A 123,783-nucleotide genomic window follows, 5' to 3' on the forward strand; every position below is an offset into this window, starting at 1 on the left:
ATTTATAGTGGTTAGGCCATTGAAATTACTCTGATAGATGTTGGACCACTAACAAACATGTGTTTGCTTTAAAAGTGCATCAATAAATTCCATTTATGTTCACAAAACAAATATAAAATACTAAATCCATTATTCTTCAAGATTATTTTCACAACAGTTTTTCAAACATTGTTGACAAACCATCAAAATAATTGAACCCAAAAAAAGAAAATAGAGCCAACGGAAAGTCTTGGAGAAAATAATTCATGTTTAAACTATTGTGTGCGATGATGCAGGAACAATGGTAGAGAATATAGCACTTTTCAAATGATAGAAGGTCTACCTTGAAGCTTCCGACAAAAAAGAAACAAGATTCTATTTAAACTCCTTTTAGCCACGCAAAATAATAGAAATTTTCGCACTTTTTAACCTAGGATAAAGAAAAATCATAGAGTACATGAAATGAAATGGGTCTAAAAATATGACTACAAGTTTAGGATCAATATACATCAACGTACGAATGATGTTACTTTTTCATTTGGAATAGATCTTGCATGAAGGGTACACAGGAAATTAGTGAGAGATGACTGGAGCAGTACTTTTAAAGAACCATAAATAAATGTTCCATAAAAATTATTATTCACCCATTGGAAACATAAATAAATATATGTAACCAAAGTAAGTTAAATTTAGTCCATACAAAAAAGAAAAAAGAATGGCCTGCATGCAAGTTCGAAGAAGAAAAGTCATAGAAGATGGAAGGTACTTAAATGTTTGACTTGTGATTAGCTACAACGTTGTTGTCGTGTGTTGTTACCATAAAGGATTTTTACCATAAAAAAACATGATTAATCCACTCTAGCAATCAAATCAAAACAGCTCCATAACTAAAATTATACATAGTGTTGCTGACCATGCTCTCTGATCATGCATCCACCATGGGCAATTAGACGATGACACGTGTCATCCAACCCTCTGATGTGTTAACCGACGTGGCACTGCGCGGGGTTAATCCGGAAATATGAAGCTGTGGTGAGGGCAAAAGTAGAATAATGGAAAAACAGGAAGCGGCAGAGAAGGGCACACAAATTTATAATTACGTAAAATGATTTATCCAAAAACAGAAAAACGCCAAAAGCGTTTAATTACAAGTGCTGCTGGTATAGGAGAAAGAAAGAGAAAATGGCAGAGAAGGTAAATAAGGGAAGAATAAGGGGTGGTTGTGTTGAAGCGATGGCACAATAAAACTCCCCAACTCACACATCACTCACATGTCTCTACTACTACTAGTACTTACTCTACTTCTTAATTCTACTAACCCCTGTTTTGTTTTGCTTCTTTCCTCTGCCCCCAAAATTTTCTTATTCATTTCATTTCTCCTCGTAGTTCCCTTCCTCTGGAAACAGGGGAAGAGACGCAAACACGAGGTGTGAGCTCGCAGAGGCTTCAATGAGAGCCACGGAGAAGAAATCTGGGATAATGGGAGGGGGTTCTGAGGGTAGCGCCGACGTTTTGCCGTGGCTGAAATCGATGCCGGTAGCACCGGAGTACCGGCCGACTGCGGCAGAGTTCCAAGATCCAATCGGCTACATATTCAAGATCGAGAAGGAAGCGTCCAAGTACGGCATCTGCAAAATCATCCCTCCCTTCCCTCCTTCTCCAAAGAAAACCGCCATAGCCAACCTCAACCGCTCACTTGCCGTTTCAGGTTCCACATTCACCACCCGCCAGCAGCAGATCGGCTTCTGCCCCCGCCGGCCCCGCCCTGTGCAGCGCCCCGTCTGGCAGAGCGGTGACCACTATACCTTCACGGAGTTCGAGTTCAAAGCCAAGTCCTTCGAGAAAGCGTACCTCAAACGCCACACCAGAAAAGGCCCGAGCCCAGGCCCAGGTCTGACCCCACTTGAGACCGAAACGCTCTTCTGGAAGGCCACGCTGGACAAACCCTTCTCCGTAGAATACGCGAACGACATGCCGGGTTCCGCGTTCTCCCCCAAATGCCGGCACACAGGGGATCCCACCTCCCTTGCGGACACTCCTTGGAACATGCGAGTTGTTTCCCGGGCCACGGGCTCACTCTTGCGCTTCATGAAGGAGGAGATTCCCGGCGTTACTTCTCCCATGGTCTATGTTGCCATGCTCTTCAGCTGGTTTGCGTGGCATGTCGAGGACCACGACTTGCATAGCCTGAACTACCTCCACATGGGTGCCGGCAAGACCTGGTACGGCATCCCTCGAGATGCTGCTGTCGCGTTTGAGGAGGTTGTTAGGGTTCACGGCTACGGTGGAGAAATTAATCCTCTCGGTGAGTAGATGGTGTGTTTGGTTTGTGTATCCCTGCGGTTGTCTTTGTTTTTTTTTTTCTTTCGGACATTGCTGAATTTACTGCTGAGTTCATGCATTTGCTTTGAATTTCTGAAATGTTGACTTTGTAAATGGGAAGTTAGTTGATTGCTAGTGATAGTCTGTTCCGTGCGTGTTTACATTCTCTGCTGCTTCTCCAGTGTGAAGTTTGCCTGAGGTTCGGTATTTAGTTGGGAGCTAGATGAACTGCTCTGAACTTTACAGAGGATAACAGAGCAAATTTATTTAACAGTATCTTTTATGTGGATTTTGACCTGGTTTCCGTTAGGATAAGCTGCTGAAATAAACAGTTAACCTTTTCCAAGGCTATGTTCAGATAACTTGTGCAAATCACTTAACTTCAGCCAAAGCTCTGTTCGGATAGCTCGGGAGAAAACACGTAACTTTTTCGAAGTTTAAAATTAGCTTGCGTGAGTTAAATTAGCTTTTGAAGAAATTAAATAAGTGAGGTATACATTAATTTATACATACATATATTCAGGAGAAGCTTGCTCATTTTATCCTGTTGCTTTCTTCTCCCGAAAGTGCTGATTGTGAAGTTTATCCCAAACTGGGATTAAAATTGCAGTAGTGTGTTTAATGGGCCCAAACACTGGACTAGGGGAGTGTGTAAAAGCGTGTTGTTTGGATCCCATTCTGGAGGGAAAAAGTTGTTTGGTGGATCATTTAGTCCTCGTTCTGTTGCAGAATGTCCTGCTTTTTGATGTTCCCAGGGAGATATTCTTGATCATGGGAACTTTTAACATAAGCGCTTGTAATCTCTTTTACCTAGTAAATTGCCATATAGTTTGTTTCGTTATTTTTCTGCATGAGGTGCATTTTTGCGTATAAATTGAAGGATGTGTGCTTGTATTGTGTCCGGCTCTCACAATCATTAGCTTTAGTTCAAAGCATTACTATTGAAAACAAGATTTGCTACTGAAACCTTAGGAGTTTATGATTTAAGTTATAGTCCTCTGCTTTCATCCCTAGCCAGTTTAAAGTGGGTGGAATTCTGACTGTAACAGTGAAAGATAACCAAATTAAGGATTACATAGTTGGTTTTAGGATGCCTATTCATTGCTTTAGGAGGCTCTGAAAGCATCTGGTGATTGAACAACATTTTAATACAAGGATCTCATTTGGATTTAAAAATCTACCCAATTTGAGTAGGCACAACTATCTCTTTCTTTTCACTTACTCTGCCGACATGTCTCCTTGACACAAGCGTTGTCTTTGTAGATTTCTTCTTTTGTATGGGGAATCTTTGCTGTTTTCTATTTTATCATCTTCACTCCTTTCACTTTTGATATATCGTGTTTTGCTTTTCAATTTATGAGGAATGAAAATATTGATTGGTCTCATATGGGATAAATGAGGAATAACTGTGGTTTCTACATGTAAAGAGAATGATACTTGATTTTTGTGTTTATATATCCATATATTACAAACTTAGACGCTTCTGTTTCCTTTCTACAGTTACATTTGCTATTCTTGGTGAAAAAACCACGGTGATGTCGCCTGAAGTATTTCTTAGTGCAGGTGTTCCATGCTGCAGGTACTTATGCATACTACATATTTTGGGATGATCTTATTTGGTATATCCTCAGATTAATCACGAAAACTAATTACTTGTAATTCCAGTTTTGCTGTGCCCTGTAGGTGATACTATTTACTCTAAATTACTGCTTGAACTTTAAAGCTGTTGAAATTAAATTGCAATTTCAGATAGCACATTGCAGGAAATGTATGCCTTGTCAAAACACTTATTTTTTCTGTTTTTTTACTGCTATTTGGAATAATCTTTTTCTATTTCTCCACTTTTGTGTGGCTATTTAATTTTGAAATCATCAGGTGTATGAGTACCGAGTTCTTTTTTCATTTGGATCTTAGAAGCAGTTATGGATGGTTAGTTTTGAAGGTTTTGATAGAAAAATGGAAACTTCTTAGGTGTTACAGTATTTAGCTTATTAAGTTGTGCGGTGTGTATGGCTGGACTGAAATGCCCTCATCTTTTAGGGCTTCTCTTTTCTCTATATTTGATTTGACGTAGGATTGTTTTCATGCCTTCTCTCTGGTGCTCTTTAATGGTTTGTTTCAGGGGAGTACCCATTTCTGTTATGCATAGACAGGAAAGCCTGGCTGCATGCTTGGTTCCCATTTTTGCTTTTTCTACTTAAAGGAATATCATATCCTCTCCCTAGTAATCATGATTACAATTATTAGATGTTATTTTCATTTTTGGCGAGTGCACCTGTGACTTTAAATTTCAATTTTGTGGAATCAGGTTAGTACAAAATGCTGGGGAATTTGTTGTGACGTTTCCAAGAGCCTATCACACAGGGTTTAGTCATGGTAAGAGTGGCTATCACAGGCTCAAAGATTCTCTTTTTCTTTTCTTTTTTAGTAGGTGGTGGTGATAGATGTTATTCTTTCAGTAAATAGTAGAATATTTCTAATGATTTTAAGTGTATACTGTGTAGGTTTTAATTGTGGAGAGGCAGCGAACATTGCTACACCTGAGTGGTTGAGGGTTGCTAAAGATGCTGCCATTCGGAGGGCTTCACTAAATTATCCTCCCATGGTTTCACATTTCCAGTTACTTTATGACCTTGCCTTAGCTTTGTGTTCTAGGTTTGTCTTTTTCTATTTTAACTTCTTATAATTTGGTTACAAGAGCGTACTGCCAACACCTTACTAGAGTTATCTTTTGTTTTCTTTTTGTTAGTAGGTTTGATGCAATTATTAATAATACCTTATTGACTTAAGGGAGTTTGAAGATACACATGTATTCTCTCCAATTTTAAAATATGTGGATGAATCATTCTGGTTCAAGATATATATTTTCTTTTTTAGGTTTCCTTTATTCATAATTCATGTACTATGTGATCATCTCACCAAGACAATGATTCTGATGACCATGTTATCTGTTATAAATTATACTTCCTGTAAATATCCTTTGTTTTCTCCATACAGAATTCCTGCAAGCATCAGTGCTGAACCTCGTAGTTCTCGTCTTAAAGATAAGAAGAAGGGTGAAGGAGAAACTGTAATTAAAGAACTATTTGTCCAAGATGTGTTACAGAACAATGACCTGCTTCATATACTGGGGAAAGGATCTGCTGTAGTACTTCTACCTCGTAGCTCAGTTGACATTTCTGTTTGCGCAAAATTACGTGTTGGATCCCAGCAATCCATCAATGTAAGCAATTCTGAGGGAATGCATTCCTCAAAAGATTTTGTTTCTGATGATCTGGTATTCAACAGGAGTCATGGAATCAAGCAAGAAAAAACTTTCTATTCTGTGAAAGACAAGTTTAGTATGATATATGAAAGGAATAGGGTTTCCTCTTTTGATGTAAATGGTAGCTTAAGCACTTCAAGTTCTAAGCCACTTCAAAGGGACACTGAGGGAGAAACTAGTAAAGAAGATGGATTGTCAGATCAGAGACTGTTTTCATGTGTCACTTGTGGAATATTAAGCTTTTCCTGTGTTGCTATTGTACAGCCTAGAGATCCGGCAGCTAGATATCTCATGTCAGCTGATTGCAGCTTCTTTAATGATTGGGTTGTTGGTTCTGGAGTATCTAACAGTAAACTTACTACTGCCCCTGAAGAAGCAACTATTCCTGTGCCAAATATGTATACAGGCAGGTTTATATTTGTAGCATTTCATACTGTTTCATATTGTCATAAAATATAGTTTCTTTTTCTTTAAATATTATCAATAATGACGTCACATCCTAGGTATTTTCTGGACCTCTCTCTTAGGCTCATCGGGAAACATGTATAATGACCACACTATCATGATAATTTCCTGCAAAAGGGCAGACCCAAAAAATTTGTGCCTTTACGTTATAACTGTCTCTTCATTGTATGGACTGGGGCTATCTTCCTTTTTCCTATATAATGATCACACTATCATGTCTATTTTCTTAGGGCAGTCTGAGCTTAACATACTTGTTTATCTATCTTCTGTTCTAAGTTTCTCTTATGGTCCTATTGGTGTTTATTGGGGTCCAAAAGGTTGGTTTGGATTCTGTAGAAGGGTAGTATATTAGGTAAATGATTAAGTTGCTTTAGTTGTATCCATTGTGATGGTTGAAGAAACTGACTTGTCCTGCCACGAGTGCCATGAACTTGTCTTTAGTTACATAGTAATAGCGAACCTCCTTTTTTTAGCTTTTAGTTGGGGGATAATAGAAGAGCAGAAACATACTCTAGTTCCCTTCAAATCTTTTATGAGGTGCATTTGGAAGCACGTCTTAGGTATTTAAGGAGCTAAATCTTTTTATATCTTCTTTTTCCATATGTAATTTCATGGTTTCAATCTTCTTGGCTAGGAGTTAGGTAAAGCTTAAAAGTACTGATCCTTTGTTCTGTCATGCAGGATGGATGAAAAAAGATGTCCAAGATGGTATGCAAGATGTTTCTGTTCAATCTTCTCGGTATGCTTTAAGTATTGAAAGTGAAAAGGGCAATACAGCTCTTGCACTATTGGCTTCAGCGTATGGAAATTCTTCTGACTCTGAGGAAGATCAGATTTCAGTTGATGATCATGAAACAAATGTGCTGATCTCAGCTTCAGAAAGTTTACTTTCTCATACTCAAGATTCCCATGCTAGTCCCGTGTCTGCACTTGATAGCGGAGATAATATTACTTTGATGAGTGCCAGTTGTGAGGGTTTAATGCATCGCAGATTTGAGGGTAATTTAAGTCATCAATCTTTAGACCACTCTTTAAAGAAACAGGATTATAATATCACATCAGGGGTTACATTTGAAAATATGAAGACAGTGCCTACTTCCACCTCCAATTGTTCCCAAGATGCCAATGATGCTGAAAGGTCATTGTGTAAAATGTCTATGGTTCCCTTTGATAATAAAAATGCTTCCATGGTGTTACAGTCTGATGAAGATTCATCCAGAATGCATGTGTTCTGCCTGGAGCATGCTGCAGAAGCAGAGAAGCAACTTCGCCCAATAGGTGGAGCCCACATATTTCTCCTATGTCATCCAGGTTTGTGGGTTGATTGAGCAACTATTCATTTTATGCAGTATTCTTGTCTCATGCCCTAGTTCTAACAAATAATAATCAAGTTTTCTATTCACAGCTCTTGTTCTTTGAGAATAAAATGAACACTTAATGGGTAGACATATTAAACTGGTTAAGAAACAAGGGGACTGTGGCTATGAAAAATGAGAGTGTAGTCATGGAAGTTATTTCAGTTTATGTGCAATGCAAGGAAAGTTCATCCCCTAATGCAAAGGTCAAGTTCAGTAAGAGTTTGAACTAGATTCAATTTCAGTATGAAACTTTTTACACTTTCTGCAAAAAAGAAGATACGAAAACAGTGAAGTAGCCATTGCTTTTCACTTTTAGTGAAAGCTTTTGCTTATTTTCTTTGATAGGTGGCACCACATGTTACAAAGTGGTTTAGGTTTAATTCAATCCTACAAAATCGACTTGTAAGGTGAGGATTGTCTCTACTTATATACTATATTTTGATACTATCTCTAATCCATGTGGGATTTGGCTTTTTCCAATACACCCTCTCATACTATTGGACTTGGTATGTGTATAATATGGTGAGTGACCTTTATACCGGATTTAGGGTAGATTTTGATACCATCTTACACAAGTGGTTGAAACCTAACAAAACCGTACAAACTTGATTTGTAATGTATGGATTGCCTCCATTTATGTATATTGTATTTTGACACTATCTCTAATTGATATTGGACCTGAGATTTATCCAATACTACACAATTATTTGCTGGTGTATATGTATATATTTATACACACACACACATATACAAACATATACATACACACACACACACACACACACACACACACACACACACACATATATATATATATATATATATATATTTTCATTATAGTTGAATAAAATTAAATATTATAATATTAAAATCATGGATGAGTTTTTTTCTCTGTTGATTTTTAATTTTTGAAGTCATGAATTGGCTATATTTTTGTCATCGATGGGCTAGGGTTGTCCATTGATGATGAGTTATGCCAATATTCATTCAGAAGCAGAGATATCTAAAAGAGACATGTCTTTCTGATTTGAAGAAGTAATTTTCATATGGTTGTCATGGATCAATTATAGTTAGTGTCTGTTGCCGCATATTGAAAAATATTCTGTTACTGTTATTAGTTTTCTTCTTTGTAAATCACTCACTGTTTATTTTACACATTTCTACAGACTACCCCAAGATAGAGGCTGAAGCAAAACTGGTGGCAGAAGATTTGGGGATTGATTACACATGGAAGAGTATTGCATACAGGCATGCTTCCAAGGAGGATGAGGAGAGGATCCAGTCGGCTCTGGATAGCGAGGAAGCCATTCCTGGGAATGGTGACTGGGCTGTAAAACTAGGAATCAATCTCTTTTATAGTGCACATCTTAGTCGCTCTCCTCTTTATAGTAAGCAGATGCCTTACAATTCTGTTATATATTGTGCATTTGGTTGTAGCTCTCCAGCTAGCTCACCCGAAGAGCCAAAGGTCTATCAAAGAAGGGTCAACAGGCAGAAAAAGGTTGTTGCTGGGAAATGGTGTGGTAAAGTTTGGATGTCCAACCAGGTCCATCCCCTTTTAGCGAAAAGAGATTCTGAAGATGCTGAGGATGAGAAAATCTTACTTGGGTGGATATTACCTGAGGAGAGAATTGAGAGATCAGAAAGTACCCCTAAAGGTGAAACAACTAGCAGAAAGTCAGGCAAGAAAAGGAAATCGACAGCAGAGAATGGACGAACCAGGAAAGGAAGTTATGCTAAGAAAAATGTAGTTTCATATAATTCCACTGAAGATAAACCCAACTCACAGCCAAGAAGTGTTCATAGAAGTAAGAAAGCCAGGAATGTTGGGAGAGATCGTGCTGCTTTGAAAGGGGATACTTCTGCATATAATCATAGAAAACCTATAAGCAAACAAACAAACTTTACTGAAAGTGATGCGGTTTCTGATGATTCACTTGATGATGAAGATGATCACATGCAGCATGGGAGGAATTTTGACATTGACAATGATGTGGTTTCAGATGATACAGGGGACTGTGATTCTGATTGGCAGCAGAGGGAAGAACATAGCAGCAAGGACGATGAAGATATGGAGAGAGATGCAATTTCAGAGGATTCTGAAGGCAAGCATGACAAATTCATCAGTGAAGAAGATATGATTTCTGATGACCAAATGGAGAGTTGTTTTCAAAAGCGGCAAAGGAGAACTCCTAAAAGCAGGCAAGCTAAGTATCTGACTGGAAAAAGTATAATATCCGACGACCAGCTAGAGCTGAAAATGCAGAAGCAGCAACGGAGGAATCCTAAAAGCAGGCAAGCCAAATACCTCAACGAAGAGGATATTGCGTCAGATGACCAATTGGAGGGCCATTATCGTAGGTATCAAAGAAGGAATCCTAAAGGCAGGCAGGCCAAATGTGTAGCAGAGGAAGATGAAATGTCTGGTGACCAATTGGAGGATCATTGTCAGAAGCTGCAAACAAGTTTCTCTAGGAAAAAGCAAAACAAAGGCATTAATAGAGAAGATAAATATGTAATGTCTGATGACCAATTGGAGGATCATTTTCCAAAGCAGCAAAGAAGAATTCCGAAGAGCAGGCAAAACAAATACCTTGATAAAGAAGTTATGGATGACTCGGCTGAAAACAATTCTCGTCTGCTGCATAGAACTCCTAAAAGAAAGCAAGCTAAATGCATGGAAGAAGATGATTTGAATTCAGATGATGAAATGGAAGATGATCAGAAGCTGAGGAGAACTCTTAGAAGTAAACAATCTAAACCAAAAACACTTCAACAGATGAAACAAGCCAATTCCGTCCATGCAAAAAACCAGGCATCTCGGTCCATAAAACGGGGATCTCGGGTTCTTGTGAAATCAAAGACACCTCAGCAAATAAAACCGCGGAATAAGCAATCCACTAACTCCCGAGAGTTTAGTTTACTAATGGAAGACGAGGAAGAAGGTGGACCTAGCACCCGCCTTAGGAAGAGAGCCACAAAAGCTCAGGGGACTGAAGGAAAATTGAAAGAGAAGCAAACAAAAAGGAAGAAGGTGAAGAATGATTCAACAGGAAAGGTTTCAGTTGGTCATGTCAAAGGAAAGGAAGAGGAAGCAGATTATCAGTGTGATATTGATGGGTGCAGTATGAGCTTTGGGTCAAAACAGGAGCTGCTGCATCACAAGAAAAATATCTGCCCTGTAAAAGGGTGTGGGAAGAAGTTTTTCTCACACAAGTATCTGGTGCAACACCGAAGAGTTCATGAGGATGAGAGACCCTTGAAGTGCCCTTGGAAGGGATGCAAGATGACTTTCAAGTGGGCATGGGCTCGTACTGAGCACATTCGAGTCCACACTGGTGCACGCCCTTATGTGTGTGCAGAGCCAGGTTGTGGACAAACTTTCAGATTTGTGTCTGATTTCAGTCGTCATAAGCGAAAGACTGGCCATTCGGCGAAGAAGAGTCGTCAATAGAAAGTGGAATAGAAGCTTAATTGTTATTTAACATGACTATTTATGAATTTCTTAATCCATTGCTCAATTGACCCGGCTAGGACTAGGGTTTAGTGACAGTGTAGGATATCCCTGCAATTGCCATTTGTAGTAACTATTAATTCTGTTTGCTTTTTTGGGTCTTCAACCCATTTGTTCATTACAATTAAAGCAATTGCTTGGATCTAGAAACATGATGCTAATGTTCTTCCAACCTTCGTGATTAATTTATTGCAATTAGAAATGCAATTTCCCCAATCCTTCATCTCAATCTCCTGGTACTTCCTGCGGAAATTATGCACAAGAAATTAATATACTTTGAGGAGGTTGATAAAATGGAAAAAGAATTATTGTATGCTATCTAAACGTACAGTTACAAATGAAGTTATTTTGAATTTTGAAAGCATACAAAATAGCTTACTACTATGAAGAAAATAAAAATTATAGTTTAATGTTATTCTCAGTGATGGTGTGCTAAGTCTAATGATCATGTATGAGCACAACTTAAGTCAGTAGAAAACCGTGGGATATAAATTCTATACGATATGCAAATGAAAATTTGAGTAATTAAAAATTACAGCAAGTAATATAGTTATCATTCTATATAGAAATAGAAAATTAAAAAATTTAAATTACTGGATAAGGAAATTTTCAATTTTCAATTTTCAATGAATTTAGATACATTAAATTTGAATTCATTTTTATTTTACATTATTTAAGTTTTCCAACATTTTTCTTTTCAAGATAAGTCGAGTTCATTAATTTTAATTATTTTTATTTGGACAAAATATTTTAACTTATACCAAATATAAAAATGATCACTTTAATCCAAGACTAAAAATAATCCTTACAAACTTCAATAAGAAAAATTAGTTGACAACAATTACAAAATAGTTCCCTTTTCACTCGTAGAGAAAACTATGAGAATTATTAATTGAATGATAGCAAAATGCTTTTGTCAGAATTGACAAATAAATAATTTTAATAATGTTAATTAGAAAATAATTCATTTCAATATTGGTTCAAAATTTGTAATTTACATCAGTCGAAAAATAGTTTCATACGTGTCAATTGAAAATCTTACTTGACAAAAATTCTTGATTAACAGTGGTTGAGAAGTAACTAATCTACGTCTTAATTGATGTTGGTAAAAAATAATTCTATAGAACATTAACCGAAAATAATATTTGTTGATGCAAAAAAAATATAATGGATACAAGTGAAAAAAATTATTGATGTTGAAAAAAACACTTGATTATGGTTAACTTTAACTAAAATGAAACAATTGTTAAGAACAGTAGAAAAAACAAAAACACAAAAACGAAAAACAATGTCAAGCCAATGAGATATACTTCTCAACTAAAGTCAAATGGACAATATCTCAACTCAAATCGAATCGAGAGAAATTTTGAAGATAAGAGACGTGAATTTGAGAAAAGAAAGAAAATAAAAAAAAATTAAATTCTAAGTTTTAGGTTAAATTTGGAATTATTTCGTTTTAAGTAATCAAATTATTTTTTTAAATTTTTAAAAAAAATTGTATTCAAACCACATATTTTATCATAAAGCATTTACCTACTTATTTTACACAGATCGAACTATCTCTAATCGATTGTCCGAATTGGAAGGAAACTAACTAGTAAATTAGCTAATCTGTCAACTAAACTAAATAAGTCAATAATTAGGTTAATAAAATTGGATTGTGATTAAGTCAATCTTAATAAGAAACTCATGAGAAAATCTATAAATACAACTTAAAGGTATGGTTTTTGGAATTTTTACGATGCATTTATTACAACATTAATTGTTTAACCGATTCAATTCGAACAAACTTAACTCGACCGATCGAAGCATCCAAACAGAAAGGAAGGAAGTTGAAGAGTGAGGAAGACTATTTAGAGTGTACACTCGGCATTATACACCCAAAACATTATAGCGCCTATCATGGGGCTGAACAATCACTCCTTCAAAACTCACATTATGACCACATGGAACATAACAAACAACATTGAGCTAGAGGAAGCTTTATGAGAAGAGTGCAAAAGCAAATAGATGATACAAAGAGAAAGGTATGAAGAGGAGTTAAGGGTGTTGGGAGCTGGTAACACCACCTTTAGGTAAGAGACAAGTGACAAAGACCCAATGTCATTCACCCTAACCCTCCTAAGACCAATAAAGCAACCCCAAGAACAACCTAGGAAGAACTGACTCAAATAATTCAAGAAAATAGTAGGGCTAGAAAAAAAGGTGCCCTGTCTGTCGCCACGGTATTACCTAATCATTAAAAGATACCGACCTTTGAAGAGTACGACAGTTCCTTCGACTCTAACAAACACATGTAGATGTATGTGAACCAAATGTTTTTCTACACTATGAATTAATGCATTTGGTGTAGGGATTTCTTAACCTCATTGAAAGGAGAAACTTCCATGTGGTTTATGAAGTACCTGAAAAACACTAGAAGGGAGGGGGGTTGAATAGTGTTAATGAAAAACTTTTCGCAACCCTTCCGATATAACACGTTATCGAGCTCTTGAAATTTTCTTTTAAAAGCTTAGACGTTCGAGTTGATAAATATGAATAAACGATAATGGTTTTTGACGTGCTATTTAGAATATATCCTACAATGTTTTGTATGAACTTCCTTTATCAAAAATGAACTTTTAGCTTGAAGATTCTTGTGTTTAGAGGTAAAGCGCAACCGTAGGTTTTTGTAAGAGGATCGTTTAGATAAGAGAAGAGATAATTACACAAGTATTTTTATATTGGTTTGCTCCAACTGAGCTATGTCCAGTCACATTTATAGAGAGTTTCACTATAATCTTCACACGATTACAAATGAGTATTACCACCACTCGGTCTCTGAGTATTAGCACCACTCCTGGTACTCAGTAATCCTAGCCGAAAATTCCTTTGAGTAAACGTACCACTCTTGGTACTCAACAACCCTAGCCGAGATTTCCTTTGAGTGTTCACATCACTCCTAGTACTCAACAAGCTATTCATGACACTATTCATGGTGGTTTTAAAGGTGGTTTTCGGTGGTTTTCAGTGGTTTTGCATAACCAACATGCCAAATACCTCTAATTCTCCCAATTTTGACTCGTACAAACAAAACACACAACACAAAAACTAAACACACACACAACTCCAAACAAAACACACACAAAATAGAACACACACTAACACACAAAACCTAAGACAATCGTTGGTCCCTAGCAACGATGCCAAATTTGATCGTCGATGTCGTGCTCGACTCAAATTAATATTGCATATTTAATGCAGTAACTAGGGAATGACTCCTAGGTTGTTTCTCAAGGACAAATTTTTGGTTATGTCATAAGATCAAATACGTAGTGGGAAGAGGGGGGTTGAGTAGTTTCACGAATTGAATTAAACACAACAAACACCTTAAATTAAACAATGATTAAAAGCGATTGGTCACTAATTCAATTGCAATGTTTCCTATCCTTGATTAACAACAAATTACAAACTCATCTCACCCTAATCCAACACGAATTAACCAACTACGCGAAGGTTAATCCGATCTTCAAAATTGAGAATTAAGCAAACACAATGCATATATCTAATCATTTATGCACCACAAAGGTTAATCAACTAAGCAGAGATTAAACACCAATTACACCACTAAGCGTGTCCTAATTGCAAGTACAAAATAGATTAAACATTATGCAAAGTATGAAAAAGCAGAATTACAATGACAGTGCAGTAATCTCAAGGACGCAATTGCAATCTCCCTAATTACCAACCAAGAAAATTAAGCTTCCATTAAAATGAGTTTTAACACACAAAAACTAATTAGAAACATCGAACAGTAGAGGCAAACAAAATGCAGAACGTCAAACTAGAAAACGATATTAAAACTGGAATGAAAATGAGCATGAAACTTGTAAAGCGAAATGAGAAAATGAAAACAAAACTGGAATATGAAATTGGGAATGGAAATTGCAGCAAAACAAAGGCAAACGAAAACGAAAATACAATTGGAAAATGAAAATGAAGCAAGAACAGAAAACAAAATTGGAAATTAAAACGAAAATGATTCAGTATATGAAAGGAAAAGAAAACGAAAATGAAACCTAAGGGGGAGTCATTGTTCCTACGTTCTACAGCACTAAAACGAATGGAATGAGAATGAGAGTCAAGTTTGCATGGGCACTTCACCCTAGGTCAGCCAAGTCTGCCCCCACATTTGGGCTTCTTCCTAATTGTCTAAAATGGGTCCAAAGTTCAAAAGTCTGACCCAACAACTCAAAAACGAAATTACAAGTTAAACAAAAATAAAATGCTGAGGTGGAAAATGGTAGACGACGTGACAACTCTCTTTATGTCCCAAAATATAATTCCAAAATTTCCCTGAAATTAATAGTGAGAATAATTAGGCTCAAATAATTCAAATTAATTAAAATATGAATTATTGGTCAAATTAAGCCTAAATAACAAAACTAAGAAAATAATGGAAAGTTAAGCACGATTCACTAATTAAATCTAGTACAAAAAGCTCAGTGAATAGGATAAAATAATGATTAATCACAACATTATAGGTGATATTATAAAGTATGTGTCTACTAAAAGACAATTGAATCAATTATGCATGAATGTGGCCTTTGTATCCAAAATTGAACCGAAGAATGTTAATGATGCTTTGAAAGATAAAATTTGGTTCTTGGCAATGCAAGAAAAGTTGAACCAATTCAAAAGGAAAAATGTGTGGGAGCTCATTCAAAGGAAAAATGCTCAACAAGTGATAGAAACAAAGTGGGTCTTTAGAAACAAAATGGATGATTCTGGAGCTATCATCAAGAACAAAGGAAGACTTGTAACAAAAGGATATAGCCAAGAAGAAGGCATCAATTATGATGAGACTTATGCACCTGTGGCCAGACATGAAGCAATAAGAATCCTACTTGCCGTTGCATCAATGCTGAACTTCAAGCTTTATTAAATGGATGTGAAGAGTGCATTTCTAACAGTTACATCAAGGAAGAAATATTAGTTGAACAATCGCCTAACTTACAAGACTTTGAATTTTTGGATCATATCTTTAAGTTGAAGAAAACTCTTTATGGCCTTAAGCAAGCTCCACGCTCCTAGTATGAAAGGTTAAGTGAATTCCTACTTAAAAAGGAATTCTAAAGGGGTAAAGTTGATTCAACTCTATTTATTAAGAAATCTGTAAGAGATTTATTATTTGTGCAAATATATGTTGATGATATAGTATTTGGATCTACTAACCCTTTATTATGCAAAGAATTTTCTAAGAATATGCAAGAGGAGTTTGAAATGTTAACGATGGGGAACTCAACTACTTTCTTAGACTGTAAGTAAAGCAAGGGGATGCATGAATATTCATCCACCAATCCAAATATCATGTTGACCTATTAAAGAAGTTTAAAATAGATGAATGCAAAAAAGCTGCAACTTTAATGGCCACTAACTGCTATCTTGATAAAGATAAAAAAGGTAAGGACATTGACCAAAAAATGTATTAAAATATGATTGGTTTCTTACTTTATTTGACTGTTAGCCGTCCAGACATCATGCATAGTGTATGCTTATGTGCTAGATTTCGATCTTGTCCAAAAGAATCACACTTAACTGCTGTAAAAATAATTATGAAGTATCTTAAAGGAACTAAAACTATTGGATTATGGTACCCTAGAGGTGCAAACATATCCTTAGAGGGTTATAGTGATTTTGATTTTGGTGGGTGAAAGTTTGACAAAAAAAAGCACTAGTGGTACTTGTTATTTACTAGGATGCTTACTAACTACATGGTATTCGAAGAAACAAGCTTGTGCCGCATTATCTATCATAAAAGCCGAGTATATTGCAGCTAGAAGCTGCTGTACTCAATCTCTTTGGATCAAAAGTCAGTTGGAGGATTATGGCATTTACTTAGATTAGATACCCTTAAAATGTGATAATACCAATGTTATCAACTTAACCAAAAATCCTATTATGGATTAGAAAACAAAGCATATAGAAATAATACATCATGTCATTAGAGATCATGTCTCAAAGGGTGAAGTTAAAATTGAATTTGTGGATACTTTACACCAATGGGCTAACATCTTTACAAAACCATTGTCAAAGGAAAGATTTTATACAATAAAAAATGAACTAGGCATTCTAGATCAAAGTTGTACTCAATGAGTCTGAAAAGCATTCCGTTATCACTCAATTGTTCATATCATTCGTTGATCATGAATTTTAATATACAACTGATGCTCAAATCATGTTTATTATAATACTAACATGATACAATGTTGAGAAAGTTGTCTTTGTAGGTTGTAAAGTGATCATAACAGGTTGAATGATCATATACTATGTTTATGATCATATCTACGAACTTTAACAAATTAAACAATTGTATAATCTGTTAAATAATATGGATTACAGTTTTATAATCTGTCACATTAGTAATGTAATCGATTAGGTCATCAAATCTAGTTTTATATGCTTATCATATGTTTGGTATGAAACACATATGATATGTTGCATATATCTCAAAACTCGTTTGGAAATCCATCATATATGCATCACTATGAGTTTCATTACTTTACTGCAAATTTGTTAACACTTGTATGATATATTTTGCTGTATAATAGTTGATACCTTAGTGTCATTTGTGCAATAATACTCTTTGATATATCTACATTGCATACATTACATGAGTATTGGAACATGCACTTGATATCATATGATATATTCATGTGAATTTAGTATATTTACTTTAAAATTTGTCAAATACATCTGATATACTATTTCGAATTTGTACACTGAGCTTTGATACACATTGTGATATCAATCATACACTGCTCACATACTATCATTGTGCTATATCTCTTTTTCATAGGGGGGGAACATCATATTCTCAAATGGTCTGTATGTAACCTTTGATGTTTCTTTTGGCACATACATAATATAAAACAAAGTCTGGTTTCCCTTACCTTAGAAAGAACTCCTACGACTCTAAGAACTCCCAACCATTGCTTTCATTGCAAGGAACTTTAGAAAAGCCTACAACTCACCAATTGGTGATCAGAATCAAACCTTAAAACCTCAAATTGACCAAGAGTCAAGGAAGAAGAACTTTTGATACATGCAAAACATATTTCTCTACATGATCATAGACCAAATATAAAAGGAAAAATAGGTAGAAATTTATTTGCTCTAAACAAAAAACTGATAGGGTAGAAGTGGAGATTACTTCGTCGTGATCTTCTAAGTACCTCCTGATCATTAAAGAAATGGTCGAGGAGTTAGAACTCTTAGATAGATGGTAGAGAATTCAAGAGAATAATATTTAAAGAGAAGGTGAGTTAAGATGATGAGACAAGTTTAAGAAATTTTATTTATTTAATCAACTTATTTTTAAATTTTATAATATTTAGTCTTACTGTTTTAAAACACTTATCATCTCTAATACTCTGTTTTCTAGGTTCTTATACCTAATTATAATTAAAGTCGTATAAGATATGAACAACTTTTGCTTCAATTAAAAATAAATGTTGAAATCGTGTAACTTTAGCTTCAATTAGACAAATGCTGAAATCGTGTAAAGGAGTGATGACCTTCTCGAGAAGTCACTAACATTAAAGTAATATAGTGCTGATAATTTCTTCATTTTTATATATTTTTTTAATGTTTTGTATAGAAGTTTTATTCTTTTTGCCCGACTTCACTTACCCAAATTTGTTTTTTAACTTTTTTATTTTTTAAAATTTTAATATGCATAATTTTTATTTTAAATTATTTTTTAAAAATTTGATTAATTGAATTTAAAAATTTCAAACATTTTTAAACTTTTTATATTCTCATATATTTTCTAATTTTAATATATTTCTTTTAATAATTTAAAAATTTTGATAACATTTTATATCGATTTTTTTTATAATAATATGATTAAAATTTTTGAAATTTTTATTTTAATTTGTGAATGGAGTTATAAAAACTGTCTACACCAAAATTAATTTTTTTATCGTATTATTATAAAACATTTAAGATATAAATTATTATAAAAAAATTTAAATTATTAAAAGAAATATCATAAAATTAGAAAATATATGATTGTATAAATTTTTTAAAATGTTATATTTTAAAATCAATTAATCAAATTATTAAAAAATAATTTATAATAAAAAAATATGCACATCAAAATTTTAGAAAATACAAAAAGTTAAAAAAAATAAAAATAGCAAAAGAGAATTGATGCATAAATAGCATGACTTTTATAAAAGAAAACATAAAATAATATGAAAATGAAGAAATCATCAACAGTAGTTGGAAGAAATGGTCACTCTTCTGAATAACTGCAGTGATTGTCTAATTGGAGCAGATAGAGCAGAAGTCGCCGCTTCTTGTTGGACTTTAATTAAATGTATGATTAAGTATAATTAATCTTAATTGAAGTTGTATTTGACCCTGATAACTTAAGATAGTACTAGATAGGCACAATTTATTCTTGAACATAATTTTTTAAAAATGTAATCAAGATATACGCTTTCAAAATCAAATTAACCCAAATATGTAAAAATAAAATCCATACATACTATGAATACATGATCAAATCAATTAAAATTTAAGGATACATCAAATTAATTATATTTTTTATTTTTTATTTTATCTTACACGTGTATTCAAACACAAAAGAATTCTTGCATTCTAAAGTTATGATATTATATTATTTTACATATATTTTTTAAATTATTTAATTATTATTATTTTAAAACACAATATTATATTAGTGAAGGTAATTACAACCGGTTTTCATTATCCGAAAATTCAATTTGATAACTCAAAATATAACTATAGTATTGAAATTAAGAAAAAAAATATGAAGTGATACAATTTTCCTTTTTTTATTCATTAAAAATACACTAATTCAATGATAACTTAAATTATTTTTCTTAAAGAGAAATGTGTATTCCTATGTAATTATTTAAGGCATGTTACAACTATAAAAGTAACACCAATTATAAAATATTTAATATCATGGTTTAATTGACATTTGAATTAATTTGCAAATAGATTTTCATTTTAAAATAGAAATAAAATATGAAATCCATTTTATTTTTATAATTTGAAAAGTGAATAATGTATTCAAGTGAAAGAAATATTAGCTATTAATGTTAAGAAAATGAGTAATTATGATAAATTGGTGTCATTCTCTCTCTCTCACACACACACACCCCGTTATCACCTAATACTTGTATCTTAAAATATTATTAAATAGTTTCTAAAAATTATATTTCATATACAAGAGCTTCTCATACTCTTATTTTGTTTCCGAATTACTTGTTTATCTATTTTATTTGGTCTGTAAAATCCGTCCAAAATCATACTTATCATAGTTTTTTTCTTAATTACCATATAAAATCTTCTATATATAACAATACATAAAAAGGTATTAGATTAATATTTTGATTTATAAAAATAAGAGAAAAACAGGAAAATAGTGTTATGTATGAGTTGACATCTGAAGGAAATATGTCATGGCAGTTGAATGAACTGTATTGAAATACGTAGTAAGGTACATGCACCCAGACATAGGAAAATACAAGAAGACAGAGAGTCCTAAGTAGCATGTACTAAACACACAGCATTCCCATTTGCTCACCCACAGCAAGAAAGTAAACCCCTTTTCGTTTCACACTTTCTTCATTCTTCGTCTTATGGTTTTTCCACATAAATAAATTCTATTCCTTCTCTTACACTCTAGTTTTTCTTAGCTATCTATAATTTTCTCCATTATTAGGGTTCTTCATTTGAAATGTGGGGGTACATCAATGGAGTCTTCTGAATCCGAATCAGTTAGTTCTCCCACCAAGAACTCTTGCTAATGGGTAAACGTTTGTCCCGAACACTCGATCACGATCCTCAACAGTCAGATCTCAATCATGTTGCCCAAGATGATGATGCACTTAACAGGGAGCTTCAGGACAAGTTGGATTTGAAGGATGTGAGTGAGAGTGAGGATAAAGGTTCGAACTTGGAAGATGAGGGTGGCAAGTTGAGTGATGAAGGTGCTGCACCTGAAGGTGCTGCACCTGAAGGTGCTGCACCTGAAGGTGGTAAGGGTGAAGGGAGTGAGGATGGTGGCGGTGGTGGTGGTGATGATGTTGGTGTTGTTGATGATGATTGCAATGGAGGGGACGGATGGTGTAATTGGATTGAGTATGTGAATGAGAGTGAAAGTGATAAGGTGGGTGGAGATGTGGAGGGAGTAGATAGCAGGGATGAGAGGAGCAGTGGGAGAGATCAACAGTACCCGTTGAGGCCAGAGGCTGAAAACTGTGCATATTATCTCAAAACCGGAAGTTGCAAATTTGGATTCAATTGCAAGTTCAATCATCCACTTAAGAGGAAAAACCAGGTCTCTCTCGTTGGTTTTCGCTCTCTATCGCACTATTACTAATTAAATATTGGTATAGTAGCATGAAGTGTGAAATAGTTAAGTTAAGCATCAATAATTAGGTGTTAGTGTGATTGCATTAGGTGCTAAGTTGTTAAGCAGATGAACATCAGTTAAGTATTATATGCTAAATAATTGAAGACAGGGAGTTTAATTTACATGCTATAAGTTGTGAAGGATTTGCTAGGCAAAAAAAATAAAAAACTGGAAGTATTATTTAAAGGGTTACATTTGTTGAACAATTTATGAATGAGAATATCTTATACATGTTCACTTATTGAGTTTTAAATGTATTAACACCACATGAAGGCTAAGAAAGAGAATGCGGGAGAAAAAGAAGAACAGGCAGAAAGATCAGGGCAGACGGAATGCAAGGTATTTTCAGAATACTGTAACTTTTGTTTTATTTTATTTTTTTTGGTTTTTTCATGTATTTTGCATAAGAAGCATTGTTATCTGAGACATGATTTGAAGGTATGAACAACTCTAGTATGTTTGTCAGTGTCTGTGGATTAGCCCCTCCCACTAGACTCAAATCCCATGTTGGTTTGCAAATGCTAGATTGTATTATCTGAATTTTGGACATAGGCATGTAGGTTTATATTAAAATCTAGAAAATGTAGATATCATTATAATGTATGCATATGAGACACTGACAACAAAGGTGGAAGAGGTAGTTCTCTGTAAATAAATACAACCAAATAGGAATAAGACTGATAGATTTGCCAAAAGGGCCATATTATCAGCTACAGGACACTCTCTCTATCGAACCTCCCAATATTCTCTCATAAGTTGCCTACCTGTAACAGATTCCGCACAATTCTACCCAAAGACTCCATACAGTTATTTGTTATTTACCCTTCCATTCTGATTCTCAATATATTTCCCAATGCTTCTCTACTCAGAATTTGCTAACTGTCTCTGTGTAACAGACTTCCCTTCTGGATATTTCTTTCCATTTTCCCCAAGTCACCCATCCTTTATGTTGTGCCCATTCTTTCCCATTCCATGTATGTTTGTCTTGTATACTTGGGCCAAGGGTGTATCACATCTATTTATTAAAATGTAATTTCGGTCTGTGGAAGATTGTCTAAGGTTAACTTGAGGAGGTTTAAGCATGCATTACCTTTAGGTTTTATCTTATCTGCTAATGTTATTAGTTTATAGTTCATGGCAAATAACTACGGCTTTTTATCGGAATGTCATGTTTAAAGTAGATACTTTTTTTTTATTATTTGTATGCCATACAATGCTTTTAGTTTTTGGGACTTTCATATTATTTTTTATTTAATCCCTTTGCCATTAAGGGATGCTTTACTAGATAATGTAAAAATGATATACCCGAGTTTGATTTGGTGAGTGGTAGAACCATATAAGGAATAATATTCTCTATTAGAATTTTGTGATCATTATGCAGAATTCAGTAGTTGTCAAATGATACCCGTTTTTGATACACTTTCTGATTAGGTATTGGTATGTCTTTCTATATGTTGTGCATTTGCCATGAACAAAGATTCTGTCATGGTGGATCATGGCATATTAGTTTGGCTGATTTCTTTCTCTGATGCTATACTCCTATATGTTTGGTGATTACGAAGTTCTCTGTTTTGCTTTTTTTTGGCATTGTGAATCATGTTGGCCTAGCCTTGCTATGTTGAAAAATGTTGGATCCCTATAACAATTTTTGGATGAAACATGCTTGTATATGTATGTTTAATCTCTTTATTGTGTCGTGTTTTCAAAATGTCGTACTATTTATTACAGGTTCATAACAGAATTTTCTTTTCCTGATGTTGTGGCAGTATTATTTAAGATCTGGTGGGTGTAAGTTTGGGAAGGCTTGTAAGTTTAATCACAAAAGGGAAAAGTGTTCATCCGCATCCCCAATTGCAGAGCTTAACTTCCTTGGCTTGCCTATTCGAGTGGTATAACCTTGATTCCTCATTGCATGTTATGCTGAAAATTACTTTGTTCCCGCTATCTTTTGTTTCTGTTTAATACTTATACCTAAAACTTGATGAAGTTGTTTTTCATGACAGGGAGAGAAAGAGTGTCACTATTTCATGCGTACTGGCTCTTGTAAGTTTGGATTAAACTGCAAGTTTAATCATCCTGATCCTACGGCTGGAGGAGGTGATTCTCCTTCTAGATTTGGTAATGGAAGTTCTGTTTCATTACAAGGTGTATCGCAGTCATCTATATCCTCATGGTCTTCTACTAGACCATTAAATGAATCCACTCCTTTTGTGCCAATGATACTTTCAGCTAATCCAGGGGTTTCTCCTCAGAGTTCTGAATGGGACGGATATCAGGTAAATCAATAGATTTCAATAACTATCTTGGTAGGGACATTGTATTCTATTATTAGTATATGATGGCAAACTAGTCTGCCAATTTTCTATCATACAAGATCTATTCAATTTAAAGCAAGAAATCTAATGTTCTTTTTATCATTTCACTTTCTGAGTTAAATATTCTGCATATTAACCCTTATAATTGATTGTTTTCCCTGCTATTTATTCAACTTGGGTTTTCTACAGGCACCTGTCTATCTACCTGAGAGGAATATGCATCTACCTTCAACATATGTCATGAACAACCCAGTTATGGAAACAAATGTTTATATGCATCATCAACAACAAGTGCAGGTTGAAGAGTTTCCAGAAAGGCCTGGTGAACCTGAATGCAGCTATTTTTTAAAAACTGGGGATTGCAAGTTTAAATCTAATTGTAGGTTTCACCATCCAAAGAATCGGATTGCAAGATTACCTCCATGCAGCTTTAGTAACAAGGGTCTACCTTTGAGACCGGTAAGTTATTTTGTTCTATTGTTTTTTGCATTCATGGAGACTCTAAAATTTACAAGATTCCTGCCACATTTGTTCCACAGTTTCTGTTTAGTTTTATCTTAACACATTCAAGACAAATTATTTGATGAGAAATGTAGAACAAAGAAGCTGTTGGTTCTGAAAAAAATGCTAGTTCACATCATGAAAGTTCTGAACAAGAAAATGTTGTGGTAATATGGGTTCTTTTAGATAAAATTAAAACAGTTATGTATTGCTTTTCTGATTCGGAAAAGACAATATCTTGTATTCTTTGATTGGTGATGACACAAAAGGTTAGGCTTGCTGGTTTACCTGATCTATGTGGAATGTCTTATGAAAATTCAGGACCAGAATGTTTGCACATATTACAGCCGTTATGGAATTTGCAAATTTGGACCAGCTTGTAAGTTCGATCACCCACCACCCTCAACTATGAGTGGACTTGATCAACAATCCTCGTACTCAAATTCTGCTAGTGTTGGTGTGGCTGAAAATGTAGGTGTCAGTGATGGGAAACAATAGTCTCTATAAACATTTTCTGGTTTTGAATATGGATATCAACTAAAAGTTGTAATTTTTATTTTAAAAAACATGATAAATTTATTTAATTTCTCTAGTTATGCCTAATGTGGCGCAAGCCTTTCAGAATAGCAATATGTATGTTTAACAGAAGTTTTATTACCAGTAGTAATATGTATATTATTTTTTTCTTGAGTTTTTTTTCTCTCTCATTTGGATCATCGTTAGATTATTGGCGTGAATGTGAATTTGTGTTTATGTATAAAGAGTGTTCAATTTAATTATGAACTTGGGTAGTATCAGAATAACTGTTGGATTATTATTTTGTTAAAATCGTGAATGAAGCAGTATGATTGTAGATCATATGTAAAATACACTTTGTTGAGGTAAGAGAACCCATGTTTATTTTGTGCAAGAACTACTCTCTTTAACAAGTTCATTAACACGTTATCAGAAAATAGATTTTTATCCCATATTGGTGATCATAATATCTCAATTTAAGTTTGTTTTATTCCTTTAATTTCTTCATTTTAGGTTTTTTTTTTCTTTTTTATTCCTATGTAATATTATAGACAAGTAAGTATGCTTGTATTTTAGGAAAAAATGGGAGTTGTCATATATGTTTGATCTTAGTAGAATCTTAAGTTTAATAACATTGACTAAAGTAAATGATGGGAAAAGTACAGTAAGCATCGATAAAGGAAGAAAAAGATGGAATATTTTAATTATTTGTTTGGAAGGGCACGGAATAGAAAGGAAAGGGAAAACGTGTGGATCTCATTTAAATATATATTTATTTTTCATTCAAAAAGTAAATTAGACAAAATTCTGTGTAGAAATATAAAAAGTACACATGTTTAAATTTTATAATTTAATAATAAAATCTAAATTATATAGCAAGAATACATTTTTTTAACTTTTAATTACATTTTTAAATTATAACATTTAGAATGCAATCTTTTTTTTCTAAAACATTCCATCTATTTTTTTTTGTTGCCGCTATTTTTAATCTCCTTTACAATAATTATATAACCAAATAACAATTTAATCTCCGTTACTTTTTTATAATTGCTTCCTTTTTGAGGAGTGATAGAGATAAATGTAAAAGTTATAAGATTTCATAATTATTTTGATATGTAAGGTTGAGGTTGTATATTACATCCTATGTTTCAAACCTCTACGAGAGACATTTTTATATTGGGATTTAACTAACAACATGACAATATAATGTTATCAAAACTTCAGTTTAGCAGAGTCTTCATGTGGTTGATTATGTGTTTAACATCACATCGTATAACAAATTGCAAGGTTTTATATAAAAATATGGATTGCAACATATTGCGAGAGAATGTTGGAAAAAATTATGTCCGGTTTCATGAAGTGCATTATAGTTGTACACTCAAGTCTACACATTATCTTCCCTGTGTTGGAAGCATACAAAACATCTTTCAAATTGGTTATTTTGGAAAGATATTTCAGAATGCTCAATTCAAAACATGTTTCCAAATTGGCGATTCCAGAATGCCCAATACAGAAAACTGCAAATCACTACACCTTCCTTCAATTTTTTACGAAATGACCAATCAGAAAGGTTTCCAGAATAACAAATCTTAAAAGTTAAAAAGAAATGATACTGATGCAGCAGTGCAATTCTTTGCCAACACCAACGAGAGGTGTAGTAATAGCTGATGTGTCTTGCGACAACAATGAAAATTTAAAAGCTGCAGTAACACTTTCAGCGGTGACGAAAATGTAGAGCACAGTTTATGGCAGCAAAAGAGAATGGAGAAGAACTAGGTAAGAGGTAAAACATGACCAAAGAGTATTTTTTTCACTTTCTTTTTTCATTGAGGTGCAGGAAGCAAAAACCATATTTAAGTCTAGACGGAGCCTGAGTTATACGTTGTTGGCGTCACCTATTATTTTACTTTTTAAGTTTGCATTATCGCATATAAAATAATGTGAGCAATACTAAATATATCCATTGTGATATATAACCTTTGATTTACAATATTACTCTTATAATTTTAAATTATTTTATTATTTATCAATATATTATCATCTTGGTTTAAATTAATCAGTAGTTTACAAATAATGGATATAACTTATAGAGTAAATATGATCATAATATTACTTCATCATTGTTATTTAAAAGTATAACTTGTAATAATATTTATGGATTTAAGGCTATTTTTTCAACACTAAACAACTTTACAACAATAACAAATTCATGATAAATCACAAACACCATATATCTAAGTGCAGTAACCTAGTAACAGAAGTCAAAAAAAGGAAGTGGTAAAACTAATAGAAAAGAATAATATATAAATAAATTAAAATTAACTGGATGAAAATGTTTAAGTTCAAGGAAAAAATATCCAGGACAAAAAGTGTGAAGGAAAAGTGAAAACATGGACAATGTTGTGGATGGAGATAATTGAATGTTTGAAATATAAACTGATTTTATAAGCCAGAAAATGCAAAAGACAAACTGTTCACTTTGTTCATGCCATCTAACGAACGTTATGCTCGTTTTAATATCTTGACCACAAGATATTGCACTATATGTTTAAAACAAGCCAATAGATATCTTTTAATAAAAACTGGACGCGTAATATGGAACTGCATCCGATGTAAGTCCACAGGGAAACTAAAACTACACGAGAGAATGGGTGTTTCATCTGTTTGCCCCCGTTGCTGGTGTGCTTCTAAGCGAACCGGACAAAATGTATAATGGTGGAAACTGAACTTATGAACAAGACAAACTAAGAGATCCATTAAAAACCATCTTTCATTTTTTTTAGACTAAATGTACAAAAACTCAACACTGAACTACAAAATAATATACATCTAAAATATACAAGCCCCGCATGTATACAATGTAAGATGGAAAGTCCTAAGCCTCAACATTGGCTTTATTTCCAGCAAGGATGAGAGAGATTTCAAGACCACGACTGAAGGCTTGATTGAACAGAAGGCGAGATTGGAAAGTGGAAATGAAAGGAAACCATGATAAAAATGCTATTGGTGCAAAGATGATCATACCCATTCCAGCATCATACATTCTAGCGAACTCACGGACAGAATCCCACAATCCGAGACTCCAAACTATCTTCCTCCATGCAATTGCTACCTGAAAAGTGTACAAAATTTAACAAACGTTAGAAGCTGTAACTTGCTTCAAATGGATCCGTTGGCTCCTCCTCCTAGAAGATTTAATCGTAGTGTGATTCACCGAAAAAAAAAACAGATTTTTAGAATGACTGACAATCTGAGGCACCAAAGAAGAGTGATCAATGAGTTTTACAGTACTACTTAGGTGAATTGTTGAGACAATAATACCACAACTACAATCATATAATATTGTATTCCTGTTGAGAACTTTTAGGGAAAACCCTTGCAATAATACCATCCATCACACTTAATTATAAAGATTGGGATTTTTATGGAACGCCGTTATTGGTTCTTGAAAACATCAACAACCGTTTTCATTTGAAAGTATTATGGCATATGGATGCATCTGAGACAAATCTCAATGCAAAATTCAATAATGATGTAGGGGCAACAAAATACGGGCCTTTTCTAGTTACTAATAGCTAATTCCGATAGCTGCAATTAAGGTAGCTTTCCAACACAGACATCCATTGTCAAAATAAAATTCATATAGAAATAAATCAGAACTTACCGACAATATTCCCCATCCAGTAGGGATAAATGCAAGGATGCTTGCGAAAAGGTCAGCTATTGACAGTCTAGTAAAGGCAACAACAAGACACACCGCTGTAACAAGGCCTATAGATACGACTCCCTGGGAAAATCTCAACACTAGCTGAAAATCGGCCGACTTTTTTGGGCTATAGGTAAAGATCTGCAAAGCAAGGAAATATTAGAATACTAAAATAAGGTGTTTAAAAAACATAAAGGAAAAGATAAATATGCTGCCCACAAAAACAGAAATTGTGAAAAAGATCATATTATTAGGAAAAGTCCAAACCTTAAATATCAAGACAATTCCAACCAAGACAGCCCACGAGAATCCATATATCTATAAAATATATCAAAGACAATATATAAGCTCTCATTAACAAAATACTAGAAGCCATAACCCTCTTCACAAATGAGTAGAACATATATTTAGTACAAAGATGAAAGAAGAAATTTATATTATGCTTTATACAAGGACTAAATACATGACAAATATTTATTCAATAGACGAAAATGTTTACCGCAAGCGATGTATCTTTTCCAGTAAGATGCAGCTTATACACAATACCATATTGAAAGAAGAAGAACCTTGCACTTAAAATTGTCTCCAAAATGCGACCCCTCAAAGTTTGGATATGCATCTGCATAAAATGTGAGCACTATTAGTTGTTAAATTAATAGATCCGGCATCCGCATGAAGGTTATTCTAGCATGTTGTACATGAAAAATATCAGAGATTGTATATACGTGTATATGGTTGAAAAAGCGTTGTTCCATTTAGAATAACTAAACCCTCAATCAACTTGTGTATTGCTCCATTTTGACCCCAAACTTATTACAATCAAGTGAAAGAATAAATGTTAACCTGTTCTTCGTCCCACCAAGACTCCCAACTATTTTCTCCTTTTACCCCTACGCCTCCTTTGTAAAGAAGCCAACTTGTCCAATCATCAAAATCTTCCACAGTCCTGTTTACCACCAAATCAGAATAGGATGATCAATAAATTTTCCCACAGTAGTATGATTTCAGCACCTTTCCAAAAACATAAGGACCCATTTAAAAATCTAGCTGCAATCAACTAAAAAATCAAGAACACTCATTTGTCAATACTTTCATATCAAATTAGTCATCAAATGCCACTTTTAATTGGTCCACCAGAAGGATTGGTTTGACATCCAAAATAAATTTGAAAGAACATTTTAATATATTAATAACATTTATACTATTTTGGAGGGCCAAATTAGGTATTTACCATCAAGAAAATATAACATTAAAACCAATGAAGGAATCAAGTAGCAGGTGACTTACTTTTGCCACTCGAAACCAGAGGGATTGAAAATGTAAGGTGCAAAAAGCCAAGAAATGACAAGGAACCAACTGCTAAGAGTTACCAAAACATAGGTAACAGCACCTCCCTCTGCATACGCATATGCTATATAAACTATAAGAAGCAGTGCCACTTCAAGCCTGTTGCATTGCAAATAATTAACAATCAATGAAAATACAGTTTCCTTCAACCTCAACCAAAGGAAGAAATTATAAATCAAGAAAAAATTTCTCACGCTTTGACAAAGTGACTCCTAGAATATAGTCTGTAATTTTCAGCAAACTTTATGTGACGGACAACAAAGCCTCTACCAGTAGCTCGATACTGTGGTAAAAAATTCCAAGAAAAATCTAAGTCACTCAAAATAACTATAAATGTGAGCTTTCCAAAAAGTCAACACAAAAAAAAAAAAAAACTTACTTTTGCACCTCCATGGAGAATTGTACGTCCAAAATAGTGAGTTCTAGTTCCCAATGAGAACGTGAAGAAGACAGAACACAACTGTAGTTGCATTGTGATGAAACTGAAAATAGCCTGCAAACATTTTCACAAGACAGACCATGTAAGAATAGAGTATATAGAATCATATTTTTATAAAGGCCTCACAACCATGTAGAATTATAGCAGCAAGATTAGGGAAAAAGAAAATGAGAAGAACAAGTTCTATAAATAAAACTGAAACATATTTGATAAATGTAATAACAGAAAATATAGTAGTCACCACACCAAAACAATCAATTCTACCAGGAACCCTTCACCAAAACTGGCATTACGAATAAATATTGCAAACCAGTTCGATTACAGCCCTCAAGACAAGTTTTAGAAATAACCAGTTCAAAACTGGGCAATACTAGCCATACCTTTTATTTGGATCAGTTTTGATGTAAGTAAGGAATTATTAGGACAAAATTATCCTTAGAATCTACACATTCATTCCAATAGTCATTCCAATAGATTTTGTTTCCTCTTTTATGACAACGTGATTGTTAAAAACTGAGGAGTTGAAAATGTAATTGATGAAATATTTCTTTATTGTCTCACTATTCAAGTTGGTATTAGAGCTACCAATCTCGAGATTTCTATTTCCTCTGCACCATCCACCAGCTACTGCCATTGCCTTCCCTGAATATAATGGTGGGACAGAAAGATGCACCTCATCCCAGCAATCACAACAGCAGAAGGTAGGTAACCCTCCAAAAATGACATTTTGAGTAGATCTGAGTTTTTTTTTTTTTAGTTTAGTATTTTACTAGTGGGGAGAGTTGAACTTATGACTAGAACAGTCAATTTGGCCCCCTAAAATGGTTTGGCCCTGACCCACGTGGGTTGAGACAAGAAAAAGTCACAGGTCAAAATATCTACAAAAGCCTTGTGAGCTAGGGCCAACCCATGAGTCTTTTTTTTAAAAGCAATGTTCATTTTAAATACAAGAAAAAATGTAATTAATCCTAATTTGTTGCAAATCTAAGTGTTATAATTTCTAAATATGATCAAATTATATTTCATAAGCCAAAGTTATTGTCAGAAACATCTATACAAGTTTTCTAAAAATAAAAAAGTAACAGTATTTTTATAAAAATACTTAATTACTTAATTCATTGTCACATAAAATAGTTTAGCAATAAACTTTCTGAAACTTTATTTCAATTTAAGAAAGTTGGATCCTACCTTCTTCAATTTTTATTTATTTTCTAAATGTTCAAAAACCATTTTTGAAAAATATTGTTTACTGAAAATGTTATTTATTTATTAAATTCATATTAGAAAAAGTAACAATAACTTCGACCCTCTTTAAAAAAATAATAATAACAGTGATCAATAAATAATTAAGAAAATAATCAAATTATTGTTATAAATACTGCACCGAAAAATTAATAACAGTGAACAATAAATAATTAAGAAAATAATCAAATTCATAATTTTCTGAAATTGAATTTTTAACATGAAAAATAATCTCATTTTTTTCTTAAACTAAAAAATATATAAAGAATTTGAGTCTTGAATAACTAAATTATGAATTTGTGAAAAGTAAATAGGTTTGAAAATTAAAGTAGACATAAGTTTATTTAGTGGGGCTAAACCCACCTTAACCCTAACCCCAATCTACTTGAGAGGGGGCTTTGGGGGTTGGGGCTTTTTTTTGGCCCCTACTTGAGGAGCTTCCTAAAATGGAGCTTTTGAAAGAATGGATTAGGGCTAACCCATGGGTCATGGGTCAAGTTGACACCTCTACCCACGACCTCTCCCACCTTTCCTTCCTTCCAAATCTGTTAGTTGTGAAGGATCTGGGTCAAATGAACCTATATTGGGATTTGGGATGGAGATTCACTGACATTACCTCAATGTGGCTTTCCCCTGCTAGAGAAATTTGGAATTACATAAATAGCACCTTTTCTTAGAAAAAAGATTTTGTTACTTGTTATGACATTGAAAGCAGGTTGTTTAATACCAAATTGGATTATCTCTACATCAAAAAATCATGAAATTTTGACTTCATTGTGAACTAGATCAATATCAACATCAATATCTGAAGAGATTGGAAAGTCTACCATGCTTAATGGAGGAACCTGCAACACAAGCTTTGCAATGACGACATGAAAAGGGGCTTTCATGCAATCAAATATTTGAGGAAAGCCCATGGTAAAAGGAAACCATGGAGAACATTGCTCATACAGTACAATATCTTGCCATACTATGGAAACATGATTCAAACTCCATTTTACCATATTAGGGAGATTAGAGGGAGCCCACACATCACTACAAACAAGGGAAAAGAGCTTATTCTATTGTTAACAAAGAAAGGTGCACACTTGTGTTTAGCAACCTAACACACCTCACAATTAAACTTATTTTCTAAAAAAGAGAGGTGTCCTAGGTGACAATGGAATGATTAAGCTTTTTCTTTGTTCGTCATGGGAGACTCAAATAAAGGGGGTGACTTCCAATAAGAAAATTGTTATCCTCAATGTAGTAAAGGTCGTTCACTCTCAAGCATTTACATGAGGGACCCTCTGCAATTTTTTTTATAGAAACTAAATTGTTGGACAATCTACAGACTCGAAAGACATTTTTCAGTGTTATGGACAAACTTATTTGCTACCAATAGATACACATGATATGGGAGACTCTAAACCAGTCTATTAACAAGACCAATGTCAGCAAAACCATCAGCGTATTTGTTACCCTAACGAAAGATATGGGAGACTCTAAACTCCATATCTTTGTAAATGTTAAGAACCTTCTGCCAACTAGCTTTCAACCTCCACAAGAAACCAGTGCAAACTAAAGAGGAGCACATTCAAGTTAGAAGCATTTCTAGATTTTAGCTTTAGAGATCCCTTTTGCAAGGATGACAGCCATCAACTCATCACTTGATTTCTAGCTTTCCATCTAATCCAAACAACGAAGGTTATGTTAAGCCTAATGTCACAAATTATAGGGCTAGCTCTTTTAGAGAGAAAAGGCAGGAGAAAATAGGAAAAACAAAATTTAACCAGGACCAAAGATTCTTAGTAAAAACACACTCAGAAAAAATGACTCAAACTTTCCTCGTGAAGATTGCTGTACCAGTTGGGACCGGACGCCAGATAGGCCGGGCGTCTACATTAGACCAAACGCGCTATTCTGGTTCATCATCGAAGGATCGATGCAACAAACCGAACGCCCACATGTCCGAGATCACGCGACTTTACCTCATCATCCGACTACACTACAAAGGCCGGCCGGACATGCCGTGTGTTACACAGGGCGCCCATAGGGGCCGACCGTGATTTTACCACATCATCCGGCTACACTATGAAGGCCGGCCGGATACGCCGTTTGTTACACATGACGCCCATAAGGGCCGGCCGTGATTTTATCTCATCATCCGGCTACACTATGAAGGCCGGCCGGACACGCCGTTTGTTATACATGTCGCCCATAAGGGCCGGCCGATCCAAGGGCCGAACTTAGGAGACCAGCCGGCCATACTGCTAATTCGTCTGGTTTAAGGTAAGTGGAGGTTAAAAGCTATTGGGCTGAATTTGGGCCGTGATTAACTTTTCACTAATCCCAAGCCCATAGCGAAAACTATAAATACAGATCCAGGGTGAGTGGTAGATAGGTTGCATTTACTGCACATTTATTACTAATCGATAGAAAAACGTCATTGCTCCTTATAGTAATAGCTATGAAATTGATGTTACCAATATTCTCAAAATTGCTTAAAGAAGTTGGGATGTGCCAACCAATGCCATTCTTGGCATCTCAAACCTTAGATCCAAAGTGACACAAGATGAGCCAAGATGCTGAGACATAGAACTATTAAAAAGCCAAGCATCATTCTAGAAATTAACAGATTTGATAGAGGGCTACCTCCTCAAACATATATGAGAAGAACTTGAGGAAGAACAATTGCAATTCAAAGGATCTATGATAAGGTCCAAGATCAAAACACGTATCCTTCAATCTTATAATGTTCCACGAACGGATTTAAAGAACATGAAGGATTTCTTAAATATATACATGTTGGGCAACCTAATTTGTGTTTGCTGGACGACCACGCCTTGCCAGGCAAAAATTTTGCATCTGTAATTTTCATTTTCTGTCATTTTTATGTGTTTTGGGCTTTGGGCTTTATTTTAGGGTTTGAAGGATTTCTTAAACTTATGTACCTATATATAGAGGTATCAAACGTTAATGTAAACACTTTTAAGTCATATTATATGCATTTACATTCTTGAGAGACGATTCTCTTAGTTCTTGGAACTCTGATTCTTATCAAAGATTAATATCTTTGTGGCGAATCTTCACTAGACTTATCAATCTTCTAGATTGTAGCGTCTCTATCTCTATCTTATTCTGTATTCTTTTCTGATTTATTTTTATTGTGCCTTCTGAGGATTCAGATTCAGAAAAGATTTCCTTGACAGGATCGTATCAAGATTGATCATCACCAATGATCTATTTAGAATTTCGGAGAGAAAAAATCATTCCAATCACTAATACTAGGCCAAATAGATGACGGCTAATATAAAAATACAGAATACAAAGACAGCAAGGCTAATATAAAACTTCCTAAATGCATCAGGAACAATCACAGTTTTAACATTCTTAACAAGTAAACTAACCTTCAGCAGTCCTAATTCAAGTATAAAACCCATTATCATTGGTACTGCAGTAAAAACGCCAATCTGAACCAAAAATTGAGCATTCAAAGCTGCATCAAGTGCTGTGTTACCCGCCAATTTTGCCTTGTCTGAGACAGCTTCGTCAAGACCAGAAAATGCCTGAAAGAGGAAGCATCATCAAGGAAGAAAATCAGTTTTTAAGTAAAAGCGAAATTAGAAAAATTGTGGAGTTTAGATAAATTTCAGCAAATTATTCACAATTGTGGATATAACACGCAAACCAGATGAAAATGAAATCTTTACCTAACTATTAATTTCACAACGCTAAAAGGTGACTAAATAATTAAACTTGCAAATTGTTGCATTAGGACTAAATTGCCGATATACAAGTCAGTGCAAAGATAAAAAAGTAAGCATATCTGCTACTAAATTGCCGATATACAAGTCAGTGCAAGAGTGATTTTAGTACTACAGAATAAAGCGTGAAGCCAAATTAACAGGTAACCTAGCATTGAATTTTATGAAAGTCTCCATCCAAATGAATTCCAATTTATCTTGCTCAAGTTCATGAATCCAATGCAATCCACAACGACTTTTACCATAATTGTAGCTCCATATATGAAGTATATGTCACGTAATCATCAACATAGAACTAATGGTTGTTATTCCTCAGCAATAACGTATTGTATTACACTAGTCAAATGATCACCCAAGTTCTGAAATCTAATAACTGAAAATAATTATATTGAATGCCAGGAATAATTTCACGAATAATTACAGTAACAGTTTTATTAATTGATCACAAAAAACAAAAAAATAACATGGTATGCAACTAACATCATATATAATTATGCATCTAAAAAATACACCCGTTTTGGGAACAATAGTTGATGTTCGAGAATCATTTAGTTAATGTAACTTAACTAAATGATTACAAAAATGAGATCCTAAGGGAGGGAAACACACTCTCAAATTTATTTTAATATTCTTGTGTATCTTTCTCAAGCCTAACAAGTTACAAAGAAAGAAAAGATCATATCAGAAAATTTACATAGAAATAAAAGCATCAACTTATTTATGTAAAAAGCAAGCCAATAATTTTATCGGTGTAGAAAAGGAAAATTGATAGAGGGAAAGATAGATATCAAATAATCAGGAGGATATTATTTAAATCCTTCTACAGTACGGTAATACAAGAATGCAAAGCAAAAGGAGTCCAAAAAGTGGTGCAAAACAGAAAGATAACTGAACAAGTCCTGTTGAATTACCAGGTATGCTCTTCCATATAAGAATACATATACGGTAAGAACTGTCATCTGCAAGAATAAAAATAAAATTTATTAGGCAACCAAGACAAATCAATGTTACTCATTTTCAACCAAAAATTTCAGAGCCTAAGAACTATACCATGGTGCAGACATAATAACCCACAGTTGTGAAGAAGAAAGAAAGCATTCTGAAGAAATCAAAAAGTTGTCCAAGCCTGTAAATGTCCCTGCTAAGAACTTGCTCTCCATTACCACCAGCCACTTTTCCCTCAAAGAGTGCAATCTGATTTAACCCAACATCCCTTCCTTTTCCAACCTACAGAAGATATCGGTTAGAATAAGAGAAAGAAGAGTAACACTGAACCAAATGCAGAAAGCATCCAATAGCTACGTATATTTTCAACCTGAATGTATTCATGGTGTGTAATATTTCCAAGCCGCAATGTGGAGTTGAAGCCTGTAGTATACCAAGACTTGAATCCATAAGCTTAATTACACAAAAAGTAGGACAACATAAAACTAAAAAGGCACTAGGAAGGTAAAAGAGTTCAAAGTAGAATATCATAACCATTGTGCCTAACAAAAGGTAATAAGAGACAAGCTCCAATCCTATGCATTTTATAATATATTTTAAAAGTATATCATGAATTTGATAGCAATTACTTATTGACTACCTTTGTTCATGCTATTTTTTTATTTTATTTCATCAAAATTAAAAACTAAAGTGAGAGGTTTAGTGGCAAAGTCTATGTTAGAAGATATAAAGGAAGCAGGTAGTCATAACCTCCTGCAGTTGTGTTGTATAACAGACTATTATATATGATCTATTTTGGGTTTTTGTATGTAGTTTTGGAGTGTTTTGTAAAGGGGAAGAGTTAGGAGAGACAGGTCCTCTCAAAAGACCTTGAGTGTTGTACGTGGTTGTTCCTATTCTTACCACATTGGTAAGAATTCAATGTTTCTAGTAAAACATCCAAGAATCTGACTTGGAATTCTCTAGAAATTCTGGATACCTATCACAAAGCCTTTAAGTTCAACGAAAGATTAAATTCTATTTTTAAGCCTGATAGGATTTAATATGATAGGTTATAATGGGTATTAGGTGTGCAGGAGAGAGAAAACAGTTGAAGAATTAATTGTTCAGTTTAGGAATTAATTGTTGTTGGGTAGTTAGAAGTGGGCTGCCTTTATAAGAAGGCAAGGGAGGGTCTGGTAGAGGAGGAGTTTTTGGATATCAATTGTATAGACAGGAACCTTGATCCTGTGGAGGGGGATTATGCTCCCAGTTACTGGTTGTACATGACATTGGTTGATGTGAATACATATTTTCATTCTTTTCTTACCATTTGGGTGCTATTGAGTGAGTGTGTACTGTGAGACAGTTAGGTTTCATACCCAGAAACCTAACAATTTGGTCCGACCTGCCGGATCAAAGTGGGGGTAAAGGATCAAGAAGCTGCTCCGCTTAGGAGGGGACTGCCGAATCAAGAAGGGATCAAGAAGTGATCAAGAAAGGGTGGAAGCATGGAAGGAAGAGACAATACCTTGGAGAGAAGGGTCAGTGAACAGAAAATGGGGATGGCAGAATGGAGGAGAGATATCCAAGAAATAAAAGAAATGTTACAGGAAATCAAGATTCACATAATGGGCTCAGAAAGAAGTGAGACAGCTATCATGAGAGGAAAGAAAGATGGTTCAGAGGAAGAGCTGGAGGAAGACAGGGGCAAAGGGCAACAGAATTGGAGGCAGCGGGTAGAATTGCCCAGGTTTGAGGGGTTGGACCCGTTGGGATGGATCTCTCAAGTTGAGAAGTTTTTTGACACCCAAAATATCACAGAGAAGGAGAGGCTCAGGTTGGCTTACAGCTGCATGGAGGGAGGCACAATTTATTGGTTCAGGGCCTGGAAAAAATAAAACCAAGAACCTTTCTTGGAAAAGGCTGAAAGAGGCATTGATAATGGGGTTCAGAAAAAGAGATAGAGGTTTTGTTTTTGAAAAGTTAGGCCAAACTGCAAAAATCACAGAAGCTGCTGATGAGAAAGTTGTTGGTGCTGCTGCCCAGGAAGTGGCAAAAGCTGCTCTTTCTGGGAAGGAAAGAGAAAGAGATATCAGTGCAGAAGACAAAAACTGTGATGGAGGCATTGTTTGTGTTGCTGCCCAGGAAGTGGCAGAAGCTGCCGTTTCTAGGAGAGATAGTGGGGTAGGTTGTGATGTGTATGATAAAACAGTGAAGAAGGGTGAAGACAGAGGAAAGAAAGCAGAATATGGTGGGAACAGGGTGAGTATGATGGCTGGAAATAAAGTAGAAGATGCAGCTGTCTTGAGTGGGGAAAAAATATGGTTGTCACAAACATATTGTTAGATATAAAACACTAGAAGACCAATGGCAGAGATATTTCTTTGCAGGGCTGCAATTTAACATTCAGAGGAAACAATTAGCTCAACATGATGATGATGAAGGAATTGGATGGTCAGATCAACAAGTTCTTTCCTTTTTAGCTTCTAGGATGAACAAATTTGGGCAAGGAGAGGGCTTCGCCAGTACTGCTCCTATAAAAATACAAAAAAGGTTTTGGGGGTGGAAGAAGAGAAAAGAATTCTTGATCATTCATCAGAAAAGAGTTAAAATCCAGGCCCATGTAAGTGGTCACCAGGTCAGAAGGCAATATAGAAGAATCATAGGGTCCATGGGAATTTTGGAAAAAAAGAAACTCTTAAAGGAGTCAACAATTCTTTCATATAGACCACCTCCCAAGCCTCCAGACCTGAATTGGAGGCAACAGCCAGTGGGTTCCCTTCCTATGATGAAGATGAGCCATGGGAACAAGCATTACTGTACCAACCTTGAGGACAAGGTTGTTTTGCAGCAGGGTGTAATGATAGGATTTAATATGATAGGTTATAATGGGTATTAGGTGTGCAGGAGAGAGAAAACAGTTGAAGAATTAATTGTTCAGTTTAGGAATTAATTGTTGTTGGGTAGTTAGAAGTGGACTGCCTTTATAAGAAGGCAAGGGAGGGTCTGGTAGAGGAGGAGTTTTTGGATATCAATTGTATAGACAGGAACCTTGATCCTGTGGAGGGGGATTATGCTCCCAGTTACTGGTTGTACATGACATTGGTTGATGTGAATACATATTTTCATTCTTTTCTTACCATTTGGGTGCTATTGAGTGAGTGTGTACTGTGAGACAGTTAGGTTTCATACCCAGAAACCTAACAAAGCCAGTTTTTATATGTAATTGTTTCCCAAGAGTTTTCATGTTCTTCCTGTAGTTTGTGATTACTGGATTGGCATCCTCATGATCAACTTACTTTTTGGGACTCTATTGGTGTTTTCCTCAAATGACAAACACATCTTAAGTAGATTCTCTCATGTTTTCCTTAATAGGTACACTTTAAATTTCTATCTGTTCCTGATCTTATCTTTTTTACCTTGATTGCCACTCATTCAAAATAGCATTGATCATTGGGAAATACAGTTTCCTTTTGAAAACATGATTTTCATAAAAAATATGGCAGGTATCATTGTAATAGGTTAGTTCTTAACTAGATATGAACTTAACTGACCCGATAATACCCTGTTATGTATGAAAAATATTATATCCTAATATTCCATCAGATTTAAAAGAACACAACATGTCTTAAGATGAAAAATTCAGGGTGACCTAAAACGAAAATAGATCACAACATAATTCTTACCAGCATATATATCTTCACTAATATTAATAACACGGGATGCCTTACTAATCCCTCCTCGAGTTATGTGAAATATTCTGTCAAATACATCTGGGTGTCCATAGTGCATACGAACTCTGAAATATTTTTATTCCCAATTAAGAAAAAGGATGAATTGATTCAAAAGATCTACAAAAATGCATTGCTTCATACAATATAAAATTGAAAATGAAGATATCGCCATATCTTCTACTGGAATATCTTCTACTAAATCAATGCATAACACCATTGCTGATTTCACGGTGTTAAAATATTTTGGTGATTAATACTTGGCCTAGAAAGCTTCTTTTTTAATAGGTACCAACTTCATCTGTACAGGGGTGTTTAGCTTCTTTTGAAGCTTGTCGTGTATGATCACATAAATATAGTTTAAAGCAAAATAATATTCAGCCATGTACTTTAGGTAATTGGATTGTAATTTCACCAAATTAATGCATGAATAAATGGCATCGTTACAATGTTATGCTTGTATAAATCCATAGGCATTGTTGGTTATAAATGTCAAGATATATTATGCTATGAATTGGCCAGTTTTAAATAATGAGAAAATTTTGCTTTTCCATTGATAATCAACCGCAAACTAAACTTACTTGAGAGGATTGGCTAAAACTCGTTGTGCCAAGGTTACAAAACTAGTTTCTTGATTTGACATGAACCAAGCCAACGATGAAACACTGCAGCAGGTATGAAGCAAGCAATATATAATAAGAAAGATAAAGACAGTGAAACCTCAATAGTGCCAACTTGTTTATCAATACATAAATGTCAATGCCAAACCTTCCTGTAAAAACATGTTCCCTTACTCCAAGTATGCTTGGAGGGCGAAGGCCATGATTCGCATGAAACTCCTCCAGAAGATTTCTCATTTTCATTGCTTCCTCAAGATAATTGTCCTTCAAAAATTCAAATTATCAGATTAAATTACATAAACTTAATTTCCTCAATATGAAGTTCATTTACAACAGTCTGGTTAATGACATATTTTGCCAAATCAAACAAATACAGAGAACGTACTGTACTTTATAATATGTTCAAGTCTTTAAGAGAAACATATGATTAAGAAAACACTTTTTGTATGGAATTAAGTGACAGAAATGCTAATTTAAAATATGAATACAAGTAATTTAAATATTCAATAATTGAACAGTGCAATCAAATAAGAAAACTTTAACCAGATTTTATATAGCTAATTACGCCTTTTGAAATTTATAGTGGAAAAACAAAAATATGAAAATTTAGATGAAAAGAAAAGTCTATAATTAAGACATATTTCCAACATGACAAAACATAGAGCTAAAAAGGGCTTTGCCTTATGTCCTTTTCATCTATCCTTGTACAAAAATTTAAAACATCTTGCAATAAAAAAATGTATAAAAGATGGCAAAGAGAACACAAAAACAAATGATCATATGAGAAATGTCTTCACCTGATTCATGTCAATAGTTTGAACAGCTTCACCACGAGTGAAAATTATCGCGTGGTTTTGATTTTCAGGTTTTCCTTCTCCAAGCTTTGGATCTCCAGGAAGTTTAATAGAATATATTTCCTATGTACAAGGTGAAAATAAAGAACATGTTATAGAAATGAAAACCAAGACAACAAGACAGTAAAAAATAAAATATATAAAACAAAACTTGAATTTTCTTCAATTAGAATGGAATAATAACTACTAATTGACAAAGCAAGAATATGATATCTCAGACTAGTATATATAGTTTTTCTCTACCTGATCTTTTCCATTTATATCAGCTTTGACAAGCTTTGAATAAAACACTTTTGAACTATTTGCATCAGATGGTTCGTCAGAATGAATAAAAGCAACTCGAAGTGCCTCATTCCTGATAATGAATAAAAAATCTTAATGTTACATAATATATAGCACCAAAAAGTATTGAAAAAAAATGAAAAACTGAAATTGTAATAAAGAAACAGCTTATTCTTGAAAAAGAAAACAAGAGTTCCATTCTATTCCTTTAAATATAAGGATTGGTCAATTGTCCTCACTTTACAAAATCTTTAGTTTAGACCCTAATCTTGCAAAATTCATTTATTAGAAACAGAGAGTGATAATGCATTACTTGAGAAAATAAAAATTACAGAAGAAAATAAAAATTACAGAAAGCTGAGTTATCTTATTGATGGAACATAGTTCTCTTTAAGCCTAACTCAACGTTACAAAATTAGTTTGTAAGGTGAAATTTACAAGTACTGATATGCTATAACTTTGTGTTACGATCTAAGGTAGGGGTAATAATAAGGGTTGGAAAGTATATAAGCAGAGATAATATTTAGTATAAGTTAATTAGAGTAAATAAATATAGAATAAGTTAATTAGAGTAAATAAATATATATTTAGGGAAATATTCAATATAAGATATTTATAATTAAGGGTATATGCTAGGATAATATACGGAGAGATATTTATATTAAATATAGGGATATTTATATTAAATATTAAATATAAGGATATTTATATTAAATGCAGATATATTCTAGAGAAATATTTAATAAGAGATGGGCGGGAAATAATTAATATAAATAAAGTTAGAGTCTAGAGTTAAGGACAGGTTTTTGATTATTGAGTTTTGTGACAGACATTATTGTCTTGTGAGGGAGGTTATGCTCCCAAAGTAATTGAAGGAGGTTATGCTCCCAATTATTGTTTACCCTTGTTTATTCAGATATTACCATCAATAAAAGAGATCCATTCATCTATTGTTATTCGTTTATTGTTCTATTACGTATGAGAGAGTGTGAAAGGTTGTATTTGGCTAGTTTACGTACTCAGGTACGTAACACTTTGTCTTATCCTTAGTCAATGTGAGATCTCCAACACATCACCCGCACACCAAGGGCATTTACATATAGAAAGAGAAACTAGATATTAATGGGTTGTCTAATAGTTGATGAGACGATGGACTCAACAAGCAACAATCTCAATAGGATAGGTTTCAGATGGCTTGATACCATTTTAAGAAGAAAACCTTAAGCCCAACTCAACCTTATAAAACTGATTTGTAAGATGAGGTTTACACCCACTACTACACAGTAAATTCACCTTATTTCTAGATGATGTGGGATATCTAATAGAAATAAAGATGGAATGCACTACAAGGTTACATGGAGAAGGTTCATCTCTTTTCCTCTTGTGTGGCTTGAGCATGGATGCAAAAGTGTTCCTTTTCAAAAGATATAATAAAACCAAAAAAACATAAAAGACCAAATGCTCCATAGAACATGATCATGTTGTGTCACTCATATCTGCTGCAATAGCAACTTCACTTTAAAGTGCAACACTATCCTCTACAAGCACTATTGACTACTATAGAGAAGTTAATCTCACACATTTTTTATTATCTCTAACAGTTAAGCTACGCAATGCTATAGTACTGCTATACAAGATGAAAACACTAACCTACTGCTGGACAAGATCAAGAAAATGTATAGCATTCATTCTCTATTGTTCTGTGAACAAATTATGTTCTTATTATGCAGATCAAAGACTACAATGGAGTGTTTATAGAGTCAGAGGCTACAACTATCAATGCTAATATCTCAAGGGCAAGAACAAATAAAATTTCAGTGATAGTGATTCCACATAAAGTTCATACCACTTAGATAAAATATGAACCCTATGAGATGACCTTTCAATAATATCCTTCCAAATTAGAACAACTTCCACTATAAAATAATAAAATTCTTAAGCAGCCAAATTAAGAAGTTCAGTGGTCCAATGCTTCCTCAAAACACATGAAGAGGTAAACAGCATGCAATCCCGTAAATAACATACATTCATATTCTTAGAGAATTTACTTGATTAGCACTTGGAAAAAATGAGCACAAAAATTTATACCTCTGTAACAATAAAGCAATATCTGTAGCCTCTGGTGCCTTCCGCTGCTTTTGTAGACCATAAATTTGGCATGATACAACATAAGTAAACTTCAAATCTGCTTGTGCCCGTGATTCACGAGATAATTCAAAATCTTGACTTGTAATGAAGTTGTTTTGAGGATAATTGTCCACTGTTGATACAATAGATTCCCAGAAAAATATCTATGTCAAACTTCATCAGAACCAAAATCAGAATAACATACTGCAGTCCAGAAAATCCATATTCAAATACCTCCTAGTGATCTGCTCTCCAGAAAACTCTGCAGCATTAAAGCCCTCCTATAGTACATCATACCACGCACTGGAAATACAGTAATCATGCCTCAACTTATGTCTTACGAAAACAGAAAAGAAAACAAATAAGAGATTCTAGGATTTTGTGACCTGTCCTAGCAAGAGTCTGCCCTCGATAAGAAGCCCAAAAACGAAGTTCCAAGGCATCACTGGAACTTTCTTGAAGTTCTGCATCCCCAGTGGATGCTCCTCGACCAATTCGTTCAAGAAAGTTTTCCCATTCATCTAAAATACAAAATTATTCAAACTCAATCCCATAATAACATGATTCGAGATGAAGAAATAATGAATGTATAATCATGATAACTAGGGCCTAACAAGTGTCCTGAACTTTGACATGTGTTTATTCTTTGTGAGGAGAGAGGATACAAGGACAAGACACATTACCTGGAAATATCTTTTGAAGATAGAAAAGAGTAGATATTCCATCTTCGTTCTCCTTTTGCAATTCGGAAGTACCGTAAAGCACAGTTTCGCTATAGTATGGAGTGAAAACACTATACAAAATAAAAAACAAAAGGAAAAGGTGAATATGGAGGACAAGAAAGAAGTAAAAGAAAATTCACTGCAAACCTTATAGATGCACATGCGTATACCTGAACGGCAACATTTCACTAACAGGTTTTGCTGAAGGCATATCCATAAATAATGAATTTGTGAAAAACTCTAATCTTCTCCTGGCTTCAAGATTTTTTGGAATATTTGCAGCTGAATCCTTTACTGTAAGAAGAAGATGCAACCGCTTCACAAGCTCTTTCTACAACCAGAAAAATTACTTTAATGTATTTAAATTTATAAAAAAAATGAATTGAATGCAAATTGAATGAACTTACAATTTCAGGATCATTAGGCCAAATTATCCTAGAAAAAAGTCGTCCCTCGTCCCTAGCTCTGGCTAAAAGGTTCCATGTATCAAGATTCTCCCTGGAAAATTAAGAAGTTCACAAGTTCAGAAATAAGGGACAGAATTAGTATTCTCATCATCTAAGTTAAAGGTTGGTTTCAATTTCATCAGCTAACTTTTTCATATCATTTCTGTCCCTCTATCGTTGTGTTTCACACATTAGTTTGCAAGAACCTCTTTGGAAATTGTGTTTTTGGTAACAGCAAACTGGGTCATATTCACACATCTGATACTCGAACAGTAAGCCATAACTTTAACGTAAAGGTTGTATACTAGACAAGAGGAAGCACCAGCTAATTCGATCAATTATTTTCAGAATGTAAGGGTATATTATTCAAAGCAAAATGGCAGAAAAAGCAAGGTTTCAATAAACAATCCAATTCATTTTTTTACTTTTCTAAATGAATCAGTTACAACATGTTGACATGTTTGATTGCAAGCCAGTCTCTAGAGCAAAGCACAATCAATCCGAATAATTATTAAGTCAAAATAAGGGACATGAACCTCTGGTTTTAGATGATGAAGTTACATAAAAAAAAGGTGTTTTCAAAATTTGGCTTTTGCCAACTTTAACCTCCATCCTCATGTTTTGATGAACTAACCTAGTTTTTAGTGAGAGAAAGAAGAGGACTTTCGACTTAACAATAAGATCTAACATTGTTATAGTAGAAGGACAAATGCCGTAAGAAAGTATGGTAGAAGACTGAATTGAATAAAACAAGTATAGTACAAAATCAAAACAAGTAAAAGAATTGCTAATTTCCCCCCAAAAGGATACTAGTCTAAGCAGAGCATGCATATCATACTTATGCAAGCATATACCTTAAATCTGAGGAAACCAGTTCGTGAGTTACAACTTCGTACAGGTCATGTACAGCTTTTGCAGCACCTTTAGCAAGTTCAGGATCATTTCGAATCTGAAATAAATATACGAATTATGCATCATCATCAAATAAATATATATTAAGAATGCATCCATATCAAACACAGCTAAATGATAGGATAGTCTATATGGTTCTATGATTTCGTTGATAAAATATTTTACCATAATAAAAGCATACACAATAATCTATTAAAGAGCAAACAGACACCTTACATACCACTAAATTTGATTTTTTCAGACTTTTAGAGATTTTCTCTTTTGTTTTTTAATAACAGTTGTATAAGTTTCTGTAATAGAGAATTACAACTCTTTTTCTGTTGTAAACATTCTGTTCGCTATAAGTTTTTTCATTCAATACACACGTGAATGAGGTTGTTCAACTAGTAATCAAACTCACGGGTTACATTTCTTGGCCAAGAAACCAGTTAAAATCTTCACAACAAATAATGACAGATTTAGTCAAACTCTCACAAAAAAGCAACGAAAAAAATGGTTGACCAACTTAAATTCAGAGAAACATGAGTTAGAAATTTAATTCAATATATTCAGAGACAAAAATGTTCAAAATCAAAGTAATAAAAATAGTACTAAACAGGCAAATTACCAGGAGTCCAGACAATGCCGTAAGTCTTGATAAAACAACTGGAAGCTTCTTTAGAGACAAGGTTAAAACAAGTGAACCCTCTACAATACTGTTATTGATCTCACGAAAAATTCTTTCCACCCTGTCAAAATATTGGTAATCTTTCATGAAACATATAATGTAGGCAAAGCAGAAAGTAATGCACAGATAAAGAGAGAAGAAAATATGGAGGTTGACTTTCAGAAATATTACCGAAACAGAAAACCCTAATCATAAAATTTGATGCCTGAATCCCATCTTCTATTGCAAATTAAGGTAACCTAACATAGTGTTAGATCAGATAGATGAATTATATTACTAAGGTAATTAATTAATCCATAATGCCGTGGAATTTAAGTCTAAAAAGTTAACGTTTTTTGTCAGTATTGCAGACCACAAAATAAATAAAAAAAAAAAGTCTTTAAGTCTTAGTAGACTTCGTTACCAACTTCAATTTCAATCTTTTTATAGGTTTCTTTAGTTTTTGTTGATGCGTTTGTTTTTGGCCCTGCGTAATGTATATGTTTTACTTTCTCTTTTGATAAAATCTAAGTACGCTGCAGATAATTAATGCTATATCGATGTCAATTTAGTTGGGATTGCAGATAGCGTAGTGATGCTATTGCATAGTTGCTTTAAGAAAACAGAACATCCAATAAATTTTATTTTTGTTTGTTTATGGACAGAAAAGGAAAATTCATTAAGACAGAAGAAAAAATAACAATTTGGAGGATAAAAAATCCTCCTAATGTTTGCATGGACTGCATCTAAACCTCCTCTTTCACAACAGGACAAAGTTCATTAATGTTGTAAGAATAGTCCAAATGGAATAAGGTTCCCCATTTGATGATCAAAAGATTTAAATATTTCAAACAGAATAGTGAAAATTTCTGAGAATGAGTAATGAAATTCATACCAAAGTCTTCCTTCATTGTCGTTGCCAACTAATGAATATAATATTTTTTCAACACTGTAATAGCATTCCTTCACTGCATAGGCCATGTATTCATCCCTACTTATCCTGTTCCACAAATCTGCCTGAGTATCTTTGCAGTCTAAAGCCAAGTCAATCGCCAACAAGATCTGAAGATGAAGATATTAACTCAGATTAATACATGGAATCCTGGTAAACTATACAAGTTGTCATTATCCATTCCAAGTAATTCATATTCCATAAGAAGTTCTACCTTACTGCTAAGAAGAAACAGAGGCCATTGAACTAATCTCAGACTTCCTGCATTACTAGGTATAGAAAGCAGGTCCATTTCTCTGTAAAAGTAAAAAATAAACAAATAAGCCACCTATAACTGGCTAGACAAGATTTTGGAACCCAAAGAGACGGCAAGCCTGCTTATATCACAATTTTTAACAAACGAAAGGTATTTTATCAGAAATAAAAAAAAGAAACAATACGAGCCCATAAAGTCATTGAAAAAACAATGATCACTTGGACTCCATTGCATGTAATTGAACAGAAAAAAGAGCAAAGGATTTTAGTACAAGGGTGCACACTTCTACACATTTTCTAATTCTGAATTAAATCCTTCCACTATAATTCCCTGTTACTTATCTAACTAACTGATTCTATTAACTTCAGTATGCAGTTTATCTTCATAAAACTGTCAAGCATCAAGTTTCCTTTTCACCAACCTATTACTAATAAAATCTTCCTCACGCAGACTTTTTATTATCTCATTCCAAAATGGAGCAAACATGGCAGCATATGCTTTGTTCAAATCTTGAGAATCCTGCACCAAATCAACCACATTCATTAGCCATACTGAATGTCAAAAATTCCAAGAGATAGAAATACATAGAAAATAAAACAAAATTAAGTAAAATATTCAAACAATATTATTTAGATAGCTCAATATTCCTCTAAGTTCCCATATTTATATTATAGTAGTTGTTCTCAGATACAATGAGAAAGAACAGTAAAAACAAATAAAGTCGTACCTAGAGTCCTAGGTACACACAAAACAAAATTTTAATAAAGCTTATGTAAGGCTTATTCGAACACTCCCTCTCAAGTTAGAGCATACAAATTGTATGCACCTAACTTGAAAAAAATAAATTCAATCCAATGTCCTATCAATGAATTTGTTAACATATCTCCAAGTTCATCACTGAATCCAACAAAGTCAATATAAATTTCCTTGCTTTCTCGAATGAAATGACAACCGATAACTATATGTTTGGTCCTCTCATGGAACATGGGATTGGAAACAATGTAGAGAACAACTTGGTTATGACAATACATCTTCTTTGTTGAATCTCATACGGAATTGTACTACCCACACAGGTTCATAAGTGAGAGACACCCTTAACCTATAACAAGCTTCAATAGTTAATTGGGCAACTATAGTTTGTTCCTTACTTTCTCAAGAAAATTTTTTTTCACCAACAAAAATAGAATATCCTATAGTAGAGTGTCTCTCCATTGGAAAAACTACCCAATGAGCATCATAATACCAGAAGATTTGAGTATTTTCTTTCGCTTCATATAACAAACCTTTTCTTGGAGCCTTTTTGATTTATCTTAATATGGGGGTGATACCATTCCAATGATCAATCAAGAACTGAAGAACAAAACCAACTGCAAAATAAATTTTCCAACCAGTCTTGTGTATCTTTCCTTTTTCAACTATTAATTTCTTGTTTAGCTCAACAAGACTATCCACTACTCTAATCTGAATCATATCTATCTCTTTTAGGATACCTATTTGACCTTACTATTTTAATACTCAACAAATATTTGAGACTTCCAAATTCTTTGGTTTGAAAATGATAACACAAGTGCTCATTTGGTTGAGATATTATAGCAGTATCATTCTCTTTAATGACTATATCAACATACACAGCTAAGTAAACACATTTTCAAGGGGGAGATATGACAGTAAAAAAATCAAGATTTGCCACAAGGTTGTTAAATTCCACTAGGATGCAGATGATAAGTAGAATGAGTACCTTTTCTAAAGCCAATTGGTCAATTTGATGAAGCAAACCAAATGGAGAGGACTCACCTTGGAGGATGACCCAAGCCACACACCTCTTATATTTTAATCTTGAATGGAGTAAAGTTACTATACTAGTTTTGTGAGAGGAAGAGTTCTCTTCTTAATGGGTCATATCTTGAGTTGTGCATATTCTCCAAGTGGCTTCTTCTATTGCTTTCCACTCAATCTTTTTTCTCTAACTCATTCCATCTCTTTGTTAGATATATTATATCTTTTATCTTTTAGTTAGTTTGTTATTATTTCTCATTTGTATTTTGGGCTTAGCCCATATTTCTTCTATTATAAATAGAGAACCCCATGTGTGTATTTTACACAAGGGAGATTAATTCAAATATAGTTTTTCACTATATTCAACATGGTATCAGAGCAGGTTCTCTGATCTTCTTCCGGGGTCTCCGCTGTCTCCCGGCAGCCCCTAAAATTTCAGCCGGCAGCCTTTAAAATTTCAGTGGGCAGTCCATTCTCTTCTTAAATCTGTGCCACAGTCAGCACCAGTGCAGCCAGTCGCCTCTGCCGTCAACCATCGCCAGCCACTGTCCGCCGCCAACCTCTGTCCGCGGCCGGCCACCGTCGTTGCCGCTGTCGTCGCCGTTGCCACCGCCGGCCACCGTCACAGTTTCGACGGGTGACCTGCGGATCTGGACCGTCTCTTCGAGCGACGGCCAACCACGCCGGTTTCGAGAGCCACTTCTCAGTCACGCGCCTCCACGCAGCGCTTCTTTCTGGCCAGTCCGCCATCGCCGCCGCCGCCGAACGTCGCTTGCTCCGGCGAAGTCAAGGGTTAGGTGCGCCTTGAGATCCGCAACCCAACACTAGTGGTCCCGTCCTCCGACGCCTCCACACCAGCTGTCACGCGCCGCTTCTTCTCGGCCACTCTCGGCAAGTCTCGGTCGCGTGTTCTGCACGCGCCACCTTCCATGTGTCGGAGTTCACCGCGTCCCTGCAGATCGTCTCGCCGGAGCTTCTTGAGTGTGTTTTGGTTGTTGTTTCTCCGTTTTGTTGGCTTGGGCTCATACCTAGGGTTTTTTCCCTCACGTTTTCGGAACCCTAAGTCCCTTTTCTTCTCTAAGTTTAAAATGGCTTCTTCTACTGGAAATTTGTTTCACGGCTAAGGATGTTGATTCTAGCAGTAAGTGCTACAGAGAAAGATTTGGCTAGAGATGAAAAGTCTAGGTTTGAGAATGGGATCTTGAGCAAGATCGACTCAAAATTTGTTGTTCAGGCGCCGTTTGCCGCTGTTCAGGCGCCGTTTGCCGTTGTTCAAGCGCCATTTGCCGTTGTTCAGGCACCGTATGCTTCCAACCACTGTAGGCCCCATCACCTCGTCAGTTAGTGATGGCAGTCCCTGTAGTTTTGTCGCTTCCAGCCACTACAGGCCCCATCAGTCAGTGATGGCAATTTAGTCCCTACAGTTTTATAGCAGTCAACAGCCGCTGCAATCACTACCGCCTCAGACAGACGCAACTGCGTCAGTTCTTCTTGGGCTAGAGTTTAGCCCGATCTTCTTGTGATACACTGCTAAGTATCACCACTTGGGAGTTGTCCAGCAAAGAATTTTGGACCTCCAGCATGTCTTTGGATCTTTGATGCCTTTTTTTCAGCATTGTAGCTTAATATTTTGTTTTGTTTTAGTGGTCCAGCAACTGTGATATTCCACATTTCCGCCGTTCACACTAAGGGGGAGTACGTTTCCAAGACACTGCAAGTCACATATATATATATATATATATATATATATATATATATATATATATATATATATATGGGTGTAGTCCCTGCAGTTTTGTAGATTTCAGCTACTACTGTTGATCCCGTCACCCAGCCATCATTGATGAGGATTTAGTGTAGTCCCTGTAGTTTTGTAGCTCTTAGCTTTCAGCTACCACTGTTGATCCCGTCACTCATCCATCATTGATTGGGAATCAGTCCTTGCAGTTTGTCATTGTCCACCACTGCTTTCTTTCATTCACTTTCGAAGTTGAAGTTTCACAAGCTGTTGTTAGTCCATCTATGTTTGCCTCACACTCTTGAAGACAAATCATCTAGTTCAACACTGAGTTCATCTATTCCAAGCTTAGTTCATACAATTTGTATGCTCCAGCTTGAGGGGGAGTGTTAGATACATTATATCTTTTATCTTTTAGTTAGTTTGTTATTATTTCTCATTTGTATTTTGGGCTTAGCCCATATTTCTTCTATTATAAATAGAGAACCCTATGTGTGTGTATTTTACACAAGGGAGATTAATTCAAATACAGTTTTTCACTATATTCAACACTCTTCATTGTTAAGTTCTTCACTATCTACTTTCAATTCCACCACTAATTCCATTCCTCTTTATGTGTTAATTTTCTTCTACATTCCTTTCTCTCTCATGTTCATCTATGGCTTCTTCCGCTGTTGTGTCTTCTAATCTATCTTCTGCCATCAGTGCGTGTGACTCATCCATATATACTATGTCAATGTGCACATGTCTATTCATAAGTTAGACGACACTAATTATGCAAGTTGGGCATCAAACATTAAACTTTGGTTTAAGAGTCAAGAGTATGTTGATCATATTACTCAAAAAGTGATTGATATTGCTTTTGCTCAAGTTCCTTGTTTGAAGCAAATTGATACTCAATTATGCATCATTCTATTTAAAACTCAAATTAGAGAAGATTTATTTGAGTGCTTGATGCACCTCCAAATTTCATCTTACATTTATAGGAAGTTGAAAGCAACCAACCACACTTTAGACAGCTAAACTTGGTTGGAACACACTCACCGAGAATTAATTATATTTGTAAGAAGCTTCATATGTACGATTTGTATGCACCAGCTTGAGAGGAATTGTTAGATATATTAGATATTTTAGATAGATATCTTATTTTTATCTTTTATCTTCAATTACTTTGTTATGATTCTTCATTTGTATTTTGTTCTTAACCCATATTCCCTTTATTATAAATACAGTCCCTTATGTCAATTTCTACATAAGGGAGATTAACCCCATACAGTTTTTACTATATTCAATACACCTTATCTTGAATTCCAACTAATCTCATAAAGTGAGACTATAAAGAAATTGTATGTTTCATTTGTATTTGCATTTGAACCTGTATCACAAGTGGTTAGATTTCAATCAACTATTCTTGATATTCTTCATTATAGAATTTGGGTTAAGAAAGACATTGGTTCTAGTGTCTAGAAAACCAAGCAAAGAGAAGCAGTTTTCTTAGGTATGAATCATTATCTTACAATCGTGCATTGAGGATGTCCCTTACCATCAAGTTCTCCTTTAGTATTACATCCTACTCTTCAACACAAAGATACAGTTACAGAAGATTCAACATGCTCTTAAACATTCTAGCTTTGAAAAGTTGCAACTCGAAGGAGTCTTGTTGTCAACCTTTTGCATGGAAAAAACTTGGTGACCTATTAAAGGATGATCTCTAACATGATCAAACTTTGGATTCATGGGACAAAGGATCATAACAATGTAAAATATGTCAAGCTTCTTCTTAATCTCATCTAATCATAATGGAGAATCACATATTTTCCCTTCAACCAAGCTGGAAAAGTAGAATCTTAGGACTAAACAAGGACTAGGAAGTTCAACAATTCCAATGGAGAAGGCACAATGCCACTCTAGTCCTCTCTTTAGAGGAGGCATAACATCGCTCCCATGAGAAGGCAACACATGGATGTCAAGCGTCTAGCAACTTAGACGGCAATTATGTGTGACTGCATGCGACACAGATTTAACCTTCAGGACCACTAGGGTTGGTAGTTGCTCAAAGAAGCACCCTAGATCTACAGGTTGTCAGATAAATTATGAAATGGCCAACCCAAATAGCACCAAACAAAGGTTAGATGATGCATACAAACTTCAGATTAATTAAAAATAGACAACGTTATTTAATAAAACCATAATACCTGGGTTGATTGTCCGCTCAAGGGAATCCTGAAAAAATAACATACACAAGCAAGGAATAAGACATCCTATGTCAGAAATAGTTGTAATAATTAATGTCAGAAATAGTTGTATCATCCAAAAGAATAGAAAGAAAACAGTTTAGTTTTGCGTTTTACTCTTGTACAACTAAAACATATTTATTATTTTATTTATATAATTTTCAGGTGTGCTAAGTGCTCTCCCTCAAACAATTTAAAGTAATGCCACTTTCTAGTTTGTACGCTTTCAAATCTCCCCTTGCAGAGACCAACAAAAGGAGGTGGCATTGTCCTTGAATAAAAAATATATAGCCCCAAACAATAGTAAAATACCAAAGAAGCTCTTACTAGAAATACCTAGCACCTGAACAGTGTTCAAATAAGAAAGACAAATCAGATTCCCTAACAACTAAATTATACAACCCACGAGATCCATATCACCAAGCCAACAAGTAGATTAAGAATAGATACAGAACTAAGATAATCGTAACTACTAGCTTACATAGAAAACCCACCTTTTTATTTGTGGTGACACCAAATTTTTTACAAAGGCCCCAGGGAAACTTTCAAAACGCTTATGCACCATTTCAATTGAACGAATCTGCAATAAGTCATTAATAATAAATGTTTTTAGTAAGAACAGAAAATCCATGAATAAAACAATAAATATGTAGACTTCAATATTCATACGAAATTTAATTTCCTAAAAGAATAAAAATAAAGAAGAAAATAGCTCCTTACAAAAGATGTAGACTATAACATATCCTTAAAGGAAAAGCAAAAGATAACACAGGTCATCCAAAATTTTCATCTAGTCAAAGTTTCACCTATTAACTGAGTACACATGTTGTTATCGAAAGGAACACGTGTATAATATGGACCAAACAAAAAAATGGATACACAAACAGACACAAAGTAATGATTAAGATCAAGATAGAAAAACCAATAACCTTTTTAAGGATGATGATATCCCATGAAGACACATTTAAACAATCGAGGAGAAAGTATATCTGAACCATGTGTGAGGTTATGCACAAACAAGTTGTACCAAACTGCATAGAGGGGAATCAGGAAAAAGACCAAAGTAGGGTACTAGTCATGAAACATGGCAACTAATTAATGAGATAACATGTCGAAAGGATAGCATCCCCAAAAAGTGGTGAGGAAGATGATTTATGAAGAAGTGTCTGAGAAGTTTCAAGAGACTTGTTCAACTACATTTTGTTGAGAATTATGAAGACGTGATGTTTGATGAAGACTAACATTGGATGTCATAAATTGTTGGTATTGTTTAGATATCAAAGGATATCGTCACTACAAAAAGTGCATAAAGATATACCAAGTACATGTAGAATAATCATCATTAAAAGTAATATATTACTAAAACCAGAAAGAGAGAGTATGAGCAGCACCCCAGAAAGAGTGAACTACAGAAAAATTGAGACAAAACTTGTTTGTTAAGACTATCAATCCTTTCTGACTAACATGACTTTAATTCAAACAACATACATGTTTCAAACTTAGCCCCATCTTTTGCAATTTTGTCAACCTTAAATGTTGTAATTGTTCATGAATCATCATTAGATAGACTATTGAGTGCAACATAGATGGCGATGGAGAGAGATTAGGCAAATTGGGACAAAAGAATTAGGGACAGATATTTGGCAAATAGACAGCAAATTGAACCAGATATTAGGCAATTAGGGACAAAAGAAAAAAGCCAGCCGTCAGAGACAAGAGGGGTTTGACAGTTCTACAGGCACAAATTTGTATTTGTGAACCATTAGCAACATTGACCAAGGGGAAATTGGTAGTGGTAGTATGGAGCGGGTAAGAGAAATATTATCAGTTGCACCAAAGTCAATGACCCAAGGACAAAGGAGATTGAGATACACAAGCCAAAAGATGGCTAAATAATAGATGTCTACGAAATAATGGGTGATCAAAGGAGGTTTTCCATGCAGCTTCAAATACCTATTAATGATGTGTCCAATGTGTTGAGAATGCTTGCATTCTGAAGGGATTGTAAAATTACATGTGTGAAAGAATCCAAAGTTACTACTTTGTGATAGAAAGGCAAACTTAATGTCACAATGTAGTTGCAAGGGGTTATCCACCTTAACTTTAAGGTCATCCAAAACTATTTTCATCCAGAATTTGACAGGACTCTTAATAAGGATCATGGGAAGTGCACATGGGCTTGTTACTCAGCAAGGAAAAATTATAGAAGGAATAGATAGGCCCAAAATATGGAATGTGTATGTAAGAAGAAAGAAAGTGGGGTTAGGAAAAGAAATAGGGAGAAGTTAGTTAGGATGGGGAATGACGTGTCAAGAACCCAAGGATGGGGGAATTCTATTATAAGAGAGAGTAGGGAGAGTGTGGGGGTACTGGAGTAGGAGGTGGTGAGTTGGTTAGAAGGAGAATAATCCTCTGGAGGAGTCTACGACTATGGGGTTTTCCTTGTGGCTATAGAGCTTTCAGCTCAATCATCTTTTTACTGCATAATACTCTAAATAATACAACTTTGATATTCAGTAATTGTTTGGTTTCTATCATTGGTCCGACGTGTCGGATACCGAGAAGAGCTAGCATTACTGTCCATGCCACCCAAAATGTCCGACCGAGTTGAAGCATTGGAGGAAAGATTGTTAGCAATGGAAGTGTCAGTACATGAGACGTTGGGGGAATTTCACCAATTAATGTTGGAAGAGTTTACTAAGTTGCGTAACGAGCAAGTAGGAGATCGTCGAGAATCTCCATTTTCAGATATGGATTCAGGTGCAGAGTATAGGATGGCAGCTAAGAAGGTGGAATTGCCATCATTTGATGGTATTGACCCTGTAGGATGGATTACGAGGGCAGAGACATTTTGAAGTGCAAGGCTATACAGAAGAGGTGAAGGTCAGATTGGCCAAGTTGAGTGTGGAAGGTGCAACTATTCATTGGTTCAATCTTCTACAAGAAGCAGAGTGGGGTTGTCGTGGACCAAGTTAAAAAGGGAGTTGATCGGTCATTATGGTGGTCGTACTAGCGATAATCCTTTTGAGGAGTTGAAAGACTTGTCGCAGACGGGTAGCGTAGATGAGTACCTGGCGGAGTTTGAGTATATATCGTCTCAAGTATCTCGTTTACCAGAGGAGCAATATCTGGGCTATTTTATTGGAGGATTGCGATCGGAGATTCGGTGAAGGGTTCGCACCTTCAACCCTGTGAATCGTCTCCAAGCCATGCGCCTAGCTCGAGATGTGGAAGCAAAATTGCTAGGACAGGAATTTCAGCGTGGAGGAGGAGTACGGGGTTGGAAAAGCAATCGAGATTGGGGTACGGGTCTAGGAGAGATGTTTGGATTCGGGTCGGGTCAAGGCCCAAATTTAGGGAGATTAGGAGTGGGTTTAGGCCCAACCCAGGGCACACAAACTAAACCCTTATCGGTAGGGAGTTCAAGCCCTCACGAGTCACGTTCGGTGACACAAGAAAGCAGTCGCGTTTCCGGTGATAGTTCTCCGACTGCCGATCGGAATCGCAGCATGAAGCATTTGCCTTATTCTGTATTGATGAACAGGAAAGCTCAGGGGCTTTGTTTTAGATGCGGTCAAAAATACCACCCCTTGCATCGATGTACGGAGCGACAACTGAGAATGGTGGTGTTAGCTGACGACGAAACAGTAAACGAAGCGGGGGAGGTGATCGAGAGGGTGATGCGAGAAGAGGAAGATGACCGTACCTTGGAGTGTGGTTCTATGGAGCTGTTTGCAGAGGTTGAAGTGTCGTGGGATGGTCGGAATCGCCCTTCAACTCTGCGCATAAAAGGTCGTCTCAATGGAGTAACCTTGGGAGTGCTGATTGATAGTGGGGCTAGTCACAATTTCATCTTTCCTCATGTAGTGGCTGCTCTGGAGTTGAAAGTGGACAAAAGAAAAATGATTGGGGTGCGTCTAAGATATCAGCACAGGGTCTCTACTACAGGAAAATGTGAGAAGTTGGACGTTCAACTAGGAGAATTCTCTACTACGGTGGAGCCATATGTGTTGGAGTTGGAAGACATAGACATGATTTTGGGAGTTTCTTGGTTGCGAAGATTTGGGAAGGTTACTTTTGATTGGGAAGAGATGACTCTAAGTTTCCTTTGGCAAGACAAATATCTAGAACTACGAGTTCAGAAACTAAAAAAATATGAAGCAATGTCTCCAACAAGATTACTTCAGCCCTTGCCTATTCCAGATAGAATTTGGGAAGATATTTCTTTAGACTTCATTACAGGTTTACCAAAATCGAAAGGGTTTCAAGCTATACTTGTAGTGGTGGTGGTGGATCGGTTGTCTAAATATGGCCACTTTATTTTGCTGAAACATCCTTACACTACAAGGAAAATTGCTAAATTGCTTGCTAAGGAAATTGAATTATTTCGATTACAGGGAACAACTCTGAAAATGAGTTCTTGTTATCATCCTGAGACCGATGGTCAAACAGAAGTGGTAAGCCAATGTTTAGAAGCTTATTTACAATGTTTTGTGTCGAAACAACCCAAGAATTGGTCATATTGGGTACCTTGGGCAGAAATTGGAGAAATGTTTTATAAGGTGCAGTTGCCAGAATCAGCCAAAGTACATCCAGAGTTGACTCTTGAGGATGAAGATAAAGAAGAGCCGGAGGCAGCGCTAGCAACCAAGGAGATTTCGAAGGGCGGTAACATCATCAAACAATGGTTGGGGGAATGGAAGGGAAGAACAGAGAAGGAGACAACTTGGGAAGGTGCGGTGCTACTGCAGAGTCAATTTCCTTCTTTCAGCCTTACGGACAAGGCTGTTGTTGAAGAAGGGAGTAATGATAGGACTCCTAATAAGGATCGTGGGAAGTGCACATAGGCTTGTTACTCAGCAAGGAAAAATTATAGAAGGAATAGATAGGCCCAAAATATGGAATGTGTATGTAAGAAGAAAGAAAGTGGGGTTAGGAAAAGAAATAGGGAGAAGTTAGTTAGGATGGGGAATGACGTGTCAAGAATCCAAGGATGGGGGAATTCTATTATAAGAGAGAGTAGGGAGAGTGTGGGGGTACTGGAGTAGGAGGTGGTGAGTTGGTTAGGAGGAGAATAATCCTCTGGAGGAGTCTAGGACTTTGGGTTTGGGGTTTTCCTTGTGGCTGTAGACCTTTGAGCTCAATCATCTTTTTACTGCATAATACTCTAAATAATACAACTTTGATATTCAGTAATTGTTTGGTTTCTATCAGAATCCTTCACACATTGGAGAACTTTATCAACTGCTTGCATACATTGGCTCACTATAATAACTACATAAGCAATGCTTGGTCTTATGTGTGATAGATAAATCAATTTTCCTACCAATCTCTGATATTGGGCCTTCTCTACAAGAGCACTTTCCTCACTTCCAATTCTATGATTATGTTCTATAGGAACTGTTGAGGTTCTACATCCCAGCTTTCCTGTTTATTTGAGGAGATCAAGTACATATTTATTTTGGGACATGAAAAATTCCGTTCTTGGAGTAAGCAACCTCTACTCAAAGAAAATATTTGAGTTTTCCCAGGTTTTCCATTTCAAATTGGGCTACCAATTTTTCTTTTAATACCAATTTTTCTATTTCATCATCTCCTGCAATAATCATATCATCCACATAGACAAGCAATAGAGTGAGTTTACTGGCAAAAGAGTGTTTTATGAATAGAGTATGATCTCCTTGCCTTTGTGTATATCCCAAGGAAACCATTGCTTTTGTAAATCTTCCAAACCATGCTATAGGGGATTGTTTAAGACCATACAATGCTTTCTTCAGGAGGCATACCTTGTTTCTTTCATTTTTCACTTCAGAACCTAGGGCAATCCCAAGTACACTTCCTCTTCTAGATTTCCATTAGGAAAGACATTCTTCCATCCAAAATGAGCAGCCAAAGCGAGAACAACTCGAACTGTATTCATCTTTGTCACTAGGGCAAACATCTCCTCATAGTCAATCCCATAGGTTTAGTTATATCCTTTTGCCACCAATCTAGCTTTATATCTTTCTATTGTCCCATTTGCCTTATCTTTCACTGTGAATATCCATCTACACCCTACTACCTTCTAGTCTCTTGACTTATCAACAATTTCCCAAGTTGAATTTCTTTCTAATGCATTCATCTGTTCTTTCATGGCTTGATTCCAATGTTCAAGTTTCATGGCCTCCTGGATTGAGGTAGGAATTTATGTGGCGTCAATGGCAGCAATAAAGCTTTTGTGCTTATAAGAGAGATTACTAGTGCAAACAAACTGAGAAATAGGATATTTGGTACATGATTTTCTTTCCTCAGTAATACTTACCTCCTCACTGATATCTTTAGGGATCACCTCCGGATTAGACAATTTTTCTTGCTCTAGAGTCGAATTGGGTTGTTTTCTTCTTTTATACTTTTTGCCAAAAGATTTGTCTTCTTCCTCACTGTGGACTATGGTGGCTTTATTGCTTAGATCTTGGGCATCTTGCAAGGACAAACATGATAATTTATCTCTTCCTAAGATTTGTACTCAGATTGGGTTATACTCATGATTCAAGCCATGGAGAAATTTAAAAATTCTTCCTCTTTCCACGACTTCAGCAAGTGTGGAAGCATCTATTTTACATAATTTTCAATCCAAATTCCCTTCAGGATTCCGTGATATTCTGATACAAAAAAGAAGTCTTGTTTTGTATTAAATATCCTCCTTTCAAGGTCATAGCATGCAGCAAAATACTTTTTTAATGAAAAAGTACTCTATATTGGAAAATGAGTATCGTCTGGCCCTACCCCTCCTCCATCTGTGATCCAATCTTGAACGTCCCTTGAGAATCCTTCGAATGTACTCATCAAAACGATAGGCACCCACCATATTTGGAAGATCATTAGGACCCAAAGAATTAATTTTTACTTCAGACATCACGTAAAACGCAATCAGGTGTCTCCAGTGACCTTATCCGAGACAACGACAATGTGTGGTTACACCGAGAAAAGTTGTAGAATTTAAAACCTAGATCTATACAAATCTAGGCCAAATGAGATGTCACCGACCCGTGGCTCTTGCCTGAACTAAGCGCATGGCCTACACAAGTTGGCGACGATGGCAACATCTTTCCCATAGCGATTTCCAGTGTTGTGTTCGCCGGAGTTGGGCACACCTTTCTGCCCCATCAACGAACCCAATCGGCTACAGTGACAGTCACGGTGGTCGGACAGTGGCGTCGGTGGCTACTCTTCAAGCGAAAACAGAGCTTCCAACTCAACCCCACAAAAATCAATTTCTAATGTAAGGTTTTCACCCACTTATATACTATAGTTTTGCTTTATCTCTAGTCGATGTGTGACTTCCAACCCCATAATCAATGGAGCAAACTTCAGTTGACAGGATGATCCGAACCCTGTGTGTTGGAGCAAACTTCAGTTGACAGGATGATCCCAACCTTAAGCAAACCTGACATAATTAGGCCTAAACCAACTTTCTAAGAATATGGCTTGAGTGCATAGTATACAAAAAATATAGTTAAAGATCCAAAGCTACATGTTTCAAATTGTTAATCAATAAGTTTGTTGGAAGTCCCATATCGACTAGAGATAAGGTCAATTTATAATATATAAGTGGATGCAAACCTCATCCTATAAACCGATTTTGTGAGGTTGAGTTAGGATTGAAGTCCACTTCTTAACATCGTATCAGAGTCATGTTAGAGTCTATCCTAGCGATATTTGTTGTTTGTTGGGCATATTGTTCCACAACTTAATGTCTAATCTCACACTCGATATGTCTATACCTTAGCGTGAGGAGGATGTGTTGGAAGTCTCACATCTACTGGTCCATTTATAATATATAACCGGTTTTGTGAAGTTGAATTAGGCTTAAAGTCTACTTCTTAACAAATTTCTAAGAAAATTTCACAAACCAAAATCTTATTTTAAGCTTAACCAATTCAACCCCTTTCTTGGTAAGCAACTTTTGTAGCACTCTTCCCTTACATCCCACACTTTTTACCATGTACCCGAGTTAGATATAAAGCCCAAACACCTCTTCTACCTTTACTTATATTTCCCACAAGGCATAGAACTGCACCTAAGTAAAACATAAAAATGAAATGATCCAAAAGTAAATATTTCTTTTCACAAGAAATTGGATACCTCTTGTAAAAGTTTTCAAGCAAAGGAGCATACCAGGATCATTAGAGTCCATTAAGATCAATGTAATTGAAGATTATGAAAGAAAATGTAAGAAAATATGAAAAATTAAAGGAGGGAGATTTTAAGAGACTTTCAACGGAGAATTTACATTTCAATACATCAAATGAGTTAAGTGACCTTTTTCAGGCTTGTTCGAAACACATTGAAAGAATGAAATTAAACAAGCTAAATCCAGAAAATGATGTCAATTTGGAACTCAAATACCTCGCCTAGCCGAGCCCGTGCACCAATCACACCACCAACAATTGCAGACATTACAGTGTAAAAAATCAGAATATCCATGAGATAAATCTGTAGAATGAGAGTGCATTAGCAAGGTCGTAGACATATATGCATGAAAACAGAAAATAAACAATTATATGAAAATCATAGCTATTAGCTCTTAAGATCACGATCGTCAGAGGAAATAATTTAGAAAACATAGCATCAAGTATTAAGGCTACTTGGAAAAATAAACACTAGAGAAACTTTTATCTCCTAAGAAATTCCAATTTCCAACATGTTATTATAAGATATGTTGAATATAGAGAAAAACTATGTGGCAACCAAACATAAATATGGTTAAATAGAAGATATTGTTACAAAAAATATCAACAATATCAAATGTCTATGTTTCCCTAGATAACAATAGAAGCTATGTTTCCCTAATTAACATAAAATGCAATATATTTAACACTCCTTCTCAAGTTGGTGCATATAAATCATATGTATCAAACTTCATACAAATAAAATCAATTTTTGGTCCTCTTAACGGCTTAGTGAAAATATCTTCTAACTGATCATTTAAGTTAACGAACTCAGTTTTAAAGTCTCAAGATACAATCTTCTCTCGAATGAAATGATAGTCAATTTCAATGTATTTGGACCTCTCATCAAACACAAGATTAAAATTAACATGAAGAGCTGCCTAATTGTCACATATAAGTATCATTAAAGAAACATCTCCAAATTGTACTCTCTAAGCAATTGCTTAAGCCAAACAAGTTCATAAGTGGTTGAGGCCATAGCTCTATATTTTGTTTTTGCACTTTGATCTTGCCACAAAACATTGTTTCTTACTCTTCCAAGAAATCAAGTTACACAATACCCAAAGGTAGATCTTCTTTAAAAATGACATCTTTCCCAATCCGCATCGAAATAAAAACAACTTTTGTATGGTTATTGGAACCATATAAAAAAAAATTTCCAAGAGATCTTTTAATGTACTTCAATATATAGATGACTACATTCCAATGATCTTCACATGGGGAATTGAGAAATTGACTCACCACACTGACTACAAAGAATATGTCAGGACGAGTAATTGTAAGTTAATTTATTTCCCAGCCACATTCTATATTTCTCAAGATCTAAAATAGGCTCCCCCTGATTTGGTAGAAGTTTGGTATTAGGATCCATGGGTGTGTAAACAGATTTTGAATTCATCAACCCAGTTTCCTCTAAAATATCTAATGTATACTTCCTTTGAGATATAAGAATATCATCCTTAGATTGTGCTACCACGATACCCAAGAAATATATAAGTTTGCCAAGATCTTTGGTCTGAAATGATGGAAAAGGTGTTGTTTCATGTGGGAGATGTCACGGTGGTCACTACATGTAAGAACAATGTAATCAACCTATAATATCAAATAGACACATCCAACATTTGAGTGATTGTAAAAGAGTTGATCTGGCTTACCTTGAGTCATGCCAAATTATTGAACAACGCTGTTAAAAATTCTAAACCTAGCCCTAAGAGATTGTTTTAGGCCATATAAAGATTATCGAACTTCAAAAGGCTGCTCGATACAAATTTCTTCTTGCAAATATGCATTGAAGAAATCATTTTCGACATCCAATTGACAAAGAGGTTATTGTTGAAGAACAGTCATGGCTAGAAATAAACGAACAAAAATCATCTTTGTAACTAGAGAAAAAGTATCACTATAATCCAATCCATAAATTTGTTTAAAAGAATTTGAAAGATATTCATGGTCATTATCACTTTGCAAAGTTTGAATAAATACATCAAACTGAGTTTTAATTTAATTATAAGAAGTTTTAAAGATATAATATAAACCAAAACGATTTTTCATTAAAAATATAATCAAGAATGATTGGAATAATCATCAATAAAAGTAACATAATATTGAAAACCTAAATTAGACTTAACACAATTAGGACTCCAAATGTCTGACAGAACTAAAGCAAAAGGAGATGAAACATGTTGGGAGACACTACTAGGAAAGGTACTATGACTATGTTTCTCAAATTGAAATGACTTACACACCAAACTAGACAACTTGGACAAGCTGGGAACAAGTTGTTGCAATTTGGCTAGACAAGGATGACCTAGTTCAGCATGAAGGAGAGACGGAGACTCCATAATTGTGCCAATATGTGTAGAAGAGTGGAGATGATATCGACCATGAGACTCACATTCAGAAGTTTTGATAAAAGAAATAACACAATCTAAGAGAACGAGTTAGACGACTAATGGATAATACGTTAAAAGGAGATCAGGGACATAAAAAACATTATAATCGGATAAAAGAGGAAAAAGGATAACAGTTCCAACAAAGATTCGTTACGAGTAATGTAATTTGTGGCTCCTATGTCAAGAACCTAAGGACCAATAAACGAAGACTGAGTACTAACAAACAATGTACCTAAGCGTGCAACAGATTCAGTGGAACTAGAGGGCTTACGATCCTCACACCATTTAAGAAATTCATTGAAGAGCGGAGATTTATCAATGGTATCAAATGGAGGAGGATTCGTAGTAGATGATTTTGAAGGGGAATCAGTCTGAGCATCAACAACAAAGCGAGGAGGACAAATATGTAATGCATAACACCTGTCAATCTTGTCACCTAGTTTGTCACAATGGTCACATTTGTGATGACATTTTCCTGGCTTGCGAGAGCAAATGCAATCACCATGTTGAAGTGCATACTCGGCAAAAACAGGTATATCATTGATAGGTTTACTTGGCACATGGAAAAGGGTGGAACAAGTAAAAGTAAAATTGGGTATAACAAGGGAACCCAAAATTTGATCACGGACATGGAAATATTTATCAGTTAGTCTGTGTAAAGCTAATACCATGAACAACATTTCTAAGGGAGTAGAGGTATCAGGTAATAACTTGCTAAATTCATGAAAAAGAGCATGAATCTTACCCAAATAATTAGCTAGAGTCCTAATTTCGAGGAGCAACAACATTGAAAAGATCGTAACAAACACGATAAAGACGTTGAGTATTGTTAGTGTATAATAATTTGGCTTGTTTCCAAACTTCTGAACAGGTACCGTAGGCACAAAACACTTGTTTTCAAGAAGATTGAATGGTATTCTTGAGAACCATACCTAGCTGAGCAATATCAATCACTTTTTGAGTAAGATGATCAAGATACCTAACTCTCAAGCCAGAGTTTATTGTCTGACACCCAAGTCGCATAATTAGTGTCATCCAACTTATCAATGGGCAAGGGCACATTGAAAAAGTTAGTAAAGACTGGCGGGTCAGACATACTGGTGGCAGAAGAGATATCGGAAGTGGAATGGGCAGCAAAAGACGCCATGGATGAAGAGAGAGAAAAACCCTAAAACACCAAAGGGGTCCGATCGAATCAACGAGGAGAGATCCAGAAAGAGGATGAAGAGGCAATCTCAATAGGTGATCACTGCCAAAGCGGGGTTGTGATGCATTGCCACGCTCGACAGCGAAGGGTTGGTGTATTAGTGTTATATATTACATAGATTTTGCTTTTAATAAATCTTTTACTGGTTGTGCCACTTTATTACTGTTTCATACCTTTTATTTTAAATTAATTGGTTATGCAAGTTTGTAACTGTAGGTAACTATTTTGTAACTGATGGTAATTGCTCTCAACAGTCTTTTCTTCTATATATTTGTTCTGGTATAGAAAGAACATAAAAGTGTGTAATTATTCAAGTGCCAATATACTGGACTTATTTTCGGTACATTACAACTCTCAAAAGATTAAACATTCTTGTATTCAAATTCATGTCTTTCTTGCAATTCTAACACCCTTATATTAGCTATGATGTAAATAAGATTTGTCAGCTTATGGCTAATCCGTTGGATGCACACTGCACTCTTAAAAGGATTTTACGATATCTTAATGCTACTTCCTATGTGTAATATGGATCGGGTTTTTGATATTGATGATCGGTAATCCACCTCAGACTAGGCTATTTTTTTGGGTACCAATCTTGTTTCTTGGTGGTGTGGTGTCATTACTCGTTCAAGCACTAAAGTTGAATACTGGAGTCTGGCTCAAGCTTCTACTGAAATATTACGGACTCAAACTCTTTTGAAAAGAAATTGTGTATTTCCTTCTCCACTTTGTTTTGCCTTTTACTCCAGAACGAAAAATATGGAAATTGAATTTTTGTGTTCGAGATCAAGTCTTGTCTTACCAGCTTGAAGCTTATCACATTCCCAGTCTAGACCAGTTGGTTGATTCTCTTACCAAGCCTACAGGCTTTCAGTTTCTTCACTCAAAACACAGTTCAGGATTTTATTTCACATCCCTCACCTTGAGTTTGAGGGGGTATTAGTCTTGTCTAAGTGTTGAATATTCTGTACAAATAAAATTACATTATAGTTTCAGAATCAATCATTTTACTGTTATTTTATAATTCTTAGATGGTTATGTTAGTTTGTAGCTGTTGTTTATTCATGAACAAGGTGAACAGAAAAAACAGAGAATGAACTAAACGTATTTTATTAACATCACATTGAATCATGTTTCAGTTACATATTTATACATGTCAGTGACTGACAGCTATTTTACACTTCACAGCTGGAGAAGAAAATAAAAGAGATACACTACAATAGAACCTACAGCTGTACAATACAAAATAACTATAGTATACTAACATTTATTTCAGTCTTTATATTTGGCTTTGTAATTGGGTTGTGCATGTCTTGTGGAATCCAGATCTTTCATTTATTTTAGTTGTGGTAATATTTCATGACACTAACATAATTAAAGAGGTGATTTTCTTTAGACCAGTGGATATGACTTATGTTGTTTATAGGCTAATAAATGCATCTAAGAGCATATGGAATTAGTGGACACCTCATCAATTAGGTTCACAATAAACTATTGGTATTGTGAAAAAGTGGACTTTAAACCTACCTCAAGCTCACAAAATTGACTTATAAAATGAGGTTTACACCCACTTGTATACTCTAAATTGGTCTTGTCACTAGTCAATATGCATCTCGTATGTGGGACTAGACATTAATGAATGGTCTGAAAACAGATGGAACAATATGCCCAACAAACAAAAAATTTTGCTAGTATAGACTCTGATGTAATGAAAAAAGGTGAATTTCAAGTCTAACTCAATCCCATATAATTGGCTTGTAATATGAGTTACACTCACTTATATATTCTAAATTGATCTTATCACTAATCGATGTGAGACTTTCAACACGTATAAAAGATAATTAACAACTAAAACATCTCAAAGACGGACTTATTATAATTAGGACCAAAAATTGGACACATCTTGTCTAATGCGAACATAAACCAATCTCAAAATCAATTATAGCATGATCAAGTACCAGTTTGCTCATATTGACACAAATGAAGAAAAAAGAAAACTCACAGCCACAACAGGAGCCCACAAGCTAACAATAGTGAAGGCATTGTTATTGTCTGCAAATTTAAAATCACAAATCAGTTAAAAAGACATATTTTTGTATATTATATCACTTATATTACGAGCAAAGAAATTAACCGAGATAAAATTAACGATCAAGGACACTAAGATTATTTAATAGTGAGAAATACACCTTCAACATACATTAAGAATGATGTGTTCTTTTAGACAGAAGAGGACCATACATAGAAAAATATCTTCATATTCCAGTTACGTTACCATCTATAATAGTAGAAATTTGCTCTATCACCTAAAAGATTTCAGTTCCACCAACCTTCCATTTCATTTTTTAATCAATTAATCTATAATTTAAAAGAATCAAATTAAATTGTAAAGGTTTATTAGACAAAAAATATATTTAAAAATATATAACACACTAGGCTGACAAGGTTCATAGTGATCTTTAATATAAAAAAATGCTGTACAGAAAAGACCAATACATTAAAATTAACCCACTAAACCAAAATCAAATAATAACATAATATACTTACTCTTTGAGATGAAATCATGCCATGAGTAAGTCAAGGACGGAAGATCAACAATAATATTGGTAGGTTCAACAAGAGGTTTAATCTGTAATATTAGGAATTAGAAATACATGACAATTAGTAATGACATTTTTAATTTTTACACATACAATTTACTATACAAATAAGATGTTATTTACATACTTATATTCATGAGATTTTATCCCTATCAAATGAAAATGGGCTTTTCATTATACGGCCATTGCTTTCAAATTGCCCAGTTTTCACTTTTTTTTGACTTTTCAATTATACACTATATGGAAATAAAATAAAACAAAAGTAGAAAATTAGATTTTCTTAAGTTATAAAATGAATTTACTAGCATATCCAATAAATGGAAAATGTATTTAATTAAAAAATTAGAAAATTAAAATTCAGAAAAAAAAAATATTTATTTATAGAAAATATTAAATTTAACTTTCACAATATAATAAAGCAGTACAATACATAATAAAAAATAAATTATATAAAGTTAAATTAATTAAATTAAGAAAAAAAAACCACTTTATTATCATTTTAATGGTTCACTAAATAACATTCATAATAACACACTTCATCAAGTTATGTTTTGAACATGTTTAACCTTCTTGTCAGTTGTACTTTATAATTTATTTATTTTAAATTTTTAAACTCTTTTAATAATATAAAGAAAGTCAAAATCAAGTGAAGTGAAAAGAAAAAAATGAATTAATTTTCCTCTCCAGTTTTCTCTGCTCCTAATATTGGTATTTTATTACCAAAATTACATCAATATCTTTATAAATAAATAAATAAATGTATTTTTTCACTATATATTGAAAAAATAGAATATTTATTTACTAGAAAGGTTATTAAATGTGTCCACTAACAAAATAAGTTTATTGCAATTATCATATCTTTATCTTGTAGTTATGAATAAAATGAAAATGAGGTCATGTTTATTTTTCATTTGTACATTTGTACAAAGGAAATAAATTTGAATTATAAAATAGTAGGAAAATATGACATGCCTGGAGAAAGTAAGCAAAAGTGAATTTGCAGGCAAGTACCACCAACCAAAAGGCCACATACCTGCGGCACTTAAAACAGATGAGTGAAATTACAATTGAAAAATCAATATCACAGAAGCAGCACTGCTGACAACAAAAAAGGTGAAACACGTATTCTGTAAAATTATCTCAGCTTGTACATGTAGCTTCTACACAGTACTTGTAGATGAAGAGGTAGAGCAGCTAAGTTCTAAATAACCCTAACTCAGCTAGTGGCAAACAGTGCCTGAAAGGAATAGCTAACTGAACTACTGATATACACAGAATGAAAAAAAATGCAAAAAAAATGTTAATAACAACCAATATAAGTCATCAACACTCTGCTAATGGTCACAATAACAACATGCATAATTGACAAGCTTCAAGAGCAGTAGATCACATGTTCTTTTAGAAAGATTTTTTGAAGGCTCAATGCATTGAAGTTACAAACCCAGAAACAAACAATTAAATAGGTGTCTCATGTTATTAGTAAATGTTTTTCACAAGATTTCATTTTCAGCAAGAAAACCTACCTGCAGTAATCACTTATTCCCTCATAAAGACCACGTCCAACATAATATCGTTCCTGAATTATGTCATCAAAAAGGTGTCATTACCAAGTCATAACATAACAGAAATAACTCAAAAATAAACAAGTCAAAAGTAAATAGTAAAATAACCCACTTGATAAATCCATTTGAAAAACTGAAAGAATGACTGATCAGACATTTCTGAAAGTGCATGACAAGCTGGAAATTTGAGCAACAGTGCAAAGCATAGTCGTACTGCAGCATAAACACCAAGAACAAGAAGGTATATCCGGAAATAGAATGAATTATCAGTGTTACGACTATTTCTCTCTTGCAAAACTTTCCTGCAATTAAGAAAAATTATGACGAATATTAACATAGCTGAGATGTACTCCAAATTACCAGGTTTGTTAATTGCAGTTTATATAGCCACCTAGGTGCGGAGGCAGGACAGGAAACAGCCTCATTGCTCCAGATAGTCTGAGAGCAAATTTGGTAAGGCAGCCACATCAGGGTATGGTGGTTCATGCAGTTACATCATGCAATTTCAGTACCCGAAGTTAAAATGTTTTGAAGCCAATAGTTAATTATCTAAAGTTGTATTTCAATCAACTATAAAAATAGATAAATACCCCAATATTAGAGCATGATTGTATCTGTCATGCATTACCTGCATCCAGAGACTGAATCTCCCTTTATTCTGTAATACTTCCAATGTGTGTCTAACTCGGCCATTACAGTTGCATTAGGTTGGCACTTATTAATTAGATTGTCAGCTCTAATGAACAACTTGCAAACATTCTGACTAAATGTCTAAAGGGACCAAGAATTCAATTTATATGTTCTAAACTTAGTACACATGATCTATATACTCCAGCTTGAGGAGAAGTGTTGAAATGTAATGTTTTTTTTGTAATTAAAGGAAATATCTTCTTAATTAAAGAAGATATCTATAAAATCTTCCTAATTAGAGAAAATACATGTGTAATCTTCTAGATTATTTTGTTTCACTATTTTCCTATTTTAGAAGATTAGATTGTTACAAATAGAGCAAAGGAGAATGTAATTGATATGATTGAGAATAATAAAATCATTCTTATTTTCAACTGTTTTTCATTCATTATTTTTTATGTATGAGAACACAACTTTAAGGTCAGGGTTTTAGGCAAGTGTCTTGCCCTTTCTTTGTATTCTATAAATACATCAGTAGAAGTGTAACAGTCTAAGGAAAATATAAATCGTTTTGCTTCATCTCATTTATTCAAGTATTATGACAACCAAGTTGTCATTCATAGCCTCTAATCAAGTATTTCAAGTAGTACTAATCCAGTATTTTTCATGATTGAATCCATCAGCTCAAATAATCAACTAACAGACATCTTGACAAAGGCATTGAGAGGACCACATTAGCTTATTTGTTCCATTCCAAGTTTTGTACATTCAAATTGTGTTGTGTGTGTGTCTGTGCATATATGAATTCTGCTGTTGAGTATTATTTAGCACACTCATGCATGTAAAAAAGTTTTTAGTCTTAACAATTGAAGTAGTCTGCTTCGTTTGCATTTATATTATATCTTGGTCGTAGTTTTTCACTAAAAACGCGTATGACCAAGTATATTAATTCTGTAAATATCAGCATCAACACATTCATGCAATCACTGCCTCATAAACAATGCTGGACAGCTCAACCTGTTCATTCCCACAAGATAACTCTGTTAATTACATGACAAAATAGTAAAGGGAGGATTATAAACTCACAGGTAAAGATATGTTACTGCAACAGAAGTCAAGCCACCCCAAAAAAACCTTATCACTAGTCTTGAAACAGCCATCCCCCTTGCAGTCGTGTATGCCCCAAATGTAAGTAACACATCTAAGAAACCTATTCATCATAACATAACAACAATATTTTAAGAAACACTAGCCATTTTAACAAGTAATAACTACAGAAACAGAAACATCTTACTTTTGGCAAAATTCATGATAGCAAATGATGGCCCAATGCTAAGTATTGTTTTAAAAGTATCCAAATTGATATGTCCATGATCGAAAGCAATGATAGTCAAAGCCTGCATAAAACAGGAATTAGACACAACCGAACTAAATCTGTTTTGTGATAAGCAATACTCATAGCAGTCTTTGTTCAATAATAGGTGTTGACTTGGTCTATTAAATCATGTTCCAGCCATGTCGTGAGATGTGCAAAATGCGTCAAAACGTCCAAGTAAAAAAAGACAAAAGAAAAAACTTAATTGCAACATGGTTGAGGTAGTGGGCATGTGTCAAAAGTCTGTCAAGTGTTGTGTCCTAAAAGTGTTAAAAACATCCAAAAAGATGATGGTGCTTCCTAAATCCATAATCAGAGTTCAAACTTCAGAGTAAACTATGGATGACAAGAAAGGAACCTGAAACATTAGTGCCAAGAAGATCCAAAGTCGATGGAAGCTTCGATACAGGTGAAGAAATGTCCTATGCTCAACAAAACTGCTTTTACCAGTCTGGAAACGAAACATTGAGCATACAAGAAAAGAAATAATATAAACATCATAATTATGAAGAAAAATCAATAAAAATAACAGTTGAAAAGAAGTTATAACTGACCCTTTTTGACCTTTTTGAAGGTGTAGGTTTCCGCAAGAACGGAGAATCCAGTCTCATTGGCCAACTTAATTCAAAACAAGCAGGCGACCTACATATTATTGCAAATTAGAATAAGTCCACCTAAAAGGAAAAACATTATGCGGTATCAAAGTGGCTAACCAAAAGTATTCATTGAAGTCATCATAATTCCTCCATGCTGAATGTGCAGCTTTCCCATTGTTGTTTCTACTAGCTTCCTGCATAAGATTTTAGGGGGACTCAATGCCTAGTGATGGAATACATAAAAAGAAATAAAAAAATCCATAACAATTCCTACGGATTTTACACCAGTGATAGGGAAGGTTGTTACAAAAATAGAGTTGGCATGAGTAGTGCGGAAATTGTTAGCCGGAGGAGAATATTTTTATTATTTAGTCTCATGAAAGAGAAGGGAAAGAGGGTGAGAGGGTTATGATCTGATTTCCCGATAGAGGAGCTACACTCTAGGCAATTGTAGGTTTCCACCTTTTGTAATTTCCAATTGCAAATAACATACAATTTTCCAGTACCATCATATTTTTGCATCTCTTTTTATCATTATAATAATGGTCCGTAACAAGAAGCATACAACATTTCAATTTGAAGTCTTGTAGCAAAGCAAAACCAACAAATAAATGAAAAACAAAATTTGAACACTAATGCATAATAAGATTTGGAACATAAAATTGCATTATAATAAGAGAGTGAATAAAGCAACTCACTGCAGCTAGCGTGTTATATATGGGACAAATTATTTTCTCAAGGAATTTTGCAGAACCGTCATCAGTTACGCAGCTGAGTGCAGGTGCAGCTTCTGGATGATCCAAAATAGCATCCAACTCTTTGGCCATCTATATAACAAATCATGGATAAAAAATTTAGCATTAAAAGTGATTTGAAATGTTTATAACTAAACTTCATCTACCTAAAATATTTAATATTATGAAAATGCGAATAACCTCAGTAAAATCAAAGCACAGAGCAACACAACACATATTCATCAGAAAAAAAGTGATCACTGATCAGGAATACTTCCATAAAAGGAAGATAAGAACAAGAGACAAACAATCTTATTGTGTCTAACCCTTTCAATTCAAAATATACAATTTAATTTTAACAGGTAGATCACAGTGTCAATTTACTTAAGGATTTTAATAAAATGTTTCAAAAATAAGGAGGTTTGAAATAACAACCCTTCTTTTTCAAGAGGGTACAAGTAACACTTACCTATTAGTAGCTTAAATTTGTATAAGTTAGACACTACCGCTAAATACAAAACGAAGAAATCTTTTCATGCATGTTAAGTGGACTTTAAAACACCACAAAATCGGTTTGTAAGATGAGGTTTGCACCTATATATATATATTCTAAATTGACCTTATCTTTAATCATTGTGGGACTTCAACCATATTCTCCTCACGTCGAGGTATATACATCTTATGTGTGAGACTAGACATTAATGGGTGATTCGATAACAGCCCAACAATAGGTGGAATGATATGCCCAACAAACAAAAATCTTTCTAGGATAGGCTCTAAGTAATGGCTCTAATACCATGTTAAGTAGTAGATTTTAAGTCTAACTCAACCCCACAAAACCGACTCGTAAGATGAGTCTTGCACTCACATATATACTTTAAATTAATTTTATCTCTAGTCGATGTGAAACTTCCAACAATACATGTTTAATTTACAACAATGAAGACAACTAGTGTTATCGATATCAAATATCACAAAATATCAAAGACCCAAAATTCACTTATGAAATTATAACAAAAAACTATAACGGGTTATGGTGGAAACATTGCACTTAAAAGAAATATGATATATGCATATAGATAATTAAAAAAAAACAAAAATTTAATGGTAATAGTCTTAGTGGCAGCTAGAGCAGGATGGCCAGTGGTGGCGAGCGACAGTGGCAAGCAGATGTGTGTGTCATTGATGGCCAGGGTGGCAAACAATAGTGCCAGCAGTGGCAAGTGCCAACAATGAATAAAAATGTTGTTGTAATGTAGATAGATATTAGGTTAACTTGTAATGTTTTTACTGGGTCGGGTAAGATCAAACTTTTAAGAATATGATAATTTAAGCTGATAACCCAACAAAAGATCAAGAGAAAAGAGTTGAAATTCCAAAATTTGTGGGGTCTAGGTAGAAATTAATGGGGTGTATGAAGCAATAGCCCAATAGATTTCTCTCATGGGTTGTTGCACTTTAGAGTTTATCTCATGCGCCGGTGCACACGGTGCACACCAGGGTTTCTCTCATGCTCCTGTAGAATCTTCACACATGTGTCACCGCACATCTGCCTCCTACATTTTCGTGATGCAAAAAGCGGCCACAATGAGAACCCAAATAGCCACTGCCATGTCATGGTAGCAAGCTGGAAATCCAATTCTAATTTCTGCCATTATGCCACCATAATTGCCTTTCAACAACACTGAAGACAACTCTAACTGTACAAGTCTATTTTGTAAAGTTGAGTTATGCTCAAAGTCACATTATTATAGCACAAGGGGTGTGTTAATTGCGGTTAAGAAGTGGACTTTAAGCCTAGCTCAATCCCACAAAACCGGCTTATAAGGTGAAGTTTACACCCAGTTATATAATCTAAATTGGCCTTATCTCTAGTCGATGTGGGACTTCCAACACACCCCATCACGCCGAGGTATATACATCTCAAGCGTAAGACTAGACATTAATGGGTGGTCCGATAGCAGGTGGAACAATATGTCCAACAAACAACAAATATCGTTAGGATAGGCTCTAACCTGGCTCTGATACCATGTTAAAAAGTGAACTTTAAGCCTAACTCAACCCCACAAAACCGATTTGTAAGGTGAAATTTGCACTCACTTATATACTCTAAATTGACCTTATCTCTAGTCGACGTGGGACTTCCAACAATTGTTATGGCTAAAGGTTATTCTAAATGATCTTAAAGTAGCATGTGAAGAACCTACTATCATGTATTGTGATAATAAGTAGCTATCAGCATTGTTCACAATCTAGTTCAGTATGAAAGGACCAATCACAAAGAGATAGATCAAAATTTTAACAAAGAGAAACTAGATAGCGGCCATATCATTACTTCCTACGTCCCATCTGGGCTTTAGCTGGCAAATTTGTTTACAAAAGGTCTTCCCACTGAGTGACTTCATGATCTCACATGCAAGTTGGGAATGATAAATATTCATTCACCGATTTATCCAAGCATATAGTGCAATGTCATTGGACAAGAAAGGGTGTGTCAAAAATCCCACATCAAATAAAGATATAATCAAATTATAGTATGTAAGTAGGTACCAACCTTACATTATAAGGCTGGCTTTCTATGTAATATAAGGCTAGTGAGGCAATGAAGATTCATAAAGGGTACAACCACCTAAGGGTACCAACAAAGTCAAGAAGACCACAATTTATTCATAAAACACTAGTGACAGGGAAGTGACTGTGTTGCTAGGGTATGTATGGCCCAGCACTTCTTTTCTCCTTGAGAAAAGGTTGGGCCAAACACTTTTTATAATAAGTTCTTAAAAGTATAAGTAGCTTACTTAACATGATCTATTCTAAAGAGGTGTCGGTAACAGCTAACGAGAGCTAAAAAAGGACCTTGTGACAATTTTATAAGCATTTTTATAGCTTATTTCAATGAACTTCACAAAGAAACTAACAAAAAACATGCCCTTTCTATTAGTGAAAATAAACTAACAATGCTAATGGAGGGATGACCTATACTATAAAGAGCACAATAAGAGACTTACATTGTGGAATATATAGCAAATACACTCAGGAAGAAAACGGACATTTGCAGCTTCACCCCAAATAAGAAAATACAAGGAAACCAAAGAAAGCTTCCTATCCCGGTTAATAGCCTCTAAACTGCACGAAGCATTAAATGGAATGCAATCAAATAAAATATGAAATAAACTGCACGAAGCACATTAAATGGAATGCAATCAAATAAAATATGAAAGAGGAAAGCCATTCAAAGAATGAGTAAGTTGAAGTAATAACCTATTCCAAGCAAGACGAATTCTCAAGTATCTGCACCACCTGATATAGTTATCTAGCACCTTCAAGAATACTTCATTGATTGTTTTCTCATCTATTTTCTGCACATTACAAAATTCAACAAAAAGAACGGAATGTCACAAAGCAATGTATTGTACATTTACCAAAGGACCATACTCAGTATACCTACAATGTAGAAGTTGTTAAACACCTATCACGCAAGATTTACATTTTCATGTCAAACTCAAGAATTTAAGCAACCTTATAAAGATTCAATAATCATTACCAGTAGACTCAAGATACAAACTTGGAAGAGTTTATCAAAAAGATATTGAAAGTGCTATTATAATATTCAAGCATAAGGTACAAACCCATCATAAGTCATAATGAAGAAACAATGAATAATGGACCAGGATGTCTCCACGCATGATCAGTAAGGATTAGAATAATAAAGAAAAGATAGAAAGAAGAGTTAAGTTTTGAAGTGAATTTGGATAAAACTTAACCCTGACACCTTCAAGAGCTAAGGCCCACCAACTAAATGTTATTTAGTTTTTGCTTTTTGTTGGACATCCCACTTAGAGAATTAGGGTGAAACAATAATATGAGTGCAAGCCTTCGTAATATTGAGTCAAACTTAAAATTTAATTTTAAACATGATATCAAATTCTAGCAAGGTTCTATATATTGAAGGGTTTTGACCAACAAGTGAGTTGACTAAAGTGTCGCCAAGTATTGTGGAATGAAAGTCGCCAATGATTAATAGAAAAATTTTGCATGAGTTAAATCATAACTCCTATAAAAGACAAATTTGATCTAGCAATGGTAAGATAAACAAGTTTCCCAACCAGCCTTATATATCTTTCCAAGTCAAAGAAATCTTCTCCTTGTACTATCATTGATTTCTTATTTCTATCCATAGGACAATCCATTGGTTTAGAATCAATCATGTTCGTCTCTTTTAGGATGTCAAAAGCATATTTCCTTTTACAAATTACAACTCCTTTCTTTGCTTGAGTGACTTCTAGCCAAGAAATATTTTAGACTTCCAAAATCCTTGGTCTAAATATGATTACATAAGTGTTCCTTCAACTAAGATGTCTAGCACCATCATTCCCATAAATAATATATTGCCAACATACAACATTAAGTAGACACATTTTCCAAGGGAGGTGTGACAATAGAAACAAAATGACTTGCCTCATTGCTTTTCTACCCAAATGTTTGGACATTGTGGTTTAATTTCCCAAACCAAGCACATGGAGATTGCTTGAGACCATAGAGAGAGCAACGAAATTTGCAAACCAAACCAAACTCCCCCCTAAGAAACGAAACAAGATGGTTGCTTCATGTGGACTTCTTCAAGATCGCCACGTAGAAAAGCATTCTTAATACCTAATTGATGAAGAGGTCAATGATGAAAGGTTGCCATGGCAAGGAAAAGTCTGATAGTATTCATTTTGCCATCTGGGAGAAAGAATCAAGATAGTCAAGCACACAGATACAGATATATCCTTTTGAGAGCAATCGAGCTTTAAGGTGATCAACTTCACAATTAGGTCCATTTTTTTATCGAATAGGCCCAACAACAGCCAATTGTCTTCTTTCCAAGTGGAAGAAGAACCAACTCCCATATATAATTTTGTTCAAGGAACTGCATTTCAACAATCATGGCTTGTATACAAGACAATCAAGTCCCTCTTTTTTAGCAGACATGTGGATTCCATCTTGCTCAAGGTAGTCATGATGTCCTTGGCCAAGAAACCACATTTCGACGACAGCATACCAAGATAGATAATTTGTCCCATTTAGCTTCTTGAAAGTAATTGAGGGTCTTAAAAAGAATGAAATAGCACCTCTAATTGCCATTTCTAATAAAAATAACAATGAAGGGAAGCAACAAAAACAAGGAAACTGGGTTTTCTTCAAGGATAGCTTCTGAACTTCACTGAAATGAAGTTGTGAGGGTAAAAACAGAGAAAGGAAGGTTCGGCAACAACTTTGGAGGTGACGCGCATGGGTGCAGCAAACAAAGACAGTGTGTGTGGTGATGCATGGCAGAGAACTAGCCCTCGACACCAACGAGGTTGGTTGTCGCTTGGAGAGGCTATCCAAATCTGGTGGTCACCGGGCGAAACTGCAACGACGAACAGCAGCGAACAACCGCGGACTGCAACGAAATGGTAGAGAACAGTGGTTGATAGTGTTGAACAACTAAAAACGGTAGTGGACAGTTGTAGATAGGGGCTGGACAACCGTAGACAGTATCAAACGGCGTCGAACATATGCAGAAAGCAATAACTAACACTGGTGGATAAGACAAGACAGAAACCAGAGCGTGATCGACCCACTCCGATACCAACTTAAGATTAAAATGGAGAAAAATATATTCTAAACGGCATAAAGAACCCCTCTTATAGTTCTTTATTTATATTAGAAGAAGATTTATACAATAGAAAGACTGAACATTAAAAGCATTGCCCTAAGCTACTTGGACAAAGAACTAGGTGCAGAGGTTATCTAACACTCAACTTCCTACCTTAAACTTAATGATTACATGGATTTTCTAATTATTTCAACAAAAAGTAACAAAATAATGAAACCCAAACAATGAAACTTGACTCCGACCCCAAATATCATAATGAAATATAGACAAGATAGAGTTGCACCACGATTCATCTCTTTCTAGCAAAAAAAAAATATGTTTCCCTAATTGACATGACTCATTCTAAGACTTGGAGTTTGCAAAATTGGGAATCATCCTTTTTAATTTTGATAAATATGGATGAGCCAAACTACCATGTAGAAGCCTAGGAGATGGGGATGCTAAACAAGAAATTGACGATCTAGTGCCTAGATAGTAAAGTCCCCTAGATTCATTTCCCTCACCAATCCATTGACCTGTATTGCGGTCTTGAATAACAAGAGAATTTGCATCAAAGGTTATAGAAAAATTTAAGGATTTAGTTAATTGACTAACAGAACTTAGGTTAAAAGGAGAATTAGGGACAAAAAGAACATGTTTTAGGTTCAAAGACAATAAAAAAGGGAGATTTGACCAACCCCTTCAGAAGTAACTACATCCATAGGCTAAAGTAATAACATAAGGAATTTTAGGATGAGAAATGAAAGAAAAGCATTATCATAAATGTAATCGAAATCACCTGAGTCAATTATTCAAGAACTTCGACATTCCAAGTTTTGAGATATGCAAGCTATTCACAAACTAGTGAAAGATCGTGCTTGGTTCTTGGACTTCAAACTGAGATATTATTGATATTCTTCATAAGAAAAATGTGGTTCAACCTTATTAGATTTGGAGATGTTCGTTGTCTTGCTAGGAAAACCATGCCAGGATAAGCCTTTATCTTGAGTGTGGTCAATTCTCTATCAAAAAGAACATAGACGACATTTGTATCCACTTTGAGAAAAGGAAGAAATATTTAAAAAAGAATTCACCAACAATCAGAATTACAAGCTACAATCTACACTCCCAAGCCAGTGCCAACTACAAAAGATGGAAAATAGTAGAGGAGGAAGAGTATGAGAGAGAGGAGAGAGGAGCCTCTCAATCAAAGATGAAACTACAGAAACAAGGGCAAGGAGTTGTTTCAGTGATAATAAGGTTGCTGACAGCTAATGACGATGGTCAATGGACAGTAGACATGGCTGCCAGCCAGCAATGACTGGCAAACTATGTAAGACTAATGTGATTGCCAACTGCTGACAGTCGCTACAAAGAAGGATCGACCTGCTTTGATACCAACTTGAGACTGAGAATATGAAAAGAACTTAAGTGATTGATTATCTCCCATATGACCTTTATTATTCATAGAAGAAAATTACATCAAGAATATCTAGGTAATTAATGCTAACAGTGCATAGGTACAACTGCTAGCCACCTACATTAAATAAATATTCTAACAACAGATATATTTATTACATATTCTAACAGCATCATTCAATGTAAGAGAGGAAGTGATCAATGTCTAATATATGGATGCTTAAAAGAATTTTGGGCAGAGAAACATCCTCTATGCCTTAATAAGATTTTGTTGTATATGATTGACCGCTTATGATTCCTTTGCCCTTAAGACTTAAATTGATCTAAATTGTGATCACTATTTTGTTGTAAATTATGTTCTTTAGGGCTTTGGAGTTCAACTGTAGTATTCGTTCATATAAGTTTAATATTTCATGTGGGTTATCGTTACATATCATAATAAAAATTCGTAAGATTTATTTGATTCAATTTATGTTCAACCAATTAAGTTACACCCCTTGAGTGACGCACAATAAAATATTGACACTAATTAATAAAGGACATCCAAAATTATTTATTCATGTAGATTGTTGCTGCCTTTGAACTATTTGAAGCAATTAGTATTTGGCGGTTTGAACTTATCATAGAGATACATGTGAGAATTATATTAGAATAAAGTTAAAAACGCATAATTATAAATTTAACTTGCACCACACGTGTGTGGGAGACACACAAAAGGTCCGCCCACAGGGATGCAGCTCTGCCCACGAGAGTATGGGAGATGCACTTAATCAGAAATTACATGAGAGATCCTTCTACATAGGTGTGAAAAGCGCACTAGAGAGATTATTTCTCTTAAGAGACTACAACCTCATTTAACCATGTTTTTCGTACTGAATTACAAAAAGTGGGTACAAAAGTTGTACCTTGGATGGTAGCTAACCAATGGCGTGGGAATCACTTATTATAATGTTGAGGAACAAAAGCTATCATTGTTTCAGTGAGCAAAGATCAAGTTTCTAGGACTAAAGAAAAAGTTTATATTCTCGTTTGAGGCATAGTAAACAATTGAACTACACCTTGAGATCAACAGCAAAGAACAAAATTCTAAATTTCAAAAAGCTGTTACTATATCACTGCCAGACCATAGTAAGTAAGAACTAGTTTGCTTCTATTTGTCAATACCAACCAACTTCAAGCTAAAGTTTTTTCCATCCGTCACTGAAAGTCTGATTATAAACAATTATGTGTCTTTTAAGACAGATAATAAAATAAAAATAGAATGTCTATAAACTGAAAATTAAATAATACTCCAAATAGTAAAACTACACCAAAATGGATTCATAAAAGAACTCACTGGATCAGTTTCGGCAGGTATTCCAAGTCTAGACTGCTTATTTGCTATCATCAAGATAACATTTTCACGCTGGTTCCTTACATTGTCTTTCTGCATGTGCAAAAACAAAGTTTATAACCAAGACCATTTAACACTTGCAGGAAAGCAAAACATCTAATCAGAGAAAACTAGTAATAAAAGAAGTAGCTTAATCATAACCATGAGTGACCGTTTTCCCCTATTAATTCTAAAAATTGACATTAGATACCGGAATAATTTCTTGTGTACAAATTCACTCAGCAGATCACAATTTATATAGAAAAAATCTATCTTGGTCTTGAATTGATCATAGTGCAGCTAAGAAATGGAATTTCCCCCGTTAACACATGAATTCAGATTCAGAAACTTGAATAAATTTCTTCAGTGTACAAATTCACTCAGCAGATCTCAATTGATCCATTTAGGTTTGGGAGATACACACAAATATCGGATTGAGTTTATTTGTTCCAAGCTTGGTACATACAATTTGTATGCTCCAGCTTGAGGGAGAGTGTTAGGATATTTATCCTATTTTATCATCATTATAGTGTGTCAAGGGTTACGCTATTTATCATGATTATATTGTGTCTAGGATTACCCTATTTATCATGTACTTGTGTACAATTTATTCTTATAAATAGAAGATTGTGAGAGGGATCAATTAAGCCCTCTAGAATTAATTTACAGTTTCAATCTTAAATTGGTATCAGAGCGGGTCGATCCCGCTTTGGTTTCTGTCTCGTAATATATATTTGTTCGGCGCCACAGTTCTTCGTCGCCCGCCACCGTCCACCGTCGGCCACCGTCGTCCGTCGCCGGCCACCGTCCGGCCACCGCCAGCCGTTGCCGGCCACCGTCGTCCATCACAGTCACAGTTTCCTTCGTCTAAACCCTTAGGGTTTTCTTCTTCCTCGCTAGTACTATTCGTCTTCTTCAGAAATGGCGTCTGGCAGTACTCTTTCCTTCTCTGGAAGTCCATCAATTACCTCCGAGAAGCTAAATGGAAAAAATTATCTATCATGGTTTGTTGTCGTTGAAATGTGGTTCCTTGGCCAAGGGCATTATGACCACCTTGAGCGAGATGGAAGCCATGTGCCTACTGAAAAAGCTGATCAGTGGAAACAAGCAGATTTCCAGTTGTGTGCCCTGTTATGGCAATCAGTGGAACCCAAACTTCTTATATCTAAGGGCTTTCAAAACTTGTCACTCCTTTTGGAAGAAAGCCCAAAGCATTTATGCCAACGATATTCAACGTCTCTATGACACTACGAACAAGCTTGCATCTCTTAAAATGGTAGACCATGATATGGTGTCCTTCATGGCTGAAGCCCAATCTGTTGTCGAAGAACTTAGGATGTTTTTGGAAGTAGATCCATTAGAGGATATCAAAAAGAAACTTGACAAATTTTACATGGTGTTGATCCTTCGTGCCCTACATCCCGATTTTGATCATCTCAGAGATCAACTTCTAACTAGTCATGAGGTCCCCTCTATGGAAACATTGACCACTCGCCTTCTGCGTGTCCCAGTACCTCAAACTCAAGAAGCGCATGAACTAGTGGAACCATCTGTCATGGTTGCCACACGAGGAAGAGGAGGACGTGGCACTAGAGGAGCAGGACGAAGAGGTCGGAGACGTCTTCAATGCACATACTGTAAAAGGATGGGTCATACTCAAGAGAATTGCTACTCCTTACATGGTTTCCCTTCCAAAACCGCCAATATTTCGAAGACTGAAACTTCCACTTCGAAGACTGAAACTTCAACTTCTATGTTTTCTGAGGATGAATGTCAAGAGTATTTAAGGTTAAAGTCTAACAGCTTGGCACAACCATCTCAATCTCCCAATACTAAAATGTTAAATTGTTCAATAACCTTTGATCATAAATCTTTTATTATACAGGAGCGTGGTTCGGGGAGACAGATTGGAGAAGGATATGAAGCTGGCGAATTATACCATTTTAGATCTCGTCCAAGGGTGTCCTGTGTTGCTGCTCCTAATCCTAAAGTGCTACATGATCGACTTGATCATCCTCATTTGTCCAAATTAAAAAAGATGTGTCCTGAACTTAGTGGTCTCCAAACCTTATAATGTGAGTCATGTCAATTAGGAAAACATGTTAGACGTATCTCCTCCTTTGCTTTTAGATATTTTGTTACCTTTATTGATGAATATTCAAGATGTACTTGGGTTTATCTTATGAAAAATCGTTCTTAATTGTTAGCTATCTTTACATCCTTTTTTAATGAAATCAAGAATCAATTTGGTCAAGTAATCAAAATATTAAGAAGTGATAATGCAAAAGAGTATTTCTCATCCTCCTTTTCTGCCATCTTGAGTTCCCATGGTATCTTACACCACAGCAAAATGGTATAGCAGAACGAAAAAATGGACACTTGGTTGAAACTGCTCGTACCCTTTTGCTTGGTGCCCATATTCCTGTCCATCACTGGGGGATGTCATCTTAACTGCATGTTATCTTATTAATAGGATGCCCTCCTCCTCTCTTGATAATAAAGTCCCTTTCTCCATTTTGTTTCCTAATGATCCTCTCTTTCATACATCTCCCCGAGTGTTTGGCTGTGTATGTTTTGTTCATGACATGTCTCCAGGTCTAGACAAACTTTCCGCTCGCGCTCTCAAATGTGTCTTCTTAGGCTATTCTCGACATCAAAAAGGATATCGGTGTTACTCTCCTGAAACTAAGAAGTATTACATGTCTGTCAATGTCACATTCTTTGAACAGACTCCTTACTTCTCTCCATCTGTTCAGGATGTTTCTATCCTCTAGCAGGTCCTTCCTATTCCAATGGCTGAGTCAAATAGCTCCACTGTCTCTGTCATTCCAAGTCTTGATCACAATCCTTCTACACCTGTTTCTCCACATACTGATATCATCCCACACAGGGCCCTAATGGATATAGTCCACCTCCCCAAGACAATGGTGAATCTCCTACTTCAGATTCTTCTCCCTCGTCACCTCCTCCCACGCCTCCTGGTGCAAATGATTCAGCATCACCTATTGCCCTCAGAAAAGGTACTCGTTCCACTCGAAACCCTCATCCCATTTATAATTTTCTAAGATATCATCGATTGTCGCCCTCCTATTTTTCTCTTTTATCCTCATTGTCCTCTGTTGTTATACCCAAGAATGTGAAAGAAGTACTTGATCATCCTGGATGGCAACAAGCTATGATTGCAGAAATGCAGGCTCTTGACCACAGTAATACTTGAGAGCTGGTGCCCCTTCCCCCAGAAAAAAGGCGGTTGGTTGTCGATGGGTGTATGCAGTTAAAGTTGGCCCTGATGGTGAAAATGATCGGCTCAAAGCTCGGCTTGTTGCAAAAGGTTACACTCAGGTTTATGGTCTTGATTATTGTGACCCTTTCTCTCCTGTAGCCAAGATGACTACTATTGGTCTCTTCTTTACCATGGCAGCCATTTGTCACTGGCCACTTCATCAATTGGATATTAAGAATGCCTTCCTACAGGGTGATCTTGAGGAAGAAGTTTATATGGAGCAACCTCCAGGGTTTGTTGCTCAGGGGGAGTCTGGTATGGTATGCAAATTGCATCGATCTCTATATGGCCTCAAGCAATCCCCACGTGCTTGGTTTGGAAAGTTTAGCTCAATTGTTCAAAAATTTGGGCTAAAACGCAGTAAAGCAGACCATTCAGTTTTTTATTGTCATTCTTCTCTCGGGAAATATGTTTACTTAATAGTATATGTTGATGATATTGTCATTACAAGAAATGATGTTGTTGGAATATCTCAACTAAAAGGGTACTTGTGTAGACATTTTCAAACCAAGGATCTTGGAAGTCTCAAATACTTCTTAGGCATTGAAGTAGCGCAATCGAAAGATGGAGTTGTAATCTCCCAAAGGAAGTATGCTCTTGATATATTATAAGAAACAGGCATGATTGATTGTAGACCGGTAGACAGTCCCATGGACCCAAACCAGAAATTAAGAAAAGAAGAAGGTGAATTATTCTCCGATCCAGAGAGGTATAGGAGGCTGGTTGGGAAACTGATTTATCTCACTGTTACAAGGCCAGATCTATCATTTGCAGTTGGAGTGGTTAGTCAGTTCATGCAGGCTCCATGTGTTGACCATTGGAATGCTCTCATTCGCATTCTAAGGTATGTAAAGAAGGCTCCCGGGCAAGGATTGTTATATGAAGATAAAGGAAGCATTCAGGTCTCTAGGTATTGTGATGCAGATTGGGCAGGTTCACCTATTGATAGACGGTCTACTACAGGATATTGTGTTTTTTCTGGGAGGAAACCTTATTTCATGGAAAAGTAAGAAACAGAATGTAGTACCTCGATCAACCGCGGAAGCCGAGTATAGGGCAATGGCATCACTGACATGTGAACTTATATGGGTGAAACAATTCCTTAAAGAGGTTAAATTTTGTGACATCCATACTATGAAGATGTATTGCGACAATCAAGCTGCTCTCCACATTGCATCAAATGCAGTGTTTCACGACAGGACTAAACATATAGAAATTGATTGTCATTTTGTTCCTGAAAAGTTGTTGACCAAAGAAATATGTACTGAGTTTATTGGGTCAAACGATCAACTCGCAGATGTATTGACCAAGTCATTAAGGGGTCCTCGGATTGAGTTTATTTGTTCCAAGCTTGGTACATACAATTTGTATGCTCCAGCTTGAGGAGGAGTGTTAGGATATTTATCCTATTTTATCATCATTATAGTGTGTCAAGGGTTACCCTATTTATCATGATTATATTGTGTCTAGGATTACCCTGTTTATCATGATTATATTGTGTCTAGGGTTACCCTATTTATCATGTACTTGTGTATCAATTTATTCTTATAAATAGAAGATTGTGAGGGATCAATTAAGCCCTCTAGAATTACTTTACAGTTTCAATCTTAAGTGGCTATACACACAAATATCGGCCACTATAACTTAAACGGAGGCCCTCTTTAAACACTTTGTCATGATGTATGCAATTTGATCAATTGAGCTGGCAGCTGGCAAATTCAGTAATATGATTTCCTTGAACACCACCTTCTCACATTCAAAAGGATAATCAATCTCTATATGTTTAGTTCTCTCACAAAGTAATGGATTAGAGGCAATGTAAAGAGCTGTTTGGATATTGCCATACAGTTCAATTGCAGAAACATACAGCACTTCAACTTTTTAACTCGCATGTGGCCGAGGCCATTGCCTTCTATGCTGCTTCTACCTAAACCTGGCCACTACACACTGCTTCTTGCTCTTTTAAGTGATCATATTCCTACCAATGAATATACAATATCCAGTAGCGCAGTACCAGTTTACAAATGATCCTGCACAATTAGGATCACAGTAAACAAATATTTGGGTATCGACTTTATCTTCATACAACAATCCTTCTCCTAATGCCCTTATTATACATATGAGAATGTCAATCACTGCACTCCCGTGATCAATAAGATGAGCCTGCACAAATTGATTAACTACTTAAACAACAAAAGAGATGTCAAGCCTTGTGTTAGATATATTGCATTTTATGTTAATTAGGGAAACATGACCCTATGTTAGTTATGTTAGTTTTATATATTCATTAGTATCTGGGCTTTAGCCCACATTCTCTTAATTAAAAATACATTACCATATGTGTATTTTCTACACAAGGAAGATTAACCTTATACCTAGTTTTTCACTATATTCAACATCGTATCTAGAGCTTAGGATTTGTTGGCAATTTTTTCCGTCACATCTTCCACTACAATCACTACCACCACCATCGCCACCATCATTGTCGCCGGAGTTATTCAAACCAGCAACCGCACGGTTTTGATCATCTCAGTCATACGACCACCATGCCACAAGAATGACCGTCATCGAAGTAGCCACGCTCCCTCACGCATGTAATCGGCACTGCATGTCGAGACCCCTCTCCCTTAAACATCACTTGCTCTGAGATCACCTCTTCATCATCTTTCCAGGTCTGGTTTCGCTGATCTGATCAAACCTCTTTGGTGTTTTATGGGTCTTCTCTCCTCCATAGAGTCTTTTGTTGCCTTTTCCTCATTCGATGTCTCTTCTACCACCAGTGTGTTTAACCCGTCAATCTTTACTATGTCAATTTGCACTTACCCATTGATAAGCTAGATGGCACCAATTATGTGACTAGGGCGTTAGCCATTAAACTTTGGCTTGAAAGTCAAGGGTATCTTGATCATCTTATTCAAAAAAGTGACTGATATTGCTCCCGATGACTTTTTCCCATTGGAAAAGAATTGATGCTCAGTAATGTAATGTATGGTTCACAAGAAAACCATTCAATCTTCTTTAAAACGAAAGTTTCTTGCCTACGGCACATCTTCTGAACTCTAGGAACAAGAAAAATTATTGTACACCAACAGTACTCAATGTCTTTATGATGTTTGTCACAATCTTTTCAATGGTGTTGCTTCTCGAAATCAGGACCTTATGGTTGATTATTTAGGTAAGACTCATACTCTTTTTCATGAATTTAATGAGTTATTACCTCCTATCGAAGAAATAGAGCAACGGTCAAAGTTCAAGGTATTAGCTTTACACGAGGCTTGTTGATAAATATTCTCATGTTCGTGATCAAGTTTTGGGTTCCCCTATTATACCTAGTTTTATTTTACTTCTATTTGCTCCACCCTTTTATGTGTGCCAAGTAAACCTATCAATGATACATTTGTTTCTGATGATTCCTCTGGTTTTGCATTTCAACGTGATGATCGTTACCGCTCTCGCAAGCTAGGAAAACGTCACAAGTGTGACCATTGTGGCAAACTAGTCCACAAGATTGACAGGTGTTATGCGTTACATCATGGTGTTGGGACGGTTAACCTTTTTCCTTTTCTATACATTGATAATGTTTTTTGTTCCTATGTGTCCTTTAAACTTATTATCCATTAGTTTACTAACTCGTTTTCTTGATTGTTTATTTCATTCATCCTAACTTCTATTGTTTACAGGACCGAAGTTCGAGACAAGTGATTGACACCAAATGTGAGTCTCATGGTCCTTATCATTTCCGTCCTTCTACACATGTTGGCACAGATATGGAGTCTCCATCTCTCCTTCATGCAAAAAACCAGCTTTTACATGAAAAATAGTATGTGTGAAGCTCATGACAGGAGAAACTGTTGATAATAATTATAAGCAATAAATTTTCAGATTCAAGAAAACAATTTTCTTTTCAAGAAAAAGAAAATCAGGAAAAAAGTAAGCTTTTTACAAAATTTCAAATTTGTGCCTCAAAAAATCTAGCTTACTTTAAAAATGGCTTATTTTCAATCAAACAGCTAATATTGATGGGAAAAGCTTTATCAAACATGCACCAAGTGTAAAGCAGCCAGTAGACCATGCAAATTAATCTTAGCTAGTAAACAAAGCTTAAGTGCGAGAAGAGACATGTAACTACCAATACAGTTGAACAATGTCAGTAAGAGGGCTATTTGGAAATGGAACAGGTAGAAGTCATATGTTTAGTGTAACAAAATCCCCTTCTTTGTTATTAGTAGTAGCAAATATTCATCTTTTGCTAATTGTTGATTTAAAATATTGGGAATGGGAACCACCATTTTGTATCAGTAATAAAACTTCAAAAAAAAAAATAGATGACCAATCCAGCAGGAACCTTGAAAGAGATCTGTTAGTTACGATGCAATTAGCCATGACACACAGCAATGATATATAGAATTAAAAATTCCCACCAATCATTACAAACCTGAAAACCAAACACAAATTCTAGAAGATCGAACAAGTCTGCATCCCTTTGTCCAGATACTTTAAATCCAGCAGGAAGTCTAGGTAACTGATCAGTATACCTAATTGCAGATATTGCAGCTTTAACCTGATATTGAGAACCAAACCTCAGCTTTAGAAACTACCACAGAGAGTACATGAATTCAAGGGTATTACAGAAATCACGCAGCATAAATGGATGTGTCAATGTCAGCAACTCCTAATTATTGTCAATACAGTGAATGGGTCAAGTACAAGAAACTTGAATGAAAGAGAGAGAGGACACAGAAGTCTTATAAAGCATTCAACTTACTTCAGGGAAAATTCTGATAGGATTGGTTAATGATGGTGCTTCCAGAGGAATAATATTGTATGGTGTAAGCTCTCCAGATAATGTCACACTTGACTTCTTTAATTTTCTCAACTAAGAAAACATGAGACAAATACGATGAGCTAATTACAAATCATAATCAGTTAGTAAAAAATAAGTTCTTTAAGAAGATTTGTCATGTTCAAATAGAATTTTAAAAGAAACAAACGACAACAGGCAGTCAAAAGATTTTTATATTCCTTTATTAGATGTCAATTCGCAATACAAAAAGAACAAAAACTAGTGGCTTATAAATTTGAAAGCAACCAAATTAATCATCAAAATAAAATGAATGGTTTAAAATAATTGAAGCATTCAATGCATAATCAGTAAAGTTAATTTGCTTTATGATAGAGATCTTAACACAAAAGGAGTACCTCCTCCACTACGAGTCCTCCAACTCCGTTGGGATCAGCATCCTTACTAAGTGCCTCCAGGACCTCCACTAAAGCCCGTAGCGTAGCAATGATCTTTCTCATTTCTGATGATCTAAGCTTCAACCTACAGTATTAAAACAGTTCACACAAATATTATACCACTCAAAAAATAACACAATATAGATAAATACATATAGGTTTTTAATCAACAAAATCTAAAAGGTAAATAAGAAAGGCTTTCTTCATAGTTTAAGAATTTTAGTTAGGAGAGGAGAGCAGCCAACCAATAACAGTTTTACTACAGCACAAATTATGTATAAGTATAATTACTGACATATAAGACTTAAGGAAAGAAAACTAATAGTCTATCTGCTGTCTTAGATGTTCAACATTTAGTTTATTATTTTGCATATTAACACATTATATTATTTTTCACCACCTTCAATACAATGATTTCTTAACCACAGAAACCTTCTATTGCCTTTTAATCACCTATCTGGGAAAAGAAAAATAAACCAAGCCTTGAGCCAAAATGAATAAACCAAGCCTTGAATTCTGATTAATATATACAAACAACTCTACAGAACAAAAACAAGTTGGTAATTTTATCCATTGAGAAAAATAATTTAAGGCCATAATTGCAAATAAGCATCGAGCTTTATCAACACAGCATAAACAGGAAATAACCTCCTTCTATTTTACCGAAGAAATAAACAACATATTTATAAGTTAAATTTTTAAAAAAAAAATTATGGGCTGGACATACTCTCCCAATGAGGAGCTAAAAGTTCCAGATTCTTGCAATCTCTGTTCTTCTCGTTGAATGTCATCCACTCTATGATGTTGCTTGTAGTGAAGATAAAACTTCCAAAGGTTTTCCAAGTCACGATTGCGATCAATCCGAACTCCATCCTTCTTAGCAAGTTTTTGCTAAAGAAGATAGCAAAACGAAAGTAGTAATTAAGTGAGCTGATAGTCTCTTTAAAGTCAGACAAATAAAAAGAAAACATCAATTGAAGAAAAAGGTAATGTATCACTAAATATACACAGATCATGCCAGTACCTTGATTACAGACGTTAAACCAGTCTTGAATTGTAAAACTCCCCTACCATGACTGTCGGGATCCAGATTTTGAGCCATACTATATGCCTGCTCGCACACTGAAGATCAAAAGTAAGAGGTCATAATGATGCATATCACAAAAGGAACACTATCAGCTGATTCAAGCTGACCCAATATTAATATGATATGTATCATGCAACAAATTATGATATCTTTCTTCGTATTTCACGTGACAGACACATGAACTTGTAAAATGTGAGACCTAACAACCCTGTGAAATCAACATATAAGTTGAGGATTGTCTCCATTGATATCTCTTTTCAAGCTCCATCTCTAACCAATATGGAACTCGAGTTTTCCCAATACACCATTTCATATCCAGCACTATTGAGTTCGGTACACGGATAATATGGTCGGTGACCCTTTTAAGGATCTAATATAGACTTTGATAGCATATTAGAATGTGAAATTAGGCATAATTCAAAACTACAAAACCAACCTTATAGGTTCTAGCTCTAGCCAATATCGTATTTGGCTTTTCCCCAACATGAACATTGAGATAAGCTCAAAAAGTAATATGGTATGCATAAAATTTTAACTAATGCATGAGAAATATCAGCAATTTAAGTTGAAACTTGAGAGACAAGAGAACGTAATAGAACAACTAAGCCACATACACTACACATAAGTTTATACTTTGGAGCGGTTAACTAAATTTATATTTAACGCGAGCAAGTGAAATTATATTTCCTTCCTGGGCTGAAAGAATGCAAATCTTAGGCTTTGAAACCAATCATACTTTCTCTCAGGCTGCTACTACTGTGTCAATTTGGTCTTTTGTTCACCATGACTAATATTTAATGATGGTTCTTCATCACCTTGACAAAAAAAAATGTATTCAAATGAGGTGATTAACATCAGGCAACTACTCTTGTAATCATGATGGTACCAACTACGTAACAATTAACTGGCAAAAATAAAATATAGTGTGGTCTGACTACGACACACAATTCAGTATACTCTCTCATTTCAAGTACATAAAACTCAAGGTCTTAATCCTGTAAAACAGACAATTTTGAAAGAAAAGAAAAGCACAAGTTACGACGAGTCCATAATAAAGAGGTACACCATCCAATATAAAGAGAAAAAATGAAGGCAACTCCAAAGAACATACATAAAAGATGTAAAATATTGCAATGTGGTTATAAATTAGACCAACAAACCCCTACCCCTTGTATTATTCTAGTGAGCTTAGCCTAATCCATGATTGTCAATCTAGTTCGTAATTGACGTTAAATATCCACTAACCAATCAAAAAAGCTCAAATGTAGCGAAACTAAGATCAAGTCACCTTACTTTGTCAGCTTCAACTATCCCACTTCTAGTACAGAAAATTCCCACTAGAGTGACAACATGCGTATCAGGCACTCAGTCCTCCTTCCATCCTTTTAGCTCGTAAAATCCCCCCTTCCATTTTCATATCCACTTAATTAATCGCATACACAATATCATACCATGTTCACCTCCGCACTAAACATGACTATCACGACCTCCATTTACACACCCTCGTCTCAAAATGACCCTACCTTCACCAAACATTTCACTTCAGCCACCACTAAACTCAAATTCCCGCTAGAAACAAGTTTCACTCATTCCTTAATACTACCAGTTCCGCAAATTAAAAATAAATAAATTAAATAAACAAACTTAACTTCTAGAAGAGACTCACTCACTCCCCTTACACCTAAAACTAACTTCAAGAAACACTATAACGCACGAGCAGATCTCATGTTCACAGACAACGTTAACGCACGCAGCATCGAAACTTGAAACACGCAAACAGATTCCAATTGAGCAAGTTGAAACACTTACAGATCCTAGCAACGTTAGGATCCTCCGATTGAATTTCATCGGCGGCCTGCAAGATCAAATCAATGTTAGTGGTTTGCGCGAGGGACGGAGGAACCGCGCCGGCGATTCCGCTGGGGACTCTGGCGTGTCCTTGGCCTGCATTCCTTAGCTGCTCCCTCTTCAGTGAGGCTCGAACCAGCTTCTCCCAGTTCTCGCGAGCCCTAACCATGGCGGCGGCTTCGCTCGCTTGCGTCGCCTGCTCTCTACGGACTCGAATATCACTGTGTGCTGTGTGCTGTCTGCAAGCGCGTTTCCGAAAACAAACGAGGGTTTAGAAACTATATTGCTCAACGTTTTGTTGCAACGAGAACTTAATTAGTAAGGTTCGCTTGAGAACAGACGCGGATCGAGGGCAATGGCAACGTAACAAGTGCGTAGTTGGCTTTTCCGTTCCTTTTTCTTTTACTTTTTTGCTCTCGCCCTTTGCTTGTCGTTTTCCGTGTTTTGAAATTTTGACAATGGATTGAACAAGTATATACTTAAACGCGGAATTTTTTTATACTACTGCCCTTTTTCTTTTGGGGGTCTCTTCTGTCCAAAAACGACTGATTCTTTTCCTTCTGCTCACCATAACGGATTTCTTAATAAATATATTAATCCTGCATTTAAATTTCAATACTTTTTTCTTTTCAATTAATTTAATAGCATATTTGATAGTGGTTAATTTAAGAGAAATAATAATTTTCCAAAAAGGTTTGTTCAAAGTATTAAATGAAAATTTGTTATTTTTAATAATAAAATAAACTAACTTTTTCTTAATGAGTTGTTAGTATGCATCCATATTTAAATATTTGATTGAAGTCTTCTGATCAACCTTTGAAATTTACTATTTAGGGTCCATTTGGAAAAGGAATGAAATGAGAGAGGAAGAAATAAATAAATAGAAGTGAATTATAAGTGAGAACAAATATTGTTTTAATTGACGAAAATAAAAATAAAATAAAGGGTGGAGATAATTTTTATCCATTTGTTTAGTTGGATATAAATATTAAAAGAAATAATATATTTAATGAAAATAAATATTTTGTTTGACATTTGAAATGTTTATGTTTGAAAATATGTTTTTGTTTATCATAATTGTGTATATTATGTGACATCTCTATTTTAAATAACTATATTATTTATTTTATTTGTACCTAAAAATAAGAGATAAAAAGTCTTATCCTTTTACTCTTGTAATTATATTTATTTAAAAAAATCATATATTATTTAAATAAAGTCTAAATAATGAAAAAAAAATCATTAGTATTTTTTATGAAATATTGTACTATAATAAAAATAATTAATAAAAAAATACTTCTTAATATATTAATTTGTAAACAATATATATACAAAGAGAAAGAAGATAAGGTAATATTAATTTAAAATATCATTATTTATAATTTTGTAATATATAAAATAATAAAAATCAATGAACTATAAAGAAAATTATATATATGTTGTATTATTTTTTTTAGTACTATGTGTACTTGTTTGTATGGTATATAGATCACTTGGTAATCATCATATTTTGTTATCCTTAAAAGATGTTCAAAAATATATTTGTTCAAAAAGAATCTAAATTTGGTTCTAATGAGTTAAGATCAAATCGAGGTAAGAGTATTTATGTTTGGGAAGTCCCTATTTGGTATATTATGAGCTAAAAGGCAGTAGGGTCTAAGGAAGTTTTTACTAAGTAAGCGAATATGATGATAGTAACCTAAACTAGGATATTCACGGATCAAACTTGGGACTATCTTATACCTGCTCGTCATCGACAACGTATGTAGTGAGTATATATCTCTTATGTGAGCCAATAATGAAATATAGGAAAACACTAAAATTTGGGGATTTGAATAGTATTTTTAAGGCTCTTTTACAAATAGTGATTAGATGGGCTGCATAGTAGTATAACACACTTAGTTAAATATAACGTTTGAATGGAAAACGTTGTTTGAAAATAAATGTTATAAATCACACTTTAGTTTTTTCTTTTTTTGTTTACTCAACTTGAGTTATGTTTAGATCTCCCTTAACAACCTATTAAGAGGTTCCACTGACATTTTACAAAGATTATAAAGAATGAAAATCGCTCTTGATAAACCTGACTAGAATGAGTTTAATCATTCCTCGTATCCACACTAAACAATCTGTCTAGAATGTTTAACTCCGTTGAGTTAAACGATATATACAAGTGTTTGAATTCACTTATGAATATAACATCATAAGTGTTTGAATTCACTTATGAATATATATATATATATATTACTTCATGAGATTATCATTGGATATTGAGTTGATTATCAAGATAAGCTTAATAGACTTTTCTAGTAACTTGGTAAGGCTTAGGTCTACATTGTAGAGTAGTAGAGCTTTTTCCTATAGCCCGATGTGAACTTGAGCTTGTATGATGTGACAGAGTAAATGGCTTGAAGGAAACATTCTCAAAATGTTCCTTTTCTCTCACAACATATTTTTTCTTGGATGTTATTATTTTGATTATATCTTTTTTCTTTATTGATCTACACAAATATCAAGAAATAAAGTATACAAACATTAAAGTATTTTTTCGTACATGCATTAAATGTTTTGAACGTTGATAATAGTTAAGTAGTGTAGTTTGTTCAAGACATTTTATCATTTATTATTTCATTAATAAATGCATCATTTTGTAAGACAAATGTATATTCATTAGATGATATAAACATAAGATGCTTTCTCAAAGGCTAAAGCATTCAACAGTCACGTATTAGATGATGTTTTCTCTAGAAGGCTTTGCTTGATATAATATTGTACTGAATGAAAAGGTTATTTTAAGTTTAGTGCTATATAAGAGATAGACTTTTGTTTTCATAAGAAGCTAGTTTATTTTTCTCATATAGTTTATTGAGAGATTTCAATTAGTGACACTTTCTTTTAGATGCTGTTTATGATTTTCTAATTCGTTGAATAGAAATACCACCATGTGAGGAATGTGAAAATCTTTTGCCCCAAGTCTTCGAACGAAAAGAACAACTTTGTGAAGAAGTCATTCATAACCCTAACTCTTTGCTTTTAAATTTGGAAACAATAACTTTGCTCACTTGAGGACGAATCAACAACAACCTTAACCCTTTGCTTTTAAATTTAGGAACAACAACTTTGTTATCTTTAACACGAATCAACAATTGTCCTAGCCCTTTATTTTTAACCAACTACTTCAATTTTAACATTTCCACACACATTGTCAAGTCATTTCAACTCAGCATGCCACATAATAAATAAGTATACAAGTTGTAATTGTTTTTAATGTTGTAAGCAAAAAGGATTAAACTGGACTATTTTTACAAAATATAAGACTTTGTGAACTTTTGAAAAAAAATAGAACAACTTTAAATATACCATAGAAACTAAGAAACCAAAATAGGTAGTATACCTATTTTTTATTTGTAATCTATAATACTAAACATTTATCATAAATTTTACCTTCTTTCACAAAATATAATTTTAGCCTCCTATAGAGCTAGTTGTTTAGCCTATAAATTAGTAAAGGTTAAACGCCTTTAGTTGTCCCTATTTTTGTGGGTTTTTTCCAATTCGATCGTCGTTTTATTAGAATCCAAATTTAGTCCTAAAAAATGTTAATTTGAGTCAATTGAGCCTCTATCGTTAAATTGGCTTAACAAGGTTAAGTTTTTGATGAGGTGGGAGGTTGACGTGACCAGTTTTTAAAATATGGCATTCTGAGACCTTTATATATGGCATTTCATAAATAGGGATTTTAAAACATGGCATACGCAGATGAGAATGGATTTTAAAAATAGGGTTTCTTAATGGATTTTAAAACGTGGCATATGCAGATGATAATTTAGGGATCTAGGGTTCATTGTTCTTGAAGATTAGAAAGCACTTGAAGTTTCGAAAGAGGGAAGTGCGACAGCAGAAGAAACAACAATGTCTATGGGTCATTCGTGTTCATCTTCCACTTGTAGTAAGTGTCAAAAGCAATTACGTTGTGTGAGCTTTGGTGGAGATGAAGGCTGGAACAGGAATGTGAGCTCTAGTGGAGATGGAGGGTGGAATAGGAAGGACTCATCACTGATTTGTCATTATGGAGAGAAGTCTGTGTTGAGGACTACGGAAACCAATAAGAATCGAGGCAAAAAATTCTAGGGTTGCCCTAAGTATAAGGTTGGAAGTGAAAATGTTAGATGCAACTACTTCAGATGGTGTAGTGATTGGGGATTTCACGAAAGTGTTAGTTGTGAGGTGTTGGAAGCAAATGATGAAAGGTTGTTGAAGAGGTTAGAAAAATGAAAGTGATAAGAAGATTGATGTGCAGAAAGTTGTGATAGGTCTTGAAAGGTGGATGAAATTTTTGGTTGGGGTTGTTACTGTTCTATGTGTAATGAACATCATTGTAGTTACAATGTTTAATGGAGGCATGACATCTGGATATTGGGTTACCACCCAGAGGTTGTTTCCATTAATAGGATAGATAATAGAGGAGTAAATTTCTTCATACGTTGACTTTTGAAAGCATAGAGGTATGTAGTCCTATGCATCTATGTTGAGAAACCTCATTGCTGACAATACATGAACACAAGGTATTCCACTGATGTTCCATTTCCGATAGGAGCATGAATATTCATTTATATTCACCACAAACTTGTCCCCACTTTGGGACACATGTCTGACTTCAAATAACCTTTGTGCAGACCAACTGTGAACATAAGCCAACATTAGTTATTTAGACCATCTGTGCTACAAATAAAGAAAAAAATACATATCTCATAATTCTTGGATACTTGGGAATCCACTCTTTGTTAGTAGTGCCTCCTTTTGTAGTCTATTGACTACTTTTTGACAAATTGATGACTTAAATGACCTTACCATTGACCTATTAGTGGCCCATCTCTTCATCATGTAAAGTCTGATTTCCTCCAACATTTTAATTATTTGTTTTGATCTCGTTTGAACCAAAACACTATTAAAGGCTTCTGACATGTTATTTACCAAGGTATCAGATTGTGTTGTGCTTGTGAACCTTGATTTGGATCAAAACCTTTAATGAAGATGTATGTCATACAATCAATATGTAAAATAATCAGAAAGTAAAAGATATTTAAACTAAGAGTGGCAAGCCTTGGAGAAATAGCTATCAAGTGGTGAAAAACGTCTTAGTTAACCTCTTTGATACTTCTCATCTCTTTCTCCCATTTTTTGTGGGTGGGTTGTTGTAGTTGCCCTCCACATAAGCTTCTTAAGATTCTTTCCAGGGAATTTCTTCCTAAAGTTTACATATAAATGCCTTACACAAAATCTGTGTGCAACTCCAAGAAGTAAATCTTGTACAGCTGGTAACAGACCCTGTGAATGAGTGAGCAACAAGTTAGTTGATATTGATTTGAAGTCATTTTTATAACATAAAAGACAATGAATATACTGTAATTTACCTTATGTTGATCTGATATCAATGTAAGTGAAGAACACACCTCAGGTCCACCCAGGTCTTCAATGAGTAGCTCCATAAACCATGTTCAGGTCTCCTTGTTCTCAACCTCTACGATGGCATATGCGAGTGGCAACATTTGATCGTTTGCATCTCGACCAATAGCAGTTAATAGCTCACCACGATGTTTGCCTTTCAAAAAGGCTCCATCAAGGCTAATGATTGGCTTGCATGAGACAAAGCTATCTTTGAATGCCTTTAGGCATGCGTAAAACCTCTCGAATATTGGTTTTCCATCATTTTCTTCAACTTTGACCTTGACTGTGGACACTGGGTTTCTTGCTAATAGCTCATAAGCATAATCATAAATTCTATTATATTGTATAGTGAAGGACCCTTCCACTTCGTCTGATGCATAGGCTTTCGCCTTGTAAGCCATATTCTTAGATATTGTTATGTTCCATTTCCTACTAATTTTACCCTCAACTTCATCTGCTTCTGTTCTATTACCATCACCTTCGTCAACTTGTATTCTCTCAACCTCAACTTGATCTGCTTCTGTCCTCTCACCATCACCTTCATGAACTTCCTTTTTATCACCCTCAACATCATATGCTTCTATTATCTCAGCTTGACCAACAACAACTTCTACTCTCTCACCATCAACACCTACCCCCTCATCCAATTGTTGTGTTACACCATCATCTATAGCCTGACCAAACTGTGCACCCTCACACCCTCATGCACCTCAGGTGCAACTTCGTCACCTCCTTCATCAACATTATATTCAATCATGCGAATCACATCATGTTGAGACACAATGTGCACAACATATAAATGAACTTGACCATTTAACCTAGTTAAAGTGACCATATGCATGTCACCTACATCATCACACAAGGCTTCTAGCCTATCATCTAATATAGGACCACATCCAACAGAAAATCACAAATCCTTAAATCCATCGTACCCGAGACCTTTGACTACAGTCACTACAACAAAGTAACTCCACAAGTCAGGGTCAAAATACATTGTATCACTTTCCCCTTCATACTTCAAGAAACCATTGTTGACGAACTTTTTCCCATGGTGAATAACAACCTCTATATCATCGTCCATCACAGACAACACAAGCAACAATATTCTACACCTAGAAATAACCCTAAAACGACAAAAAACACCGCTTATTAAAGTGATAATGACAGAACAAACAAACTTTAACTATGGGGGACCATAAGCACAATATGCAAACACCACATTTTCGGACAACCCCAACCCCACATTAAAAAAAAGCATTGCCAGAAAAGCACCAAATATTAAATTCATATCTATTTATAGTAGAGATACTAACCTTCCACCAAATTTCACTTCACACACATGTTGAAGGACTTTGCGATTCACGTCGAAACTCCAATCACAAAGCTCCAAAGCCCTAATTAAGCAAATATCGTCTCCACTAAGGACTTCGCGCAAGGTTGCGATAACTCTCCTCTCAGATTTTTAATCCCAAATTCAATTTCATTGAACCCTAAATCTCATTTCAGAAATCCTTATTATTAAAATCTAAAATGTTGGCAAATTTCACGTATAAAAGGTCTGAGAATGCCACGTTTTAAAAACTGGCCATATCAACTTCTCATCTTATAAAAAACTTAATTCTCTTAAACTAATTTAACAGTAGAGATCCAATTAATTTAAATTAACATATTTTAAGACTAAATTGAAAATTCTAATAAAACGAAGATGAAATTAAAAAAAGTAAAAAAATTAACTATATTTTAAGATTAAATTAAAAATTCTAATAAAACGAAGATGAAATTAAAAAAAAGTAAAGGGATTTAACGATATGTAGACAGACAAAAGAAACTAACTAATGGGTTAAAATTTTTATTCTGATTCACTGTTTTTTCGATGACGGACGGATTTGTCGGGTCTAACAGGTTTTGACAGCAGAGAATTTGGCCTCGAAAGTGGAAGCTCCTGATCTCTCACATCACGTGTTCGAAGAAGGTCACGTCAACTGCTGACTGGATTGCTGTGCATGCGCTCTATCACCTCCTCTTTCCTTCTAGTACTGTCCAAGAATCGCTTGTGCTTAGTTCCCTCTAGGAAAAAAAAAAGTGCTAACTTTGGTTTCTGTTTCTGTGCATTGTTAAGGAGAGAAATTTGAACAGTTGATTGAGAAGAGAGGAAAAATGGGTGGCGAGGAACAGGGAGTTTCTGTTTGTGCTGCCTGCACCCACAACTGTCTATTGTTCCACCAAACCAAACAAACCTCACCAACCTCTTTCTTCAAGTTCCTCACTAGACAAGATTATTTAACAACTTTGGTTCGTATTTTACTTTCCTTTTTCAAACATCAACACCATGTCTTACATATATAACTTGATAAACTGTTGGCAGTGATATAATATTATACTGTTTATACCAACTCTTCAAAATGTCCCAAAAATCTGACCCGCAGCATTCTCACTATTAGCCATGGAAATAAGTTTAGACAAAAAGATTAACCCCTTTTTGACCAAATGAGATTTTGGTTTGAACTCTTCCCCATGTATACCCGATATCGATTTCTGCTTTTGTAACAATGTACAAGTGATTTTCTTCTTTCATGGCGCTTAGTACATTATACAGCCATTCATATTATTTTGTTACCTGAAGCAGATATCTCAACACAGCCTGCATTTTGCTTTGGTCAATCCAATTATTTTCATACTACTCTTTTTTGGTGTATTTATCTTTATATTGACCATGGGTTCTGATCTTGTATATTATTGCTCAAAATCTATTAAACTGCAGTGTATTCCTCCTGCTTTTAGTGGTATTGTGGCCAGCATGGTTAATAAGAAAATCAATCTCAATGATTCAACTGGGCAGCAGTGGAAGGTTAAAGTATCAGAAGTTAATGGTTCATTTGTTTTTGGGGAGGGATGGAGTCGTTTTTCATCAGGTCATGGGCTTAAAGTTGGCTATCTTTTGGTACTCAATTACATTAAGGATTTGCACTTTGATGTCAAGATCTATGATACTTCTGCCTGTGAAAAGCTTGGTCTTCCTGAAAAAAGAAATCAGAAGAAAAGAAGTAGGGGCAAAATTGGCTCACCAGTTAGAGATGGTATCTTGGTCAGACAAGAACTCGATGCGCCAAGGCAGTGCAGCGAGGTTGACTTAGTAGTACCACAAAAGGCTAAAGAGAGTGGCCAACATGTGCTCGTACTAGATCACAGTGAAGAAGACCCATGTCATTCAAAAAGCCTAGAATTTGACCAGAGCCATGAGGATGATGGGACCATGAAAAGTCAGAACGGAGATTTAATAGTTTCTAATGTTGATTATGAATCCAATATCGTTGAAAAGGATGCAATGATATGCAGTAAGGATACTATGCTTGAAGGGGTGTTGAGTACTGAAGTTGCCTTGGATATATCTGAACTTCGAATATATGGAAGAAGTGCTTCTCTAGAGGCAGACACATATACATATGACAAGACTTTTAATTCGAAAATTGAAGAGAACAAAGCCATCTTGTCCAACAGGGAAGCTCAAGAGTGCCAATTTTCCAAGGCCTTAGGTACTACAGTTAATAGAGTACCTTCATTTTCATTTCTAGAGACTTAAAGCGGGTATAGGATCAAATAAATATCATCCTATTAAAGCTGATTTGTCTTACACACTTGTAGTGCTTCACGCTTTTAATTATTCTCTTGTAATGCATGCCATGATTTCCTAGATTCTTGTACTTTGCATTGCATTATTTTCAGAGAACTGATCATTCTGCAATATCTATGAAGGAACATACTTTACATATTGGTGATTTTCACGATACCAAACAGAAGTTCAATGGGATCTCAAATTCATTGATGCTCATATTCATAATGGGGCATCTTAGTTTATAAATATTCTCTCAAACAAGCCCTTTAATTTACCAAGATTATTAATCAGTTATTATGATTACAGGTGAAATGAAGAAATTGCCTGTGGACATGACTCCCAACTTGGACAGCTCCATGGATGAATTTCATTTAACAGGTGTTTTCTTTTCTGTTACCGCTGTTGAAATTTTTTATCACTTCAAATCTCGTTATACATGCGTTCATGTACTTGTCTGCATTGTTGTACATGGACAAGTTCTCAGTTTATATGTATTTCCTCCTACGAATCCCCTTCTTTATTTGCCTGAATCAATCGATTCTATTATGATTACAGGTGAAGTGTCTAAAAAGTTGAAGAAAGAGTTTGTAACTCTCAATGAAATGGAAGCAACAGGTGTTGAATCCCCCTAAATCACTTTTTGTGAATCTACTTCTCTGTACTTACTTGCAGTACCAGATTCTGACTCATGGATAATTTTTCTGTGTTATTGTAGGATTGCCCAAGGAAATCAACGGACTGTTGAACTCTGACATATTTAATGAAGATAATGCGAGTCACTTTAAACCTACACAGCTCTCCTGTGTGGTTCCTCATGATAACGTTTTCCTTGTACAGTATTAACAGTCCCTGATCGACCTTGTCTCCATTTATTTTCTTAATAGTTTATCTTGTAAATTGATTTTTCGTCACAAACTGGGATTATGTTTATTTAGGACACAACTTAACTATAGTTGCTTGAATCAAAATTAATGTTTCATCTTGATACCCTATGCTATCCTTTAATGCCAACTTTTGCTGTCTGGACTAATGAGATGAAATACCAATTTTGATTGGAGATCAACACTGAAAGCCTGTTATACTAAATCTATTATGTTCTATCAGTATGGTTACATTTCGTTAATTACATGATAGCTACACTACACACTTGGCAAGAGCCATTCCATTTTGTATTTTGAATGCCAAATTGACTATTTTCATTTAGCTTCACGCTGTTCTTTTATGTTTGCTTGTTCATTCTTTCATCTTTGTTTGAGCACTTGTACTTATCATTGCTGCAGGAATTGCCCTCATGCCTGCCTTTGATTCGCAAGGTAAAGGTAGATCAGCAAAGGAAGATGTTAGTATTTCTTCGGGATCCACTGAGGAGATTGTGGCCGGTGTATTATCATGAAAAACCACATTTGAAATTACTGGCACATGGATGGTTAGATTTTAGCAGAGCTAATAACATTCAGCCAAAAGATGAGTGTATTTTTGAGGCTGAGGTTGATCCTGAGTGCAAGTCTAAACGTATCTTATCTGTTCAGATAGTCCACAACAAGTGATGTTTGTTGGTATATTATTACAGAGAAGCATATGCAGTGTTTGTGTCTGTTTTCTTTTGGGTACATGCTATAGACTCCTGTACCACAATGGTTTCTTTTCAATGAAGGACTTGTCATCTATTTTGTTAAGTTTTGTTTTTTATGTAATGGAATCAATCAGTAACGTTTCTGGTTTCTGATCCAACTGGTATCAGTTACTCTAAAACCATGGATACTGCCAATGTTTGTTTGCTTAAGTCATTTTCAATTTTTCTTGAAACAGCTAGTCTCCAGTCGTTTCAATCTGTCTCCTGATCTATTCGACTTATAATTAACGTTCAAGATTCCACATGGATTACTAGGAATTTGTAAACGTAAATTTTGTATTACAAGCGCATTTTTGTAGAATTAAATTAGATTAAACTTCATTTTCTTTATATTTTAAATAATTTTTAAATTCTAGAAAAGCAGCATCTCTTTTTTTGGTTTTTGTCAATACAATGTTTTCCAAATTTCAATTTTTTATGCCGAATATTTAAAATGAACAATAGAAGTTGTCCGGATGACTTTTAATAGTTTTATATTGTTTAAGAGATATTAAATATTCATTTCACTGTCCGATACATCTTTTAAAGACGTAGATTTAGTCTTTTAAAAATAAAATAAATTAAAAATTTGGAGGAATTAAAACTAACCTAAATTTTTTTATAAGTCAAAACATAAATTTATTCTATGTATAAGTGGTTTTGAATAATAAAAAATCAGAAGAGAATAGGATAAAAGTTAAATTTACGTGTTTTTTAGAACTCAAAAAATGATTAAGTATTTTTTTATTAATTATGTCGCTTTATGTAATGAACATTAAACATATATATTACATTTTTCAGAATAATAAATGCATTTATTTTTATTTAATTAAATGCATTTCCAGAATTGTGTAGAGAATTTTTGGGGGTGTGAATTACTGCTGTGAGATTTCTCATCTTCAATATGACCTACTATTCTTTGTTTTCATGATCAACCCTTTGAGCATGAGTTGGATGTTGAAGAAGCATATGTGAGAATCAAATCAATGATGAAGTTGGAGATTTATGATCATTTGGTTCTTACTCGAGCTTATTGTTAATGTCCAGTGTTCCTAGAATTAGGATCCTAATTGATTGGATTTCTCCCAGAATAGCAGAGTGGAATATGTTCTAGGAATTCATAAAGGAGTTGTAAAATTATTCACAAAAAGTAAGCTTACCTTTCTTCAATGCATTTAATAACATATAGGCAAACTTTTTCAATCATCTCCATATTTTTCATCCATCGATAAATATAAAAGGTTTATTTTGATATTTTTAATTGGATAATTCAAAAGTTAAGAATGACTTTTAGAGTGTATAATTAAAAACTAAAATAAACTTCAAAATTACATAATCTGGGAAATATTTTTTTCTTAAAGAAAAATTTTGGATTTTATATCTAGAAAAAATAAAACTTCTAAAATTATATAATCCAAAAATAAAAAATGACTTTAGAATGTATAATCTAGAAATTATTTTTCTTATCTCTAATTTTCAAAGTTATTTTTAATTCTAGATTGTACGATCTTAACTTTATTTTTTAATTCGAAAGTTAATTTCAACTTTTACAAAATTCAAAAGTTACTTTTAACTTCTAAATTTTGTCATCTAAAATGTATTTTTTTAAATGACTTTAGAACGAATTTTTATATTTACGAAGTTAGAGGAAGAAGATTTGGAAGTGTAAAAAGAATTTGACTAACATTAAGTTCTGGTCACAATGTTCGGCTAAGTTCATTACAAAGCCTTTGGGCCTACGTCTTATTCCACTTTCATTTCACCTTTTGGTAATTATTTTCTACACCCTGTTATATTTTTCCTGGCCCCATCATTTTAATTAGTTCCAATTGTATCCTTTTTATTTGAAATCTGTCTCAACAAGGAGAAACGTGAAGAACAAAGATTGGTGTTACGTTGGTAAAAAATGTTCTTGGTGTGTTTTGACATTGTTGAGTTGGTGAAGGAGGATTTTGGTCATTTGAAGAAGGAGATACATTGTTGAAAGTATAGCAAGGAGATATGTTTTTCTTAACAGAGATTTGTAAGAAGAGATTTATATGGAGAAACCTCTAGGATTTGTTGTCTAGGGATGTCTTCTGGATTGATATGTCATCTTCGCAAATCATTATATGGCTTAAAAGTCTCCTAGAGCTTGGTTTTGAAAATTTAGCAACATTTTTCAACAATTTGGTATAACACAATGTGATGGATGTTTCTACTTGATAGTATATGTTGATGACATTGTTCTTACAACCAATGCAACCATGTCCTAGATGAAATAACATCTTTGTCACCATTCTCAAATCAAAGATATTGGCAAATTTAGATATTTCTTGGGTATTGAGGTGACACAATCCAACAATGGTATTATTATATCTCAAAGGAAGTATACATTGGATATTTTGGAAGAAACTGGTTGATGAATTCAAAATTTGTTGACAAACCCATGGGTCATAATACCAAACTCATACCAAATCAGGGGAAGCCTATGTCTGAAAAATTGAAGATTAGTTGAAAAATTGAATTATCTTATAGTTACTCTTCCTAACATTTCCTTTATAGTTAGTGTAGTAAGCTAATTTCTTAATTCCACATGTGAAAATCATTGAAATGTAGTCATCCATATATTAAAGTACATTAAAGGGTCTCTTGGAAAAATGTTTTTATATGATTTCAATAATCATACAAGAGTTGTTTGTTATTTTGATGCTGATTGGTCAGGGTCTCCTTCTGATAGATGATCCACTTTTTGATATTGTGTCTTCATTGGTGGTAACATGATTTCTTGGAAAAGCAAGAAACAATATTGTGACAAGATCTAGTGCAGAAGTAGAATATAGAATTATGACCTTAGCCACTTGTGAACTTGTTTGGCTTAAGCAATTGTTTAGAGAGCTACAATTTAGAAATGCCACTTAAATAACACTTATATGCGACAATCAAATTGCTCTTCATATTAGCTATAATATTGTATTTGATGAGAGGACCAAATACATTGAGATTGATTGTCATTTCATTTAAGAAAAGATTGTATCTAGAGATATCAAGACTAAGTTCGTTAATTCAAGTGATCAGTTAACAAATATTTTTACTAAGTCTTTACGAAATCGAGAATTATATTTGTAACAAGCTTGCTACATACAATTTATATGGACCACCTTAAGGGGAGTGTTAGATATCTTAAGTTATTAGACATATTATATTTATCCTTTATCTTTAGTTACTTGTCTTCTGTTACTTTGTTATTATTCTTTAGTTTGTATTTTGGGCTTAACCTATATTTTCTTCGTATTATAATAAAGTATTTGTATGTATTTTTACATAAAAAAGATTAATTTCACTATATTTAATAAAAAAAATAACTTTATTCAAATAAATATAAATTACGATTAAGATAAAATTCTAGCATATATCATTCTAAGCTACAATTCCCTATAAAAGTCATAGTTTAAAGTATGATTGTCTCACATTAAATAATCGTATATGTTATGATTTTATCTTAACCATATTGCTTTGTTAATATTTAAAAAATGTTATTGTATCAGCATGCTACATTTTCATTGGAAGTGTAATTTATGTTGTTTTAATTCATATATTTGCATTAGTATTGTATAATTATCTAGTAATAAATGTTTTTTCTTGTATTTGAAAAGTTATTAAATTTTGTATATGAGAGAAATGATAACTATTTAAATGATAATATAAATTAGTTATAATATAATGTAAGTATTGAGTTGGGCACTAAAATTTAACATTTAAATTGATTGTACACTAATCTATTTGTATAATAAATGGGTCAAACTTGTAAATAAAAAATTATTTTTCAATATCAGTTCCTCACCTAAAAGAAAAGGTTATTATAAGGTATAAAGTGTTTCTCGTAATCAATATTTATTTATTTATGTAAAACATTTAATATTAGTAATTATTTATTTACGTAAAATACTTATTGAATATTTTAAATGATTATTTTAATTATTATTAAGTTCATATTTAATTTATAGTGTTTCGTTAAGTCTACGCATTGAAATAAATTCTAAAAACATTTTAAAATTATGTATAAATTATATACAAACAGTATCCATGTAAATAATTTAATTATATATTAATGTTATAGTTTATTAATGTAAATTAAAAGTTATTGTACAGTTAATTTTTTTTATTAACGATGGTATAAGGTTCTAAAATATTTTGTCTTCTTATTATATATATATATATATATATATATATATATATATATATATATATATATATATATATTTCATTGCAAAAATGAAAAGAATAAAGTTGCAAATATTGCTTACTTTTTAACTATAATTGTTAAAGCTTTCTCTACTTCCTATATTTCATAAAAAAAATACTCATTTCAAATATTTATTATTTGTCATTTTATTTTAAGAAATATAAACAGTATAGAAAGCTCTGATAAATTTCAATAATGTATGTTTTAGAAGAATTTACGCTCGTTAATTAATTGAATCTTGTTACAGTTTGACCGAAAAAGATCACATATGTTTTTTAAGGTAAATTGTATATATCTTATTCTATCTAAGTTTATTTGAAGAAATTAAAACCACAAAATCTATTGATTAATGTATATGAAGAATTTAAAATCTCTCCCAAAATTTACTAAGAGGAAGGGTGGTTCACTTATTCACTACTGTCATATAACGCAGAGAACGAGCAAAAAGAAAAAAAAAACCCTCCAACAAAAATCTATGGTTTTACATTACTTAAATCTAAAAAAAAAAAAACTTATTAGGTCGAAATCTACCTTAAAATATATAAAAAGTAGGAAAATGTTATTTGGACAACAAAAGTTTGACACAATTTTGACAACGGCGACGTGGCAGCTGTGCATTGGCTCAGTGAATTGAAAACAAACCAGAAAAAACCCAAAATACCCCTCACCCCGGTTCACTGAGCCAATGCACAGCTGCCACGTCGCCGTTGTCAAAATTGTGTCAAACTTTTGTTGTCCAAATAACATTTTCCTAAAAAGTATGTGTATGAAAAATAGAGAGAGAGAAACGGGGAATAGAATATACTGATCAAGGCAGATATGAACCGAGAAATTTTACTCTTGAACTTAAATAAATACAAAACAGAGCATAAGTTGAGGCTACTTGTGCGCTAAAATATACGTAGCATGACACTGAATATCTAATATCTATGTTATCCAAAGTCTATAATAAACAAGAAGGTGTAATAATAAGCATGTCATACTATTTCCACTGCTGCAGTAGCAGAAACTTGGTTTTGTTCCTTGGCCACCATTCTCCTCATCTTCCTCAACCAATGTACAATGCTTGCAGCATAATCATAGAGGCTGAGAGCAATGTAGAGTCCAATCCCAGCAATGATCCCATTTGCTATGGAATATGTGAGAGGCATGAGGAGCATTGTGGCAAAAGCAGGCACTGCATCCTTGGTGTTGTTCCAATCTATGTCCTTCACCACCTTCATCATCATCACTCCAACCATCACAAGTGAAGGTCCTATAGCCCAAGGAGGAACACTAGACAAGAGAGGAGTAAAAAACAGTGACAAGAAGAAGAAGAACCCAACCAAAACTGCTGTTAGTCCAGTTCGACCCCCTTCTCTCAAACCAGCCGATGATTCCACAAATGTTGCTGTGCTCGACACACCCAATGCAGAACCCACGATCGTGCTTCCTGCATCAACCATGTAAGCCACGTACTCACCTTCAAAATGCCCCTTTTCATCCAAAAACCCACCAATCTCTGCCATCGTGTACATAGTCCCAGTGATCGCAAGCACATCAACGTAGAACAAAGTAGCCAAAGCCACCCAAACTCCCTTTTCGTTAAAATCACTAAACCTTATCATTCCAGCAGTGGATTCGATCTTGTGAAAACCAACCACTTGCTTGAAATACTCATAACTTTCATCACCAACTGGGGTGTCAGGAAAATAAGTAACTTCTGTGTGCCTAAACCAAGACACAAGAGTCACAAAAACAATGCCATAGATCATGCTTCCCTTGATATTCTTCATCAGTCCATAGCTCGTAATCAGGAGGCCAACCATGCCCAGCCAGAACTTTGGGCTTTGCAGTTTCCCACCCAAGCAAGCCCCGGTTTCTGGGTCTACGATCTTGCAGGCCGTGATGGTAACCAGGTTGGAAGGGTCGGGCCCAATAAGCCCAACGCCAAGGCTTGACTGCAGGCCCGTAAAGGCGATGAAAAGCCCAATCCCGGCTGCACAGCCGAGCCTCACTGAATGAGGGATGAGCTTGGCAAGCTTCCCCCTCAACCCAACGGCAGATATAAACAGAAAAGCACAACCCTCGACCAAAACCACAGCCAATGCAGTTTGATACGACATTGACCCGGTTCCATGAAAACCAACCAAATTAAAAGTCAAGTAAGCATTGGGCCCCATGGCCGGAGCCAGGCCCAAAGGAAGGTTAGCCAACAGGCCCATGGCAACAGAACCAACAAGAGCAGAAACGGCAGTGGCCACAACCAAGTCACTCTTGGTCTTGGCAAGACAACTCTCGTACCCAACGTTGGGCTTCACCCTGCAGTCCGGGCCCGCCGGAGAGGAGCAGTCGGCGACGGAGCATGTTCCGCCGGAGGCACCGATGATGGTGGCGTTGACGGTGATGATGTAAGCCATGGTGAGAAAAGTTGCGATGGCAGCACGAAGCTCCCTCGTGAAGCAACTTTTCCTCTGTTCCAACTTGAAGTAGGAGCCCATAAAGGTCTTGGAAACGGCCTCGTTTAGGGCTTTCTCCATCTGGGAGAAGGAGTTTGTGAAGGCTCTGAGTTTTGAAGTTTGAGAGAGATCTCTTCCCATGTTTAGAGTGATGTTAACGTGGAAATAAGCAAATGAAATGAAGAAGAAGAAGAAGAAGAAGAAAGTGTGAAACTTTGTTTGGTGGTTGGTTTCATCATGGCTACTTCTTTATATGGTTTGTTCTTTTGGTTTAAAATATCTGTGCACCATGCCAACTTGTTTTCTTTTATGAATTAAGAATAACGTTTAAGGGAGATAAATAAATTATATTTGGAGTTTTCTTTTCTTTCTCATTAATTTTATACGACATACAGAAACGTCTACCTTACATGCACGCACGCATCTCATTCATTTTGCTTTAAAACCGCTTAAGAGAGTAAACATACACATTATATTCATTTAATTCCTCATTACTCTTTTTTCTTTTTCTATTTATTTTACAAATGCAATAATTTATTTTTTATAACTTTTTTCCTTTTACAATATATAAAGTGTCAAACCATCACTATTCTAATGTTTCTGGGAAATCTGCACCCTCTTCTTTTATTATGCTAACTCTTTTATTAATTTTAATTTTTTCTTTGTATTTAAATCAAATGTATATTATTATGTTATATATTTAATTTGCAGAGAAGAAAAAGAATAAAAGTTATACATTTATTAATAAAACAAAACGAACGTGATTTGTCTCCTAAAATGCCATATATTCTTATTTTTAGTAGAGTGGTAGAATTATTTTTATTATTTTTCCTTTTCTTTCATTTTTATAATAGTAATATAATAATACACGGGATTAATTAATGTATATTGATGTGATAATTTGTTATTAATATTTAGTTTAATTATATAATAATTTTGAGTATTTTTATTTGTCTATTGATTTTTCTCATTCAGTCTTACTAAGGGTGGATGACGTAATTGTTATTTTCTTTCTCCAAATTTTCTTATTAAAGGTTTTAAATCATTATATTTTTTAATTAAATCAGTGTCATCAAGTAGGGAGATATTATAGTTTGATTTTACAAAACAAAACATCATGAAGTGGAACAACAAAATATAAAAGTTTTTGAATCTTAATTATTTTTATAAAAAAATAGCATCCTTTATTTTATAAATTAAGTACTAAAATAAAAACCAAATCAACCACGTAAATACATATGAAAATAATATTTGATAAATTAAGATTTCATAACTTCATTTTTTCTATTATTTAAATGTTCAAGACTAATAGATCAAACAATCCTTTTAATAAAAATATAGAATCAATTGAAAAGCATTTAAATTTATTAAAAATTTAAACTTACTTAATCTCAAAACATTTTTTTTCTCAAGATTGACCGTCTCACCAATACATGAGAATATTAATTAAATAAACATAAAAATTATTTAGAAAAGAAATTACATCATAAATATGAAGCCAATATTCATTTTAAAGTGGTAAAAAATATTTAGTAAATAGATTAACTAAATTTAAGGCTCTCTCGGTAATTAATAATTTGTCTTTTTTAACGTGAAGTGGGTGGTAACTACAATGGAATCTTTATTTTCAAATTGTATTCTTACAATTCACAATATGTCAACGTAAAGTTGAATAAATACTTGAATTAATTAGAATTATCTCTTATAAATAAGTAATGTGGAAAAATACTTCAGATATGGCATGAGAAAAAAAAAACTATGGATTTTGACTCTAGATGATGAAGTAATGATAGAGATAGAGTAGGTGGTTTAAGTTGAAAACTTTATAATATAAAATAGTGTGCACTTTAAAATCACGAAGTTCGACGAAATTAGAAAAAGGAAATATAATAGGGTACTCTGATTCTGGTTTGATTTTGTTTGCAATTATTAAGATGCAAGACAAGAAGATACATTTCAAAATCCAAAATTAAAATGTTTCAGAAATTAGTACTATTTTGGCAACACTCATGTGGGAGAATCTCATCAACCTCAAATATATCTAACGTCTGTCTCTCTATGAAATTGTTAGAATCAATCTAACATTATATAAAAGACACGTCAAAATCATCAAGCCTAACCAATTGCATAACAAAAATACAACATATATTTAGAAGGTTTAGAAAAATAAAAACATAAAATACAGTATATTTAAACAATTTTTTTTAAAGTATTTAATAAAACAATTTTTTTTAAAGTATTTAATAAAACAATTTTTTTTAAAGTATTTAATAAAACAATTTTTTTAAAGTATTTAATAAAACAATTTTTTTAATACAACTATGTCTATAATTTGAAAGAGTATGGGTGTGGTCTGGGTGATGAAATTTTAATTATTTTATTCTATTTCCATTTCTTGCATGATACAATGCGATTCATACCTTATCATGGTCACGTGACAAGATACTACGCGCCTGCTTCAAAATTTAAAATAAGAGCATTAAACATAAAGTAATTCCTTTTAATAATTTTATTATTCAAGTTTTACAGTCTCTTTAAAGTTAAAATCTGATATCTATAAAATCGTGTCTAAGAGTAGAAATAGTTCTATACATTATACTCAAATATTTTATTATTAAAAAGTTAAAATATAAATAAAATTTTTAGTAAAAGACTTTATTTTATAACAATTTATTATTTCTTTAAAACATTTTCTCTAAATTTTTTTGTCATTTATCTGACATTCATTTATTTCTTTCAAATCTGGTTCACTTTATAACTCTTGTTATAGAAAACAACACAATCAATTGGACAATTTTAAGAAGTAAGTTTATTTTCTAGTCTTTTCTTAAGCCAATTTTGTTTTAGTTGCATGAGATTTTTTAAGAAATTTGCATGTTTAAGTACCTTTATGTGAATATTTGTTTTTTTTATGATCACGAGCGTATGTTTTTAATAAGGTCATATTAGATTCAAGTCTATCAATCATTTGTTATTACATGAAAATTTATTAGAAAGAAAAAATAAAATAAAAGAATATAAAGCATAAGAGACTACACCAAATCATGATAAAATTCATACTTCATGAAACATAGGCAAAATACACCTATTATGAAAAAATATAAATAAATACATGGAGGTAAAACATCAAACCATTTATATTGTTTTTTACGAATAAAAGCTAAATTAGCTTACTTATCAGCATAATGGTTTCCTTCATGAAAAATATGACAAACTTTGAATTAAATATATGTACAAAAATGCAAGCACCGACACCATCTCTTTCTAAGAATCAAAAGAACTACTCAGTTGATAAAAAAATGACAAACTAGAGAATAATCACTTTCAAATAAAAGCTTATAAAAGCTCTCCCTCTGAGCATGCTCTAAAACATAAATGGTTCCCACAATCATACACCATATAACTTTGTAGAAAATAATCATAAAGAAAGAAAGCAAAAGCAAAGAAAGTTGAAATTTGTAAAGACAAAGTAGAAGGCAAACTCCACTTAATTGGGACGAGCCATATCGCATATTGGATTCCCTCAAGAATAATGCCTACAAGCTAAAGGAGCTTGGAAGAAAGCTCATCCTAGAGACATGGAATGTCACACACCTAAAGATATATTACAATTGAAGGTATGAGGATGTGTGTGCTTTTTTTCCTTTGCTTGAATTTTGTCCCTAAGTTGGCTTTTAACTGACAAGATTTTAACGAGATACACTTTACTTTTACAATAAAAGTTCTCTTTTGTTTTACATATCTTTATTTGTTAAAATAAAAACCTCAAAAGTGAATGCTAGAAGGTACTAAGTTAAGCTTGTAAACGCGAAATCTAAGTTATCTAGATGATAACATAAGTTAAAGCTCGCAAAGACAACACCCGAGTTACTTAGACAGTAATAAAAGTTCGCAAATGGAGCACCAAAGTTACCTAGATGGTAACATAAAGCTAAGCCGCAAACACGACACCCTTGTTAACCTAGACGATAACATAAAGTTAAGTGCACAAACGTGGCACCTGAGTCACCTAGACGGTAACATAAACCCATAAATGTGCACCCAAGTTACCTAGACAGTAACAAAAGCCCACAAACATGACATCTGAGATACTTAGACAGTAACAAAAACTTGCAAACACGATACTCGAGTTACTTAGACGATACCATAAGCTCACAAATGTGGCACCCAAATTACCTAGACTATAATACAAGTTAAGCCAGCAAAGGTGGCACCCAAGTTACTTAGATAGTAACGAAAACCCCAAACACAACACCCAAGTTACCTAGATGGTAGCATAAAGTCAAACCCGCAAAAACAACATCCTAGTTACCTAGACAATAACATAAAGTCAATCCCATAAAATGTGGCACCCTAGTTACCTAGATGGTACATAAGCCAAAAAACAAGGCACCAAAGTTACTTAGACAATAACAAAAGCACAATAATGCAACACTCGAGTTACTTAGATGGTAACATAAACCCACAACGTGACACCCGAGTTACCTAGACGGTAACACAAGTTAAGCCCGCAAATGCGACATCCAAGCCTACCTAGATAGTAGCACAAGTTAAGCCTACAAACGCGACACTCAAGCCTACCTAGACGGTAGCACAAGTTAAGCCCGCTTAGGTTGCACCTTAACCTACGTAGATAATAGCATCAACTTAAGCCTGCCAAGACGACACCTAAGCCTACCTAAGTCGGCAACACACACAAAGTCTGCCTATGTCGACAACATAAAGCTTGCTCAGTTAAATGACATCAGATGTTGTCCACATTAATAATTAAAAGTAATCAAAATAGCATCCATGGTCAAAGAAAACCACCCGCATGCAAAGTAAAACACTACTACATACAGTTTGGCCAAATGGCCAATGCACCTGCAAAGGCAAATACGACCACAAATAATCCGACCAAACAACCAAATCTAGTTGTAAAAATAAAGTCGCCTACAACTTGACCAAATGGTCAGTTACATTCACAACAAGCATTCTCTTTACGTTAATCAAGCTTCCGAGCTTGAAGGGCTTATATACATACCCGACCCAACAAATATACTAAGTAGCATGGCTCAACAAGGCTCATTCAGCATTATTGACTTAAAAGTGGTTAAAAAATATTTTAAGAAAAAATACACACTGTCATAATGACATTCTCTTACTCTTATATTGATCCAAACTATTTCATTGGTTTGAACGTCGATTGTAACATCTCATTTTTTATAGTAAAATACTACTAAAATAAATATTACATATATGATATTTGATTACTATAAGAATTTTTTTTTATGAAAGACAAAGTCTACACTTGTAGAATCATATGACCTCCCAACTGTTTCACCATCACCTTTTGCTGGAACAACTGTAAAAAATGTCTCCCTAAGCTCACACCATTAAGGTGATCATCACAAAAGAGAAAACATACACAAAGACAGACAACACATAAGTAAGGGTAAGCTAGATTCAAAACAATTAATAATAATTTTATATATACCTATTTAAACATTATACATAATGCAAACATATCAAAACACAATTACCAAACACTTTATGCAATACACTATTATGAATGGACTATCCGGACTTAGAATGATTGTCGAGCTATGGCGGGTTGTGCACTTGTGGTGACCTCTACTGCTTTACAAAGCCATTTCCAATGGGTTTCACCCTACCACTCTCACAAGGTTAGTCTGTTCCACGCCTTGGATCATATTGAAAGCACCCAAGACTAAGACCTCATGCTACTCTCACCATATGTGTCAATCTTCTCTACTTGAGAATGAAAGACCATTAGAGTTTCAGGATAACCCCCAAGGCTGAGCTCCCTACATTCATTCTAACACACTTGAAACCACACCAAGAACTTCCACCTTGCAACTAACCTTCATAACTTTGAAACTATTGATATCACTTCACATTCACATAGTACACCAATTCACGAGACTACTGATCATACATTAAAGAAATAGAAACAACCATACAAGTCATTAGAAATCACCCAATAACACAATTTATTCATAGCATCTCGATAATCATATGTAGGTAAGGAAAACAGCTTTGCAACCCTCATCAACAGCTCCGGAAGGGTCACAAACCCCTAAAACGACCTAAAGAACGTCCAAAATGGACATCCAGAACCCTAAAAACTCCCTAAAAATGTTGCAGTGCAGTCTAGTGGCGCCCAACGACACCACACCATGTCGCCTAGCGACCTCCAACCAGTCAGCTAGCGCCCAGCACTATGCCGGCCAACGGTATGACAACAACTAAACCACTTCGAATTGAACTTTGGGGACCCTAGCTCAACTTCTAAAGACCCCTAGAACCCTCCAGAACTTTACAAAACTTAGAGAACCTTGTTGTAGCTCAGATTGACACTCGAAAACCCATTTTTCACTTCTACAAGCTACGCAATTTCATTTCTACTCTTTTAAACCATCAAATCAATTTGCAACCTGCATAAACAAGTCCAATTGCACTTGCTAGTGCACTCCAAAACCACATAATACTCCCATCTATCCTACTTCTCATTTTCACCCCTTAGAACCTCTAAAATGTGCTAAAATCTCAACCTATGAAGTCATTTTTCATTTTATAACAAATTTTACTGGTTTAAACACATAAACAAGTCCTAATAGGTGTGATAACATACATATAACCTTCCAAAATAGTGCAGACCACTTACCTCAATATTTCACTACTCAATTCCCTCTTTTAACACCAAAAACAGTTGAAAACAACCCCTATAAACTACCCTTTTTATTTCACATAGTTTTTAACCATATAATCCCTCCTAACAAGTTCTAAATTACCTCATGATAGTACCAAAATAGATCCCATGACATCCCCATACCTATTTCTACATTTCACTACCTAAAACCCCTCCTTTTAAACTTAAAGTCTAATTAACTTGACCAATACTCTCACAACCACTTGAATTCTATTTCAAACCATAAAATATCCTCATCACACACAATTAAAAAAGTATACAGTAGCAAACACATCCTCATACCAATTACAATAACACCATATCATTGAAACACCAATTTAACATACGTCAAATTTAACCCAACACACCAATTTTTACTAAAACTTCTAAGATTTATAAAATTACTAAATTTACACTACAAACACAACTAAGATAAGGTCTAGTTTTCCTTACCTCAAAATAATAGCTTAACCCACAGAAACGTCCCGCCAGTCGCTTGAAACGCAAGAAATTCCTGAACAAACCTACGAGATACCAAATTGGAAACGGAGAGAGTTCTTAGAACTCTAAATTCACCGAGAACAAGAAAAGAGAGCTAAACGATAAATGCATGATCATTGACCGAAGCAAAGAGGTAAGAAAATGAGTAGAAACTTACTTGCTTTAAAACAGAAATTGATCGGTTGGATTTGTAGGCCTTGACTTTGTGGTCGTCTAGGCACCTCCTGATCGTCAAACAGATGACTTAGAAGTTAAAACATTTAGAGAGAAGGTAGAAAACTCTAGAAAAATGGTTTCTAGAGGGATGATGTGTTTTAAAATAATGAAATTCGTTTATAACAAAACTATTTATAACTAAACCATTTAATATTAAAATAATCGAATCTTACTATTTTTAAACTATCATCGTATCTAAAATACCATTCTCTTGGATTTTATATTAATAAATATTTTACATGTGGATCTTGTCTTGTTACTATCATAAAAAATATTCAATAAGAATCATTAAGTTACTTACTTCAAATCACATGAGAACATCTTTATTTGAAATTACAAATATTTTTTCACATTGGTATTTACAAAATGAATTTAAGAAATAACTATAAAAGATAAATATTTAAAAGTTTTACATTATTTTTAATAATATTATAACGTAAAAAAATCTTAAATTAAACTTATATTGTATGTAAATATTAATTATATTTCATCATTAATCCAAAAAGCAGTTTATTAAGTAGATAATTATAATTAAAATTTAAAATATTGACTATTATAAATTTCTGAAATCTAAATTTATTAATTTATAATGTTTAATTTTACATTAATGTTCTTTTGTTAACGCAATCAATATATTTAATATTTTAACTTACAGAAACTATTTTTTAGACAATATTTCACAGTTTATGAAATAATATTGATTACTAATTTATAGATATAAATATTTGATAATAGTTTAATATATTTTTCACTAGAAGAAAAATCATTAAAAGAATTGTAATGAAGTAAATATATATTAAAATTTATTTAATGACTAATCTCTTTCTGCTCATATATTAAAAGTCATTTAATAAATAACGTTATATATATATATATATATATATATATATATATATATATATATATATATATATATATATATATAATATATATATATATATATTATATATAGTTATAGATAAGGGATTTAAATTGTTGTAATTTAAATTTGAAATTTATCTACACTTAGAATTAAAAAAAAATATTAAAAATCTTAAAAATAAAAACGTAAATAATTTAATACATATTTTTTTATTAACTTTTAAATTAATTTTTTCTGGTTTAATAAAATTTAAAATTTAAAAGTAATAATTATCTTTTAACACCTTAGTCACATAGTTCTTGTTCACTTAAATGGATTTGGAGAAGAGTGATTAAATGAATTTGAGAGGATTTCAAGATAAATTTTTTGTTGTTTATTTGAGTAGATTTTGGAGGTCAGAAAGAATAAATTTCGAAATAATTTTTTTTAATATGTGACATCAATCAAATTCTATACTAATTCTCGTAAATATATCGAGTCTCACATTACATATTTGTGAGAGTTTAATACAAGTTTAATAAATTTGTCTAAGATAAATGTTAAACAATTTTAACACCTAAATTTATGCTTAACTCAACTTTATAATCTCAAATTGTCTGGTAAAATTTATATTTCATTTATATTTTATATTTCAACTATATTTCTATTAAAGATATATAAAATCTCTAACATAATATTTTTTTTCTTAATATTATTTTGATTTACAAAATTCCGTAACTTAAAACTTTGAGTTTAGTTTCACTTCCGTATTTTGATCTAATAATATTATTTTGATGTAAACATATTCCTAGTTATTTAGTAATTAATTATATAATATTTAAAAGTCGAATTTTTTGTAATGTAAAAGTTATTGGTATACTTTTCCAATAAAATGTAAATATATTATTTATCGTTTGAATATACTAATGTGAAAGGTTTAAAAAATGAACCAATCTTATCTAAATTCATGCAAATAATTATTATATTTTCTTTATGAACAAGCTTTTAAAAACTCCTTTTCCAAAAGAGTTATAACTTGACAAGAATATAGAATTTAATAATAAGAAGTAATTTTAAGAATAGTTTCTAAAAGTGATTGTAAAGAAACATTAATTCATTTATATTTTTTAAATCTCTAAAACTAAAACTAAATTATTTTGCATTCGAATAAACTTTTTTTTCTTTTAAAACAAACACGCCCTTAATCGTATTCACAATACACATAATAAAAATCTTAAATAGTCAATCGATTGCCTTTAATTTTAGTGAAATTGCAAAAATTTAGCGTTACGGAAGTATTGTATTGTTGTTTAGATTTTCTTCAACGTGACAAGCTCAATAAAATTTAAAGAGACATATATCCCAAGGAAATTAAATCAAAACTTTACTAATTATGCCAGAAAGAACATTATTTTAAATATAGATATAAATAATGAGCATTTTAGATTAATTTATTATTATTTTTTGTATAGAATAACTTATAAAATAGTTTAACCATCATAATAGCATTTAATAAAATATCTTAAAATAATTTATTTTAAAAACTTCTAACTCTAAATAGATTATAATATATAATTTATTTAATTTTATGTCAATAATAACTTTTATATTTTAANAAATAAAAAAAAAAAGAAAAACAAAAAAAAAAAAATAAAAAAAACAAAACGTTAACGCACGCAGCATCGAAACTTGAAACACGCAACAGATTCCAATTGAGCAAGTTGAAACACTTACAGATCCTAGCAACGTTAGGATCCTCCGATTGAATTTCATCGGCGGCCTGCAAGATCAAATCAATGTTAGTGGTTTGCGCGAGGGACGGAGGAACCGCGCCGGCGATTCCGCTGGGGACTCTGGCGTGTCCTTGGCCTGCATTCCTTAGCTGCTCCCTCTTCAGTGAGGCTCGAACCAGCTTCTCCCAGTTCTCGCGAGCCCTAACCATGGCGGCGGCTTCGCTCGCTTGCGTCGCCTGCTCTCTACGGACTCGAATATCACTGTGTGCTGTGTGCTGTCTGCAAGCGCGTTTCCGAAAACAAACGAGGGTTTAGAAACTATATTGCTCAACGTTTTGTTGCAACGAGAACTTAATTAGTAAGGTTCGCTTGAGAACAGACGCGGATCGAGGGCAATGGCAACGTAACAAGTGCGTAGTTGGCTTTTCCGTTCCTTTTTCTTTTACTTTTTTGCTCTCGCCCTTTGCTTGTCGTTTTCCGTGTTTTGAAATTTTGACAATGGATTGAACAAGTATATACTTAAACGCGGAATTTTTTTATACTACTGCCCTTTTTCTTTTGGGGGTCTCTTCTGTCCAAAAACGACTGATTCTTTTCCTTCTGCTCACCATAACGGATTTCTTAATAAATATATTAATCCTGCATTTAAATTTCAATACTTTTTTCTTTTCAATTAATTTAATAGCATATTTGATAGTGGTTAATTTAAGAGAAATAATAATTTTCCAAAAAGGTTTGTTCAAAGTATTAAATGAAAATTTGTTATTTTTAATAATAAAATAAACTAACTTTTTCTTAATGAGTTGTTAGTATGCATCCATATTTAAATATTTGATTGAAGTCTTCTGATCAACCTTTGAAATTTACTATTTAGGGTCCATTTGGAAAAGGAATGAAATGAGAGAGGAAGAAATAAATAAATAGAAGTGAATTATAAGTGAGAACAAATATTGTTTTAATTGACGAAAATAAAAATAAAATAAAGGGTGGAGATAATTTTTATCCATTTGTTTAGTTGGATATAAATATTAAAAGAAATAATATATTTAATGAAAATAAATATTTTGTTTGACATTTGAAATGTTTATGTTTGAAAATATGTTTTTGTTTATCATAATTGTGTATATTATGTGACATCTCTATTTTAAATAACTATATTATTTATTTTATTTGTACCTAAAAATAAGAGATAAAAAGTCTTATCCTTTTACTCTTGTAATTATATTTATTTAAAAAAATCATATATTATTTAAATAAAGTCTAAATAATGAAAAAAAAATCATTAGTATTTTTTATGAAATATTGTACTATAATAAAAATAATTAATAAAAAAATACTTCTTAATATATTAATTTGTAAACAATATATATACAAAGAGAAAGAAGATAAGGTAATATTAATTTAAAATATCATTATTTATAATTTTGTAATATATAAAATAATAAAAATCAATGAACTATAAAGAAAATTATATATATGTTGTATTATTTTTTTTAGTACTATGTGTACTTGTTTGTATGGTATATAGATCACTTGGTAATCATCATATTTTGTTATCCTTAAAAGATGTTCAAAAATATATTTGTTCAAAAAGAATCTAAATTTGGTTCTAATGAGTTAAGATCAAATCGAGGTAAGAGTATTTATGTTTGGGAAGTCCCTATTTGGTATATTATGAGCTAAAAGGCAGTAGGGTCTAAGGAAGTTTTTACTAAGTAAGCGAATATGATGATAGTAACCTAAACTAGGATATTCACGGATCAAACTTGGGACTATCTTATACCTGCTCGTCATCGACAACGTATGTAGTGAGTATATATCTCTTATGTGAGCCAATAATGAAATATAGGAAAACACTAAAATTTGGGGATTTGAATAGTATTTTTAAGGCTCTTTTACAAATAGTGATTAGATGGGCTGCATAGTAGTATAACACACTTAGTTAAATATAACGTTTGAATGGAAAACGTTGTTTGAAAATAAATGTTATAAATCACACTTTAGTTTTTTCTTTTTTTGTTTACTCAACTTGAGTTATGTTTAGATCTCCCTTAACAACCTATTAAGAGGTTCCACTGACATTTTACAAAGATTATAAAGAATGAAAATCGCTCTTGATAAACCTGACTAGAATGAGTTTAATCATTCCTCGTATCCACACTAAACAATCTGTCTAGAATGTTTAACTCCGTTGAGTTAAACGATATATACAAGTGTTTGAATTCACTTATGAATATAACATCATAAGTGTTTGAATTCACTTATGAATATATATATATATATTACTTCATGAGATTATCATTGGATATTGAGTTGATTATCAAGATAAGCTTAATAGACTTTTCTAGTAACTTGGTAAGGCTTAGGTCTACATTGTAGAGTAGTAGAGCTTTTTCCTATAGCCCGATGTGAACTTGAGCTTGTATGATGTGACAGAGTAAATGGCTTGAAGGAAACATTCTCAAAATGTTCCTTTTCTCTCACAACATATTTTTTCTTGGATGTTATTATTTTGATTATATCTTTTTTCTTTATTGATCTACACAAATATCAAGAAATAAAGTATACAAACATTAAAGTATTTTTTCGTACATGCATTAAATGTTTTGAACGTTGATAATAGTTAAGTAGTGTAGTTTGTTCAAGACATTTTATCATTTATTATTTCATTAATAAATGCATCATTTTGTAAGACAAATGTATATTCATTAGATGATATAAACATAAGATGCTTTCTCAAAGGCTAAAGCATTCAACAGTCACGTATTAGATGATGTTTTCTCTAGAAGGCTTTGCTTGATATAATATTGTACTGAATGAAAAGGTTATTTTAAGTTTAGTGCTATATAAGAGATAGACTTTTGTTTTCATAAGAAGCTAGTTTATTTTTCTCATATAGTTTATTGAGAGATTTCAATTAGTGACACTTTCTTTTAGATGCTGTTTATGATTTTCTAATTCGTTGAATAGAAATACCACCATGTGAGGAATGTGAAAATCTTTTGCCCCAAGTCTTCGAACGAAAAGAACAACTTTGTGAAGAAGTCATTCATAACCCTAACTCTTTGCTTTTAAATTTGGAAACAATAACTTTGCTCACTTGAGGACGAATCAACAACAACCTTAACCCTTTGCTTTTAAATTTAGGAACAACAACTTTGTTATCTTTAACACGAATCAACAATTGTCCTAGCCCTTTATTTTTAACCAACTACTTCAATTTTAACATTTCCACACACATTGTCAAGTCATTTCAACTCAGCATGCCACATAATAAATAAGTATACAAGTTGTAATTGTTTTTAATGTTGTAAGCAAAAAGGATTAAACTGGACTATTTTTACAAAATATAAGACTTTGTGAACTTTTGAAAAAAAATAGAACAACTTTAAATATACCATAGAAACTAAGAAACCAAAATAGGTAGTATACCTATTTTTTATTTGTAATCTATAATACTAAACATTTATCATAAATTTTACCTTCTTTCACAAAATATAATTTTAGCCTCCTATAGAGCTAGTTGTTTAGCCTATAAATTAGTAAAGGTTAAACGCCTTTAGTTGTCCCTATTTTTGTGGGTTTTTTCCAATTCGATCGTCGTTTTATTAGAATCCAAATTTAGTCCTAAAAAATGTTAATTTGAGTCAATTGAGCCTCTATCGTTAAATTGGCTTAACAAGGTTAAGTTTTTGATGAGGTGGGAGGTTGACGTGACCAGTTTTTAAAATATGGCATTCTGAGACCTTTATATATGGCATTTCATAAATAGGGATTTTAAAACATGGCATACGCAGATGAGAATGGATTTTAAAAATAGGGTTTCTTAATGGATTTTAAAACGTGGCATATGCAGATGATAATTTAGGGATCTAGGGTTCATTGTTCTTGAAGATTAGAAAGCACTTGAAGTTTCGA

At 34.1% G+C, this 123,783-nt stretch overlaps 5 protein-coding genes across 5 annotated transcripts; 3 read left to right on the plus strand and 2 right to left on the minus strand.

Annotated features, from left to right (window-relative positions):
• Positions 1-1,261: 1,261 nt before the first annotated feature.
• On the plus strand, positions 1,262-11,119 carry LOC124833811 (lysine-specific demethylase REF6-like). Its single transcript, XM_047308370.2, has 7 exons — positions 1,262-2,284; positions 3,802-3,880; positions 4,610-4,677; positions 4,806-4,956; positions 5,299-5,972; positions 6,713-7,342; positions 8,556-11,119. The coding sequence occupies exons 1-7, from the start codon at positions 1,429-1,431 to the stop codon at positions 10,841-10,843; spliced, it is 4,746 nt and encodes a 1,581-aa protein (XP_047164326.1). The 5' UTR covers positions 1,262-1,428; the 3' UTR covers positions 10,844-11,119.
• A 9,340-nt stretch (positions 11,120-20,459) lies between these two features.
• On the plus strand, positions 20,460-24,841 carry LOC124833812 (uncharacterized). Its single transcript, XM_088106274.1, is given in 7 exon segments — positions 20,460-20,749; positions 20,752-21,260; positions 21,609-21,674; positions 23,102-23,224; positions 23,339-23,611; positions 23,840-24,109; positions 24,473-24,841. Coding segments are annotated over 7 exon segments (1,494 nt in total). The 5' UTR covers positions 20,460-20,673; the 3' UTR covers positions 24,650-24,841.
• Positions 24,842-27,083: 2,242 nt separating this feature from the next.
• Positions 27,084-92,997, minus strand: GSL8 (glucan synthase-like 8). Its single transcript, XM_088106275.1, has 52 exons — positions 92,889-92,997; positions 92,509-92,786; positions 90,637-90,734; positions 90,340-90,503; positions 89,574-89,697; positions 89,140-89,250; positions 88,810-88,935; positions 81,056-81,145; positions 75,939-76,036; positions 75,686-75,803; positions 72,642-72,770; positions 72,061-72,137; positions 71,902-71,989; positions 71,706-71,798; positions 71,267-71,369; positions 71,059-71,182; positions 69,455-69,644; positions 69,304-69,356; positions 68,753-68,813; positions 67,728-67,809; positions 67,183-67,232; positions 61,759-61,845; positions 53,865-53,950; positions 53,332-53,359; positions 48,044-48,141; positions 47,581-47,662; positions 47,310-47,476; positions 46,376-46,496; positions 45,711-45,805; positions 44,818-44,908; positions 44,581-44,741; positions 44,372-44,481; positions 44,075-44,209; positions 43,923-43,991; positions 43,650-43,821; positions 41,523-41,634; positions 41,223-41,342; positions 40,574-40,689; positions 40,387-40,470; positions 39,761-39,873; positions 36,463-36,515; positions 36,198-36,374; positions 36,059-36,106; positions 34,791-34,949; positions 30,100-30,213; positions 29,915-30,003; positions 29,661-29,819; positions 29,217-29,319; positions 28,873-28,992; positions 28,641-28,691; positions 28,332-28,514; positions 27,084-27,779 (listed from the first exon to the last, which is right to left on the minus strand). The coding sequence occupies exons 2-52, from the start codon at positions 92,714-92,716 to the stop codon at positions 27,543-27,545; spliced, it is 5,727 nt and encodes a 1,908-aa protein (XP_087962401.1). The 5' UTR covers positions 92,717-92,786; positions 92,889-92,997; the 3' UTR covers positions 27,084-27,542.
• A 6,884-nt stretch (positions 92,998-99,881) lies between these two features.
• Positions 99,882-103,369, plus strand: LOC148203500 (B3 domain-containing protein Os01g0905400-like). Its single transcript, XM_088107940.1, has 7 exons — positions 99,882-100,028; positions 100,115-100,287; positions 100,757-101,528; positions 101,915-101,986; positions 102,164-102,223; positions 102,324-102,439; positions 102,889-103,369. Exons 2-7 carry the CDS (start codon positions 100,153-100,155, stop codon positions 103,153-103,155), a joined length of 1,422 nt encoding a protein of 473 aa, XP_087964066.1. The 5' UTR covers positions 99,882-100,028; positions 100,115-100,152; the 3' UTR covers positions 103,156-103,369.
• A 4,896-nt stretch (positions 103,370-108,265) lies between these two features.
• On the minus strand, positions 108,266-110,194 carry AZG2 (Xanthine/uracil permease family protein). Its single transcript, XM_088107918.1, has one exon. The coding sequence runs from the start codon at positions 110,022-110,024 to the stop codon at positions 108,423-108,425; it is 1,602 nt and encodes a 533-aa protein (XP_087964044.1). The 5' UTR covers positions 110,025-110,194; the 3' UTR covers positions 108,266-108,422.
• Between the last annotated feature and the right edge of the window lie 13,589 nt (positions 110,195-123,783).

Source organism: Vigna umbellata, chromosome 2 (genome assembly GCF_029865625.1).
Source record: "Vigna umbellata cultivar VRB3 chromosome 2, Vumbellata_1.0, whole genome shotgun sequence".
Taxonomy (NCBI): Eukaryota; Viridiplantae; Streptophyta; class Magnoliopsida; order Fabales; family Fabaceae; genus Vigna; species Vigna umbellata.

Bases quoted from the DNA above. Each gene is read 5' to 3' on its own strand.
- LOC124833811 (XM_047308370.2), top strand. From the start codon at position 1,429: ATGAGAGCCACGGAGAAGAAATCTGGGATAATGGGAGGGGGTTCTGAG. The intron at 2,285-3,801 runs GTGAGTAGATGG...TCCTTTCTACAG, and splicing joins TGGAGAAATTAATCCTCTCG to TTACATTTGCTATTCTTGGT. The intron at 7,343-8,555 runs GTTTGTGGGTTG...ACATTTCTACAG, and splicing joins ATTTCTCCTATGTCATCCAG to ACTACCCCAAGATAGAGGCT.
- GSL8 (XM_088106275.1), bottom strand. From the start codon at position 92,716: ATGGTTAGGGCTCGCGAGAACTGGGAGAAGCTGGTTCGAGCCTCACTG. The intron at 89,251-89,573 runs GTACTCCTTTTG...ATGTTTTCTTAG, and splicing joins GAGGACTCGTAGTGGAGGAG to TTGAGAAAATTAAAGAAGTC. The intron at 44,482-44,580 runs GTATACGCATGT...TATTTTGTATAG, and splicing joins AGTGAAATGTTGCCGTTCAG to TGTTTTCACTCCATACTATA.
- LOC148203500 (XM_088107940.1), top strand. From the start codon at position 100,153: ATGGGTGGCGAGGAACAGGGAGTTTCTGTTTGTGCTGCCTGCACCCAC. The intron at 101,987-102,163 runs GTGTTTTCTTTT...TTATGATTACAG, and splicing joins GGATGAATTTCATTTAACAG to GTGAAGTGTCTAAAAAGTTG. The intron at 102,224-102,323 runs GTGTTGAATCCC...GTGTTATTGTAG, and splicing joins CAATGAAATGGAAGCAACAG to GATTGCCCAAGGAAATCAAC.
- AZG2 (XM_088107918.1), bottom strand. From the start codon at position 110,024: ATGGGAAGAGATCTCTCTCAAACTTCAAAACTCAGAGCCTTCACAAAC.